Source organism: Aulostomus chinensis, chromosome 6, assembly GCF_037954235.1.
Source record: "Aulostomus chinensis isolate RoL2024-O1b breed Wild chromosome 6, RoL_Achi_v1.0, whole genome shotgun sequence".
NCBI classification, from domain to species: domain Eukaryota; kingdom Metazoa; phylum Chordata; class Actinopteri; order Syngnathiformes; family Aulostomidae; genus Aulostomus; species Aulostomus chinensis.
In genome coordinates, this window is record NC_141325.1 from 28,759,041 (window position 1) to 28,869,324 (window position 110,284).

A 110,284-nucleotide genomic window follows, 5' to 3' on the forward strand; every position below is an offset into this window, starting at 1 on the left:
TAGATGATAGATAGATAGATAGATAGATAGATAGATGATAGATAGATAGATAGATAGACAGATAGATAGATAGATAGATAGATAGATAGATAGACAGATAGATAGATAGATAGATAGATAGATAGATAGATAGATAGATAGATAGATAGATAGATAGATAGATAGACAGACAGACAGACAGATAGATAGACAGATAGATAGATAGATAGATAGATAGATAGATAGATAGATAGATAGATAGATAGATAGATAGATAGATAGATAGATAGATGATAGATAGATAGATAGATAGATAGATAGATAGATAGATAGATAGATAGATAGATAGATATGGATAGATGACCTACATGCTCCATCACCAGGAGGCATGGACTCAGATACACAGACAGACATATAGAGCTGCAGCCCTTTAAACACCATCACAACGCGCTGTTAACTCCCCCGTCAACAACTTGTCCCGACGGGTCGCCCGCATGTAAGGACAGCGAGATGGAGGAATGGAGGGCGTCAGAAAATAGACAGACAGGAATGAAGGAGAAGAAGTGGGGTGTACAGGGAGGAATGAGGCTTCGTCTGTCTTGGCCTTAATGGTCCAAATGAGGCTGCTGGGTGTGTGTGTGTGTGTGTGTGTGTGTGTGTGTGTGTGTGTGTGTGTGTGTGTATTGGGGGGGTGGGAGGTTGGCGGGATCTGGGAGGGTCGAGCTGAAGGAGTCTGAGCCTGCAGACTGAGGCAGAGCAGGGCTACGTGACTCAGGCTCAACACCATATGAGCTGGCAGCTTGTCACATTCCAGCCCATCACTGAGGGACTGGATAGGAGAGTGTGTTTCACCACAGAGCACCTCCCATCACTGCACACACACACACACACACACACACACACACACACACACACACACACACACACACACGTTCAGTAATTTCATGGAGTTTATCAGAAAGCTGATTGAAGCTCAAGGCCAAATATGAAAATCAAGCAGTTCCAATCAACAAGTTTAGATGATGATGATGATCCACATCTTTGTTGTCGTAGCATTTTTTTCCTCGGGGGTCAAAAGTGAAGTGTAATGGTGGACAGCTGGTGAAAACAAAATATAAACAAAATAAAACAGAAATTGATACAAAATGGACGGACAGGCGACTCGTCCAGGGTGAGCCTTCCCGCAACACTTGGTGTAAAGAAAATGGGTGGATGGATGGATGGATGGATGGATGGATGGATGGACAAACAAAATGGAACAAAGAAATTGTAAAAAAAAATAAATAAATAAAAAATAGAGGAAATTCCCTTAATTTGATATTCAAGATTTAACACGTTTCAGTGACAGCAAAATGTGTTTTTGCTCCACATGACAGGTGAATATTTCAAGTTGAGGTCATTCTGTTCAGAACAAGCAGGGGGAGGAAGGTCCTGACACACAGGAAAGGAGGGCCCAACTTCAGCCGCTGCGTTTATGAACATTTACAGGCTCGAACCGACGTCCTGCACCAAGCTGCCTGAGGAGAGTGTGGAAAAATAATGATAGGGAGGCGACATTTTTATTATAATTAACAAGAGCATTTCAACCTCGCTCAAAAACACAGATTTACTGTATATTTTTAAATGTTTTTCTTTTACAGTTTTCATAATCAGTGGCCATTTAGTTCTCTCTCTCCCACATGATGGCTGACTTCCTATTGGAACCGCGCTCCTCGTGACGACAGCAGCGGCCCCACCACATTTCATGACGATCGAAGGAACTTTAGTGTGAAGTTGTCGTTTGGGGGCAGGACTGCTGCCCAAGTCCAGTCACTGCACAGCACCGAGGTTTTCGCCGTACTTAAACCCTTTGCTCATTCTGGTGAGTTTTTGAGAATCTAAAGTTCCTCAGAACCGCGTCGGAACGACACAAAAACAAGATAATCAGTACAAAAGCGACGGGTTCCTTGCAACATTTGTGCTACGGCATCCAAATTTCCCTGCTGTGGAACTAATGAGGCGTGATCTCATCTTATCGTACCTGCATCGGCTCCATTGGCCAAGTATGTGCCCAGTCATTAACCAGTCATTTAAAAAAAATGAGTCATTTCACAAAATGAAGCCGATGTGCATCGATCAGTTTCGCAGTTGGTTGACTGTCCCAACCATGCGTCACGGTGGCCACAGTTGCTGGTGTGAATGCTGTCAATTTCCCTGCCAAGTCTTCCTCGGCACAACTCAATATCAAGTCTGCGGACGCGCTGGAAGGCAGAGAGCAGGTGAGGGCTGTGAGGAACACCTCGCTCTCTCTCCTCCTGATGAAAGACACACTGCCACACTAGTGTGCGCCGGCCTGTACGCCAAACACTGCGTCTTGCTCTCGTTCTCATTCCCTTCTTCTAAAACTGTTTACGCTGCCGTCTTCAACCCACACATCTTTGTCTCTCATTAGAATATTCATGCCAATTAAAAGCCCGGATCTAAAAATAGACAATTATGATTATGTTGGCAGGGAGCAGAGATCCTGTATGAAAATTAGTAGTGTATTATTAATGAAATGAGTACAGAACATACAATTTATTCTTACGTTAAGTTATTCAGCAGGGTTAGAGCTGCTAGTTACGGAGCAGAGGCTGTTTAGGCGAACCGGTGGCATCTCGGTGCACACTGAAGGAGAACCCTTCGGGCTCTCGTCCAGACGGAAGGTGGCTTTTTCAAGGGCGATGTATGTTTTTGATTTTTTTGAAATGAACAGTGTTTCGTAGACTGACAAGAAAATTGTCAGAAACATGTTTACCGGGCACCGGGATGAATGGTGGTGCGCCGTGTTTACGCCTCAGCTCCTCTCAGATGCAGAGCTCCAGGTGTAGCCACAGAAAACTGACGTGACCACGAGAGTCCCGCTCGTCACATGTTGTCTGATGTAACTGCAGAGACACAGTCTTAATTAGTTGTTCCCTCTCACAGTGTCTCCTCCCAGGGCTCCTTCCCTGCTGCACCTTTCACAGTCTAAATCCCCTGAAGGCTGACCGATTGCATCTCTCCGTCCATTCCCACAGTGGTGATCTGGTCATGTGATCTTCACACAGGTGTGTGTTGTCACCAGGTAAAAATATCTCCCTGCCTGCCAGTGGAAGCAGACCGGTGCTGCTCTCTCCTCAGGATAGAGTTACAGCTCAGCCTCTGTATCTGCTCGTCTCCTCCACACTTCCTCCAGAGATGCTGCTCGGGCTCGTCTCACATTTCTTTTTCTTCTTCTTCTTCTTCTTCTTCTTCTTCTTCTTCTTCTTCCTCCTCTGTGGGTGAAAACATGTTACATGGCTTGAAAACGTTCCAACAGCCAGGGGTGTTAGCAGAAGCTGCTAACGAAGCTGAGCTGTTATAAATTCAGGACCTGAAACACAAATAGTGACTCTGTGTGTGTGTGTGTGTGTGTGTGTGTGTGTGTGTGTGTGTGTGTGTGTGTGTGTGTGTTACACTGAATCTACAACTACAAATATATTTAGTTTGCATTTCACCTTCAGACTGTGTTGCTCCAGGGTTCATTGTGATGTCATCCATGAGTGCCGCTGAGGTAGAAACAGCTTGATCTCCGTCCCACTGACGGTGGTCCGGTCCCTGATTGGCCACCAGCAAATCCCTAAAAACAACTCTTATGTCGCATGGCTTCCTTGCCCAGTCCGTCACGCTGCTGGGAACCAGTGGTCGGTTGCTGAGCAGTCGTCAGCTACTGGGTCGGAGTGAGAGCCTGTTTCTAGAACCAGAGGCTTGTAGGTTTATGTCAGGTCTTGGTTCCAAGGTCACGGGAAACACAACGTGGTTCTTAGACATTCTGGAGGTGGAACCAACTGTGAACAAGCACTAGGGGTTCAAGGTCAAGTTCAAGGTTCAAGTTGGTGGAGTTGAGTTTTCCCGACAGCTCTATAGCTCCGTTCCAGGTCTCACTGATCCTGATACTGATCCTGATCCTGATCCTGATCCATCTCATTGCCATTGTTGATATTTCAGATGTCGAGGTCGAGGGAGTGGTCTCCCAGGGTTCTGAGACTCACAATGAGGCTCATCAGTATGTTGCTGTAAGAACTCCTTCACGTGGGGAACTCTCAGGAGTGGAGGTACTACCTGGAGGGGGCGGAGCATCCCCTTGTAGTTTGGGCATTTCTGCCAAAGGACACAATTCCAGAAGGCCCGGTGGGTTTTGTTCTTTAACTCATATGTGCTATTTGAATGAGATGAGTCTTGTCTAACTTCCTGTGAGTTCCACAGGCGAACACAGAGTATAAAGAGTCTGACGGCGACAGCATGCTTGAGTCAAAGCCACGATCCCACAGTGGGTTTCAAGATTTAAGTCAATCACTAAAACACGATTGGCCGGTGATTCTGTCTGTTCACCCTTTGAAATTAAATGATGAGTGTTGAAGCATGATGACGAAAACACACCTGGCACAGGCATGCGAGCGGATGACGGAGCTGGTTTAGAACGGAAGGGAAGAAAAAGACAAAGAACAAAGCTGTGAGGGGACAGAGATAGAGAGAGAGGGAGAGATAGAGGGAGAGGTGTCCATGTCTCTCATTCTGCAAATAAACAAAAAGTAAACACCAATGGAGGAAACACGGCGACATATGATGCTGCTGATCGCTCCTCCACCTGCCCACTCAGGTTTCCCACAAGGCCATTCTGCCAGCCATGGGACAAAAGTAGCGCAAAAAGCCAACACCTCTCTCCCCCTCGGGTGTTGGGAGACAAAAGAGCGAAAAAATAAGTGATACATCACCTTTGTTTGCTGAGATTAAAACATTCTCTGCGTCTCTCCCTCCCACCGTCTCTGCTGGCTCTTCCCTCCCTCTCTCCCTTGAGGTAAATCCACCGGCCCGGCGAGGGACGATGCCGGCAGTGAACTTGCTCTCCAGCCTTGGGAGAATCTGCCTTGTTATTTGCGGTTCTTTTATTTTGGCGTCAATGTGGTCCGTCTGTGACTGGTGGCAGCGAGTGAATGAGCAGGCCTCTCCGTGGAGTGATACGGGTATAAAGTTGGTGATGTGACCAGACTAGTGCCCCGGCCTGATTGTTTATGGCTGAAACTGAATAGCCCTCCACATAAAAGAACAGCAAGCCTTTCCCTTCCATACAGGAAATGTGAGGCCTGATGATAACAGCTCAGACGTCCGCACCTGGAGGTCCATGTGCGCTGATGTTTCAAGTATTTATTGAGTAATTGTCTGGTTATGGTTATGCCTGGCACACTGAGCCATCCTCTCTCACAACTGGCAAGTATTCCCATGACTGTTGTTACTCCGTGAAGTTAGCGGCCGACATGTGAGGCAACACGCACATCAAATCCACCTGTCTATCACTATAATGGTAACCACGGCAGAGAGGGTGGCCTCAGACATGCAAACGCACCACGGGGGATTTCTGCCAATCTGGCAACCTCAGTGGGAGGTCTCGCTCTCATCAGCACTCTAGTATCCCACCCACATGTCTACCTTTGCTCACTCTCGTCTTCAAAAGAGTGTACAAAAGATGTGCCCACAGTTAACACACCTGTGATCTGCTTTACCACTAAAAATAATCCCGCCGCACGCGAGCCAAGACCGACACACCAAAAATTGACATAAAAATTAGTCAAACTGCTGAGCAAATTCTCCACAACAGCTCCAAAATGGAGGTTGAGGCAGGTTTGTTATGCAAACATTCATTCTCCCTCCAGCTGACCAAGTTTTCGCAGAGGAACGGGGTTTCAGAGCAGCCCTTCAGGGACTCACAAATAGGGGTCTTGAGCTCACATCAGTTTTGCCTCCTCCCACATTACGTCTCTGTGACTCCAGAGCGCAGACAGAGCCAGCCACGAGGGCTAGGGTGAAGCTAACTGAGACTGACGGCTAACAAAAGCAAAAAACTGTCGGAAAGTATTTACAAACTTTCAATCGCATCATCCTGTGTAATCCAGGTCTTCTTCATCCTGCCGTACGCTCGGTAATCCACAAACACTTTGACTTGAGCTAAAAAAGACGTTTTTAGCTGTTGTTAGCCATTGGTCACCATTAGCGTCAGGCTAAATGTACGTGGCGTGCTCTTATTGCATTCACGACTCACAAAGAAGGAAACAGCAGTGAAAAGTGTTCTTGGTGAGCTGAAAACACATCTTTAGGAGTACTTGAAGGACAAAATACACTTTTCAGATGAAGTATCACTTTAAGCTTCAATGCGTCATGTCATGACTGCGGCTTTAGCAGATACGTGTGATCCAACACTGGATGTAGAATCCTCAGTAGGGACCTGAGGAGCTAGAAGATGGTTGGATAGAAAATTATGTATTTATTTACTGTGAATAAAATATAAACTTTTACAAACAGTCCTCACAGATTTAGAGTGGCGGGAGGATTCATGTGACTTTTCAAAAGCTCGCCGCTAGAATGGCAAGTCGGGGAAAAAAAGAAGCCCCTCAATTCAAACCCTTCCTCTCTACCCTGGCGTTGCCTATCCTACTATACAAACAGCGCTCCCAGATAATGAGGCCTGGTGAGAAAGCTTAAAGTGGAGGTGTATTGAGGGGCCTTGTAAGCCGCCTAATCCTCCTTCACAGCATTTGTTGTGTCATTAGAGCTGTATGGGCTGTGGATACAGTGACATGGGCCCTATTCACTACTATAGCCCTCAGCCAGTCCACTTGCAGAGAGCCAGTGTTGCGTTGGTGGTTGCTGTAAGCCACAGTGGATTTACAAAGGTGAGATCGTCCTTAAAGCCCACACAGGACCTCTCCCCTGGGGATAGAGAATATCAGAGGTCACACACACACCAAAAAAACCCCCACCAGAACGCAGAATTTATTCAGCAGCTTTATTTTGTGCAAATCTCAGGCAACACAGTAGCTGAGAGACAAGAGATGTGCTTTGCAACAAGTTTTCTGGAGTCGGTACAGAACAGACGGCCGGCTACATGGACGGATGATGACGTACAGCATCCTTTGATTCACTCTTTATCTATTCGTCGTTTGTATGAGTGAAAGCCGATGAACAGCTGTGGAAGGTTGCTGAAATTGCTAAGAATACTACATTGATGTGAACCAACCCTGCCGTCTCGTTTCCCCATTCTAAGACTACGTTTCCATCAGTACATTCACCCAGATGAGTCTCGCCCAGCCTGGTGACAACATTCCATACTGCTGTTTCTATAGTTGAGGCTCGTACAGTACCATGGAGAGTTACAGTATAGTTGATAGTACATAGATTATTGTGCACTTTTAAAGCATAAAAGTGAGACATTAGCCAAAGTCAGAGGCTTTGTTCTTGGAAACGTTAAAACAACAGGCTCACTCTGTTTTTAACTTAAAACTGGAGAGGAGAGGGCACCATGCAGTGCGTAAAGCTGAGTTTTCTACAGGAGGTAAGCTAACTGTCAGGGCAGAGCATTGTGTAGTTCTATCTTACAAGGGAGGGGGGGGCTACTTGTCATAAATAAAAGTGCAGGAGTACATGTTGATCATCCAACAGCAGCACCGCATCGTTAATGTTGTTCTACAGCAAAGCGTCGACAGCGTCTACGCACCTACGCTGGATGACCCTTGTGACTTTTGTTGCAACTACTTATTTATTGTGAGAGAACGTACAGGAGGCTTCAGCTAACGTAGCTTCCCATCTCTTGTTTCCCAAACGAGTCTCACCTCTCAGCGGCGTGCGTGCAGTGTCTGACGGTACCTCACTGCCCTGACACGCCAAACTGCAACGCCTGCTGTGTTTGTGCTCGTCAGCGAACACTCGGCATCTGTAGGTTTCGTCACGCCACCGTAACTATTAAGACTTTTCATTACGTTTCAAATGCAGAGTAAACAAAACAAAAACAGTTTGCCAGTGAAATGACAAAGTGCAAATTTGAAGGGGAAAAAACCACACAACTCTGTAGTATCAGAGTAATTAAATGGCTGATATCTCCTTAAAATATGGCAAAATATAATAAGAAATCGAACACATTTAAGACCTTTAAAGTGAAATGAAGGTTTTCTGAACTTCTAGTGAGTATTCATCAAACAAGTTATTCAACACTTATTCAGCACCTGAAGACAACCCGCATCAAAACCTTCCTGCGGGTCTTGGTCTCACTTGGGCTGGTCTTTGAGCTGGTGTTCCCTCAGCGCGCCAGTGAAGGTGGCCGTCCACACGTGCAGCGCCGTTCCTGCAGACAGCGTGAGGAAGAAGAGGAAGGCAACTTGGAAACCGAACCAGTCCACCAGGCCTCCGGCCAGCGCGCTGAACATCAGCTTCCCCAGCACCTCCAGGGTCGCTAGGAAGCTGTAGTGGGTCGCCTACACGGGGAACAGAAGTGTAGTGGTGCGGTGAGTAGAACAGAGGAGGAGGGAGGATGAGAAACGATGGGACGTGAGATGTGCTTATGTGCAACAGGATTTTTAACCCTCAATTTCGTCTCACAGACAGGAGGCGACGCCTTGCTCCTGACATCTATTGTATACTTCATGTAACATTAAAGTCTTTGCAAGCTCACTTGACAGACAGAAGAGGGAAAAGGAATTACAAAGACGTTTGCTTCCTGTGTGTGAGACTAAACTGAGGGGTTTTTGTGTGTAAGAACAAATATTTCATGAATGAGGTCCATTGTTAGTAGAGGGGGAGAGTAGTAGATGGAGGGTAAGGTCTGGAACACTACATTGATACAACAATATATTGCAATACTTCCTCTTATGGTACACTTTAAATACAGCAACACCAAATACTGATAATTTCATTCGAACAGCAAACATTACAAACCGATTCCACCATCGCCGTTTTTTTTGATGGTGTGTTAGAGAAGGCAATGCGCCTCGTTACGTCTTTTCAACAGATAACGTGAAGTACAACAAAGTAATTTTCTTGACGCGTATCAATTTTCACCAGAATCGTTTAATCGAGATACGTAAAGTACCTGCAGCGGCAAATCCTTCGATTGTTATGAACATAATACAAACCACTGATCCCACAAAGACAGACAAGGGACAAGTCGCGATTCCAAACTTCAGGAGAGGGCCAAAGTAAAGAGCAGAAACACAAACCAACATAAGACTGGAAGGCTGACAGAGAGAGCATGAGATCATGGTCTGAGACGTCTAAAGAAGAGTATCTGATCCCAGCCTTAAGGGCTCCAGGACGGAGCAAGAGAGAGGGGCCAATATTACCTAATCTGTGGAAGCCTCCTCCCTCTGCCCGGCAGCACCACATTCAGCAGGTAGCTTTGAAAATGATGAAATATGCTTCTGCATTCCCTCTCAGGTATATAGACGCAGCTTCTTCTTCTTCTTCTTCTTCTTCTTCTTTCCATTTTAAAGCAGCAAGCCTGAACTCTCAAGCACACATTTGTGACGGTTTCATCCACACACAGGATCGAAACCATTCGTTCTCTGTTTTCAGTCACTGTGGATCTGTCAGTTAACAAGTGCACCACTTATGCCCACTGTTAATCATGTTAATCAGCATTTCCCACTGGAACTGTAAATGAAATCATACGGATGTGACGAGTGACGGTGGCGAGCGGGTAACTGCGAACTGCACAGGGAGGTAGAGAGCGGCGAGAGCCCGTGTGACCACGTCTGAGTGGAGAGCCTTAATTCGGAGCAACTTGTTTGACAGATTTGGTTTCTTTCTCCTGGGGATCGTTAACAAGCACTCACACGATCAGCTTTCTGTCACTGGATACACTACCTTCAATAACACACATACACCAGCTAATGCTTTCCCCTCCTACGCGCACTCACTCACTCACTCACTCACACACACACACACACACACACACACAGGCCAAAAAGCAAACAGTATATGTGTCATGAGAACCTCTCAAATTAACCCTGGTTCACATCCTCACAGGTTCTGATTGGTTCCCTCTACTGGTATTTCTTTTATTCTACTAGTATCAGGATCTCAATATCTGCTGCTATGATTTGTTTAATTTCGCCTTTTCTTCTCCACTTTACAACTGACAGCAATTTAAATGATAATTTGTCACCTTCAGAGATTGAGTGAATGGCTGTGCTAACAACGATCACCTCCAGGCAACGATGGCCCAGTTACGACAGGGACAAAAGGAGTTATGTCAAAGAGGAGAAATCGACAGAGGAGAGGGAAAAGTCAGAGTGGAAAAGAGAGCACTTAAAGGACTACAGAATGACAAAGACGTAAAACGAGGTGGTGGGGGGACAATGCCAGTGCGGGGAGGGGGGAAAAAAAGGGGTGGGGGAGACAAAAAGAAAAGAAGGAATGAATAGAAACTGGGTCTGCGAAGACTTATGAAATTTTCCAGGTGGAAACAGCTGATGAGAACTGACAGGCAGAGCAGATGACAGGGAGGGAGGTGGTGTTTAGGTGCGGCCCCGTACATCGAGGGTCTCCCTCCCTGGCTCCCTTTGGCAACCAGAGGAAATGACCTGACGTTACTAAACTGCACAGGAGATGACCCACTACCACAGAAGGAGACAATTAACGGTAAGAAAGAGACAGCAGAGCGATATTCTTACATTGAGCCTGCAGAATAAAGCTGTGAGATGGACAGTTTTACCTGAATGCTTTCCTCAGCCCTCTGAGTGCAATGCATCATGGTAGTGAAAGTGAGGGTGGTGATGAGACCACCCAGGAAGTGTTGGACACTCATGCTCAGGACAGCCATACCTGAGGGAGAGAAGACACACGGGCGAGTCAAGGAAAACGGAACGGTCCCATACGGAGACAAATACACTTAAAGGATTATTTTGAAGAAGTCTAAATCAATGATATTCACATTGTGCCGCTTCGCTTCTCAGTATCGTTCACACTCGTACAAAGCAGAGACAAAGCAATAAGCTGCTGAGATGTCTCCTCTCCTTCCTCTTGCTACAACCACCCGCCTCGTCCCCAAAACACATGTAGTGTATCCTCTGAGGGGAAGAGGCAGAGCGCAGTTATTGGGAAACACAGAGGAACCACAGAGCCTATCTGTCTCTGCTCCTGATAACACTGAATTATTCACTCAAGCCGCCAGAGTTCTGCAGAATAAGACTCTTCAGTCAGCAACACAAGAGTGTTGCAGGCACACGGATACACCAACCGATCAGAATAGTGGGAAGCGGAGGGTTATCATGTAATATTGAAAATTCAGAAAAGGGATGTTTTCTCTTCTTTTCTCTTTGGTTCGGTCTTCCTGAAATCTTTGTTCTGGGTTTAAAGTGGAGGGGGAGAGGCCTTCACTTGCAGTCTGAGAGGCCTGAAACGGGGAACAGATAACTCCGCCAGAGATCAATGGCACAGATCTGAATCCCAAAAGCTTTGCAACTGGCTGTGCTACAGAATCAGATGTGTCATTCAGACATTAACAACAGAATGGCTCTCTGGAGAAAGACAGAGCACCTCTATCCTCACCATAATCCACTCTTTCGCTATAATCTTAGTGATCATTTGGCTAAAATGGAACCTGTTTTGGAATGGATACCCTCTAAATGATGCCATGACTGCTTGTGACTCTTCACGATATTTTGATTCTCGAAGTGTTTAATTTATTTTAGAGAATAACTAAAAAAATACAGACAACACAGCGTTACTTTTTCAGGCTTTTCTCCCTGATCTGACATTACCAATTAGGCTATTTTCAAGCAGTCCTGGTCTGTGGATGTTTTTAATCTAATCCATCACAGCAGCATCTCCTCAGTGGAGGAACAGCCGGGCTGAGAGGCAGAAGCTCAACTTCAGCCCGTGTTCAGTCACCTTTCTGTATGCTGCCATTGACCGGGGGCTGAACACACGACCAGCAACACAACAGCGCTGCGATAATTTAGGTGCTCATTGTAACGTTCAGGTTCTGTTGAGACTCAGTTGTCGCTCCTGTGAAGCAGCAGGTGAAAGGACAACCGAGCAAAACCATCTTTGAACCAGACGGCCACGTTCCTCCCGTTCACGCGAGGTGTGTGTCCGCCTCACCCGGCGTTCTTCATCTGGGACTTGCAGCCGTCTGTTTCGATGAAATCTCATGGTAATGCCTGTGTGTTTTGTGTGTTTATTGAAGGAACGAGAGGGGACTGTGTACAAGTGATCAGGATCTGGAAAGTTGAAATATGCAAATATAAAGTGTTCCATAAACAACCTGAGTGATGCACTTCTTCCCTATACATGACTAACAGTGTCGTTATGAGTCAACATGCCTATGGAAACACCGGTCGCTGTGAGTGCATATGTATATCGTATGTTAAACAGCACAAACAACAAACGCACGAGAAACACAGGCAACTGTACAAATGTGATGTGTCTGTGGGCTCAGGGAGGGAGGGAGGACCGGCTGCAGCTGGAGTGAGAGTTGTTTTTTTAAATTTTATTGAAACTTCATTATATTGTTCCTCACACTACTTTCTCTGTTCAATGGGGCGAGTGAAACACGGTAATAAATGCAAATAACAATGCAACAATTGAAAATAATATGATGAAGACAGGTAGGCAGGACGTAGTGATGCACCGACGGTAATTACATCACTCGTTAGGCCATTAAAAAAAAAAAATCCATATTTGGATTCGAGTGGATGGGTCACAGGAGAGCAAAAGAAAAGAATATACAGAATACCTTTCTTTTCATTTCAGTATGAACTGTGGGCCCCCAGGTTGTAAATACCAGAGAACAGCCACAGGGTTTTTATCAGGGCTGTCACTTTAACGCATTCATTAAATGAATTAATTACACCGCAAATTACCGCCACACAGTGTTGGGACTAACTCGTTACAGCGTTATTAGTTACTGCCAAAAAAGTAACTTTGGCAGTAACTAATAATCAAACGCATTATTTTTAATATTCAATAACTCAGTCATAGTTACTAAACGATCCGTTCATTAGTTTATTTTACGTTATTTTACTGTCTCGGCTGAGCCACTGTGTTTACTTCCTGTGTCGGGGGGGGCTTGAGGGAAGTGCAAGAGACAGGAGGAGAGTGAGCTGCGCTGTGGGGGCGTGTTTGTTTACAACAGCAAGAACGTGCAAGACATCATGGCGGAACCTCGGGCGAGTTTCTTCACGTGGAAGTACACTCACTACTTCTCCTTCGTTGAGCAGAAGGAGAAAAATGTTTATGTTAAATGCAACTCGTGTCTCGGAACTAAGAGCCTCTCTGCGGCCGCAAACAGCAGCTCTCATCTATGAAAGCATCCAGGCACGCAGCGTCCAGGCACGCAGCGTCCAGGCACGCAGCGTCCAGGCACGCAGCGTCCAGGCACGCAGCGTCCAGGCACGCAGCGTCCAGGTACGCAGCGTCCAGGCACGCAGCGTCCAGGCACGCAGCGTCCAGGCACGCAGCATGAGGCGGCGACGACACTTTTTGCTAAAGCTAGCAGGTCAGGGACCGGCACAGATGTCACCTCACCCCCGTGCACCTAAGCAACAGTGCCTGAGTTGTTCTTCTCAACGAGGGAGTGCTACTGCTAGCCAGCCTGAAGTTAATCAATCAATCAATCAATCAATCACTTTGAAACAGCTTAGTGTTTGTATAAATACAGACCATATTGTTGAGCGGGGTTCAGTTCAGTGATGAATGCATGTCAAGTAGTACAGAGCTCACAATGTTGACAGTTCTGAACTTTTTTTTCGTAACTAAATAGTTACTTTTCATAGTAATGTTTTATTTTTTGGTTTTAATAACTGAGTTAGTAACAGAGTTGCTTTTGAATTGCAGTAACTAGTAACTATAACTAACTAATTTTCAGTAACCAGCACAACACTGCCGCCACACTTGAGGGGCAATTCAATGCGAATTCTACCCGGACACCAGCATTTCAAACTTGGCCCATTGAAGGACCCGTACTTGGCAGTGGCTCGTCACCTCACACGTGCATCACCAGTCAAGGCGCCAGTTTGAGGCTCCGCCCTGACTTAGGTTTTATTCAACCACCAATAAAAATATGGATTTCAAATCTTCTCTTCTTAGTGTACTCATTTGATTAGTCATGCACTACGATTTTGGAATGTCCTAGAATTCTCTATTTGGGGACCTTAAGCAGGTATGAGATTAAAATGCGATTAATTAGATTTAACTACAAATCCTGTAATTAATTAGATTCATTTCTTTAATTGCCTGGCAGCACTAGTTTTTATTTATTAACCCTTGCAAGGAAAAAGATGGACACACCTACTGCCTTTCATATGACATTGACACACACATTTTTTATCACGTATGACTAACAATGACACCAAAACTGAAGCAAAAGATGCTTCTGATTTCGAGTGGATTTGAATCGACGGATTATTTTACTGACAACTTTCACTGAGGACCACGTCTCAGGTTGACATGGCTGATGTGACGCTCTCCATCATTGAAAAGGTGAGGAGCAATGAAATATCAGAATAAACACATGATCTGACGGAGGCAGGTTACAACATTTCTAAGATGTGATAACGACATAACTACTTAGGCTGGGAAGCAGGAGGATGATATGGATGGTGTCTGTTTGTGATACAAATAAAGACTGGCCTGCTGAGGCTGGTTCAAGTCAGGAGGACAGAAAAATAAGTTTCATGTTAAGGAAAATCCGGCGCCAGTTATAGACGATGGCACTGTCCATCCCCCCACCTTCCCTTCCACCATTCTGGTTCTGTCTCTCACCTTTCATGAGTGGCGATGGTTCCAACACAGTGAGCAGTGAGCTCTGGAAGACCATGCTGACGGTTCGCAAGACAAACACACGTCGCATCAGAGCCCCGATGCTGAGGAGAGAGAAACAAAAGAGTCGGGTAACAGAAAGATACTCGCCAACTTTCAGGGCTTACTTTCTTGTGACAGTGACTCGGGGCTAGTTTTACTGCATGTGGAGACTTCCAGCATCTCTCTTTATGTCACACACAAGAGCCTACATAACCAGGGGCACACACAAAAACATACATGATCAAGCTTAAGTAAACAAGTCCCCAGACACTAATTGATTCCCTGTTAGTGCAAGAAAATCATCCCCCTGTGGGTTTGGTTCATGACGTAATCAATAACCTAATGAGAACCCCAGCATGAGGAAGATAATTAATCACACACAGACACACACGCGCGCACACACACACACACAGTGTTGTGTGACATCAGGGATTAACAGTGCCAATCACTCAGAGGATGCCTGCCACTCAAAGGACCCTGTGTGTGTTTGTTTATGTTTTTGCATGTAATTACTTATGTGTAAAAAAAGGCCGTGCGGGAGAAGGAGCCCGTCTCACAACGCAGGATACATCAACGGAACTGAAACTGCAAAGCAAATCCACAAGCAGCTCCTTTTATTTCAGTCCATTATTAAGAGTTTATGAAGTTCCAGGCTACCACAAGCAAAGCCAAGTATTTAAAATATTATTCAGAAATAAAAGATGAGACGATGATCACTGCTTCAATAAGCACACGTGATACCACACACATGGGTGTGTAGTTAACGCCAGAGTGAGACCGGTCCGGCCGCACTGCTCATGGCTTGACTGGCTTCCTGACTCACATCAGTGGACTTTTAAAGCAATACTTCACCCAGAAAGTGTATCTTGCTTTTAAAGTGCTAAGAAATATGTGTTTGGAGTTTCTCTGAGACCTCAGAGTGCAGAAAGAGCCAGCAATATAAATTTAGCTTTATGCAAATGGCCAACAACATCATGCCCCCACCACCGCCGCCGCCGCCATCATCCATCCACTCTCCATCAAGCCTTGCCTTACTTCTCTTCAGGAAAAACGATCCTGAATCATTCACATGCTAAACACATTCTCCTCTTTGCTGCTCTTTACATTCCCTCTCAATACCAGCCTTTCATATCTCCCACTCTCATGCTGAAGGGTGTGTGTGTGTGTGAGAACGCGAACCTGCCTGGCTGCCACCTCACACGGGCCGGGCCCGGATAAGAATAGCCACATTCTCAGGTTGCCAATAGTGGCTGTAAGGGAGGGGGTCACTCACTGACCACTCAGCCGTTTCTGATGGAGGGGACGATAAACCTTCCAACGAAGCTTTTAGAGTCTGGCCACAGCCCACCAGACAGCCCTTTCACTGTGTGCATACTGTATAGGTTTGTGTGTGTGTGCGTGTGTGTGTGTGTTTGTCACAGGCTCAGGTGAGGAGACATTAATGATCGCACACAGCATCACCAAAAACATCAAGTTTGATCTACAATGACACATCTACAAATGCGTGAGTAAGCCCATTATAACTCGGCTGCACACACCAGAACATTACTTTGTGTCGTCAACGCTTGCTTGTGTTGTGCATCACTCCAGTTTTTCATAACCCTACAAAGTCCTCTGATGGCTCCATGACACCGTCTGGTGCACTGCTTCCGTCACTGTGCAGGTCAAATTAAGCGATATTGTTTATTCCAGAGCTGCTGATGAGCTGCTTGGTCGACTGAAGGTCACATCCACAACTGTCCTCTTGTCTTCTCCCCAAACCAACAATCTAAAATGTTTACATTGACTATCAGAGAGAGGAACAAGACAAGAGTCGCCTATGAAAGGTTGGAACAGAAAATTTAAAAATCATAAATTCTCTCAGCAACTGTTATAGAATTAACTAAGTAACTGCAGCACCAATTTATTAGACTTTTGGTTCAAACCTTCTAAAAAACTAAGAATATTTGTATCAGTACTGTATCTCTCCACCTGGTATTGTAAGTCACTGTGACCGGTTAAACGTTCAAGGAACATGCCGACGACTTTTTGGGAAATGCGCTCATTGTCCGCCATCTTCACAGCCAGACGACCCGTCTCTCCACTCCAGACTGCCACAGGCTGCTGACTGCTGGTTAGCTGGGTTAAAGCGAGCAACAGGGACTAGAGACACTTCAAAAGCCATCAGACACACTGTTATCTAAAGTTTTAAAATTACGAGGCTGATGATGGTTTGTTCATTCACACAGTGGAAAATTAGCGTAATTCCTGAAAAGTTGGCATGTTCACTTGGAAGCCAGGCAGGCGTCGTTTGTCTGCTCTCAGCGGAGAAGGACTTGAGAGGGTTTTCTGTCAACATACTGCTGCATTTACAAGTTACTACGACTATTACAAGTGAGATGGAGCGAAAGATCTAAAATGTGTTTTTCAGAGGATCTGAAAGTGCTTTTCTTGTTGTCTTTGGAGCCTGTGTGTTTGCTACTGTCACTCGAAAACATGACAAAGATAAACAGTCTGAAACAAGAGCGCAGATAAGTTGGTTAAACGGGAGGAAAACCGTCAGCCGTTTACATTCTCTACCACAGTCGTCCACATCCGGTTCATTAAACTGGTGCTACTGGCCTTTTCACCGCCCTCTGGCACCTCCAGCGCCTGTAATCTACCTTTAAAAGAAGATGTTGGATGTTTTGTTGAATGTACAGTAAAGCATGTTGTGGTGCTAACACAGTATTCTCCATTCAGGCACGCGTGTTATTTATAGTTCCCATTACATCACACTGGCCATAGGCAGGGCTGGAATATAATGTGATATTAGTGTGAGCAGACATAAAACCTTACGCAACCGCGGTTGGCCACAAATGTCAGAATGTCAATATGTTGAGGGGGAGAAGAGGAGGAGAGAGGGTTAAATGCGATCATACACTTCTTAAAAAAATTAAAAAAAAACTATGGCCATGAATGAATTCACTTGTGCAAAAACAGCTTCTTCACTCACCTTCCCTTTTCATTTTCTTATCTCGTACTCTATGGTTTTTCCTAATGTTTTAACAAAGACTATTGTTCAAAAATATCATGCTGAAGCAGACAATATTCATAGACTAATTAAATGACATTAACATGACACTGAAATGGCTTTTCGTAACGGCTGTCACAATTAGCGATCAGAACAATTCACAATCTCATAAAACCTGTGATATATTAATCAGAAAATCCAACATGCTTTTATTTGTAGATTCAACAAAACACTCACATTGTCTCATACCCGGAGTGTGTGTGTGTGTGTGTGTGTGTGTGTGTGTGTGCATGTGTGCGCGCACGTGCGTGTGCATGATGGATTTGCTGCTCATGCTGTTCTCACACCATGCACCAGACACGGGGGTCCCTGAGCTCTCAAACAAGGGTATGTTTACTTAAATTACTGAACACACAGAGCAAGGCAGGCAGAAAACACACACACGCAAGTGTGCATGCACGCACACACACACACACACACACACACACAGACACAAGAGAGAGAGAGACAGAGACAGACAGTAATAGGAAGAAAGAAATAGGAAGACGGGGAAGCGTGCAGAGGAGGGGACAACAGTGGGAAAAGAATGAATTAATGAATTTGGGAAGACGAGGAGCAGCAGCGTGAGGAAGATGATGATAACACGTGAGCAGCTGTCAACTAAGTACCAGTTTACAACAGTAATGAAAATGCCTTGAGAAGAAGTTCCCATCTTACTTTTGACGTAAAAAAGTACATTTCCTAAAAAAATCTAAAAGAATGTGTTGCATTTCTTTCAAACTAAATAAACGATCTAAAATAACGGTATTTGAAGAGAGGTTCATGACCGCACTCTCTGGGAAAAATATTAACTGAATTAAACTTTTACTGGTTCTAAATGGTAGTTTTGATGTATTTTCAGTCGATTGCCCAGACGTGGCACAAAAGGGGGAAACTTAGATGAAGCCCTCGTGAATAACTGCATGAACACCAGTGTTGGGTGAAGCCTCAACAGCACGCGGCCCTTCACTTTCATAGCTATGTTACACCTGTCACGTTCAAATTCTTTGGTAACATAAAGAAAACGATACATTTCAAAAGGACTTTACAGTCAGACTCCAACAAATGATGACGAGGATTATCCTGCTGATGAAGGCTACCTGAACTGAGCGAGCAGCAGGCCGCCCAAAGAGGAACCACAGATGGAGAAGCCCATGGCGATGACGCCGTTCCAAAAGCCGAGCTCCCTGGCCGTCATGTGGTGATCCAATAGGAAAAGAGGAAACATGGTCACTGCACCCTGCTCACCTGCATAGAGGGCGACGGGAGAGAGGTGGAGAAGAAGAGAGATGACAAACAGGGAGAGAATAAGAAGAAAAAATAGAGGCAGAGGAGACAGGAAGTAAGATCTACTGGAAGCAGAATTAGTGGTAGAATTTAATACTCAATCAGTGTAGTATGTAACGTATATCTCTGACTAAGCATCTGGGTTTTTTTGTTGTTGTTTTTTTACATACAGTATTACAGTACATGAGACGCCTCCTAAAAGTACCCGCCCACTCCAATCACAGTCACCCACGATGAGGACGTTGTTCTAAAATGTTTAGCCTGCAAGAGTGAACAACATGGCTCTCCTGAGATGATGACTGCAGAATCAAATACAGCACGCTGACACGCGGCGCACCTAGGCCTATTCCTGGAAAGTGTCAATAATAGATGCCTGACAAGAAAAAGAATACCCTCAGTCACTTTATCAAACGGAGGCCTAGCACTTTTCCTAAAGCACAAAAAGGAAAACACAACAAAAACACAAAAACTTCCAAAGATGAAACAGACATCACAAAGACCTCTCAGTCAAAATAAAAAGTTTCTGTCAGACAGTAAGACTTTCTCTGTGTGGTGTTGAGTGTGGGGGTAATGTTCTGCTGAACATTACAGTAAAATATTCAGTGGCGCCGACTATACGCCATTATTATATTAATGGAGACTGACTTCAGAAAGACAGTGGGACCAAGGAGCTGCGTGAGTGACAGCTTGGCTCCCAGACTGCTGTCAAAGACGACGCAACACAACCAACGACTCACTCACTCAGTCAGCCAAGAGACAAACAAAAATAGAGAAAGAGGAAAAGAGACAGATGAAACAGACTGCGATGAAAAAAAATTGTAAGAGAAAGCTGAGAAGCTCCCAGTGATCGGGAGTGCAGCAGCAGAACGAGTGTCACCGCTGTAACAGTGGCGTGACACCCCGGCAGAAACGTGGAGGAGCTAATGTGGATTCTCCGTGTAGGAAACATGTCTGTCACTCATGTTTCACCGCTGGCAGTTCATATTTGTTACTACCATCACCAACGCAGGATCAGCTTGTTAGAGACCTCTCCAAACCATCCTCACCTGCCTGCAACATGACACAGCAAACATACTGTTTAATTCCCTGAGACGGGATACGGCTGGACAAAAAAACTGAATGATCAATACTGTGAATGCTTAATTATCCAAGTTTACTGGTATGTTGATTGTGATTCTGAATCCCATGTCTAATCCAACACATACAATATACAACAGTGTGTGTATATATGTATATATATATACATATATACACACACACCAAAATAATCACTCTGGTGTTCGTCTGCTCCCTGTGCTTTTTTTTTTTGGTCACAGAGAGAATAAGCAATTCAATATTGGCAGGCGCAAACACAATTTGACTCTCACGTACTCAGTAAAATCAATGCCAAGACAAATCCTGTTACCGTTACATTTGAAATCCAAAAAAACAACAGTTTCCAAACAAAATCAGTGGTAAATTGGTATTTTTTGAGAGATTAAAAAGAGAAGGATCATGCACTAATAAATGCTACATTTACCCTGATCGCACAAAACGATTGAAACAAAGCTCTAAACAATTAGTCAATTACTTGTTTGACAAAGGAATTAATGTCATAGTTACAGAGACCAATATTCTAAATTATGTAAATTGAACGGTTAAACAAAAAAAACAAAAAAAATTCCAGATTCATCAATAATCAAAATGAAGCACTGGGTACCCAGATGACATGCCGCGACATGCGTATGTACAGGAGGTCTCTCTCTCTCTGACGCACAGCCATGGGGGGGTTAAAACGTTTATTTGGATTTTTTAGTACCGAGTTAATTTTTCTGAGCAGGAACCCACGTGGTGGTCAGACCCAGCCGGAGCCACACTGATACACTCACAGCCTCCCTGCGTATTATTCACATTTTAATCTCTGTCATTCTCTGTGCTGAACTGTTATGAGTTGCATCAACTGTGCCGTAACCATATTAGTCATAATAGAGTCAACACTGGCAGCAGCGGTACCCATGATGCCTCAGTTGTTTACCCATGGTTCTGTGCTCCCGTGCCTGTCTGCCTGTTGTTTAGCTCGGAGCTTGGAGCTTTCACAGTCCTGCCTTCAACTAATTATTTCTTTAAAGAGGGGATGGGGGGGGGGGGGGTGTGCAGACAAACACAAGCAGGCTGATTATTCCTTTCTATAAATATTCTCAAAGCAACAATTGTCCATTTCAGCAGGGATTTCATTAGACATCTGCAAAGATTAAACAAGCGGAGCGGAGGGGAAGGAGAAAAGGGTGGAACAAGGGGGAGAGGATGAGAGAGACGGAACAGAGTGGGGAGAAAAAAACTGGAAAAAAAAAACAAAAAACAGAGAGGGGGACCAAGAGAGTTGGTCATAAGGAGAAAAATGAAAGAAATCAAGAAACAGGGACAAAGGACCAGGAGGTGAGAGAGGACAAAACAGGAGGATTAAAAAAAAAAAGAGCTGTAGTGCAGGAAATGACAACGATAATGCAAGTGAAACATGACAGGAGAGAAAGGAGAGCAGCCGGGATGGAGAGAATCAGCTAAAGAGGGGGGGGGCAGATGATGAACAGAGACATTGTTAGGAGGTTAGTGAAGAGGAAACAGAGGAGGGATGGCAGCCTCACAGAAAATTCAGTGTTTGTGTTTACATTAGAAGCAGACAGCAAAAAGACACGGAGCGAGACAAAACAACTTAATATTAAGAGATGAGGTGACAAGAAGAAGAAGGGCAGGTTGCTTTATTTCTGGATTCAGGCGCCACCGCAGCACGGGGGTTCTCAGTGACGTTTATCGCAGCATAGATTCTTGTGCTTTCCCACCCGTTGTTGATCAGAATATAATATCAGGCAGACTAGTAGGCTAGCGTGAGTCACAGGAAAGACACGACGAGACTTTATTTTGAGGTTGGGCCCAGCACTCACTGAAAGGGGACCTCAACATTCCCTGAGAGTTTGTGTGATATGTTTTTTCATTCTCAGATTATTACTATTATTGTCCAACAACTTAAAGGAAAGGGGAGAGGAATGCCTGCAGTTGGTCTCTCCCCCCTTGGACCTTGTATTTGGCTTTAGGAGAGGTGCTTAGGGTTTGTTCTCTTCTGCAACTGGCAGTGGGTGTCCAGGTCACTATGGTCCCTGCAGACCTGAGGGTGGCAAGCAGAGACAGGATTTGCACTCAAGACTTGGAGTCAAGTCATGATTAAGTCGCACATGCAGTGACTCCAAACTCGGGGTTTGGGAGCTGTTAGCGATCTTGTTTTTTTCTTTGGTGCAGTAAAAAGGTCAGTCTGATGAGCAGAATCTGACTTTCTTCTTAATGCGCATGCAGGATCTGCTCCCACGGACCCGACTGCAAACAAACAGACCCTGAACCTGTCCTTACAGTTTTATTTCACATCATCTAAAACATTAGGAAACGGGTCCAGGTTGCTAAAAAGTTCCTCTTTTAGGGATGAAAGTACTAAGCAACTTCGTGTCTTAGGGGTGCAGGAATTAACTAAGGGATGAAGACTGAGTCCAGAACATCAGCCAGCTGCAGCAGACACAGACTGCTGGTGTCAGGAGTTAACAAAGACCAAAAACACGCAACAACCAAGAGTCCCCCTAATCAGGGATGCAAAGGGCTGTGCGATAATACGCGATATATATACATATATGTTGTGCGATATAAAAACAGCTACCGTACGAAATAACTCTCTGTCATTTATATGGTTATTTTGACGTGCAGGGTATTGGGCTAGCTCTGAGGCCACACTCACGTTGCATACACAATGAATGCAGGCCAGGTTAATGTAACTGCTTGGCAGTAGCATTTCACGTCACCCGAAGTACCAGTTTACAGCTCCGCAAGCTGAGCATGAATGCAACATGGCAGAAGCGGAGAGCTCAGCGGAGAATATAGTGGAAACGGAACCAAAAGAGGAGAACATGCCAAAAAAAGAGGGAACTGAAATTCCATGGTGTGGCGCTGGTTTGGTTTTAAAAAGTCAGACAACGACCAGGAAACGGTAATCTGCCAAACATGCCGCCTGCAAGTTGTTAGCGGCGACTCGAATACGTCGAATCTTTTCTACCACTTAAACTTACATTTCATGTCAGAACAAGCTGACAAAGTTACCTTCCTAAAACTCAACCTCTTAAATGTTAATTTATTGCACTTTTATGTGCACTTTTGTTCAGGTTAGCGCACAGGTCAGTGCACAAAATGCAATTAGCGATTGTGCTTGTTAAAAGAAGGGCTTTCTTGATTGTCACTTGAAGCACTTTGTCATTGCCATTTTATTTATTTTCATACATTGCACTTGAACGCAATCCTTTAAAACAGGTGGTCGTCGCAGATATTTTGATTAGTATTTGACCACTGAACATTTGTATTTTATTTTAATTGATCTCCTATAGATATTATTTTGTTTTATATATATAAAACATGTGTTTTATAAATAAATGGAGAAAAGATAAGAAAACTGCTAGTTATTTCATTTATTTTGAAGGAAAAATACTATATCGGTATATACAGTATATCGTTATCGGGATAAAGAATTACTGATATCGTGATATAAAATTTTGTCCGCATCGCTCAGCCCTAATGGAAAGTAACCGGAAATTTTCCACAATATGTTCAGCTCAGGAATTTTGGAAATGTTTACTTTCTTTTGCAAATGAGGTGGAGCCTTTATTAACAGACGGAAATATACTGGACTTAATGATGATAATTTTAGGAGTAACTGATACAAACTGGCTTTAACCCTGTACTGTGCATCACATGGAGAGATTTTTGGTTTTTGAGGCCTTGTTAGTATAACCCTAACCCTAACCTTTGCCCCTAACCCTAACCTTTACCCCTAACCCTAACCTTTACCCCTAACCCTAACCTTTACCCCCAACCCTAACCCTTTACCCCTAACCCTAACCTTTACCCCTAACCCTAACCTTTACCCCCAACCCTAACCTTTACCCCTAACCCTAACCTTTACCCCTAACCCTAACCTTTACCCCTAACCCTAACCCTAACCTTTACCCCTAACCCTAACCTTTACCCCCAACCCTAACCCTTTACCCCTAACCCTAACCTTTACCCCCAACCCTAACCCTTTACCCCTAACCCTAACCTTTACCCCTAACCCTAACCTTTACCCCTAACCCTAACCTTTACCCCTAACCCTAACCCTAACCTTTACCCCCAACCCTAACCTTTACCCCTAACCCTAACCTTTACCCCCAACCCTAACCCATTCCAGTCAGGTAAATTCAGATGACGTTACTGAGCTTAATAGTTCTGACCAATTACAGTGTCCTCAAGTTAACTATCAAATGCTAAATTGAAACGTATCTTCTACTTTTCGCGAGCTAGTTTTCTGTTTGATCTGACATTCTGCTTGGACTGTTTATTCACCTGCTTAAGAGAAAAAACAAAATGTTTGCATTTGTATCAGTTCAAAATGACAAGGTAAATAGATACAGTAAAGTGAAGTAAGTACGTAACAAATTATCCCAAAACTTCCAGTTTACTCCTGTTTATTCCGATTCAAAGTTTCCAATATTCCCTCATTTTTGCAACACTAGACATCTTACTGACATCTTTCAAATTCAAGCTAAAGATCTACCTGTTTACCACTGATTTGAATTTTCTAGGCTTGGTTGTTATCATTCGTGCACCTGAGTTATTGGGGTGAAATGTAAGCATTTGTCGATAGAGGAATGGTGAAGCTGTCTTCACCAGGAATCCACTGGTTGCAGCACACAGAAACTGATACGTGGCATTAAAAAGTTCTGTAATGCGTCTGCCGTTTCCAGCAAACACCAACAGTACTACAAAGAATTCAGTCTTAATTCTGATTAAAAAGCTTCAAAGAACAGTGTGAAAACATCCAGTGGAGTGGATCTGTGGTCTTTACCGGTCGAGCCTGCTTTAGGAGAGTTATTAAAAGTTTTTACTAACTTTCAAAAACCTTCATTCCAGAATATGAGCTGATAGGAATGGTCTGTGTGTGTGTGTGTGTGTGTGTGTGTGTGTGTGTGTGTGTGTGTGTGTGTAGTATTTGTGTGATGGAAGGGTCTTGGGTGCTGGTCAGCATGGAAAGGGGATCAGGGCAGGATAAAGGTGAGCTAAGGTTGAGAGGTCAGTGGGGTCAAAGCCTGACGTCTGCGCTGCAGCTTGGACAAAAGAACTGGCTGAGCGACAGGGATCAGTGAGGACATCCACCCCCACCCCCCCCAAGAACGGCAGTATCACTCTCTGCCCAGAGCTAGTTAAACTAAGACAGGTTCATACACATGACATGTTTGAGGACAACACACATGGAGAAAATACACTCCATAAGTGCAGATGTAAGACAGCCACCCCCCCCCCCCACACACACACACACACACAACTCTGCAAGGTGACTGAGTTGATTTTGTTTTGTTGATCTAATACCTATAACCATTTTTAAAAAGCAAATTTTATAAAAGTGATTGGACTGTTATTTACCAACTTTTCTTTTTCTGCATGAAAACAAGTTGATAAAATAATTCTGTTTTGCACATGAAATGTAGAGGTAAACATTGTGAATTCAAGTTCCATTTTTTGGAACTGGAAAATTCAATTGGAAAAGCCAATGGATCATATATTTATTGAGGAAGAAGACTTTGGCGAAACTGGATGGACCAACGATGTCTTATAAAAAAAAAACGACCATCTACTGATCCCGATGGCGTGCCGACGTTGTCCTCATGGTGACATAACGTCTGATACAGTCGGCTTCACTTTCAACGCACGATACTCAGCCATCACTTTGGGAATCAATCAGTGTTTTAAGACGCCTTCAGGGCCACAGGACTTTTTTGGGGATGCAACCGCTATTCAAACGAGTTGGTGATGAATTTGCGATATCCTCCTCTGTACGATCAATGGATATATTATATATTTGATTTAACTTTTTCAATGCATCTAAAGGTTTGATGGTATTAGTAATTGAATGTACTCCAAACAAAGGCTGATATCGATTCTGATCAGTTGATGAAAGACTGAATTATTCTGATAATTGAGATGGACTGATTGTGGTCACGGGTGAGGATGGGCTCTTCAAACGGATCTACATGGATGAAAGTGTTTATTTCTCTGGCCATTTTGCTCTCTGTCTGTCTCAGGGCACCATGTGGTGGTTGTTCATTTATTCATCCCCTCATCCCTGCAAGTCCTCTTTTCTCCCCTCAGGAAAATACCCTTCCTCCCTAAGTTTCTCTCTTATTTCACTCACTCTCCTCCACCTCCCCCATCACCATCATCCACTAATGAAACTGTCGTCTGGAGGAGACTACGGATTATTACAGGGATGATGTGTGTGCATGTGAGGCAAAGGTGTGCACCCTCCTTCTGACTGAGTGACGTGCAAAAATACGTCACTCAAAAGTTGTCTTTTGTTTTACTTAAAACACAAAGCTAAAAGCTCAGACAAAAACCAACACCAGAGGGCGGTAATGCATCATTTCACAGGCAGTAGTCTGCTTATAAAGAGTGTAAAACAGAAAAAAAAGGGGAATTCTGAAAGGAGTTTCTGATATTTTGTGCATCCTTTTTAAAACTGCAGTGTCAGACCTCCTAAATAAACTGGCTACTGGATGCATTTTGCCATGCCTTTGTTGTTGTGTTCATCCATCCATTACTTCATCCACCTGGTCGATTCCCAGAGAGGTGCACTGCCAGGATCGATCGCTTCTCGCAAACATTCATTCTGGTGTCAGATGTGCAGGGTAACTAGACACCTACCTTTAAAAAGAATGAGCTTGAGTGTGTAAGCAAAACACTACAGCAGCTTTCACACTGGGGCTGTGCAGTTACCATGAACAAAAGAGTTACATAACATTAAATGACATTCAGCAATACAAAGCATTTTAATTCAAAACCAGTCAAGGAGCTGCAAATTAAAAAAAATAAATAAATAAAATTATGTGCCTCCAGCTGTGTAATTATGATAAATAACACTTCAGTTTGCAATAAAAAGATAATGATAGTCATTTCAGTTGCAATTTTTAGTGTTTATGCTGCAAGCACAAATGTCAACAAGCATCACTGTGCCAACAAATTAGGATATTAAACTTTGATTTACAATTTTTCCCTGGCCTTCTCCGCTGGCGCCTTCCCCCCTTTCACCTCCGCTCTCTCTCCGTCCATCCCGACACGCCTACCCTGACAGCTCCATCATTGGAGGGGTCGCAGCTCAAACGCAAAGATTCCACTGTGGACGCAGCACAAACTCAAAGGTCGTTATGGGTAGATGAGGGAGAGGGTTTATGCTTGTGTGTGGGGGGCTGGGGGGCAGACAGACAGATCACCAGTCTCACACAAACATGCTCCCACACCCCTTGAACAAAAACAATACAGTCTCACATAGGCAATTACGCGAGGACATTCGGGCCTCGCCTCACAGGTTACACAATCCTCTCTGTCCCGGCGAAGGTGTCAAATATTTAGGCAGGAATTACAAGTAATAAGGCCGTTGATGAATCTACAGTGTTTAATTATGATACTGAAAACACTAAAATGATCCCGAGCGTCAGCAGATTGAGTGTGTGTGCTTGTGTGACAGTGAGAGTGCTGAGTGGTGGAGTGGGTAGGTGGGGTGGGGGTTGCTCCCCAGACAGATTAGGGGCTCCAGCCAGCCTTCATATTTTGTCTAGTAGTGTTGTCTGCTGGGGTTCATCCGATTACAGAACCACCCGGAACACTCTCTCAAAAACACACATGCGCACGCACGCACGCACACACACACACACACACACACACACAAACTGAAAAACAAAGGCATATACATTCATGCACATATACAAGTGAATGCTATGCAAATTTGAAGAGACAATTATATTTCCACCACCCACATCCACACAAACACACATCAGCATGATCTTCCATCTCTGTTTCTGAACGCCACAGACACAAAGACACTCTAATCCTTACATAATCCCCTTCTGCTAGCAAACACCAAACTCCTGGTCATATCAACTCTCTCTCCCACACACACAAGCTTGTCTGATCCATAACTACTTTTAATTTTTTTGTTTCTCTTAGGAACTCTCTCATTCACAGACAAAACTGCCAGTGTGAACTTAACATGCATTCAAACTAACACCTTATTGTTGTTCGGCAGCTGTATAACTGTGGTACTACACAAACAAAGGCTTTATCTGAGGCTATAATGTGTTTTTTCCAATGCAAGACCTGCAAAGTTTCCAAGTTGCCTTGCAACAATGACTTCCCAAACTTCTTCCATAGGCTCGGACTGAGTTCAGTTATGATGGGTACACCAACAGAGACATCTAGTGGTGAGCCATGAGTCCTACACGCAGAAACAAGTCAGGAGACGCTTACAGTGAGAAACACACAGACAACACCAGGAAAAATCACAAGTCGTTGCTTTTCATTGTCTGGCACATGAAGAAAAAATGAATCAAAAAACACTTTGAAGCTGACAAACGACTCACCCTGTTTCTAAGTTGATAGGCTTGTAATTTTCTTAATTTTTGGTCTTTGCATTCCCTCTCCAATGAGTGATGAAGGCAGTATCTTATTGTTATAATTAGAAAAGAATACTAATTTCCAACACGGTTATTTGACTTCAGACTCTGTAAACCATGTAAACATTCACTAGAAGGCTACAACTGGAGCCTGGCTATCTTAGCCAGGGAAAGCTAATATAATACAGGCTGTCACTGTCGGTGCGTACATCTTTCAATTACACCCCAACAGAAACATCCAGGAACAGGGGTTTTGGCATGAATATTCATCTGACCTTCCCTTCAAACATAGGTTACACTTCTGAAAACAACTTTGCTGCCTCTACTGGGAAAAGCTCTATGTCCTGTACCCTGAAGCCCTGTGAAACAGTGACGCTGGAAAGGTTAGAAAATATGCTTTTACTGGAGCGCCCAAGTGACTGTGCAATTATATAACCACATACAAAAAAACACAAGCTCCATGTAAGACATTATCAATAAGATTTTTTTTGTAACTGTAATTCAATTTAGAAACAAATATATTTTGAAAACAATACTGCACAAAGGACTATATATGCTTTTTTTTTAATTTAGTTTGAGTTTGTAAACTGAGTAGAGAAAAGCTCCTTTCAATCCTGTCTGTAATTTGTGGGCTTCTGGATAAAAAAATGCCTGTAGAATCATGAAACCTCTTGTTTATGACTTTTTAACTAAATCCTACAGCATCAGCGCGTACCTCCACTCTCGCCTGCTTTTCCCTCTCTGTCAATCAAAGTAAAGCAGGCCTACCAAAATATGCACAAGGAGAAAAAGAAAATATCACTGACAGTTGCATTTGTTTATATGTGACAAAAAAGTCAAGCATTTCAATTTGTTGTCGTTTTTTTTGGTCATGGAATTAAAAGATAAAATAAACCTTTATTTGTCCCTCAGAGTGCCGGTCCCCAGGTCAGTGTTTAATTTTAAAAAGGCCCACTTTCCCATGCAATTCTTGGTCACAACCAAATTTAGGGAACATTGACTAAACATATAATATCTGAATTGCATAGCAAGAAATATAAATCTACCTCTATTGACCAGAACATAGAGCAGTATCGTATATCAGAGTAATTTATGTGCATTCTTGCTCAGACTCACCCAGTTTGTATGTGAGCACATACAGGATTGTCCAGGGGGTGCCAGGCACAGCCAGCAGCTTCCTCCAGACCCTCCATGGCCACACAGCATCTAGTCCCTGTCCTCCCTTTCTGCCGCCATCAGCCTGCTGGCCCCTCACAGTCTCATCATCCAGCACAGGGGCCCCCCAAACAAACAGGGCCACACCCGCATATACGAATGTCAGCAGCATGAACATCCAGCTCCATCCAGCCACATCAATCACTGCCAGGAGTCCACCTCCAGCAAAAACTGATCCAGCTTTATAGCCCACAACTTGGGCTGTGTTGCCCAGCCCCAGCTCCCCGCGACCCTTCAGCAACCCCACTGCGGCTCCATCTACAGCAATATCCTGGACAGAGGCCAGGGTATTCATGGCCAGCAGCGTTCCTGCGACTCCCCAGATATGTCCTTCTGGGGCCAGTGCAGCACTGGAGAGACATGTCAGTGCCAGACCAGACACTGTCCCGACCAGCCAGCGACGCTTGGTGCCAACCCGGTCCACCAGAGGGGCCCAGAGAACCTTCAGGACCCAGGGGAAATAGAGGATCTTGGTGAAGCCGATGCGGGTGAGGGAATGTCCAGCTCCACGCAGGTACACAGGAAGCAGGGAAGACTGGAGACCATAGGGGATACCCTGGACAAAGTACAGCAGGCCCAGGAAGACCAGTTTGTCATTCATGCTTCCAAACAGGACCCTGGGAGCAGAAACTGCAGTGGTCCATCGGTCAGGTCATTGTCCTAGTTTATATTCCGGGAGAGCAGATCGACAGGACCAGCTGACTCAGATGACCTAGAATGACACAACAATGTGAAGATGAAGGTTATTAATGTACAACTTAGCATTGACTACTGCAACTCTCTTCTGGCAGGCCTCCCTGCAGGCTCATTCAAGCCTCTGCAGATGATCCAGAATGCAGCAGCACGTCTGGTCTTCAACCAGCCGTAAAGGGGCTCATGTCACCCTGCTGCTGGTTTCTCTTCACTGGCTTCCAGTGGCAGCCAGGATCAAATTCAAGGCACTGCTCTTGGCTTACAAAACAATCACAAGAACAGTTCCAGCCTACCTGGAATCCCTGATCCAGGTCTACTCTCCTTCTCGCCCACTACGCTCTGCATGCGAAAGACGCCTGGTGCTTCCAGCCCAGCGCTGCTCCAAATCTCTAGCCAGACTCTTCTCTTCTGTCGTTCCCAAATGGTGGAACCAACTACCGAACTCTGTGCGTTCTGCTGAGTCCCTTCTACTTTTAAGAGACAATTGAAGACTCAATTGTTCAGAGAGCACTGAGGCACTGAACCTGACTCTGCTCCTCTTTGTCCTGTGGGGTAGAACAAGTCAGAGGGTCCAAGACCCAGCACTTAGTGACTATGTAGCACTAACTGGGTTGTGTGATGTTGTATGTTTGTCCAAAAAAAAAAAAAAAAAAAGGGAGGGGGGGGCGACACTTCTTCTGCCACTAGATGGCAGTACCTGTGACCAAATCACAACTGAAGCACTTTTGCGCTTCCTATGGGATTTTCCTTAAGTCTGAATTCTTGCTTGTGTTGTACGTCACTTTGGACAAAAGCGTCTGCTAAATGAAACTGTAGAATTGTAGAATAGCAGAACTTAGGCTTGTGTTGTGGCAGCTCAGAGGAGGGTCGACGTCAGACCCTGCAAACAGCCTGGCTTGTGGAATGAGACTCTGCTGCCTTTTGGTTACGACCGAAACATTCCTGTTGTGATGCAGCTCCCTAGGTTCGTCATCAGAACAGGGAAAAGTTGGAGGCAACATCGCCCAGTTTGATTCCCTAGAGTCTGACAACAAGAACACCACTCTCAACACTGATCACGGTTGTCTTCGTTCACACTGTGTACAGGTTGTGCGCTGTGCCAGGCCCCCGACAGCATAGTACACTCCGATGATGCCGGCCCCAAGACCCCCTGACAACTTTAGACCCCAGAGCTCAAACTTGGCACCAAGAGATTTGTAGTGCATCTCAGTCATTCATCATCATCTCTGACATCATCCAATCACCAAGCTTCATTTGAGCACACCTGATGTAGTGCCCCCCTCTGTGACTTAGTGACCCGCGCACAGACTGACCGAGGGCGGGCTGTAATCCGTCACGTCCTGGCCCCGCTCCCGACTTGGGGCGCCTTCCTAAAAATAGCAAAAGCTAGCGCTTCAAAGTCAAGCGGTATGCGAACTGTGACGTGTGCAGGTCTGTAGTGAGCGCATGTGTTTTTATTATTTCATTCTAAATCAACCCAAGAACACGACAATGGCTGTCATACGGAAAGCAGCAACAGCTAACGTTAAGGTGTCAAAACCGATCGTGCTACCATGAGCTAACCGCTAGCGTGCTGGCACGCTAAACCAGTAACACGAATAGCTTTAAGACACAATTACACGGCTTGGCAGTAATATTTACGGCTTCTAAGTCGACAATAGAGCAGTTCTGTGTGCATTCATGGGATAAATATTGATACATACTGACAAAAGGAAGTTGTTTAGCCGGGTGTTAGCTGCCCGCAGAAGGTGCTCCGCTTGTTTATAGTGACTCGTGTGGACTGAATGAGCTATGAGGTTGCCAGGTTCTGTGACTACAACCCCCCTTCCACGGATATAAATCAAAAACAGGTTATTTATGTTCTAATATTGTAATATAAAAGGCCCAGTGGGGCTTTAAAGTGCATTTCTATGGTTGTTTACTCAGATTTATTGTGATCATCTACTTTTTTTTTTTACACTGTAAGTAAATGTACTTGATTGTCAAACCTGGCAACCCTGGACACCCTGTGTCTTTCCACCAATGGGACTCCTTCAAATACAGGCTGCTTCTTAACGCTTGCCCATTCAAATCGCTGTGTGAATTGTATTCATTATTCACGTGTAACTGATGAATAGGTATCTAATGTTTGTCGCTGGTTGTATCATTAAAGGCTGAGTAAAATACCAAAGTCATCCAACTTTGACATTCATGAACCGTGACTTTTTTTTTCTCACGTCATGATTTGCCATGTGCAATTATGCCGTATACGTCAGTGCTAATAATCGAGTATGAAGTCAGGTTTATCGCAGTTTCTTGAAAAATTGTGTCCCACTTATGACCGTGGTGGACCCACACGATGAAGAACTGAGTGGATTATTTATTGATATGTAAAAATGTTCAACACGTTGCCCGGCACCAGGCTCATTTGCGACATGTTGTGAGGTTGCAAGAAGAGGCTCCTTCACACTCTGTTAGAAAATGGCTTTTATTTGCAATAAGCTCCTTCAAGGGTTCTGCCTCTGAATAAAATGGGCACAAAAGTATCTCTATACACCTTTTTGCAGCTGCACTGTGTCTTTTCAAGCACCAGTTAAGACCTTCTGCTCTCTCCTGGACCACAGGTCCACTGACAAACTCAAATCTTTGCTGAGATAAGAGTGTTAGAATAAAAAGGAATAACTTGGGAGGGAGAATCTGCAGAAGCAGCGCTGTTTCCATGTTAGTCTTGCTGTTAATATCTTCTCCACAAGAGTATAGGGCACACGTGTGTCGAGGGATTATGGGAAATTCTAACACGGCTGGACATAGAGGTGGGTCTCCAGTATGACTATATCAGCTGAATGAGAACTAATAGCCAGTTGACCAGCTATTAGTTGTCCCCCCCACAGAGAGCCAGCAGAATCTTCTCATAGTCTCCTTTGGTGTCATCCTTGGGAAAAGAAATGATGGGGTGAATATTATTGAATAATCAGAATGAATTCCTTGTCATCACCAAAGATGTCTGTGACTTCTCACCAGAATATCCCGGTAGAGCGTTTTGCCGTATTTCTTCTTGTATTCCTCCTTGATTAGTTTCAAGTCTTTTTCGGAGCGGCTCACCATGATGCGTGTCAGGATGTTTTTGCGTGTTCCTGAACCCTGAAGAGTGGAGAAAAGTCAGAGAGGGAAGGTATCGGGAAGCGGCTGCAACTTCCTGCCTGCTGTCCAGCACTTGGGTCAGCAGACAGCTCTCACTGTACCTTCATGGCCAAGTTGAGCTTCTCAGCGAAGAAGGCAGGCCTGCTTCCAGCACACTTCACTAGGATAATTAAAGAGAATTCAGACGGACATGAATTTGTCCATACATCCCTGCACACATTCAGGTGAGGAGGATCTAGCAGAGCATTTACCTATTGCTGTCAGACAACTCTCAATATCACCCTTCATCTCCAGGTCAATAGCTTTGGCCACATCCACTTTGCTGTACTTTGTGTACCTGTCAAACACTGAGAGACGAGGGAGAGGGAGAGGGAGAGTCTCAGCCTGGGACGCTGAAAACGATAGATCTTAGAGGAGGGGGCAGGGAGGAAGCTGACCTTGACGGAGATGAGAGGCACTTCTGGAGGTGAGGATTTCAATGAAGACAGAGCAGTCTTTGCCCTTCCTGCCCTCTCCTGCCTCATACAGAGACCTGGCATCGCTGTCCACCAGCTGCTCACACACTCCCTCAGTGCGGCCGGCCTGTCACACAGAAGCAGAGCAGCTTTACAGCGCTGAATAAAACCAACACAGCAAGTCAACATACAAAAGGCAGCAGACAGGATGGGAGGTAGTGTCCTGTGCTCCAAGGAGCTCACTTCCTGTTCTTAGTTTCTGCTGCACAGTCTTCCAAATACAACATTTCGATATTCAATATCAAGTGAATCAGCATCGTGAGCAGCATCTTGAGTGGAATGGAACAAATAAGTGCTGAATAATTATGTGATCTAAAAGAGTAGTATGATAACGTTGCTCAAAAAAAGGCTGTATCCTTAAAAAAAATACCTATAGACGGACTGAGGAGCCGGAAAGAGAAAATGCAGACTCTCAAAAGGAAATGGTTTGAAAATTCGATTGATGCGGGTGGACTCAATCGTACCGGGCTGCACATTGGTGCAGTGGTCAGCACTGTGGCCTCACAGCAAGAAGGTTCCGGGTTCAAGTCCCGGCTCGAGCACGGGATCTTTCTGGGTGAGTCTCCATGTTCTCCCTGTTCCTGTGTGGGTTCTCTCTGGTACTCCAGCTTCCTCCACAGTCCAAAGACATCAAGAGGGGACGAGGCTGATTGATTCTCTAAATTGACCGTAGGTATGAATGTGAGTGGTTGTTCGTCTCTGTATGTTGGCCCTGCGATGGGCTGGCGACCTGTCCAGGGTGAACCCCGCCTCTCGCCCGTTGACGCTAGGATAGGCTCCAGCCCCCCCGCGACCCTTAATGTGTAGGACTAAGCGGAAGATGACGATGGATGGATGGACTCAATCGTACCTTGCAGATTTCGATGAGAGCACTCTTGAACTCTCCGCTGGTGTCAGACCTGATGTCGTCCTCCAGATCCTTCTTGTAATCTTGGCACATCAGACAACACAAGTTAGGAAGTGCTGTTCCACCAAGTTTCTTCCGGCTTGGTGAACGCGAAGATGCTGCTTCCAGTTTGTTGCCACCCACCTTCCTTGTAGGCCTTCTTTATGTCCAAAATCTCAGTGTTGGTACGAGAGGCCAGAATCTCGATCAAGGTTTCCTCGTCCGTTCCCAGACCCTGAGAGAGCGATGCACGCACAGAGTTAACACACACCATTACCCCTCCCAATAAGAAAACACTGCATGAATATGTGGAAGTGGGCGGGCACCGTTAAAAATAACAGACAATTATAACACCAGGACTTTAATCAACGTAGCTCTATTTCCAAGTTGTGTCTCTGTGTTACGTTTAAAGGGGACTGTGTGTGCATGTGTCTATTTGTATTCCCCTTTGGAGAAAAAAATGGCAGTTTGAGCAAAAACAAAGACACTCAACCACATCATGACTGATGCAGCACCAGTCTTTTAATTCTCGTTGCTGCTTACAGACGTTTCATCTCCTATACTCGGGTGGAATTTGTTTTCCAAAAAAATAAATCAAACACATGTAAAGATTAATTTGACTTACAGCGTTAACATTTTGCTCCACATTTTAACAAATTACAACAGTAATATTTGAGTGGTAAAAATGTGCTGTGGTGACAGGAGGCCCCCGTACCTTCATAGCCAGTTTGAGCTGCTGGGCATCGTACTGGGGTGGAGTTTTCAGCAGAGCCATCACCACGTCCTCCAGATCTCCCTTCAGAGCCTTCTTCAGCGCTGACTCCAGAGACTTGAAAGAGAGTTCAGCAGGTCATACACTGTTGGAGACCTCACAATAAAACCTCAACAGCCCCCTCCCCACTGTAGCTCTCACTACCTTGCCGCTGGCTTGCTGGTACGCCTCCTTGATCTGCTGCCTCTGATCGTTGCTGCGTTTCACCAGAACTTCGATGATGGTGTTCTCATCCACGCCTGCAAGAACAACACGACATCTGAGTGACACTACTGAGCTGAGATTTGAACCCTGACAGGATCAGAGATCCTCCGCCACACACAGCAGTAATAAAGCATGTTGGCCAGCAGGGGGGGATACAGTTTAGACCATCATACAAGAAGGCACATTGTTCAACCCAGACAAGTTCACACACGCCTTCCTGAGTGTATTTGCATTTTTGAGATCACCTTTTGCCTTGATGGCCTGATCCAAGATGGCTGCATCTCCATTAGGGCTGAAGTTGGGTGCTGCTGTCACCGTGCCCTCGTTCTTCAAGACCTGAGATACACACACAGATCAGGATCCGCTTGGTGCATATTTGACTCCACCCAGGGATGCCCGTGAGGTGGGAGAACACAACACTCAAATTCCCTCTATATATTCTAGTTTAATAAGAGGTAACTGGGACAAATGATCATCCCCTGCCAGTGGAAACACTGGATGCCAGTGCCCATTCCTGTCGGAGGAAGCCCAGACTGGAACCATGCAGGATAACCTTGTGCACTTGAAGGAAGCAGGGAAAAGGGGAACCAGCGTTTTACTCTGTTTGCAGAGTTCATAAAGGGAGGGGTGTGAATTCCTGCATCTATGAGTCACACTCACAAGACCTAAAATGGTCACATTTCACATTTTTAATACATGAAAATAATCTTCATCTGCCAGGCTTGTTTTATTATCTCACCCAACCTCTCTCTTTTCCCACTCATTCATTCTTGCCCTCACTACCTTCTACTCTCCCCTCCTTCTCTTGCTCAACTCTATTTTTCCACCCTAGCATACCACAGGAAGAGAGGAGAAAAAAGAAAAAAGCAGAGTGGTTGGCCTTAGAAACTGGAACATAAGCACAGGGCTACGTACTGACTCATCGGGCATGCCCAGATAGACGGTCTGCATCATGAACTCTCTGATGAAAGACATGGTGGGAGTCTGTGGAGGACAGAAACGACAGAAGAGACGTTACACATGGGAGATAAAACACAGAAGAGAAGAAGATGGAGAACATTTAGGAAGTAGGGAAGAGAAGTCTCCAACTCGGTCCTGGTACACTGGAATCATCTTTGAAAGGAGCAATAATCACGTTTCCTTTGACTTTTCTTCGAGGTCTTATTTCCTGTGTTTGTGCTCAGGATGAACAAATGTTTGTTTTACTGCATCCATTCCTGTGGAGTTCCAGCCTCTGAATATTTACTGTTGGTTTAGGTTGCAACTTTTACATAACAGTAATCAAGTGGAGACTGTATGGCCCCACCCAACACGGATGTGTACTGCTAGGACACAGAGCTTAAATGTGGGGAGAACTACTTGCATCTCTTGATTCTAAAAAAACTGTCGCAGTTTTGCCGACCGCACCCACATAGGTTGCATCAAAAGCTTGCGGGACAGAGACGTTCCGAGCCGGAACAGCGGCATCAAAGTTCCCCTGAGACTCCAACTGACAGCTGGAGGAGGTTTTACAGATTTTTTATAGTGAAAGAAATAACTTACTGTGTCGTGGTCTTGTAGAGGAGGAAGTTTGTCTCACTGAGTTTCCAGGGGCGGTGTAGAGACAGAGGGAGTATATTTATACACATGATAAACCCCACCTCGTCCCGGGCCCAGCCCATACTCCCCTCCACCGCTGCCTGTGGGCTGGACCGCTGCAGTCAAGCCGGCGACGTGCATAAAAACCAGGAAGATCAGAACAGATGTGGAAGAGCCACTGCCCCTGTGTGAATGACCAAGTTCAGTGTTACGTCATGTTGGTACGTACGACGATGCCAATGAAAATACCCAATAAATATGCAGGAAGTCGTGTGTGTCCGTGATGAGGACTTATTGTGGAACTTTTTTTTGCTTTCTGAGGTCGTCGTCGTCGTCCCCCCCCCCCAAAAAAAAATAGTGCCACAGACTTTGTTTGTATTTAGGTTTTGTCTGCAACCTCCAAGATAACAATTTAGATGAAAACCAAGTCTTTCAAATGGAGCATAATGGAGCGTACAAACCTCTCTCTCTCTCTCTCTCTCTCTCTCTCTCACACACAAACACACACACACACACACACACACTGATGGAAAAGGCTTTCAAACTTTAAAATAATCTTTAAATCAGTTTTCAGATTTCTAAACCCCCTCAGGGGACCCATATACCTTTTGTCTGACTGAGTTTCCTCAAGGTGTGGCAGGTTGCCATGACTACCTGCTGCCTACATGTCTTCACAGTACCTTCTTACTCACCGATGAGATTAACAGCCAGGATGATGAAACACACTCACACTCTCACACACACTCACGCATGACTGATGACTGCGTCACTCCAACAGAGACACAATGTCGTCACACTCATCAGGGCATCACACACCTTTACTGAGGCTTTTTTTTCCTAATCACAATCAAGCGTTTTGTACAGAAACATGTGATCCCCGTTTGTCGTCATGGTCACGGGACACACTTACACTCATAGTGGAGGTCGGAGGTCAGAGAGTGATTGAACTGTTAAAGCGGCTGGACTTCTCTGCAGGTCAAGCTGTTATCCAGGTGCTTTAATCAGGTCTTGTGCTCAATAAAGAAAGAAGGTCATCAAAGACCGACTGAGAGCACAGCATCTTTTATTATCAGCCACCGAAGTCTTGACCGTCAGCCACACCTGAGCTCGATCCTATTGCTGAAGCCACAATCACTACATGTGTCACTCTTATATGAACCTGATGATGATCTTTCATTCATGATATTCTAAAAACAAAACCTGCAGTTTCACCTGGCTTTCACCCAAACAGGAATACATGGGGTTTCCAGGTCAACAAAGAGAAGCAAGTGAGTGTGTGTGTGTGTGTGTGTGTGTGTGTGTGTGTGTGTGTGTGTGTGTGTGTGTGTGTGTGTGTGAGAGTGACACAGCATCGTACACACAGGAAACCTGAGGACTGTTTGGGGCATCTTTTTACCAGCGTGCTCAGTGGGGTTTAGGCCAGTACCTGGTGAAACTCCATCTCTGCAGGTTTAATATTTAAAGACAGTTGAGAGTTTGGTTCCCCTCCGACATCAGAATCGATTCATCCTCCTCCAGCAGCAGCGGAACGGATCAGATCTGCTCAGAGAACAGGTACGGAATTTATCACCCAACCAGCTTTTATGCCCCCCCATTCGGTAACCTTTTTACTCTCCTGGGATAATGGCTCCTCTCTGGTTAACTCATATGTGTGTTTTGTTGGATTTTCTAATAGTGCGGTGCAATTCATGCGTCTGAGGTTTTAGTTGATACGGAGTTCACTTTACTTGGTAAATGAACAATCATTGTGCGAGCTCCTGCTGTGTGCGATGTGAGACTTCCCTACACAGCACCTCGAAAGCAGGGAAATTAAAAAGAGAGACACATCGGAGCTTTGGGATTTCCAGGTATCCTGAAATGAAGCATGAGCCAAGTTTGACTAAAGGATTTCATTCCCCGGCATGTGCTGTATGAGCTTTCTGACATCTGCAAATTATTTGAGGTTAGGGAGACGCAGATGATGTGGATGAACTTTCACATTGTTCATCATATGCAATGATAACAGGAAAGATCATTCATTTTTTGGGGATCTTTGTGGCTTTAAAATGATTTCATCCCATTTTCCGTGCAGATTTGGAACAAATCCAGGTGGATACGTATGTGCAAAGACTGGACACAGCACCAGCGCGGGCGTCCAGCACACAGCTATCCATACATGATGTATGTAAACTCCTCCGGAGCTGAGAATGGATCGTATTCACTGACCTTTCTTGGAAAGAAAATAGGGAGACATCACTCTGTAGCGCCTGCAGCGAAACAACGTGAGTAACAAACAAACGTACATTAGCCGTGAATCTTCACCGCTGGTGGAAACGCTGCCATCATTCCATGGAGTCTCAGGAGGAAGAGGGTGATGAATGTGTTGCAGACAGAGAGTTGAGGGAGATGAAATAGTTCAGCTGCTTGGCTGCCCGCGATGGAGCAGCTCAAACTCAACACGTTGTTCCTGACCCGGTCTGGTAGGGGCCGCTTGAGCGCGCGTGTTCAGACCCTTGGACAAGCAGGTGTGTGACAGTAGAATCACCTGGTGGCCACATTTGCTGTCGCAGAGACGCACGCTGCAAAAGGTTCTAAGTCTTAACTAGAGACACATTCTGACGAACATGCTGGCGCCGGTTTGTGAAGCACACCTATCGAACTTAACCTTCACGTGAATTCCGGTGTTTGTTTTATTTTTATAATTTTTTTATCAAGCCTATGTCAAATGAATCACATTTAGAAACACCTGAATAACCTGTGCAGTTCCACACAAGTCACAACTTCCAAGAGCAACCTTTCTCAAACGCATTCAATACAAACTGGGACTAAAGATACGGAATCACGGTTGTGTGCTCACCCTCGAGCCCCAGTGGATGTTACGTTTGGAGAAATTCCCTCAAATTGCTCCTGAGATACTGTATGCGTTTATGTGAGGTGACAGTGACCTTTGACCTTTAGATAACCAAAATCTTTTTAGTTCATCCTCGCAGTGGATAGTTGTGCCAAATTTGAAGAACTTCCCTCAAGGCGTTCCAGAGATATCCCGTTAACTAGAATGGGACGGACAGATGCATGGACAAACAAATAGAAAACAAACAGAGAACACAGTGCCTCTGGCCTACAGCTTTCACTGGCACGGAAGCATTAAAAGGAAAAGCTAATATGGAATTTTGGAAGTGTGTGTAATTGCGTTCTGCAGAGTGCTGTGGGCAGGATGTATTGCCGGGCTCTTGTATTATATTACATTAGTTTTCAGTAGCACAACCCATTAAATTTGTAAGTGCATCTACGTTCGCGAGGCGTTCCTGGTCACCTGTGTTCCTATGACATATTCTGACACTGGCTTGAAGCCACTGTTATATCACTGTAAGCTCCTCTATCTTCCATCCAGATGTTTTCATTACAGGAAGGTTATCCGTTCCGCATGAAATGTCTTTCCAACGTTTCATGTCGATCAGTCACTTCCTGCTGCGTCCATACATGGATTGCTCCTTGTTGTGTTTTGGAATCCTTTTAGAGAGCAATTATTTATCTTTCCCTTTATTTTCTTTTTATATCCATGCACATCTGTATGTTAAATATTACTCAGGAGCCTGGGAGACCAGTAACCCATCTGCCCCCCCTGAGGACCCTGTAGTGCCTGTGCAGCCTGGACGGGCCCCAGTATCTGCACTGGTGTTGGAGGATTTACCAGGCAGCGTACCACAGATTAAGGATGAGAGGCCACATTCAATAATCCCTAACACACAGTTGGACCAGCGTGGGGAGAACGGAGCAGGTCAGACCAGAACCCCCAGGACCACAATCATGATCACTTTTATTTAAAAAAAAAAAAGAAACACTTTTCCTCTGTCTTCTGTTCAGCAGGCTGCTAATTTCAGGTTCTCCTCCAAAAGGTGTCTCTTGGAGAAAAAAAAGCAACAAGTCGTCACGCCCACATTCCTGCAGGAGGACACAGGGGGAGAGGGTGGGATGGGAATGTCAGAGACAGAGAGTGGGGAAGTGTTCAGAGGGAGACGCTGAAAGGAATGTGCTCTCTTAATTCAGTCGACTGTATTCAGAAATAAAAATAAAATAATGACATTGTCAGGTTTTAAAATGATTCAGGTTGTGATATTCAGCAATGAAAATATGAAAAAAATATATATATATAACCGCTCCTTATCGTAGAGCTGTAAGACATTCTGTTAATAAATGACATGTAAACTGTTTCACTAAAGTTCATGTGTTTTATTTGCAACAAAACTGCGGGGTGTGTATATATGTGTGTGTGTGTGTGTGTGTGTGTGGAATGGTGGCTCCTATACACACTTATTATTCTTATGGATCCTTAAATTGAGAATTTATGAAGACATGCCTTCATTTCCTGGAGATTTACCTCCAACCACAACTGTCCCAACCTTCACCGTGACCCCTCAACCCTGCATTTGAAGATTTGGGCGGTCGGATTCTGTCCATATAGGACTGGTCTTCAATCTGCGTTTGTGTCCCTAAAACACACACAAATAACACATGGCTGACTAAATGTTTTAGTGACTCCACCAAACCAAAATGTTGGATGAGTTTGACATGACTCATGTGTGTGTTATTGTGATTATGTCACTGAATATTTGTCATTCTGATCAGTAAAATGTAATTTTCACATTAACAGGAATCATATTGCACTTGTGTTGATCAGAATAATCAACTCGTTGCTACTATGACGAGCTTCTGATCGACTACGACGAGTGTTGTACAATTTCAGCTGCGGCAAGCATTTTGCCTGTGTCACACGGCTGATTGCTCAATAATTCATTCACTCGATTTTTGCACGACATTTGTTTTGATGTTCACGATGTCGTTCATCACAAAAGTCTAGAGATGAATAAATGTACCAGACGCTGGATTAGTGCTGGTGGGAGGACACTCCCCGGACTGGAGGCTCTCTGGGGTGCTGTTGAATGATAAAGAGCCGTGCAGGAGGCGTGGTCAGCTGTGAGCGCTGGAGGAGGGCAGGGCTGAGGAGCATGGAAACCCAAGAAATGTTGAGTTTGAGAGAAGTGAGTCCTGCAAAAACTGCTTACTGTGACTGACAAGCCCACTTTGAACTGATGATGTCCAGCGTTTTTGTCAGCGGGGCAATCGGGGTCTCGGCCATCAGACAGCAGTGGGGAGGATCAGGCTGTAGGTGAGGACAGTCAGCATCTACGTCCCCCAGAAACTGTAGGTGAGGACAGTCAGCATCTACGTCCCCCAGAAGCAGAATAAAATCATTCTATGCCACAAAAAACAACAACAAAGATTTGCAGACCTGCTGGTCTGGAGAGTGAATATTTATTTTAATTATTTTAGTGTGTCTTAGAGCTGTGTCCATTGTCCAGTGCAAGGAGATTCAGACACACAATGAAGAGTTGTGTTCTCACTCATGCTCACATGGTTGCCCTGATGCTGCTGCCCTGGAAGGCATTTGTTCAGTTTTTGCTACCAGAGATAGTTGGTGCATGTGAGGTCTGTTTATGGGACCCACAGAGGCTCACAACATGGAGGCAGGGAAGAAAGGACACCTGGAAACTGTGCAGGTGCTGGAGGAGCAAGCATATGGAGAAATAGCATTACAAATCATCCAATCAGGAATGAACCATGCAGAGGATCAGATGTCACTGGAACAAGACGGACGTCCTGGACTTCTACCAGGAGAGGGTGGAGTGGAATATTGACTGACTGCTGTACTCAGTCAGTCCTCAATCAGTGTGTTTTCCTAGCTTGTTAGCTCATCTACCCTCATACCTAAAATCTGTTGTCTCCTGCAAGTGCTCCAGTCTGAACATTGTGTTCTAAGTTAAAAAAAAAAAAAAAAAACAATCTCAACATCTCACGTTCTTAGCCAAGCTACTTCAGCAGGAACAGGCTGTAGTCCATATATTTGAAGTCTAACAGGAACCAACATATTTCCTGCAGGCCTTGACTGCACATGATTAGCTGCTGGATGAACTGAGGGTTGAGAAGAGAAGCAGTAAAGAAGAGGACCCGGAGTAGCAGAGGGAAAAGACTGGTCAGGAATCTGAGGCAGGCCTTGTACGGTCTCATGCCAAACTCTAGCTCCCCCTTGTGGCTTTATTGCGTATACATATAACTCTTGCAGCTGTTTTTGTTTTACCAGACCATCTTTCTTTCAGAGTAAACTTCTGCAAAAGTTCTTCAACAGGCTGGACCTCCATAAGAGCCACCAGACCACCAGTGAATCTGCAAATTTACATTCATGAGTTCACAAATTTCCTTTTCAATGTAATAAAAATCTCTCTTACCTTTATTAAAGCACTTACACATGTGGCTGAATTGTGTACAGAACCAGTGATGCTGTGTGTTTGTGTGTGTGCATATGTACAGTCACTGTGCTGTATTATGTTTTTTTATAGAACCAAACTGTATGCAATAATGTAGCACAATATGGTTTATAATGTTTCGAGTGACCTGGGTGGAACCTTTTACGGGTTTGGTCCATTGTTCAAGCCTCACTTGATCTTCTGATGTTAGACATCAACGATAGATTTTTGTGTGCCACTTTTGACAGCCATGATTGAAAAATAAATATCTGGCCTCTGGCTGGCCTCCTTGATGCTGATCGAACTGGGTGCCCTGACCATGGGCTGCCGGCTGGGGGTCCCGCTGTGCACGCTGGGCCTGGGCCCTCCCTGCCCTCGCACTGCGGGGTGGTGGACCCTCTGCCCGGATCTCCAGACAGTGCCCCTTGGTGCTCCAATTTGACCCCTGGACCAGGTAGGCTAGACTCCCTGTCGGCTGGTTGCAGTGGTGACGGGGTGGTCAGCGGGGCCAGTCTGGAAGTTGGCCCCCTGCAGGTCTGGCCCATTCCTCAGCCCCTCTCATCGCCTCTCTGTCCCATCACATCACATCTCATGTGACACTAGGCCTTGAGGGGCTGGACCCCCCAATTTTAATCACATCGTAGACATTTAGGGCTTGGGGGAGTGCATGAGGATGTACTAGGAGACTCGGCCATCTGCAACCGGCGGGGCTCCCATGCCCTGGGTGCCTCCGCCAATTTTAACAACGTCCTCGTCATCCACATCATCACATCTACATTCCCACATACAACACGCATCCTGCACCCATGTTGGGATGGGGGGGAGGCTGGGGCAGGGAGTGGGTCCATTGCTGCCTCTTTTGCTAACTGCACCAACGTGGGCCTGGGGGCCTGACCGGTGCTCTTGGGAGGGGTGGTCTTCCTCCCGGCGTGGTGGTTGGGCTGGGGTTGGTCGCAGGCCTTGACGTTGTGCGGTGGATCGCTTGCTGGCGGTTTCACTAAGTCTGAGGTGCCCTGGACCGTATCAGCATCTATGGAGTACTGGGGCTCCCCGTGTTCTGGGGGTTTCTGGGTGCCAACAAACCGTAGCTCACACATACACACACACATATACACATGTTGTGCACAACTGATCCATAATCACACACTCAGACATTTATGTGAAAAACTATATTGAACCAAATGGTAACCCTGCACTGGAAATTCTGCAACCAATGTTTTTTTTTTTCCTCTCTCTCTCTCTTTGTTGTTACTGTCTTTTTGTTTGTTTGTTGGTTTTTCTGCTATTGTTGTTGTTGTTTTCTGCTATTGTTGTTGTTGTTTTTGTCTCCCCCCTCCCTCCTTGTCTTCCCTATCCTGTCCCTGCTCTCTCTTCCTATCCACTCCTGAGCCTCAGTCCGGTAGCTTTATCAGTGAACCAACACCATTCCTAATAAAATTAAGCACAAATGGCAATAGGAGGAGTTTATCAGATTCCTCCTTTGCAGAGTAAAACTGCTTCAGTACAACAAGGCACCAGGAACACTGATGCTGCTTGCCCCAGCTGCTGAACAGGACAGGTTAAAAAAAAAAAAGAAAAAAAATCTGACGCTTAAAAGTTCACCACTGGACACCAGGATGGTAAAACTAATCAGGAAAAGGATTTGGGGCATCAGGCACACTGACCTTCCCCATGGCCTAATTTGCAGTTCTGCAATGAGTCGGACGTAACACTAGATGGGGCTACAGCCCGTATTCAGCAGCTGAAGGTGCTCTCCCATCAGAGGGAGAGGGAAATTACTGAGGTCCTGGAGAAAAAGAGATGCCAGTTTCTCAGCCACCCTGCAGTGAGCTCATAGGTCCTTCACAACCTTCACTTTTGTACATCCTCCCTTCTTCTAGTGGCTTTGGTCGTAATACTACAATAATTCAGTTACAACTTTCTTTAGGCTCGTGAAGTCTGCACCACTGAGACAAAAGACTGAGGAAAAATCTGTAGCCAGCAACACACTGCACCCTGTGCAGACGTCCAAAGACAGAGCAGAGAAGACCATGAAGGGGTTAGAGGTCACAAAACAGTTTTCAGAATTTAAAAAAACCAAAACAGTTATTGCCCGAGATAAATAACTATCTGATTATGTATAACTGATGGATACATTTCTGTCCCTCAGGATTACAGTATCCATGAGCCCAGATTGGTGAACTAGAGGGTGAATCTGCCCTCCAGGGGAGGTCCAGGTCCAGGTGGTACCTGGAGGTGGTTCTGGTGCCACTGCTACCACGAGCAGCCAGACCCTGAGTGTGTTTAAGGAGAGGGACTCCAAACATCCTTTACTGCCATGTTGGATGTCACTCTGGAGAGCAGCAACAAAGTTATGTTGAAGCTGTGCAACCACAGGCAGCAGGACCTCTTTCTGAGCCCATACGGTGAGGCTGGTGAGGCCCGTGAGTCCACTGGCCAGGCCAGGCAGGCGGAGATCAAGAGGAACTGAAAAGGGGGCTGTGTTTGCCCAAGGAGCGGAGACAAAGGAGGCTTCCAGTGCCCAGGAGCTCTATACTGTGTTCCAGTGGGCCTGCGCCAACAGACGCATCTCTGCCACCAGTGCGTTCTCTATACCGTGCCACGCCGCCCAGTTCAAACAGAGCCTGCTAAATGGTTTGGATTAATGATGTTAGTTACAGTCAGTGTGAGGGGACAGCAGCTCGGGACATCATTACTGCGGCGAGTGGGAGTGGCACAGCAGCGAGTGAGTCAGAGCGCTGTGGAAGAGGAACAACATTGTTTGGTAGATAAACACGGGACAACTGGCATTAGAGGTTAAAAGTACACGTAAAAATACAATCCGGTGTATGTGTGAATACACCACATACTATGGTTCACTTGAGGACTGAAAAGTTTTATGACAATCTTCATTTTGAAATACAGATTTATTATGATTTTAACGGAAATTTCACCATCATTTTGGACTCTTGGTGGATAAACGTGGATGGGCAATCAGTGACAGAAGCATTTAAAGTCCACCATTTGCTGAGGATAGACAGGAGAGCGCGGGGGGGGGGGGGTTTAAGTGCCTTGCTAAAGGGCGCTCGCTGTCCGTCTCCAAAGATATGAATGAAGAGTAGAGTTGACACCCAGCAAGGGTCGGTCCAGTGGGAGTGGGAGCACTGGGAAGCTGAGCCCGCTGGTAGAGAGCAGCCTCGACTGGTGGCCACAAGGCAGCTCATATCTTTTTTGACTTATTGATTTGGCGTCTGTGTCAGGTGACCGTTTGTGACTAACTCTTTTATGAACTCTCCTCTGCGCCAGGCCAGTAGGCTGCTGAGTGTTGTGGGTGATTTGATCTGCGTGTTTGTGCACAAGTTAAGCTACTAACCACAAATGAGTGAGGTGGCACTTGCATCCTCAGATCATTGTGTCCACAGGTGGACTTATTACTGATCAACAGACCAGCAATCATTATTATTGCAGCTGTCAAGGCCTTACTGTTACACTAGGAAAGCACTTCCCTCTATAAATGCAGGTTATCAAAGGTGGAAGGTCAATTAGAGAGCAATTCTTCTCTGAATACAGGTCTGATTTTCCCATCGTTTAACGAGAGTGAGGGTTACTAACAACAGTGCCCAGAAATATGGAAAACCGTCCCAGCTGACTGAGGAGTACTGCTTCAGCTGCTGTTGGTTCAAGTCTGCTCTCAGAGTGAAGCACAGACAATAGTTAATAGTATCAACATGACGACATGCATGCAGTCATACATTTCCACGCCTGGTAATGGTGAAGCCCAGCTCGGGACAGACAGACGTCGCAACTGTCCTACATTGCAAATTGCTCACAGCAGAGTGCAGTGGTGAACTCTGAGCAGCTCTCCAGCATCAATTCATCTGAAAAATGTTTATCTTTTCAGATGAGGGATGGGTGACATCACTGTGGGGGCACTGATCTACATTCATGGGATTGCGTGCAGTTTGTTAATGGGTTGCTGCCTGCCTGGATCTATAGAATGAGCCCCCACCACCACCCCCCAATATGAGGCCCCACTTGTAACTGAAGAGGCAAATGGGAAGTCAGGTGGTCATTCAGTTTGCTCTCCCATTGTATCTGAGAAAACACGCTGAGTTTGTTGCCCATTAGAGCTGTAGAGGTTAATTAAGTCTCCCGGGCCCGTGAGCCGTTCCTGTGCTGTCACAGGGTCACATCGCATGGCAATGTACTGATCCTTTCTCAGAGTAATCCCTTACTTTACCTCACTACTCCTGTGTAAGGGTAATTCATTACACTACTTAGTACATTACTCTGCAAATTCATCTGTTGCACAATAGCCAGTTAACATTCAGCCTTGCATAGCCCTCTGTGTGGGCTCAAATATCAGCATTAACAAGGACTACATACTCAAGGTCTTTCTTTTAAGTACAAATTATTGTCGTTAATAACGAGGGCAACTTATTATATAACAGCCAAAGCTGAAAGAAAACTGTCTGATTAAAGCTGAGCCACTGAGCTTCCAAGCAGGTCCGTCAAGACGGGCCTGAGACTGGGACATGAGGCCCTGAAAGCAAAATCCACAAGCAACAACCTAGGAGAGGTTGAGCCTCTCATCCTCTCTTAATCTACAATTAATACGAGTCTTTGAACAAGTCGAGCCAAGTCTCTATCGGCCAGCTGATCAAAACACTTGTGTAAAGCAGCAACCAGCTGGTTTGATCCTCGCTTCTCCCAGAGACAAAGTGTCCAAGTGTCCTTGAGCGAGATACGGAACCCATAATTGCCCCTGATGAGTAGATTTGCTGGCGCTGCACATCGGTGAGTATGAGTGGGTGAAAGAACCAAGGTGAAGCGCTTAGAGTACTGGTGGACAGGTAGAAATATAAATACTTTAATGAATATAGTTTCTTTACGATTTACTATGAGACTTTTTGCATTCAGAAGAGAAAGCTCACACTACGTGTGACATTTATTCATTTGTCTGTTACTCATTACACTAGCAAATACAGAAGGGCCTTGTTCAGTGGCTGTAGTTTCCTTGTTTCAGAGGCAGGATTAAAAACAAACTAAAACAAAACAGACAACACAAAATAAATCCATAGAATGTTGTTTCCTGAAACCTGGACGGGTGAGTTGTTTGGAAAATCGTCACCAACGCCATGTTTTCAGCCTCACTGTAACCTGGGCGCAACATTATTACCACGTTTGGGTTTCTTTTGTTACATCTGGAAGTTGGTCACCATTCAATTCATCTGTGTTGGAGATTCCTGCAACTTCTCCCCCTGCGAAACTCCAGCACCTCCAGCCAGCTTGAGGGCGGCGGTCATGAGGGTCCCTTGAGTAAAACTGCTGCTGACGACAAGCAGCGTCTCCCTCGCAGCCTTGGCACCGACTCAGTCACATCAAAGTCGAGTCTTCAAACGCAGACTGAGTGAGGCGGGAAGGCGTGTCACCACTGACGGACGATAACAGCGTCTATAAGTAGACTGTCTGCAAGTGGGCCCAACCTCAGCATTTTTAATCCATCGCCCACTGCAGGCCCCACAAGTGGTTCTGTTACAGCGCATGAGAGCCACGATTCCAAGCCTTGCGTGCTGAGCTCCTTTAGATCAGAGGCCAGTCAGCACATGTTCTCTATGATTTGTTATTCTTTAATGACAGCCATGGCTGAGATCATATATTGAGCTCCGTGGACCAGAACAAAGCCGGGGACAAAGGAACCAGCGCTATAGAGAGCGCATGGGGGATGGACGGGGCCGAGGTCTCATCCTCTGGTGTATTTTGTTAATTAATCGACACAAACCAACTCACTGTACATGGTTACATGACCACACACCAGCCAATTGGCAACGATTCATTTAATACATGCAGTGCTGAAGGCTGCAGCTTCGGGTGCCACTGAGTCCAGTCTGACACTCTGAATACTGTTTCAAGGACAATATGCTGGGACATGGAAGCAGCACCTGTGCAACACGGATGTCAAACATGCTCTCTTTAATTAAATCTTCCCATCACTGTCTGATATCAACCATGCAGAGGACATGTTGGAAGCTGACACTCAAACTACTTCACTTTACAATACTTGAACATCGCAGTGTTTTCTTCTATTAGCAATAAGCTGCATGTGCCCACAATCTCCTGAATTCTTCCCTTCAACAATATCGTATGTATAAAAAGAAACATTGTCTGTTATTGCATATTACGCTGTTTATCTGCAACTACAATAAAAAGAGCACAGCCAACATTTTTCACCCTTTGTGTTCAACTTCTCAAGAGTTTTAAAATGCTACCGATTACAAATAAAGTTTAAGACAAATGTGATGTTCAAGTTTATGTTTATACATTTATCTCTGGAAAATCTGCTCCAAAATTAAGCAGTTTTATCAAAGAAAAAAAATTAAGTCATTTATGAGCCACTGAATATGGAAACCAGGAGAGTCCGAACTGGTCCAGTAAGGGCCGGTGTGGCTGCAGGGTTTCCAACCAAGCAAAAGCAACACCTGATTCTACTTAAATCAACTACGCCGCGCCCACACAGCTCATTTGTTGGATCAGGTGTTGCTTTTGCTGGGTTGGAATGAAAACCTGCAGCCACACCGGCCCTTACTGGACCAGTTCGGACACTCCTGATGTAAACTATCTCTGTGGTTCGGACATGTGCCAAGACTTAAAATGATACTTCACCAAAAAAAGGTTATTTCACCGTGCCTTGGGAGGCCTAGGGCTCACAATTACCTTGAATGCAGTAAAAGTTGTTTTTCAACCTATTTTTACAGTCATATTAAAGCAATACTTCACCCCCCCCAAAAATATTTTACCTTTCAAGTCCTCGTGAATAGACGTCTTGAGCGCGACATGTTGCATCACATCTCTGTGCCTTCAGAATGCAGGATGAGCCAGCCACATATATTTAGCTTGAAGCTAATGAAGACTGATGGCTAAAAACAACAAAAAATGTACACAAATTTCAGTTTTCAATCTCTAAAGCGCTGCGTCCATATAAGGGTGAGAGGTGGTCCATGAACAGGAGACAGTCCTGTTGTTGTTAGCCATCGGTTGTGATTCGCTTTGGGCTAAACACGCGTGTCTGGCTCTTCCTGCAATCTGGAGTCACAAAGAAGAGATGCAGGAGGAACAAAATGTCTTTGTGAGTTCAAGACATCTATGTGGGAGTAGTTGAAAAGCAGAAAACACTTTTTGGGGGAAGCAGATTATCACTTTCAGAACCAGAGATATTTAAGTGCATTTCCTGTGCCTCCTGGAGGTTAGCGACGAGAGGTTCCGCCAGGTTTCTGGGACACAGACCTGAGCTCCTACTATTCAAGTGAGTCTGTGCAAGTCAGTAAAAAGAAGTTTACAGATGCAGAAGTGTTGGAGAGGAACATGAACCCTCAGAAGTGATATAAAAAGTTGAAAGAGATATTAAGTCATGAACCTAACTTTCAAACAAGAATAATTTCCCATTAGTAATTATGTCTGACTCCTTTTTTTCAGTTAATGAAAATAGAACTGCCTGATTTCACACTTTCCTGAAACGTCTGGAACTGTAGCGAATCTGGATGTCTATATATTTTTGCGTTTTTCCTTAAAGAGACACTGGGGAAGACTTTGGAGATGGAAGTAGATGAGTTAGCTCGACAGTGCTGCCTTGAAGCTACACTAAAAGCAGAGGAGGAGCCAGGACGGGAGGATAAGGACAGGAAGTATGAGGGGCGACAAGAAGATGAAAAGGAATCTGAGTGATGGGGAGGCGATAGGAGGAAAGCTGGAAAGAAAAAAGAGGAGAGGAGAAGGAAAAGAGGGTCGACAAGAGCGAGGATGAACCCTGCGTGAACAGATAGATGCCTGAGGTGCTGATCACTAATCTGTAACACCCTCTCCCTCCCTCCCTCCCTCAGTGTTTAACTGTAACTAATAACTTGAGATAAAGGCTTTTAATGAGGGCCTGTTTTCAAGCTGGTTTCAATTTTAACAACCCAATCAAAGCGCACGCACGGACGGACTTTGAATGACCCTCCCTCAACAAATACTGAGTCCGACATGAAGTTAGTTCACCTGTTCTCTATTTTATAACATCTTATTCAAGGAAAACAATCCTTACAATTGTAGAAACACAACCGTAGCGACTGTAGATGTCCCTTTTGTTGTTCATATGCACGCTTATGGTTTGGTCACATTTGCCAAGACAAAAACTTCTGTCCGTGGACAAATGTGTCTGAACGAGAGGTAACGGAATTAGCCAAACGTGGTGGCTAAGATAAAAACACATCGCCAGGAATATCTAACGTTATTGCTTGAAATCATATGGATTGAAGATCCATGCAGGACTTCACTGTCGTTTATGAGGGTCTAAAACCTCGAGGAGATGGCAATCCTGTAGGGGCGTGGCTTCATCGTCAGACCAAAATCAGTGCTGAGATCCAGCTCCTGTCCCGGAACGTTTTGGATCCGCAGCCCATGGAGCAGCGTGGTGAGGAAGACAAACATCTCCAGACGAGCAAATCCATCACCAAGGCAACGTCTCTTCCCCATGCCGAAGATTAGGACCTTCTCTGTGAGCTCTTTGCTGAGAAACCCAGAGGAACCCAGGAAGCGTTCTGGGCGAAATGTGTCCGGGTCGCCCCAGACATCCCTGGGCCGGAGGGAGACACATGACCGTCAATAAACCAGTGGTACGGATAACAGAAACGAAGACAAGGTGGAAGTGCATGCAACATCACTTGTAAAAAACAACTTCAAGACAAGCATGCAAAATAAGAGTCACTCACCTTGGGTACATACTTCTTCAACGTCTTCACAGGTTCTTATATCAAAGATGCAATCTAGAGGGGACTCACATGTCATGGTTGACCTGATACTGGTTGATGAAAACGCAGGTGTCTTTGGGGATGAAGAATCCATTCAGGGTGATGTTTCTCGTGGTACTGAAGGGGAAGAAGATCTTTAACAGGAGAACCTCAAAGCCCCTGAAAACCTGAGCTCAGACTTCGTCCGGCCCACAGCCACCACTCTAGTCTTTGGCCCTGATGTCATCGGAACTTCCAGTCTTACCAGTGAGGGATGGTGAAAGGGACGTAGGAGGCGTGACGAAACACCTCATAGATGAAAGCCTCGGTGAAAGGCATCTTGGGTTTATCAGAGAAGCGCGGCAATCTGGCTGTGCCAATGTGGTCATCTACAAAACAACAAGAATAATAACCAGACGGCCATTTTCCACACATGCAACTTGGGAATTTTTGATGAGATTCAACTGATCCTACTTGATCATCCGTTCGCGTGATTCATAAACTAAATGTGAGACTAGAAGTCACTGAGTGTGAAGGAGATTACGTGGATACAGAATATGAACATACTCATTCAAATCTCGTCTTCAAATTCCCTTCATGCAGCTAAAGATAAATAGAGAAAGCTTTCTTGCTTTTTTTTGGGGGGGGGGATCTTTAAAGCAATTGGTAACTTTGCATAGGAACGACTAAAATCCAATTATCATCATTGTTATAATTAGTGCCTGAGCACCAACCGGTAGGAGAGCCTGGCAGAAGCCAGAGAAGTTTACTCCCATTCTTTTGATGGCGCCCCTGGAAAATATCAAACAATACCCACCGTCTGTGTGTTTGACTTGAACTCAGTCGGCACGCGCTAACATGGCGAGGCCGCTGGTGTCACGGCCTTGTTCCAACAGGAATTCAGGTGTTATCTTATTGTATTTAAGTGATACATTTTTGCCCATTTTCCAGGGTGGCACTGAAACAAAAACACCTTAGGGGTTTGTGCAATGTGTGAGGATTATCATGATTATAGTCATGAACGTCGTTATCATCATCAATGAAAACCACCAGAGGTCATAAAACGATGATCCTCTCTGACATGCAGACAGGTTTTAAAGGACGGAGCTCCTGAACTGAGGCGCAGCAGGATGTCCGGTCCTTGGTTTTTGACTCTATGATGCACTGCTTCACATTAAAATAACAGTCCCATATCAGACTGATAATGGAGGTTTCTCATATTTCAGCACCACCAGCAGTTTAGAGTTTACTTTAATAGCTGCCTGTCTGTAAAACTTGGCTGCACCTTTGCTCATTTGAGGTTAAATCGTCTGAAAGATACAGACGAATAAGGCCTCTGGCAAAATGAACGCAAACGTCTCGGTCTGCTGATCCAACTAAACAAGTTTTCACATCACGTTCCCATTTGTGAACCGTCACTGTGCATGATGAATAAGTGAAGAACATTAAACTACGTGTGTTGAGTGCCTTGCGTGTTACCGCCTTTGTGTTGGTCTGGAACAACTCTCTAACCTTTCTTTCTGTGGCTGTTTATGCCTCCCTCTCTCCAACTGATTCATCCTGTCTCCTCTTACTGACCTCTCTCTCTCTCTCTCTCTCTCTCTCTGTGCCTCAGAACAGACTGCACCAGTTCTGCTAGCCCACTTCAAAACGCTGTGGCGTCAGCAAATTGGACTGATCTATTGTGAGTTTCTCTGGTGGCTGTCCGATTCTGTCTGTCCGGGAAAGGGCACTTGGACAGGCCATTGTTGGGTTTGTATTGTGTTGATTCTGAGTTCAGTGTTGATACTCGCTAACAGATACCGCAGATGCCTGGAAACGCTCACGGGGTTCAAATTCAGATCGATTTCACTTGTTTGTTGTAAGACCCTTCGAAATGTAAGAGATATGTTTTCAACTTATACTGCCAGAATGGTTTCGTAATCACATGATAATATCTGAGTCTGCGATTGACCGTCAGCTACAGTTTTTGCTGTTCATCCTCTATTTCGAAACAAAACACCAAACCAGTATCTCCTCTACGGTGATAGGTTAAAAAAAAAAAAAAAAAAAAAAAAAAAGCATTCTTACTCTCAACCAAAATAACTCAGTCGGTATCCAAAGAAAAACAGGACACATGATGGTCATATTAAAGCAATGCTTCACCCAGAAAAACATGCGCTTGCCTTTCAGACGCTAACAAATAGGTGTCTTGAGTGCAGAAGGTTTCTCTCTCCTGCTTCACGTCTTTTTGACTCCAGAATGCAGTAGGCGCCAGCCACATATATTTAGCTTGAAGCTAATGATGAGCTAATTGTCCAAAAACGTCCCTTTACAAACTGTCTGGTACAATCTGCATCTTTATCCAGCTGTACGCTCGGTCATCAACAAATACTTTGATTTAAGATCAAAACTAATAAAGTAATGCAGAGCTCCAGTGACCTGGTGGGTTAACGTGATTTTTTTTTTTTTTTAACTCTCTTCTGCAGGAGTTCCCTGATTACATTCCCCGAGTTACACATACACACCTGGTAGCTGCCCGGTACAACGAGTCTGATCTGCTGGCCAACGAGCAGTCGTACTGGAGCAGTCGTAGGGGATGTTCACTGCTCTAAACTTGTGTGTAGCTTCAAACAGAGTGCGAAATACTGAGCACACGACTGGATAAAGAAGGCTTGGAAGAAGCCATGATGTGCTTGGGAGTGCAATGAGATGTTTTGGACAGTTTTGCAGTGATTTGTAGTTGGTCAAGAGGGTTGAGGTAGCTTCAAGCTAAATATTCGTGTTCTGCAACCTGGAGTCACAAAATAGTAGAGCAGGAGGGGAAAACGTCTTTGTGAGCTCAAGGCTGAGTGCTTGAAAGATAAAACACATTGGGTTGTTTTGTTTTGGGTTTTTGGGGGGGGGGGGGGGGTCACTTCAAGTACCTATCTCTTGGTGTATCCTGTCCTGGACGTCTGGGAACTTGATGAGGTACAACAAGCTCCACTGTAATCCAGCGATGATGGTGTCAAACCCTTTGGGAAGTCACACACAACAACAATATGATCAGTTTTATTGTCGTGGCCAAACTCGTCATCAAGTGATATAAAAGGCATATGATAAAACTCTTATTAGTGATCTATATAATTGTCTCGAACCTGCGCCGAAGATATCAATGACAGTGTGAATGATCTGGGAGTTGGAGAGCGTCTCCTTACTTTCCTCTCTGTCCTCACAGAGGCCAATCAGAGCATCCGTGATGTCCCGGATACAGTTCTAAAAACACACACACACACACGCACACGCACGCATCATGTCAGCTGGAGATCTTTTTATGGTCATACGGGACCGTGTGTGTCCTCCAGTGGGTTGCTGATCTCAATTAGAGTGGATATTCTAGCGAATCCGCACAAGGACTAAAGTGTCGAAGCGAAGTAAAATCTGGTCATCTGGTCAATTTTACTTCGCTTCGATCTACGATGACCTGGATGAATGAGAACCTACACAGACGACTAAAGTGTCCGCCAGGAAAGGTGTTTGTTATTCTTGTGGTTGCACACACAGCGACTACCGTACATGTGAAAAGTCGGATTAAATCATTAACACCAAATTAGTGGGACAGAGCCTCTCCTGAAGATTTGCTGTTGAATGGCCGGAAACGGTTGTCTGTGGCTGGCGGCCGATCTGACGGCTCGGAGGAGACGGGAGTCACAGGATGTCTTTATCTCTGTAGGTCAAACCTGTTCTGTTTCATGTCCGTGTGCTTTAAACCTTTTGATTACAATGTTTCTCTTTGTGATTGACAGTAACAGTTGATAGCAACACCAAAATAAATACTCGATAATCGCCGTAACAAATGGTTAATTGCAAAGATCCATCCCTCCATTTTCTATACTGCTTATCTGTAAAGGGGGGGGGTCGGAGCCTGTATCTCAGCTGGCATTGGGCGGGCGGGGGCTTCACCCTGGACGGGTCACCAGTCCATCAGGAGCAATCAGGGGTTCAGTGTGTTGCTCAAGGATACTTGGACATGGTCACCGGGGGAAGTGGGGATTGAACCAGCGACCCTTCGGTTGCTAGACGACCGCTCCACCTCTGAGCCACGCCGCCCCAGTGACTGAGAAGATGAACTGCGAAAATAACTTATATAATTCCTAAATACTGCATTGTAAGGCAGAGCGACAACCATTCAAACACTGTCGCCGTGACGTCAAACCTTCCCCCAGCGTTTGATACGCTGTCGTTCTCGGATCTGGGGCTGAACCGCTTTTACACCCACAACTATTTATGTCTGTTTGTTGAATATCGAAAACAGAAACAAATCAAAGCTCACAACATTTGAAGTAAAAACGTCTTGTGAAAAGTTCACGTTTTAGTTTGACTGCCGTGAGAAAAGTGGTTACTTATCCTGGGGAAAGTATCAGTTACATCATTGTTGTTGTTGTTATTATTATTTTGGGGCTGAAACCAACTGCTGCTCTACTTGCTATGTCTGCCAGCCTCCTTACCTTATCAAAAGTTTCAATATGTTCCTCGATACTTCGCTCCATGAATCCGTTCATCCTGCGGATGTGCTGGACCATCTTCCTCAGAGACGGACTTGGAAAGTAGCGAAACACGGGGAAGAAGTCAGCCAGGTTCCCTGCAGCGAATATCCTCAGAACCTCGTTGTTGATGTGGACCATAGTGAGGAACTCCTTGTCGTTGTAGTCGTACCTCTTCCCAAAACACAGCGCGCAGACCACATTTGCCACTGATGTGACCAGTGGTGTCACCGGATCTATGCCTGTCTCGTCCTCCCCTCTTTGTCCCTGAGCAGCCAGCTCCTGCATCACCTGCACCATCTCAGCGGCCTCTGCACAGACGTGCTCCTCCAACAGGCAGCTGGCGCCGGACCCCCGGGGCTCAGCCTGAGAGAACGACCTGAGGGCATTCTTACACAGCTTCTTGTGCAGCATCCAGGCAGGTCCGTACTTCTCGCTGAAGGTCATACTGGTGCCGTTGGCCACAGCAGAAAAGGTGAAGAGGTCAGGTCGCCCAGCAAAAGCTTCCCCCTGGCGAACTAGTGCCTGCCGGATGGTGGTGTACCCACTCAGGACGACCACCGTCAAAGAGCCCAGACGCATCTGCGGTGATGATAGTTAAAGGAATACTTCATCTACTCATCAGCAAAAAGCTTCACAAAACATTCTCATACCTTGAAAACGTCGCCATACTGGAGCCGCAAACGGGTGAGAGAGAGATGAATCTGGTCACTCATCTGGAGGAGATTCCCAACAAGAGGCCAAGGTGTGGGACCAGGGGGTTGAGGGTATTTCACCTGGTCTGACTGGGCAGAGCGATGGAGATGGAAGAGAGATCTGTGGCTCTTACGGCCCCGGAGGGCCATCAGGAGCAGGGTGAGAAGAAACAGAGCAACAGTGACACTCGAAAAAGAGGCACAGGGGCTCTCCTTGGGTGGCAGGGTCCCAAATATCAGCCTCATCCTGTCAGTGTCCTGCGAAGAGAGAATGATCAAGAGGTGCGGAAGGAAAATGCAAAGATGGAAACCAAAGTAACGCAGCATCAGAAACTTGTAACTGGTACTCAAACTCTAGACAGGAAAAAGTCTGAAATGCAAGAGAACAAATGGGAACAATAATCAAACAAAAGTTCTTGAATAGATCAAACGTGTCACACAGTGTTGACGGAGGTCTCACCTCTCAGGATCCTTTCTTTTTCCAGGGAAGCAGAGAGCAGAGTAAACCTGAACGCCCACCAGGCAGGTCTGAGGTCTGATCTTGGAGACCCTGTTGATCAGAGTAACTCACAGTCCGGGACGTCCTTTCAGCTGCAGCCGGGCCCCCTGCAGAGGGAGCTGCTGCCCGCTCACAATAGAGAGGCGCACATGGCGAGAAACTTGGCTCAGAGTGAACAACCAGCTCAGCCTCCCCAGCCAGTGACTGCACCAGCCCAATTGTCTGCAGACCGGACCCATTTATTACATGGACCCCTCCTTTCCAGATCTTCCTCCTCCGTCCTTGCAGGGAATTTGACATTTTATTTCATCTAAATTTGCTTTTCTGTTCACTTTTCATCTGCAGGTGTGAATGAGATGAGCCTTGCTGAATCTGAAAACTGTCAAATCTGTGTTGAACCCTCGTTTTGGGAGGTGTTCTAACGAGTCGTTCTACTTCTGATATTTACATTTTCTTGAAATACCCCCAAATAAGCTATGAATGGCGAGCTTTCAGGTTTTTACAGAGTTTAAAAAAAGGGTCTGAGTGCTGCCCCGATTTACTCATGCACAAGAACATTTCTGTAACTGTCGCAAGGGGGCGCTGTTTTACAGTTTGGGACGAGTTCACGCTGAGGATTGGTGACACGCATCCTCACCAATGACGCTCCATGAGGTGCAACACCTGAACACGTGTGCATCTTAGTCTGTGAAAAAGATGCCAGCAGTACTGGTGGACTGTTGTTACCATGGAAACCTCTCACAGATTTATTCCCAATTCATTTTGCCCGGCTTTATTTTCCACACCTCATCATTGATTCAGCCAGAGATGTCACGTTTCACTGGTGATTGTTTCTAACTCAGAAACAATGAGGCCATGGGAATTCAGGGGAAGGTTGGTGATAGCGCCACCTGGTGGCAACAAGAAATGACAAGTTCTCACTTTGAAGTCCTTCTCCTCGTGCAGGGGTCGGCAACCTTTAACACTAAGAGCCATTTCGACCCGGTTCCAACGGACGAGACAACACTGAGAGCCGCCGCAAAGTAACTTCCGGACTATAAGCCGCACCAGCGAAATTTAGGTAAAAACCAAATGTGTACGTATACAAGCCGCACTGGACTGTAAGCCACAGGTGTTTTAATGTTTAATTACCACACGTAAGGGTTCGTGCACCGAGGGGACGGTCAGGAAAGAGATGCTGTTTGGGGAAGCTTCCGATTTGTTAACATTTCCTACAAACAACAAGTTGCATTTAAGCATAACTTCTAATAACGGTAGGGAACATGAACCTGCGGTGTAAACTGTCCTGTTTCACTCGGCACATCGCGTTCCAGACACAAACTTTCACAGCATTCGAAACGTGTTGACTGTGTAGAAATAAACGGTGAGCTCTCAGCGCAGGACCACGAACAAAGCTGACAGCGCACGACGAGGCTGTGCCTCATTACTAGGGCTGCAACTAACCACTATTTCAATAGAGACTAGTCACCGACTATTGACACCATTAGTCGACTAATCGGATAATTATTAATTTATCTTAAACTTAGCATGAAGTTGATTTAATTCTGTGGCAAATGATAATAAACAAGAAAGATGGGTACAATGAAAAATACATCTGTTATTCAACACTGCGGATTCGTACAAAAATTAAAATAAAAATGTCCTGTCTAAAACCAATTGGGCCCAGTGCTCGGTCAGCAGAGACATAAATCCATAAATTAATAAACCTTTGTCCATTTATTTTAGGGTCAGGCAAATAAATAATAAATCAAAATCAAGTAAACGTTTTTATAGTGAAAATACGCTTATAAAATGTACAATGTGTGTCATAAAAACCGTATTGGCGTGAACGTTACTTGAATCTCACCGAGGCGAGTCAGACTCCGCTTCGTCCGACTGCCCGACCTGCTTTCTCTTCAAATGTTCCTGCATCACCGCCATGACACCAAGGTCTGCTTAGCAACCTTTGCTAGTAGTCTTTTTATTCGCCGTATCGCGGCTAAAATGCTCCCAAACTTTAGAAGTTTTGGTGCGCGTACCTGACGTTGACGCCGCCATTTCTGTATGTTACCGCGCAGAGACAGAGACGCTACTGCGCATGCGCGACTCTCGGCAGAGCTTATAATCAAGTGTGATGCCTCACTCTGCTGGAAAAACCGCGTCTGGCGACAATCGGCGACAATGGAATTTATTGTCGACTATTTCTACTATCGATTTTTGTCGACAACGTCGACTAATCGTTGCAGCCCTCCTAATTAAGTGTTTTTTAAAAGTGCCTGTAACACAGCAGTAGGCCTAAAGGTGCAGTCACGTCTGTTTAAAATATATCCAGCCTGCCAGCCGCAGTATAAGCAGCGTTCAAAGCAGGGGGAAAGTAGCGGCTTATAGTCCAGAAATTACGGTATATATAATTGTATTTAAATATTTCGAGATCACAATAATCTTACAATTTACAACTAGAATTAAACAAATGAACAAACACAAAGAAAATACTTTGTTCAGATCTTGCGCAGTTTTGGTGTCGCTGGGCTTTCCGCGCATGCCGGCTGCCTGCCGACACGTCGAGTGCTGTCACACGTCTCTGAAGAAGGCGAGTGCTGATCACCGAAATTGCACAAGGTCTGAAGAAAGAAGTTAAAACTCTGACTCAATAAGAAGACATGATACACGTTTTTGAGACAAGTAACATCCACTTCAATAATTTATTTTCCCAAGCCACGCAGAGCCGCGACATAAGGATGAAAGAGCAGCACGCGGCTCCGGAGCCGCGGGTTGCCGACCCCTGTCCCAGTGGGTCGACCTGATCCATGTCATCGTTCATCAGAGACGTCTGAAGAGTTTGGTGATGGGTAACTCTGATGTCAGTGTTACTATGACGCCCACACATCTACAACCGCAATCTACGTCATAGCCAAAGCGCCACTTAGAGGTTAACGGAAGTAATTCTTGTGCAACAAACATCATAATGTGATTTACATCAAAATTACACTGTGTTGTCCTCACATTGTTCAGCAACATAATATTCATGTTCTCTAGTGCCACCTAGTGAACACAGGAGGTGATGTTTTTGTGCCACATTCGTCTGCTCCCTCATGCAAAATCCAAATGCTGTCAGTTTTTACCTCACTCTCGCCCTACAGAGCAGCCACACACTCCCACATGTGAGGGTGTGAGGGCCCGCACCTGCTGCTTGCTGCCTGCTGCCTGCAGCTTGAACGAGGGCCCGAGGATGAAGGGGCCAGGGGCCTCGGGCTGAGGTTTGTCTGGGCTGAGGTATGTGATCTCTGAGGGCTTTCAGGTTTGTAATTTTTATGATTTGGCCTTTAATTTGAGTGTGAAACCCCTGTGCGTGCTGATTTACGTGCTCTCCTTCCTTTCCACCATCCCTCGTTTTCCTTGCTTTTATTCATGCCAGTACACCTTCCTCCCTTCTCTATCTCTAACTCCCCATTCTCCGGGCTCTCTCACTCTCCATCGAGCCGTCAATTTTGCTCAGTCTCAACTGTGGAACGCCCTGTTCTGTCAGGCCGAGCGACAGCTCCTTTGACCTGCTGGTCAACGTCCTGTCCAGGCCCAGGCTGTCCAGTCTCATGGCCTTGTCATTAGCTCTGGCAGACAGAGCAGAGACACTCTGACTCTGTGGAGACAGACTACAGGGGGAATTAAAATGTGTTGCTTATATTCCAGCATGAAAACAAGGCCAGAGTTACACACACAAGTAGAAAAGAAGAAGAAGAAAAAAAGCAGTCAAGCTAGCGGGGAGGATCTGTGTGGTCGTGAGTCACAGTCACGATTTCCCACTCAGACACGAAACCCTTGAGGTGGACAACCTGGGAAAAGCAGAACGGGGATCGTTTCTCAGCCCTCTGTAATAATCATATTGTATAAGCATGTTGGTTTCATTGCTCCGCCTATAATCGACTGTATGAGCAGCTATACACATTATCATGGGAAGATGGTTCCCACTATGTTTGGCAGTACTCCCCACTGATCCTTCCATTGTTTAAGAAGGGTTAATTACAGGGGGATGTGTGTATCTCCAGACAGCCTGAACTGAAATAGGCGCACCAGACAAAGTTATGTGATCACATTGTTCCTGGGAGACAGTGAAGCAGCGGGAGGCCTCATATCAAAGCAAACATCTTCCCAATTAGGTGAGCTGCCTTGTGGACGTCCCGGCTCCAAGATGCCGTGACCACATGACAGCGCCTGGTATCTGGGCTGGACCGAAGCCGCTCGTCTTAGTTTGTAGAGTGAGAATTTATCCTTTTATGCAATTATTTTTGCAGTAAGCGAATGCATCCTACACACGCGCGCGCGCGCGCGCACACACACACACACACACACGCACACACACACCGATGGAAAAGGCTTCCAAACTGGGTGCCAAGCTGCCCATCATATCCTACTCAAGACCGCTGAGAGACGATCACTGGTTTTACTGGTCCATCCTCTGTCTGAGCCCCACCAGCTTCATTTTCCATTTCTAGTGTCATGGGTGGAAACAACCGTCATTCATGATGCGACGTGATCAACGACCACCAGAGATTGTAGTCAGAGAGAATTTGGGGCTTTGATGCCAACGTACATGTTTGCTAGTATAAAGACTCAGAAGTACTTGTTCTGTGTGAATTTTTTTTTTAAAAAAGATCCCCAATTTCTAGTGCTATGTTGATCTTGCGTCTTCATGACTTTATCCACATGTATGTGGGCAGCGTCACAACGTTAAGGTGGTAGCGCCCATTTCAGCGCACAACTGTGAATTCATGTTTACGTGTAATCGTCTGTGACAAGTTCATGCGTTGAGGAGTGGAACAGGACTGCTGGCTGCTGCAGGTCGTGGTTCTTGCTGCCTGCTAGGAGGCTTGTTCCTTGTCCTGGCATTTAGATTTTCATTTTTTCACTTTCACCTGACCAAAGAAGTTGAATCGCTACTTTCTACTTTCAGCTCGGTGCTTTTACTGGGGTTGATAACGGGTTGTGCCTTGTGCACCGCCACTGTTGTGAAGTAAACACGTTCGTGCTGAGTGCTTGAACAAAGTTGAACACACTCCACACACTCTTGCTCGAACAGGAATCAACCTCGCCATCGCCGTTCCGTGTTTCACGGGCGAAAAAATACACAAGTGGACGTCGCGCGTGCCTGCAGTCTTGAGAGGCACGTGGAGTGAAATGGGATTGGTTCCGCCTTTACGGTGACAGGCGCGTGCAGCGGGACCGGAGAGAGCAGTCCCGGAGAGGACTCCCGGTGGTGAGTGATGCAGGTATATAAAGCAGCACCTCGTCTCTCTGCCCAGACTCGGAGCGGCTCCTCGGATATGCCGGTGACCGGAGAGAGACGCCAGCAGACGGCAGGAGCCTCGGCAGCTTCCACCTCAGGTATCCACACAACTGTTGTCACCGATGAGGATGTTTCTGCTGGGCTTCAGGCTTGAGGGGGGAACTTTTCATTTAAAGTTATTAAGATGATGTTTTACTCTGCTTGTCATTTTTGAAACATCTGTAACATTTACGTGTAAATTATTGACCAAAGAAAAAAAGCTTCGTGGAAGAACATTGACAGATATTGAAAACATAATATTATGTTGGATTTATTTACTTTTACTAACATTTTTAACTGGGCTATGCTCTGAAACGTTGCAGTGTGTGTGTGTGTGTGTGTGTGTGTGGTTGAGTATCCTCTATTTCCATCAAACCGCCTCTGTTTCTGTCTGACACCCTGTATGATTAAGTTTTGAACTATCCGGCAAAGTTGATGTTGCTTTGCTGATTAATAATCCTGTTGTCTGGATGAGGTCAATCCAGGCCACAACTCAGAGCCAGCCCGACTCTACGGTGCCAGTCGTAACCTTTGACCCTGCGGCGTTACTCTGCTGACCGTGCCAGTGTTTCATTTTGCATGGTTTCTCTCTGCTGATGGCATCGTCAGCACAGGGTTATACAGAAATATGAAAGGAGCTATTCTCTCTCTGCCATCCACATTTTAACTCTCTCTCTCTCTCTCTCTCTCTCACACACACACAGAGTACAGTAGTTCTATATGTTTTCATGCATTTGTTTTTTACAGAGCGCAAGTGTCCCAACATGAGCTCCACACCGGACACGGCCCCCCAGCAGCAGTCTGGTAACAGATGCAGCCTCCAGGGAACAAATCAGAACTACAGACTGCAGCGTGAAGATGGACCCGGGACCCCCCAGGCCCTTCCCGTGCCACACCCAGGACCCACCATTCAGTACACCGAGGTAGGCCGAACACAGGACCAGCGATCGGGACTGTAACCAGAAGTGCTGTGGAAAAGAAACAAGGATCCAGTCATGCCAGCGACATCAGTGGGCCTCAATCAGGAGATGTTCTTACATGCAATTTTGCCCTCAATGTAGTCTTACAGACTTGAATCAGAGACTGCTGACTGTTTATGACTCCTGCTCCTGATGTCTGTCGTGTGCTTGTAGTAAAGTCTTTGATTCACATTTACAAGAGGTCAGTCATAGATGTCAACAGGATTGCTTCCTGTCTGGAAGACTGAATTCTGGGTTTCAAAAAGTGTCCCTGTGATGTGTTGTGATTCAGGTGGCAAGAGGCTGTCAGGCTGTTTCCTTGCCGTTTGAATCCATTACTTTCACCAGCATCGACCTGCGATTTGAGGAGGATCAGTTTGTGATTCACTCTCGTGTGTTTTCTCAGCTGTTCATCAGTAACGAGTGGCACAAGTCGAGCAGCGGGAGGAAGATTCCCGTGTTCAACCCGGCGAGCGGCGAGCTGCTGTGTGAAGTAGAGGAAGCTGACGCCGTGTGTATACACGACATCATCATCAGATCTGCTTCTGTGTCTCTTCACTTAAAACATGAGGTGTTGAGGGTAGTTGACGGTGTGAGTGTGTTCGGATGTTTCTAACCAGTTCATCGGTTCAATCTTGAACGTTTTGTAGGACGACGTTGACAAGGCAGTGAGGAGCGCCAGAGCGGCCTTCCAGACGGGGTCACCATGGCGAACCATGGACGCCTCAGAACGAGGTCATCTACTGAACAGACTCGCCGACTTGGTGGAGAGAGATCGGCTCTTGCTGGCGGTAATATATACACACACACACACACACACACATATACACACACACACACCAGAAATGTCTGTCTACCCCGAGAGATAAACGTCCATGTTGTCCCGTCTAGACACTCGAGTCCCTGGACGCCGGGAAAGTGTTTCTCATGGCGTATTTTGTGGACCTCATGGCCACAATCAAAACCTTAAGATACTACGGTGGCTGGGCGGACAAGATTCACGGCAAAACCATCCCTGTGGGTGAGTCCTTCGCTCCGTCGGTAAAATGATGAACACTGATCGTCACATTGTCTCACATAAAGTTGCTCATTTTTCAGATGGAGAGTATTTTACTTACACACATCACGAGCCCATCGGAGTGTGTGGCCAAATCATCCCGGTGAGTCAAACACTGGAGGGACTTTACACACTCAACCGTGTTTCAGTGAATTCTTGACTGGTCACCACAGGAACAGGAAACAACAAACCTCCATCTGTTTTATCCAGTTGAGAGTGAAACACTGACAATAGCGTATCCTGTGAAATTCTGCATTCAGGTTGAAATCAAGTTATTTGCTGGCTGGATGTGACTCGACATCATGAAGATTCATTCAGAGGAACATTATTGAGCTGAAAGCTTTAGAAATAAACGAAAAGCTTCAAGTATTTTTAGTCTGTCTCGTCCGTATGAACGTACCTGCAGCAAAGGAAGCGTTTTAAAGGAGTCGCCTGCAGTGTTTGTTGGTTTTGGCGGCCCCTCTGGCCAAAAGAAGCACCGCATTTTATCAGCATGAAATCATTTCTTGTGACCATCGCCACCTCGTGTTGGAAACATCTTGATCCGCCTGACTCAGGCTGGTAAGAGAGCCTGCATTTGTTCTGGAAGCAAGTTAAAGGACTCAACGTGTTTATTCTGCAGGATAAATGAGGCCTTGTGAATATTATGAAGCCTGCAGCGTCGTATGATCAGTGAGTAGCCACTTGAAGCTTTAATGTTGCTGACAGTCAGCTATGCACTGACTCTTTCTGCAGTGGAACTTCCCGGTGATGATGTTTGCATGGAAGATTGCTCCGGCTCTGTGCAGCGGTAACACTGTAGTCATCAAACCTGCGGAACAGACGCCGTTATCCGCACTGCACATGGCGGCGCTCATCAAGGAGGTACCAAATGATGATAGAAGCACATGTGAACCAAAGCTGTTAGACGTATGACAGAATAAAGCTGCCTGTCTGTTGTCAGGCGGGGTTTCCTCCAGGTGTGGTGAACGTGGTGCCTGGGTACGGCCAGACAGCAGGGGGTGCTATCGCCCACCACATGGACATCGATAAAGTAGCCTTCACTGGATCTACTGCTGTCAGTATCTGCAGAAATAAAGACCCTTTATTTGCATCTACTGTCACTCTGACGTAACTTGTGTGTCTCACCTTGGTTGCCAGGTTGGGAAGCTCATCCAGAAGGCCGCAGGTGACAGCAACCTGAAGCGGGTCACACTGGAACTGGGTGGGAAAAACCCAAATATTGTCTTTGCTGATTGTGACTGTGAGTCTGCGTCACAGCAGCTACTAAGCTACTTCTCAATCCCCTTAACGTAGTTTTCCTCTATACGTTCACCACATGATGCAATATTATACTTTAATCACCACTGTTGATAACTGCTGGTAAAATACCTCAAAATCAAGTTTCGTAACACATTTTGTACTCATATTTAACTGGAAACATTTGATCATATCATATAAGAGGCATGAGTAGTGATATGAGTATTAGACGCACTGGAAGGTGGATTTGTTTACTGCTTGAAAAGGTTGTCACACAGGCAGCTGTGGAGAAGAGACCTCAGTGCTCCGGCTCTCAGTTTCTCATTGAAAACAATCGAACACAGTCATGTTTCATTCTTGGCGTTTGGACCTCAACCCAAAGACAAAATGCGTATCAGGTCACAATCACAAAACTGTTGTGACCGGAGACGTTTTCTCAAACTTCTGATGTCTGAGTTCAGGAGCAGGATTCAGTCCCACAGTCAGACGTTAGGTATTTCTCTGCACAGCCCTCTCGGCGACATACTTGCATCCAGATGTTTGTTGGAACAATACAGACGTGTGAAAGTCAGCCGGCAATCCAAGTTGGCGTGACTTTAGGGTTTTAAAGAAACAGCCAAACTAGCTGTTTCCAGTCGTTACGCTTAGCTCTGCTCCTGCAGCTTCACGCTGCTGCAGCTCTGTCTGGACTGCGGCCATTTTTCAATCCCTACAATTATACTATTTTTTACTTTTAGCTGTGGACATTTCGGTTTGCGTTACAATGGAGTCCTTAGTTTAGATCTTTGTGTTGCGTTTGTGTCATGACTTTAGCCTTGGTTAGCTCCTGTCAGCGCCCCTCATGTTTCACTTCCTGTCTTTGTCTGTTTCCCACCTTTCTGAGACTCACCTGTGTCTTGCCAGTTAATCCGTCCTGGTCAGTCACAACCAGGTTTTGTAATATTTGCGTTTGGTCACGTCCTACCTGCTTCTGGCCTCTGCGTCTGGGTCCTGATTCCTCAAACCTCCTATTTCACAAACAGGAGAGTCAATCTTGTCCTAACTCTGTTGGCAAGAGACAAGCAGATGTTTTCCACGAAATGACAAACTTTTTTGCTACACATCTTTATCCTGTAGTGTGGAGCATCTCACTCTGGGCTGACAGGCGATAAATTCATCCCTGATTGTGCTCAGAGTTGATTAACAGTCTTATTCGGCACTGATGGTTAACTGATCTCACACTGGAGACCAGTTGGAAGCGACTTGAGTGCTTTAATCTTTGCTGTCATCTGGTCGTGTGTGTCTTGCAGTAGAGTACGCGGTGGAGCAGGCCCACAGCGGCCTGTTCTTCAACCAGGGCCAGTGCTGTCTGGCTGGATCCAGGGTTTTTGTAGAGGAGCCAATCTACGAGGAGTTTGTACGCCGCAGTGTAGAAAAGGCCGAGTCCAAAGTTCTGGGAAACCCACTGCTGCCAGGAGTGGACCAGGGACCACAGGTAGACACTCACCCAGTCGGAGCACTGGAGGATTTCTGTTCTACATCCTCTTAATCCTGACCTTTGATGGATGTGTTTCCTGCAGATCAATCAGAAGCAGTTTGATAAGATAATGGAGCTGATCGAGAGCGGGAAGAGTGAGGGGGCTACGTTGGAGTGTGGAGGGTCTGCATGGGGTCAGCAGGGACTTTTCATCCAGCCCACCATCTTCTCGAATGTCACAGACGACATGCGCATCGCCAGAGAAGAGGTAGTGTGTTCATAAACACACACACACACACACACTCTGTATGCTTCTCTGTAACTGTTTCTTCTACACTAACACATCATTTCCTCAGATTTTTGGTCCAGTGCAGCAGATCCTGTGTTTCCGTAGCATCCATGAAGTCATCCAAAGAGCCAACGCCACACAGTATGGCCTGGCGGCCGGAGTGTTCACCAACGACATCGACAAAGCTCTCACCGTGTCCTCCGCTTTGCAGGCTGGTACAGTCTGGTAAGATCGATCGCACAAGCCTCCCTGAAAATAATACATTTACGGCATAATAGTAAAGGTCTCCTGTGAAATGGGAGCGGCCTCTGAGCGATGCTGCTCTCTCCCAGGGTCAACTGCTACAACGCCATGAGTGTTCAGTGTCCGTTCGGTGGGTTCAAGATGTCCGGGAATGGCAGGGAACTGTGAGTGATATTTAAAATTTGTATTTAAAGCCTTGAATTGAGAGGATTCATATTTTTTGAGCCCTATTTCTTCCCACCAGTGCTGATGTTGATAGGTGGAGTTCTTTCTCGGCGCTGTTACTCGCAGTGACCCTGCAGCTTGACACGGTTGACCTCACACTTTCCAGAGTTATGATGAGGAACAACATGGACGGTGCTGAGAAAGAACCCCACTTGTCAACAACATCATTGGTCAGACACACACGCTGCTAAAATGTTAAAAAAAACACACAAAAAAAACTAAGCTATCCCTTTAAGACGTCCCTGGGGTGAGAGTTTGTTTTGCGTTCCAGGGGAGAATACGCTCTTCAGGAATACACCGAGGTCAAAGCCGTCACCATCAAAATCTCACAGAAGAACTCATAACACTTGTTGTCCTCCACAAAACGGCCTCTTGTCTGACATCATCAGCCCTGCGTCGCCCCATGAGCAGTTCCTCATCTGTAAGATATTATTTTTCCAGTGTAATAAATGTTACGCCTCTGTCTCTGGATACTGCTGTGAGTGCTCTGACAACACTAGCGGACTGTCTCCCATGTATTACTCTGCAAATGTAAAATGTTTTACTACGATGATGATGATGTACTGTGTGGTAATATCTGTGAAGCGTATATTGATGACAACTTTAGTACTTGGATGCTAGAGTGGATTACTTTAATAGATGTCATACAAAAGACGTGGAAGGACATTGTACAAGCTATTTACACAGATTTCTAAATGAAATCAATAAATCCATCAACTCATAACCAGCTGATTTCCCTGGAGTGAACATCATTATGCCTGTTCTCTGCTTTAAATTTGGTTTACAAAGAGGTGTTGAGTGAGGTGCAGGATGTTACAGCGTTATTATTGTCAAGTTTTACCGCAGGGCTGAGGACATGGTTCGGGAGTTCAAGTAGACGGTGACTGACTGAGAGTTGTGTTTGACTGCTGTATGAACCTGGGCGGTAAGTGTAGTAGTATTCATAAAACTGGTGATACCTAACTCGAGTAAGCAGGTGAGAAGGGCTGTGCTACTCCCTCTCTCTCTCAAAGGAGTGACCCTTCATCAGCCTCTGAGTTTTCTGCTTGTCTAGTCTACGTTGTTGGATTTGGACTCTTACTGTTTCGGCGGCCCACCCCGACCTCTTCCCCTCCCAGTTCCAGGTTGTGGCCCCCTGGCATTTCCAGGAGGCCTTCCTCTCGGTCCGGGGGCGCGCGTCACCGCCCCTCGGGGGTTCGGGGCGGCCAGTGACACATCTTTTTGTAGCCTGACTCCTTTTCCATTGGCTGCAGAGCCTGGCTTTGTTTTTGGGGACTTGCTGCCTTTCTCAGCCACAACATCTGAGGTGAGACAGTAAAAAGACAGTGTGACAAACAGTCGGAGGGACAATTGTCTGACGGGGTTTGTAATTAAAGTGTGTGTGAGTGTACACGTGTGTCTACCAGGAGGGGGCGGGTCCTCCTCAGTGGGAGGTGGTATCAGGGACTTGTTTGGCAGCAGGTCCTCCAAGTCTTTCATCACTTGATTTGTGCTGTCCTTGTTGTTCCTGCGGTTCTTCTCCTCGTCTCGAGCCTGAGGAGTCAACCAGTGTGCAGACAGTCAACGTGCAGAAGTAACCAACTCAGGTGACGGTGCTGGCGATACCAACCATTTGCATCTTCTTTTTAAGGTCAGCGTTTGCTTGCTGGTAGCCCTTCGACACAGCATTCAGATAGTAGATGGCCAACCTGTCATACAGCATTCAGTTATCCAACAACACACACCAAAGCTGAGCTACACAGGAACCAGGTGAGTGTGTTTCTGTGGTTTGATGACATCTGAAGACCGGCCTCTGTGTTTTGTCTGAGGATTGGCGTTTTCAAGAGCTACAAAGTTTGTAAAATTGAAATGTGAAACTGACATGTCGTGATAACTCACACCATGAGAAGGACAGCGGGCATGATCAGGCCAGGGTTGGTGGCATAGGTGAAAATGTTCCCGATGAAGGACGGCAGATCCTGTTCTATTGTCTCCATGACCACATCATACATCTTCTCTTGGCCACTGGGAGAAAACATGATCAGAAGCAGTGTGAGTCGTGTTTGACCTTTGGATGAAACATCGAATGACTAATTCGTCTGTTGTAAAGGTCTGTTGTGGGTTACTGACCTGAACGGGCCGCAGTCAAAGGATGGAGACAAGGTCATGATGGTGTAGACCACCGGCAGCAGGCTGAGGAAGAGCACCAGCAGCAGCAGCGCCATGTAGAAGTTGTTGGACCTGGAGGCCTTGAAGACGCGTTCATGAGGAACGTTACAGGACATCACGGCCCAGCACTGGTAATACATGGAGGTCAGGAGGCGCAGCACGTTCAGCCCCACCAGACCTGGAGCATAGAAGGCTCCCATCCTGAGGAGAAGAGCGTTACTGTAACGATTCAGCTGATAAAACATCATCATATTGTTAGCCTCATAGCGTAATTACCTACGTCACTATTTGGCCAAACTGAGATATCTGCCTCACTCGACTTTCCTAAGGCTGCTGAGTCACTGTGCCTTACTGGCTCAATTTGGCCAAAGTATGACTTAGGCTATTATTATTATTATTATTATATATGAAAATAACTAGTCAGTGTGCTAGTAAAACAAATAACACTTCATATTTAGCAGCAGAGGGAAGCTCATCAGTGAACCCTGAGATAAATCAAGCCTGCAGATGTGAGGTAATTCACCATATCATCCCTTGATTGAAGATGAGCCCCAGCACATTTCCACTGATGTCAAACTCTCCATATGAAGGCTGCAATGAACACAACATGATTAGCATCTTCGCTAGCCGTTGACTTCTCTCTGCCTCGCTGTAATTAAGCTCTCGATGCAGCGTCCTGTTTCGCTCAACGCTGCGGATCGTCTGTCTTGCCAGATGTCACCCTGTGGTTTCAGGTGGACTTGGATCTTACACAAACTCTGCTGCGCTCGCACAGGGTTGACCAACAGCATGACAGCTTTGCAATCAGGAGACGAACATTTCAATCCAGGTGGATGGGAAGAGTCACACTCGTAAACTGGTGGTTAATTAAGTACATAAAAATTGTGTGAGCACTCACAAATCCAGCCTCCAGGTCCCAGCACCAGCAGTAGTTGAGGAAGCGGACGATGACAGCTCGAGCAAAGTCCCCAATCAGGATGGTCAAATAGGTCACTTGCATGTCCGACACAATCAGCTTCACAAATTCCTGCATCACAAATGAGGAAAAGAGACAGACAGTGTTGTGTCATCTGTATTTTACGGGCCACCCTGCAGCCACTCTCTCTCTCTCTCTCTCTCTCTCTCTCTCCCCCTCTGCATGTGCTACTGTACAAAAACCACCACTGACTATTCCAACCGCCGTCTCCCAGCAGGGGCCTCTAATGACATCAGCTGGATGGACGTTTGGAGGAGGCACATCCGTGGTGTTGAAGTAGGAGCTGTAGTTGGCGTAGTACACTTTCAGAGCCCACTCAGTGGCATTCTTGATGGACTTCTCACTCTCCAACTAAAAACCAGACATCCAAGCATCAAGGAACAGTCGAGACAAAAATGTCGCACAACACACACACACACAGAGTTTGAAGCCATAATGACATGGGAAAGTAGTCTCAGGCAAGAGGTCGGAACTAAATGAAGCTTCTGTTTCAACATATTCAGTTTAATATTGAGTTAAGACAATTTTTAGATAATTTGGGTTCTCAAAAAAAAGAATCTGGAGTTTCCTCTGAAAATCCTCCATCTGTGGTGGTGGGGGGGGGGCATCAGACGGTTGGGTGGTACAGAACAGAAATGGTTTTGAACCGCTGGCGTGAGTCAGTGAAGCCTCAAACAGTGATAGGACACACGGCATGTATTGCCCCCACCTTTGCAGTAACCTCATCAAACAGTGCAAAGAGGAAGGTGTAAAGGTTTCCCAGGAAGAGGGCAAAGATTCGTCCCAGCTGCCACTTGAGGGCGATACGAGGATGATAGTCCTCCAGCTCAGCGATGGTTTCGAACAGAGGCGGACACACCAGTCCCAGGAGAGACATCACAAACTCCACCTGACACATCGGGTGACAGACAGGGGTTACTAACGTCATGTTCAACAAATTCTCTCACCTCCTGCTGTTCGCAAAAGTTTATAAAGGTCATTAAGAGAGAATTTCAACCAGCCTCATTTTTCTCAAACCAGGAGAGTTCATCATTGTCCATGTCAGCGAACTCCTGGGAGCGTTTCACCACAAAGTAGATGAGGTAGCCACTCCCTCCCAGGCTGCACAGGATCATGAAATTTGCAAGAACCCGGAGGAAGCGACGAAGGTGAATGTTCTCATCCTTCTGGTTCTCCTGTTCATCAACAATGGACTCCTACAGGAGAGCAAAAGTTGTACGTTGCACTGTGTTTCAGGTTGTTGCCTCAGAATTTAAAGAGGTTGAAGTGTCACTGGGGTCCCACCGTCATCTGGTCAGGATATTCCCTTTATCACAGCCAAAGGAAATTTGCTCTCATGTTCCACAGGTCATCAAACACACACACACACCTGCTCACCTTGAAGCTGGTGGTGATGGAGGCGTACTTATTGTCTGCCGTCTCAGGGTTCCCTATCAGGTAGTCCCAGCTGGTGAACATCTTCCAGCTGAAGGTGGACTCACCCTCGTCCCCCCCGTCCCCTCCTTCATTTGAGTTTCGAGCCATTCTGAGAAAAGACAAAATGAATGAAGCCTTCGCATGAATGACTCTCTGCTGGCGCGCATGTGTGTGTGTGTGTGTGTGTGTGTGTGTGTGTGTGTGTGTGTGTGTGTGTGTGTGTGTGTGTGTGTGTGTGTGTGTGTGAGACCTACGTTCTGATGACAACCATCAGGCTGTAGCCAAAGATGCCCACACCCACCAGCAGGTACGACAGAGGGAGTCTGAACTTCAGGAGGCCGATGGTTCGCTCGCTGTTGTAGTAGCCGTAGAACAAGAAAGAGTATTTGCAGTAACCCTGTTGGAGTCGTAGAAGAGGTGTAACTCGTGCAGTAACTTCAAGTACCAAACACAGCACCACCTTCCCAGAGGCCCTACAGTTTCTCAAAGTGTTTGTTCTGCAATAGATTTTGTTCTTGTCTTGGTTTTATACATTCTGAATGGTTTTCTGTGGACCCCTGGACAGCGAGGTGACCATGACCGTGTTCACGTCAGAAGAATCAGTCAATGTGATCAGTAAATAAGGATAAGATCCTCACACCAAAATCGAAGAGCACAGAGAAGTCCATGGCTTTGGCCTGCTCCTCTCGGGGGACAGTTTTCCTGGGAATGGATCCATAGGGGAGACCCATGAGGAGCTAAACACAGAGGAGAAGGTTGGAGGGGAGACAGACGGAAGCTGCTTCCTCATTGCTCACATGCCAACATACGGTGGGACTGAAAAGGCCGTACCTCAGGCAGGACCACCAGGCCAAACATGAACCCAAACAGAACCAGATTCAGACCATACATCCACCTTAGGAAGATGAAGTAGGACGCCACGGATGACCCGAAGTGACCTGCGAGCAGGAAGACAAACAGACGGACTGACAAATGGCCGCAGATGCTCATTCATTCCAAGTCCAAGTCTCCACTTTCCAAGTCTTTTTTTGTCTCCTTTCTCCATTTAGTTATCAAACGATGTCTTCCTCTTGGTTTCATGTCAGCCTGCAGGTGGAGGAATGGGAACGTGAATGAATTACAACCAACGTGGCAAATCCAGCACTGTAAAACTCTCAACTTTAGAAAACTATGAAGTGAACATCAATCTAATCGTGCTCACTTCCCACAAAGCTTGTGTCAAGCTAGCTGATGCAGCTGAGCCAACATAGAGCATGCTTGCTAAACTCAACCTTAACTCTCACGGCGACCGAGCGCTCGTTCACGGTGCTTGGTAGAGTTTGATGTGTTTGATCCAGCACCTTTACTTTGAGATCATAAACACTGAATTTTGCAGATCTTTCGCTCGTGTGTTTTTACAGGAACGTTTTGTCCCGCAGCTCACTGTGGTTTTGTTGCTGCAGGTTCTCTGAGGCCGCGTGCACGAGACAGTAGCGACAATCAGGTCATCAGATGTTCACGAGTCCCAAAGCTCAGGCCCAACTCTCTGGTCATGTGTGTGTTGTGCTTTAAGTGTGACTTGAGTCCAAGTGTTGGTCTCAAGTCTGTTGAATCTCTTGAAATACCAGTGGCAGCATTGCAATGTCACTGTGGTACCAACTTTCCACTTCCTTTATCTTCCTCTCCCAGGGTATGCAAGCGGTTTTGAAGTTCTCAAAGTCACGTTTAAACTTGAAGAATTTCTGGGGGGGGGGGGGGGGGGGGGGCAAAAACAGATTAAACATTATCCATCCTTCTTATCAAGCAGTTAAGTTTGTATCGTTGCAGCTGTAAGCAAAATGAGCAGATCACCTTGGTCATCATGACCTTGAACGCGTACAGTTTCCTGCCTCTTCCTTTCCCGAGAGCGCCTTCAAACTTCTCCACAAATTCCTGGGCCTCCCTGTGGGACAAGCATTCGGCAACATGTGAACTGAATGTGAATATCCGGATGGAAACGGGCTCAGGAGGATCGGTGTTGTCGAGTGTGACATGTAGCGGGTCACTCATCCGTACATGGAACAGCTCATGAAAAACCCAACAGCTCAACTGTTGTGTTCTCAGGCTGATCTGTATGTAGAGCAACATACACACAAACTACACTCCTGTCACACTGAGTGGAGGACATCTAAGATGTTGAACTACAGTGTGTGTGCGTGTGTGTGTGTGTGTGTGTGTGTGTGTGTGTGTGTGTGTGTGAGAGCTGGTGTGTGTTTCACTGAGAGTCACTGCGGTGGTGTGTCAATTGTGTAACGGCTGTCCCTGATGAAGAGGCGCGTCAAACAGCTAAAGCAGCAACAACGAGCTTTAATAATGCAGCATCAGCATCGAGACGGTGATAGAGGACGATGGACAACAAATCCAACATCCAAACCAGCAGGAAGGATGAAATCAGCAACAAAACAGAGGTGAATTACAGGCCAGAAGGTGCTTTACTTGAGCAGTTCGAGTCTCTTCTTCATACGCCAGGGTTTATTCCTCAATGTTGCGATCAGTTTCTTCTTCTCCTCTACTTGCTCCTTCAGCGCCGCCATTTCGCCCTCCGACAGAGATTCTTCATCGGAGTCAGAGGAGGAAGAAGAGCTGGTGAAGGGGAAAGGTTTCATATCAACCTCAGACAGCAGGGACAGAAATAAAACCTTCCAAGAAGAAATGCAATTTTTTTGGTCTTGATCTTGCTTTTAAAACCACATTTCATGTCCATCAGAATCAAACATTGTGTTTGACTTCGATATCACGGGGAATGAAAGCAAGTTCTGGTTAATGTCAAAACCAGTTCTAAGTCAGACTCTGATGTCATGAAGTAGTTTGAAAACTGAGACTTACAAGGACTGAAGAAAATCACCAAATGTTGTGCCAGCTGATTATCGCTTGTCCATTTTAACAAAAGGTAATTAGTTGCACCACTTGCACCACTTGGAATTCCAAGTAATTGAATCTCAGAAGCGGACGTTTTTACAAACATGAAAAGTGATGATTTGGCGCAAATGTTGGTGATTTCCTTCCAACTCAAGAGTTCAATTTGGCCTCAAAATTCACCAGCCTGGCGCGGTAAATTGAGCCGCTGGGACATTTTGAGTTTGAGCGATGGAAGCCATGATACTTCAAACATGAGTTAAAAATGCTGACTTGATATACTTCCTGTAAATTAAGTAGTATACTTGTTGTTTTCAGCAGTGTTTGCACACTCGTTCTCCACCTCACGTTAGTAATGAGATCTAAGTTTAATTCAGTCGACAAAACAGAGAGACGCCTCACATTTGTAGCTGCTACAGAAGAAGAGAAGAGCCTCGACCTGTTAAAGTGATAAACAAGAAGAGTCACTCCTCCAGAAAGGGGCAGTGACAGTTCTGAAAAAAGTCATGTGAAGCTGTTGAAATTAAATGCAATCAAAGAGCAACTGATTGGCTTGAATTAGTGGAATGCCTGGCGACGCTGAAGGAGGGCGACGGCTACATCTGATATCATGTGTAATGAGTCCATGATGTGATGTGTTTGATTGGCATCCCAGAGGTTTGCGTCGCCATGGTTTCCTGCACCAAAAGCCAATGGGATCTTAACATTTGAATTTTTGATGATTACAGACGAACGCATTTAGCACGTCGTGATCGTCTTCACGCATCTACTCCCCTTTCAAGATTTTTGTTGTATAAATGCAGCAATGATGCAGTGTTGGCCGTCATGACATGAGCCTGCAGGTGTGTGCGGGTGCAGAACTCTCAGAGGATACTGCACCTGCTCATCTTCCCGTTTGTCTTCCTTTTGTCCTTCGCACCGCCTTTGCTGTTCCCTCCTTTCCCTTTAGCACGTCCCTCCTTCTCCTTATTCTGCTGCTCTTTCTCCTTCTTGGAAACAGCTTTCCCTTTGTTCTTCTTCTTCCCTCGCTCCTCATCCTCGCTCTCATTGTCGCTCTCCCCCTGAGCTGCTTTCTTCTTGGAGGCTTTTGAACTTTTGCTTTTCACACGCCTTTTGTCTTCCTCCTCGTCTTCATCATCACTGTCCTGGACCTTGGCCTTCTTCTTTCTTCCTCTCTTCCTCGGCGCCTCATCCTCATCCTCATCTTCCTCATCCTCACTGACCTGTTTGGCTTTGCGCTGTGGCTTGGCTCTTCTGTTTTTGCTCCTTCTTCTGGCCTCATCTAGGACATAGGTTCAGATAAGAAGCTGGAATGTTTCTTCAGAGCGACAAACTGTTGTTTAATTGTATTCCCAACACATTAAACATGTATAGAACAATAATCAAGACTAGAAGAATTCCAGGGTTTGCTGTTGATGCACAACAAAAAACCTCAACTAACCTTCACTTCCACTGTCTACCGCAGCATCCACGTCCATCCCAACTGCCAACAAAAGCCCACACACGCATATTCAGCTGATAAGTAAAGGCTCTCCACCATTTAAAACCATTTCGTGTCATGGATCCATACTGTGGAAAAGACAAATATTTGATCAGTAAATAATATAACTAGCAAAAAGAAACTTTCTCACCGTCTTCAACTTTAATGACAGCATCGTTTCTCTTCTTGGGAGGCATTCTGGCTCCTCGAATTAAAATGGCCTTCCTTCTCTGTTCACTTTACACTCTGCCTCCCCTCCATCCATCCATCAGTCTATCAGCAGCAGCAGCAACAGTGGCTGATCCACTTGTGGAAGCCAGGGCACGCACGCGCACACACACACACACACACACACACACACACACACACACACACACACACAAGGAGCAGGTGTGTCTTTGTTTGACCTGTTCAAAGACTGGGCTCCTTGACAACCTCAAAACACACAAAGCCAAATTAGATCCAATCAGGAGCTCGGGTGAGGAAGACCCGTCACCTGACAGGTCAGTAACCCTAAAGAAAATTGCCATTATTCACTTGTGACTCAGAAAAATGACACCAGCACAAACGTAGGTATAAAGGTCCCATTAAAGTTGGATGAATGCTTGAGTAATCCTGAGTGAAAAGGGAAACAAGCTGCTGGATTCGACCACTGTACACACATACGTGGTTTAGGTCCTCCAGTTCATGTGAAGCAGCAACTTATTGAGGCGAGAGCCGCAAAGAGAGGGGAGGCGGATGATTCGGAGACCGTTACAACACCAGCGACAGAACACAAAAGTAAAGGGTCTGGAGCTGCAGCCAGACGAAGAATCAGTCCATTAAACAAGCTGATCATCCAGATGTGAAAGTGAGGACTGAGCGATGATAAATGCTGTCTGACACGTGGCGTCATGTGTTCCACTAAGATGCAGCTACCTTGTGGTCAAATGTCACATCTGACTTTTTGAATTATGCAGTGAAACAGGAGATGCCAGCAAACACACTTCCGATTATATCAGGGTTGGCCTGGAAGGTTGGACCTGAAAGACTAGCTGAGCCCTCCTCATCCAGCCCCTCCTCTCACCCCACCTCCTGGAGGCCCCTTCCCCCTCCTGCAGCCTCCTCCTCGTCATCTCGCTCCAACCTTACAGAGAAAACTTCGGATGCATTTATTCTTCAAGCTACCCTGCAGTCTTCTTTGTCCCACTGTTGAGTGTTTGAGTTTCACTGGGCAGGATGATGATGACACCACACAGCGAGTGGCTTTTAAGGCATTTTAATGAGGTAATTGCAACACAAACGGTGCCAGGGGCCCGTTATGGTATTTGTCACCTCATCTGTCAGTAGGATTACACTCAAACTATGAAGATGAGTTTCACCAAAGCTGGTGGGACGTGTTTCATGGGCGAAGAAGGAACCAATTAAATATTGGGGCCGATCAGTCGTACTGCCACCCGGTTGCAACAGACAAGTACTTTTCTTTAACGCCTTTGTTGTCTTCCTCCTAGAGGGTCAACTACATTCATCTAAAATTGGCTCAGAAACTCCTTAAGGACTTGTGTGTGACAACTGTACAACCGTGAGCTCTTCTTAAATGATTTTACAGTGGCAAAGTGGCCACATTGAAACTCCAACAGAAAATCCAAAGGGTCAAAGCCAGGGCGCATAAGGACTAAAGCCCGAGAGTTTGCCTTGGCCAAGGCTACTTCCTCCTCTGAGCAACTTCTTAGCTTTTGTTCAAGTGAGTAAAGCTAAAAGCATTGCTGTTTACCTTAGAACATGTGTGGAGGAATTCAAGCTACGCGCCAACTTTTGGTCCACAAAACAGAGCGGGATGCTGTCTGAGCAGTAAAATGATTGTAAAATGCTGCGATAAATGATTTGTGGCTCGCCATCGTTCTGTTTCCTGCCGCACTCTGCAAGTATGGAGGGACAGGGCCAAAACTCTAGTCGGAGGGTGAAACAGCGGACAGCAGGGAGGTTAGCATTACCTAGACGAAGAAGAGCGTGGTAGATTAAAACCATGTCTGGAGATTTAAGGGGAGATATGGCCTTCACTTGAGTCCTTATCAAAGTCTCCTCAGTCCTCTTTGAGTAATCTGATGGCCGATCTCCGGCCCACAATGAAAGCATAAAGCGTAGGGATTACTCAATCCTCTGAATATCAAATAGCCGCTGAATGAATTCTTAATGCTTACTCTCCATGAATTGATCATGAGCATCAATGGAACTGGATCTGATTGGCACAGTTAGCCAATGTCAGAAGCATTATGGCCGTCTTGATTGGTTGGACCCAGGCTTGGTTCTCAGTAACCACCCTCAGGCAGCCCCTGTTGAAATTTGGAGAAAGCTAACATGCTAGCTCCTGTGCATTTGACTGACGGGTGAGTTGAAGGTTGGGTGGATTGACTGCTCCATGTCCAGCAGGTGGATGGCAGAGCAGCAGCCACCACTGGGACACTGGATCCGGTCATATCTGGTTATCAGATGATGCGAGGCAGACTTCCATGTGATGTGATGAAGGTCAGGAGAGCAACTTGAATGGATTTACCAAGAATGCTCGCCACGGTTGCCAATCTGAGATAATAATAACGGAAAACTGTGGTCACTCTGGCCACAGCAGCATGAGGCCACAAGAATAGTTTCCTGGTTTTCATCTACTGAACAGACGGTCAACTGTCAGCTTATTCAGTTTCTCAGCCTGCCCTCCCCAGAAGAAGAGGCAGATTCTGTTGCTGTAAACACAAGTGGTGAAAATCCTTTAATCATGTTTAAGTGAATGGAATATAGGAGGTCACGTGACGTCAACGAAGGGGAGAGACGTACGTATATGGAGTTGGAGGAAGTGGTGGATGGACTGATGGACAGTCTAAGACTCTTGTTTGCTGCTGGGTGGAGAGCAGAATGGCTGCCGCAGTGTAACGCTGCTTTGACGGGACGTTTGGGGGCTGGATGGGAGCTGCGGCGGTGTGGATACTGAGCAGCTGCAGCAGGAGCCAGCTGTTGATGTCATGTTGCCATGGTGAGTATTTTCTTCCCATTTTCATCTAAACAGTACTCATGTGAACCCAAATTAAGATCTTTTCCCAGACCTACCTAAGAGTTTTTGTGTCTAAATCTAACTGGGCCCAGCTAAAAAGCTAAAAATGGGTTGTGAACAGCTGTATGGAACAGCTGTACGGAACAGCTGTATGGAACAGCTGGGAGGAGGCTCGTCCATGTTCCACATGTAGTTCATCACTCTGGGTGTGTGACATGGATATTGGGTTTCTTGCTGTGTTTAGTTACTTTTGTATATATCAGGGAAAAAAAACGTAAAAAGGTTCCTTGTACCTGAAAAATACATGACAAGTTCAATATTCATGTTGCTTTTCAAAAAACAAACTATAAATTTCATAAACAGGAGACAAACTTTAATTCAACAGAGAGCGAATATTTTGTCCTCAAGTCAACAAACGGCCATCAGAGTCAGCGCTCCTGTTTTTGTGACAATTTCTGTAAAGTGCTTTCTAATGCGCCATCCACGCTTACTCAGTGTCTCTGCAGGCTCGCCACCCGGTACATCCTCGGTTCACTTTGCCCAGGGTATCCCGGCAGGTATCCAGGGGTCCCGTCGTTGACATGGTGATACCTCCTTGGGGTTGGGGCTCTGGTGGCTGGAAGTTGAGGCACTTGGTCTCTGACAGCAGGAGGAGGGGGCCGTCCGTTCCTAACACGGTGCAACTTCTGACTGCCCCCGTAGTTTCCCTCTCCATCTGCAAGAGGAGGAGGATATAAGAATCACCTCCGCAAACTATGTACAACACAAGATATTGAGTTCATTTATGGAAAGTAAAATCTCTGACTGCTGTTGTATTAAACCTGTGTGCGCACCCTGTATCTCACCTTCATGGTGTTGATATGAAGAATAGTTGTCCTTTTGTTGCTCCACAGCTTCCGATGCAGCTTTTCTGGCTTCCTCCAAATCCATTGCAGCCTTCAGTGCTGCTCGCTTGTTCTTCTTCTTGTTCTCCTCATTTTGCTTGATGGTGAAAGACAAGAAATTAAAAGACAAACAGAACCCACTCTTAGTACACAGAGCATCATAGCCTAACCGCCGGATCTCTTCAAATCCTGATAAACAAAGAATAAGGACAGCTGGCCTCAAATGATCCAGCCCACAAGAACCCTGCAGCCCTCTGACGTGCTCAGCCTCCAGCTGTTACTCTGCTGCCATCTGCTGGGAGGATGATACAAGCGCAAGTACGCAGCAGCACATGGAAGTTCCCTGCTGAAAAATATGAAAGCCTCTATCCGCATTTCTAAAATGTACAACCAAAATTTCTTGCGTTCTTGATAATCAACCAAAAATAAAATTCAGCCGTTTTGCATGCAAAATAATAACCATTCAGATCCCGTTTGGGAAAACTATCATCTGAATGTTTTATGGTTTGCCTGTCATGGCTTCCACACTGGACACACAAACAATTATCCAACATGACAGTTTTACTTTTCCCAGATTAAACCTCAGTATTGCTCCTTTGTAAGCGATGTTCCATCTTAAAGTCATGACTGTTAGTCCTCATTCACCTTTGTTTATCAGGTGTGTACAATCAGAGGAAACCCCAACTTACTGTTTGGAGTTTTTTCTTCAGCTCCACATTAGCCACTTTGTAGCTTTTGGATGTCGACTGCAGGTAATAAATGGCCAGTCTGAGAGTAAAGAAGCAGATTATTACAGACAAAGAATCAAAATCAGCACCAACGATACAGTCGTGCAAAATGTGCTGGTAGCATTCAGTCTGCCGTGAACTCACACCATGAGCAATATGAAAGGTAGCACCAGTCCGGGGTTCGAGGCGTAGCTGAACACTTTACCGATCCAGGCTGGGAAGTCCAGCTCCAGCGTCTCGTGGATCACATCAAACATGCGAGTCTTCCCACTGAGGAAAAGAGAGTTGCTTCTTCAAAGAAAACCAATCACCCTATAAATGATGAAATCGAAGTTACCTGAAGGGTCCACAGTCAAAGGACGGGGGGATTGTGACGATGGTGTAGATGGCAGGCAGGGTGGACAGGAAGAGGATGACCAGCAGCATCGCCATGTAGAAGTTATTGGAGCCAGAGGCCTTGAAGACACGTTCCTGCGGGACATTGCAGCACATGACAGCCCAGCACTGCAGATACATGGACACGTGGAGGCGGAGGACATTGAGGGCAGGCAGGCAGGGGGCATAGAAAGCCCCCATCCTGGAGGAAGAGATCAGACATCCGACTGATGCAATCCACTGCTGCAGGTTATGGATCAAAATGGAACGTCTGCCTTCCTCCTACCATATCATCCCCTGATTGAAGATCAGGCCCAGGACGTTCCCACTGACATCGAACTCAGAGTAGGACGGCTTTTATAAAGGGAACAAAAAGGCAAAAAATAACTCTGCAGTGACTCCCACTGTCACAGCTCAGTGTAACACAGGTTGTCGAGGAAGAGCTGACTCACGAATCCAGCCTCCAAGTCCCAGCACCAGCAGTAGTTGAGGAAGCGAACGAGCACAGCCCTCAGGAAGTCACCGACCAGCAGCGTGGTGTAGGTGGTCATGGTGTCAGATATGATGAGCCGCACAAACTCCTGCGAGCAAGCATCCTAATCGTTACTGAACGGCTCGAATTCACACTCAGAGTTTGTTTGCCTCTTGTTTGACACCTGACTTTTTCCACCTCAGGATTTTTACATGCAGGTTTTGGTTACTTTACCGTGATTCATGTTTATTGGTGCAACCTTCATGTGTGTGACGTGAAATGATGTGTCCTATCTCAGAAAAATACCCTGTGTATCATTTCGATGCAGTTCTAAAACTGTACCCCTTCTTACCTTTTACCAGTAATGTGGAAGCTTTACACCTCAAATAAGGACTTTTAACACGACGTATTCGGAATGTGTTCCTGAATCTCATGAGTCTGTGAGAAAACCTTCATAACTGCAGTTTTAATGAGCCAAGCAAGTGTAATTTACTGTATATTTGATAGAAAAGAACAGATTTAAGACGTCATGAACTAAATAATCACAAACTAATAAAGTACCTAATATACGCTGAGCTCAGTACCATAGTTATCGAGATTGACAGACAAATATTTGAGAGCATAAAGCAGCAGTGTCGTGCGCTGAATGTGTGATAAATGAATTAACAAATGAAACTGACATCTGGGACAACAGTGCTGTGAAACATTGAACTGACTTTGGATGAAGTAAATGTAGAAATGTGAGCTTGAAAGAAACAAAATTACTGTCCTGAAATATTAATTCATATGTTTGTCATTAATTATGTCTGCGACGGACTGGCAACCCGTCCAGGGTGAACCCCGCCTCTCGCCCCATGTCAGCTGGGATGGGCTACAGCAGACAACCCCCCCCCCCCCCCCCGTGACCCTTAACGGATAAGCAGTATTGAAAATGGATGGATGGATTATCAATTAGAGTCAAATATTGGTGTTTTAACTAGAAATAGTGACATCATCAGAATGGAATGCGCACGCTGACCTGGCCCACCATGGTCTCCCAGCAGGGGCCCCTGGGTACATCACCAGGGTGAACAGAGCTGGGTGGGGCGGTGCTGTTCTCTGATACTGAGCCATTATAAACACTGGCTTCCCACGTAGTTATATTAAACTTGATTATTTTTTCCTCTTCTCTCTGCAACCCAAAGACAAATCTCAGCTTTTTCACCACACATCATCAATAAACAATCGATCGGTTCTAACTTTGAGGTTGATCTCATCCATGAGTGCGATGATGAAGGTGTAGAGGTTTCCCAGGAAGAGGGCAAAGATGCGACCCAGCTGCCACTGCAGGGCAACCCGGGGGTGGTAGTTCTCCAGGGTGCTGATGACGTCAAACAGCATGGGGCAAAACATCCCCAGCAATGACATCACCATGTTCACCTGTCAAAAGCACAGTCGCTTCAGCCTCCAGGAAGCAGGTATCACTCCTTACCAGAAATCAAAGGACAACAGAACATTTTTTTGGGCCAGTTCTGACCACAGCTGTGGGCTGGAGGGATTATGAGCTTGTCAGGAAGGCCTCGAGGGAATTTCTTCAAACTTGGTACAAACATCCACTGGGACTCAACGATAAACTTTAAATTTGGGTGTCAAATGTCAGATTCACTGTCACCAGATGATTGCAGCGTCTGAAAGCCTTTGGAGGGATGTCTCTAAATCTAGAAGCTCCGCTCGGACTTCTACCTCGGGAGGCAGCTGAGTTCAGGAGGTCACATGGGAATCTTAGCAGGCTTCAAGTTAAAGGGTTTTGTCCTCGACAGCAACGGTTCAGCCAATCAGCATCTTTTGGGGAGATAGAGGCATGTTTTCAGCGTGAAACAATGGCGTCTCCCGGAGAGGTTAGCAGAGATGCTGGTCTAGGATCAGTTCCAGAACATCAGAACTGGAGTGTGTTTCCTCTTTGAAAGAAGAGCAAAGAACTCCACTGAAGGATTTTCTCAATGCAGAACATGTTTTCACTCCTCTGTTGACTGACTTTTTCTTGACTTTGTTGATCTGACTGATTTGACGGACGGATGGTTCATCCAATCACCTGCCTTGTATTTGATTTGGGAGCCCCCGTCCTTCTCCAGACCTGTTCAGGTGCTTCTGTTTGACACACTAACCAGTATGTCCGATATTTCAGGATGAACTGAAAAGATTTTGGTCGTCAACGGTCAAGGTTACTTATAATATTTATGCTGACTTTGTCCTATTTGGGTGTCCCAGCAAGCCAAACCAGTGTACAAGCATTCAGGGTGCAGGATGATGTCATACTGGGTGGGGAGTAGCTTTACTTATTATTATCAGAGGCATTTCAAAGTATCTTTCATGTCAGAAGGTCTATGAGTCTGACTCTTACAGTGCTACTTATGCTTTAAAAACTGTGATTTACATTATGAACTCACTTGCAGCTAAAAGCGATACCAACAATTCTCACTTGTACCTCATTACGTTCCCACCAGGAATGATTCTCCAGCCCATCGAGGGCAAACTTCTGCGATCGACGCACTACAAAATAAATAAGGTATCCACTTCCCGCTAAACAACACAAGACCAGGAAGTTGGCCAACACCCGCAGGAAGCGGGTCAGATGGATGTTATCATCCTTGTGACTCTCTTGCTCCTCTAAGATGGCCTCCTGGAGAGGAAGAAGAGGGATTGGCTGGATGAGTACAGCATGCATATGACATCGGTGGCTGCACTGAAGCAGAGAGCAGCGCTGACCTTGAAGCTGGTGGTGATGGAGGCAAACTTGTTGTCTGCAGTCTCAGGGTTTCCGATCAGGTAGTCCCAGCTGGTGAACATCTTCCAGCAGAAATTAAAGCTGTTATCATCTCCGACTCCTGACTCATTGGCATTACGGGCCATCCTTGCATCACAATACCAGAAGCATCAGGATACTACTGAGCTCCACACATGATAGAGCGGTGTCTAGTCCAAATGAACTCACGTTCTAATGACCACCATGTAGCTGTAGGCCACTGTGCCCACACCAACCAGGAAGTAAGACAGGGGCATGCGGAACTTGAGCCAGCCAATAGCGCGCTGGTTATTGTAGTACCCATAGAAGAGGACGGAGTACTGAGCGTAACCCTGTGGGTGCGAGAGTAAGTTGGTGGGATTTGGGTTGCAATATATCACTACACTCTCACTCAAAAGTACAGTGTATTTTGCCGGTCAAGTACTCAAAAAATACACTGTACTTTTGTTTCCAAAATGCAGACAGAACCAACCAAGTATATTTAGCTGTAAGCTAGTGGCAACTAACAGCAGCAAAATTGTCCAAAAACGTCCTTTGATAAAGTCTCGTCAGTAGGATCCCCGCCATCCAGCTGCACGCTCGGTGAGCCACAAACACTTTGATTTGAGCGAAAACAAAGGAAACGTAACTCCTCTACTTTGGTGCTCATTCACTGTCCTCAGCGCCAACCAGCTGGCTCATTCAGCGGAGCTGAGGGGTTACACTCTGAAATCAAAGTGTTTGCGGATTACTGAGCATAGAGCTCGACACAGAAGAGGCAGGTAATACCAAACAATTACATTTTCGGAATTAGTTTTGCTGTTGTTAGCGTCTGTCACCATTTGCTTCAAGCTAACTGTATGTAGCTGGTGCTTTGTTTTTGTTTGTTTTTCTTAACTTCTGGAGTCTCCAAGACGTTAGTGAGTACTTGAAAGGCAAACACACACTTTTTGGGGGAAGTGTCACTTCAAGAGACAAAACATCCATGGAGGATGACGTGAATGTGATGTTGCACATAGTGAACACAGCCAACTGACCCCAAAGTCCCATAAGACGGCGAAGTCCATGGCACTGCCCTCCTCAGCCCTCGGGACAGTTTTTCTGGGGATGCTACCATACGGCCGCCCCATTAAGGCCTGTTAGAAACAGGCGGGGTGACTTTTATATGAAAACACCCTCAAGCTGAAACAGAAGAGTGAACAGATGCACCAAACAAAAGAGAATGTACAACCTGCTGCTGGAGAATTAAAGCCACGCACCTCTGGCACCATGACCAAGCCAAAGGTCAGACCAAACAGGATCATGTTGATGCCGTACATCCACCTCAGGAAGATGAAGTAAGAGGCAACTGAGGAGCCGAAATGGCCTGAGAGGTTCAGCAGACCTTTGTGAGGAGGAGCGGTTCAACCGCACGACTGAGAAATGTGACAAACTTACTTTCAATCTCCTTGATTTTCATCTCCCATGGAATGCAGGCAGTTTTAAAGTTCTCAAAGTCCCGTTGAAACTTCATCCATTTCTTTAAAAGAAAGAAGACTTAGAATTAAAATGTGTCCTGCATAAATAATACGTTGCGTCATTTGAGTCATTGTGTGACAAAGACCAAACAGCCAGCACCCACTTGCCTTTGTCATCATGACCTTGTAGGCGTAGAACCTCCTGCCTTTGCCCTTCCCCAGAGCCCCCTCATATTTCTCCACAAACTCCCGAGACTCCCTGGAAGGAAGAAAGTTTGGATTCACAGTGAAATGAAGGTCACGTCTGGAATTACAGCCCAGGAACTCTGGCCATCTTTTAGAATTTCAGGACGCTGATTCAAAGTGAAGCGTATTTTACCGTAAAGTGGTGAGTTTCTTCTTCATGGTCCAGGGCTTCCCCCTCAGACTTTGGATCAATTTCTTCCTCTCCTCCACAGCCTCCTTCAGCTTCTCCAGCTCCTCTGGCGACAGACACTCTGGCCTCAACTCTTGCTCTTCATCTTCCCCTTCTTCATCTTCTCCGTTGTCCTCGTGCTCACTTGTCTCCGGCTCTGAGCTGAGACATTTTAATTACATAGCATCTTTACTGTGTGCATGACCGAACATTTCCTCAGAGGGAAACTACAGAGAAGAGAATCATTCACCTTTTTTCAACCACTTTCTTCTGCTTTTTCTTCTTTCCCTCCTGTGCTTTCTCCTTCACGGCACCTTCACTGACAACGTCTTCATTTGTCCCTTTTCTTTTGGCACTTGCGTGTTTCTTTTCAGTCTTGGCATTCCCACCCTCAGCCTCTCCCTCTTCCTGCTCCATTTTAGCCATGTGTTCATTTTTCAGGTTCTTCTTAGTTTTTGCAGTGCTTGCTTTCTTGACTCTGACCCGCTCCTCCTCCTCCTCCTCCTCCTCATTTCTCGCTTTTTCACCTTGATCATTCCTGGCTCTCCTTCTCCTGCCCGGTTCTCTCCTCTCAGATCTGTCCTGTGATTCCTCTTCATCTTCTCCTCCTCTAGACGCTCTCCTTCTCTTTCCATTCGCCTTCTTCATTTTCTCTCGGTTATTAGCCCTTCTTTTTCCTCGGCTTCTTCCCTGCTCATGTTCCCCAAAAGTGGAAATCGCATCGTCATCTCCTGCAGTAAACCCGCAGATTTGCATTAAATGCATGAATGTGCAATATTTGAGGTTTTTATCTCATAATCCCCCCCCCAAAAAAAATTATAGGTGATGATGACAAACCACTCACCTGCAGACTCAAGTCCAATGTCAACTGAGGAGAGAGAGATCATTTGTCACTAAATAAGCAACATCACGAAGAAACTGTTGTATAAAACAATTTCAATACGTCGTATTTTGTTTTCTCCCATTTTGTTACTGGGATCATATCTTTGTCCTCTCGTCCGTTTTAATTACTCGTTTCTCTCATGTCTCGTGTTGTATTTCTTTCGCTGCCGTGATGCCTCCTCTGATGACCTCAGCTTTATCGCGCTTTTATAACCTCAAAACAACACTGACCCTTTTCACCGGGACAGATTAGTCAACCTTATTGTGTACCTGCCGGCTCCATTGTCTTCAGTAAAGAGGTGTAAAGGGGAAAACAAAGATGCCCACTGACACACTGAGCAGATGCATGTATATAGTCTGGCCTTTGATGCGTGTTCTTAGTGTAACCGGAGTGGCCGGCACACGGGTCATTACGGCTGTGTGCTGCCAAGGGGCACAAAGGAGACAAACACTGTGCTAATGAAGGAGGAGAGGATGGGTGGGGGAGGCAGAGCCACCCCCCACTGGGGCAGACCAGGACGCAGGGGGGTGTTTGATCAAGATGTTTGTGGCCTTTTATCAATGAAAACAAGAAACAATGGATCAGCTGATTTTGTTTGACCTTTTCAGTTCTTGGGGAGCTTGTAATCGCTCACATCTCTATTAGACCAAATAAAGATGAATGATTTGGGTTTTTTTATCACATAATATCATTATTATGTTTGGTAAAGATCATGTGGAGTTGTTTCAAGGTGTTTCTAATTACGTTTGACACATTTAGACATTGAGACATTTTAAATTGTTGTAAAATCTCATTGCCTGGAGGCATTGCTGTGACTCATCTGCTCCAAAATGTGATAGATTCTTCCCCGGCGCACGATACACCGCACCACCAAGTCTGAGGAAAATCTGCATCATAGTTTTTGCATAACTTTGCTGGCATACAAACAAATAAAAAAACAAATGCTAGTGAAAACACGTCCTTCTTGCCGGAGGTAACAAGAAGGATCCGAGAGGACGCATCCCTCCACCAGGGTGATGTGATGTCATCGGACTGGACGGTTTCAACAAAATCCATCCGCAACTTTTAGCAGACAGACAAATCATGGCCGGCAATCACATAACTTCCTTGGCAACGCTTACAACATTATCAGGTTGAAGAAATGAGCCAGTTTCATCCCCCCCCAAATCAGGTTGAGTGGAGGCCTTCTGTTCACCAGCTTCACACGCGTAACACAGCAAGAAAACAAAATAATTCAGAGACAAATGTAGAGAAATATAGAAAATCATCAGTATCACATGGGAGACCATGGTTCTACCAAATTAGATGTGTGTAGGAACAAGGCTCATCATCAGAATGTGGTGCTCTGGAGACTCCAGACCACACCAGGGGCCAAGCATCACAATTCACATCGGAACTGACTAAACCTGTCCAGTCTTACAGAGAAGCAGAATCCCTCCAGAAACAGGGACCGGCACCACTCAGTGATTAAGAGTGTGATGAAAAGATGCAAAGCAGCTCAATCTTACCGTCGTTCTCAGAGGCGATCAGATTGTTCCTGGGCATCTTCATCTCATGGTCCTCCTGCTGTCCAGTGGGGCGAAGCTGTGGAGTTTCAGTGGTCTTTCTCCTTCTACAGCTTATCCATATGCTTCCATGGCAACGAAAAGCATGCGTGCGTGCGTGTGTGTGTGTGTGTGTGTGTGTGTGTGTGCGCGCGTGTGTGTGTGCGTGCGTGTGTGAATGGAGGGGCTGGGGCATGGTGAGTAACTCGCATGAGAAGTTCACTTTTTCCTCGCCACCCATTGACCCGAAACCAGGACAATGACAGCCTGGAAACACTAGAGCCACACAATTTCACTAGCAATCAATTATTCAAAACGGTTATGACTGCCTTTATGCAGGTGTGTGTGTGTGTGTGTGTGTGTGTGTGTGTGTGTGTGTGTGTGTGTGTGTGTGTGTGTGTGTGTGTGTGTGTGTCTGTGTCTGTGTGTACTTGGTTTTTGTTATCTTTTGGAGACTTTTTCTGATATAAACACAAACCTTATCAGGACCTCTGGTCCTCATGGGGACTAAAGACCAGTCCTAATGCGGCAGAACTTAATTTATGAACACCTGGTCAAAGTCAGAGTGAAGTTGTAAATTGCAGTTAGCTTGAGGTTGAGTTTAGGCAACAATTGGTTAGGGTTAGGATGAAGATAAGTGCTTGGGTTAGGATATTCACATGAATGGAAGTCAATGGAATGTCCTAATAAGGATAGCTACGCAAACCTGTGTGTGTGTGTGTGTGTCATGTTTTTATGGTATCAAAAAATATCTTTTTTGTTCTGTTGAGATGAAAAGTTTCAGTATCTGAAACGACTTGATGTTGCTGTTTTCTTGCTCAAGTGAGGCTGAACCAGGAGTCGACTTCAGTCCCCTTTGAGTCTGCGCTTCCTGGTTAATTCACACGGTAAAATCCTCAGGGGCTTTGAATCTCTGCCTCATCCTTCTTTACGTAACATAACTGAAAATGGGGCTTATATTCAGTTAACAGGGTCCAACATTTTTAAGGTGATGACTTTTTTTAATCCCATCCAGACAAAATGCACGACAGAGGGGCACAAATTTATTTAATTAAAGGTGGCTCATATCAGTCGGTGCAGCCCAAACCATCTGACCTGTGAATGAACTCTGGCATCCCGCTATACTAGGCAGCCGCTCTGTCTCTTGACTTGAGTGTAGGATGGTTCAAAGTGATTGTAAAATAAAAGTTCTGGAGATATTCACATGAATTCCTCTATTTGAGTATAATGTGATTGTCTTTTTTTGGTTTATCATCTGCATTTTTCCTCGTATAAATGGCCATAAAGCTGAATAAACCCTTTCCTGAAGGAGGAAATCACGCCACAAAAAAAACTACAACTTTTAGAGCTTTTGAACCTGTAGAGGGCGCTATTGCTCTACACTGAAGTAGAAATGAAGGGACACTCAGATGGTTTTTATATATGGACATTTCATCTTTTTTTTCCAGGGTGTTTCTGCTTTTTCCTGCACGTGTGCGGAAAAGCGTCACAGGCATGCAGCAAGATGGGGTCCATGTGTATCAGCTCAGTGTGTCGGCGGGGGGTGAGGATGGGGAGGGGTGGTGGGTGGGTATCAGTTTCCTGTTGCTAAACTTAGCTGCAGCGAGGAGGGAATCTCGGAGGAGTCAGGTGAGGGAGGTCACTGAGGATATATGAGCTGAAAATGACATCAAAACAAACAAGATGCAGCTGACTGGTCACATGGACGCACCGCTGCAGAGGACGTGAATCATCGAGGTGGGGAGTTACAAGTGTAACAGGTATGAATACAACACTGGGGCTTCGTTGAGGAGGCCGCAACAATCATCTAACAATAATGCTAAAAAAAAAAGAAAAAGAAGAGCACAAGCAGGAGACAGTTGTGCTACTGCTGGAAGGACAACAACTCACCGATAAGAGGACTGTACTAGGAGCATACTACCTGTGCACAAGCATCTAATTATCATAAAAGACAAACCAAAATGGCATCCAAAGTGAGTGAACCCCCAGCACCCTGACCAGCCAACCAGCCGCAGCACTAGAGACACAAGACCAGAAATTAAGGCTCTACACTGTGCAAAATTATCCAGAGCTACACAATAAACAGTAAAATCCAAAAGTTGAAAAGAGTAAAATAAACAGCTGAGGGTGCTCTGCCTCTGTTCTTCCCATCAGTCACAATTTCAACTCATTTCTTTTCTCCCCGAAGCCACAGGCAGTCTAAAAACAGTCAGCCACATGGAGCCTGCACACAAAGGACCTGCCGGAGGAGGAGTGGAGCCAGCAGTCTCACCCGCTGCCCACCAGCCCACTTATTACCTCTCTGCTCCAACCTGCTGGCCCCTGCATGGCCCTCACACCCCTCTCCTCAACAAGGTTCCATTCTCAGGTGACTGAAAACAGGAACTATTGTTCATTCCTAATAGCGAAGTGATGTAACATTTTGAAAAGCTGGTTCACTAATGATGTTGGTGTCACTCATCCTTTGTCTTTTTTTTTCCCCAGAAATAGCACCTTAACTTCTCAGCCAGCAGACGTCCATCTTTTTCTTTTCTTTTTTTTTAAAGAAACAGCGTACAAATTAAACTGTCAAGTGTAAATTGTGACGACACAAATGATGTTTCTAGCCATAGAATCTCCAAACTAATAACTAGAGTATTGCTTTGCACAAATGTTTCATTGAATGAAATGACGACAATTTTTTTTTTTTGTAATCCCAAAGGTCAACGTCGTTGTGAAATAAAAATCTTCGGATAACTTCCTTCAAAGTCTGCACCACCGAGAGTCCACGTGAGTCTGGCCAGTCGTGTAAACTGGAGCAGGACCAGTGGGGAGGAATCAGACTGTGAAAAGTGCTGAACTTTGTCAACAGGCAGTAAAAGAGGAAACATCACCAGTCCAGCGGTTCATGTTGTCAGCTGACTGATCTGATGAACACCACCAGTCAAACCCACCCTCTCATTCCATGTTTTTTCTTTATTCTTACTACTTCCTACATTGTAGATTCATACTGAAGACAACAAATATATGAAGCAGATATTGAAGAATTGTGTAGCAAAGAAAAAAATGTTAAATAACTGCAAATATGTTTTATATTCTGGCTTCCTCAAACCAGCCTCCCTCTGCTTTGTTGCCAGCGCTGCGAACCCTTGGCCTTCTCTCAGTGAGCTTCATGATGTCATCACCTGAAACGGTTTTCACCTCTCAGGTTCGCCTTGTCAGGGTTCATTTGTGGAATTTCTTGCCTTCTTAATGGGGTTGGGAGCATCAGTTGTGTTGTGCAGAAGTCAGGTTGCTACACAGCTGACAGCTCTATTTGACAACTGGACCCAGGAAAGGAAGACCAAGAGTCTCCTCTGCTGCTGAGGATGACTTCATCCCAGTCCCCAGCCTCAGAACTCACAGGTCAACAGCTCCTCAGACTGGAGCCCAGATAAACGCCTCCGAGTTCTGGTAGCAGACACGTCTCTGCACCAACTGTTCAGAGGAGACGGCGCCAATCAGGCCTTCATGGTCCAACACCTGCTAAGAAACCACAACTAAGGAAAGACAACCAGCAGAAGAGATTTTTTTGGACCAGAAACACAAGGAGTGGACATGAGACCAGAGGACATCTGGGCTCTGGTCTGATGAGTCCACATTGGAGATCTTAGGTTCCACCCGCTGTGTCTTTGTGGGACACAAAAAAGGTGAAGAGATGGTCTCCACATGCATGGTTCCCACCATGAAGCACGGGGGAGGAGGTGTGATGGTGTGGGGGGGCTCTGCTGGTGACGCTGTTGACTCTAAACCAGCATGGCTACCACAGCGCCCTGCAGCAACACGCCATCCCATTTAGTTTGCGTTTAGTTGGACCATCATTGATTTTTCAACAGGACGATGACCCCAAACACACCTCCAGGCTGTGTGAGGGCGATTTGACCAAGAAGGAGAGTGATGGAGGGCTGCACCAGGTGACCTGGCCTCCAGTCTCCTGACCTGAACCCAATCCAGATGTTTGGGATGAGATGGACTGCAGAGTGAAGGCCAAAGGAGCAACAGGTGCTCAGCACCTCTGGAAGTCCTTCAAGTCTGTTGGAAACCATTTCAGGTGACGACCTCATGAAGCTCCTGGAGAGAAGGCCAAGAGTGAGCAGAGCAGGAGTCCAAGCAAAGGGAGGCTGTTGTGAAGAATCCAAAATATAAAACATGTCAAGAGTCATTTCACACTTTTTGGTTTCCTACATAATTCCATATGTGTTCTTGAAAATAAAGAGAAAAAAATTAAACGAGAAGGTGGATCCAAACTTCTGATTGGTGGTGCATTTGCTCAAACGTGGGAAATTTGGAGCAGGAAGTGGTCATGTGGCGCTGCTGTATATCATGTGTGTGTATTTAAATCATTTCCAGCAATCAGTGACCCATGATTCACCGCTCGTCTCACTGCTGGCGTGATAAGAGCCCCGCAGAAGGCCTGCATGCGCTGGTGTGAGTCAGACAGCAACTCTGTTACCGATGAATGGCTGTCACCGAGCTGCCGGGGCCTCGATGCGGGTCACACCGAGACGGAACAGTGAGGTGGGAGTGGTGCAGCACAGAGTCAACAGAGAACCCTTTGAGAGAGGAACATTCGAAGCAGTAACAGATAGTCATGATAAGTTTATCTATACAGATCACTTAATGCAAAGATGCAGCCCACAGCACTCATTCAGATGATAAGTGATGACCAACAACAAAGCAAACAAACAGCAGTCCCTCTTGGCACTTAAAAAAAAGGGGGGGGGGCACAACATAAGAAAGCAGCCTGACCAGATTCTCTATGAGACACTTTAAGAACGTATAAAAGACCAGCATGAACTGAGAGTTCTTATTGTGGCGTGAAAAGAAAGGCGACATAAGAAGGAGGGAGATTTCCTCTTCCAGTCAGGAACGAATGCACTCATACTGTTGCTGTGACAGCAATCAAGCCGTGAACTTTGTGCAGCAATAACGCCCCCTCGCCTCCACAACTGTTGACACTAAACGTACAGCAGCGGCGGCCCCGAGGGCAGAACTGGGCTGTTTATGTCAGGCAGACGGGAGCAGAGCTGTGAGCAGAGTTCAGGTTCATCAGGTGTGACGATACTGAAGGATATAATTTTCAGTTGAGGGATTCAATTATCACACACAGAGACATTCCTGACATTTAAAGCACTCACTCAGTACTGTGTGTAATTTCAAAGAGATACCAACTGTTTATCTGAAAGACTGAACGATCGCTGAACGAGCAGAGGTTAGACTTGTTTACCACTTTCAAAGTGTATGGAAAAAGCTTTATCATTGTTGGTGTCCTCAACATGCTGAGGCTCTGTTAGAAATCAGGTATTTACAAACTGGCGCATTCGTCCATTACTGAGTTGTGTCTTTTCTTCAAAACTCCTCTGGGTTTTCCCCTCTCGCCAAATTCCTTCGTGTGTTTGTGGGTGTTTCTGTGTAGAAGACTTTTGACCGAGTATGGAAGTACTGGAAGGAAGAAAACTTTTCAGGAAGGAAACTTTATCCCAACCATGTGGAGAGCTGGAGAGAAACTGAGACTTGGATTGAGTTGCAGAAGTGCGGTGCCCAGTTTTCTTGTGCAGGCACAGATAGAAACAGAGCGTGTGTGAGGGGAGAGAGTAGGAGAGAAGAAAAAGCATGGTGAGTATGCGTGAGTAAAGCAGCATCATCAAGCAGGAGGCGGACTGGCTGTTTGTGGGGGCGGGACTTGGCTGCTGCTATTGACAGATTATAGCGGTGGAGGCGGGGCTTGTTCTTGCAGACAGAGAAGCACGTGGCCAAGCCCGTCTGCACGAGGGAGCAGCAACAAAGACCAGCCAGTCTGGGGAACAGAGGAGAACACGGGACATCTGCTGCACACACATACACACACACACACACACACTCGCTCTAGCACACACGCACACTCACATGCAGGGGCTCACATCCATGTGGTCTTACATGGAGTCCGATATCAGCTGCAGCGTGTAAAGGCACACATTATGTGCACACACAAACGCACACTCAGTGTAATTGCAGCAATCATCCAGGTGTAAGGTTGGAGAGGTTTGTGTGTGAATGCAGGGAGGAGAAGAAGAAGGGTTCCAACGGGGAGTTGCTGGGAAAGTTGTTTGGACTCCTCCCCAGCAGAAGTAACAAGAAACACATTCATGAGGCAGAGGAGTTGTGTAGCAGAACAAGTGAGGGATTGAATGGTCAGAAGGTGCTGAATCAGCAGATCATCTGATTCCATTTTTGTCCTCGTTCCTTCTCTGTGTCACTGTTTTGTTTGGGCTGACTCTTGATCCATCCGTGCCCATATGTGGCATGTTTCCTCGGACGTTCATGCAGCCTTATCGCAAAAAAATGAGAGTAGACCAAACTCAAGAACAGATGATTCTCAACAAGGCAGTCCCTGATCCCCCAGAACCGGGCAGACAGACACCCTCTGTTCACTGTTGTCCTGGTCGTATGTTAACACATGCCGACGTCCCCCCTCTCTTGGAGCTGCACATGAGGTTAAATGTGGCCAGAGCAGGGTGGGGATCAAGTTTGGAGGCAAAAGCTTCAGTCAGCCTGGTTGCAGCAGAGCTTATCAAGCCCCGCACACAGCTTATGTAAATGGATAAGCTGCCATTTCCACCACTGGCCCCTTTATCAACAGTGTCTCACCACCCAGACGCCTGTGCCCCCGCATGTGCGTGTGTGTGTGTGTGTGTGTGTGTGTGTGTGTGTGTGTGTGTGCACGCGCATGTGTGTGTGCCAATATCTGCCTAGTAACTACGGGCAGGCTGTTCCAGATTCACATAAGTAATCCTCACAACCCCCATGCGCACGCACGCACACACACACACACACACACACACACACACACACACACACAGAGCATGGAACAAAAAAGATTGAAAATGTATGCTTGTGTTGTCATGGCAACATTGTTACATTCAGCAATCCACGTGTATCTGTCATGGTAGTGGAATGGAAGAACTCTTCAACACAACCGCCAGCATCATTACACCCACCCACACCTCGCTCAGTGGGACCAAAACCTACGAACACATGCACACACACACATACACACACTCACACACACACACACACACACACACACACACACACACACATACATAAAGAAACCAAGCCATGACGGTGTATACACAAGGGGGATGGGTAATGATACTTGACTCCCACTTTCTCCTCAGCTGCTCCCTCCCCTCACTGAAACCCAGGAGCCTTCACATACTACACACATACATTTTACATACACATGGTCCTTCTTTTCTCCTCAGCATTAACACAACACACACACACACACACACACACACACACACACACACACAAAGACCTCACTGTAAAGGTTTCACCCTCCCTCCCTCTGTGCTCTCTTCACATATGAGCGGCTCATGTGTACAATAGAGGAGCTTCACGTCTATGAAAAATGCTCCAAAAACTTCACCTCATGAGTTTCCACAAGCTCTGTTAACACCTGCGTGACCTCCGGTCCACACTGTGACCCTCGCTTGACGACATCACTCAACTGTCACTTTAATCAGACAATCCTGATCCAGGTTTTTCAGGATCCTCCCATGTTACGCTGTTTGTACATTTTATGCAAATGAATTGGGTCGTCAAAGCGAGTCTTTGTGAGGAGCAGAAGATGACATCATCATCATGTCACACAGAATCAGATCAGAGTAAATTAAATGCTGTTACTATGACGATTCCTCTCCTTGTTGCATTGTCAACCGCTAGCCATCCTAGAGTCCATCAGCAGCTGTCGGTTTATGGTCATGAGAGATTAAACCGGCCAAATCTGCCCCGAGCATCAGACTTGGCAACTCTTACGCCCCTTCTTCTTATCAGTTTTCACAACCTTTGTGACCAAAGGGGCAAAAAACATGTATATGTTGAAAATATTTTTCTTTACAGAAAAAAAAGTAAAAATACAAATGAAAAGTTGGGAGATTTACACAGAACAACAAAGTTAGGGGATAAAATCTGACATTTAGTGGCGCACACATTGCCATCAACGTTATAAAACATTGAATTTCCTTTATTTTGGACTGCAAACATCAGATTATCCCTGCTGCTTTGGTTTTGTGTGTGTGTGTGTGTGTGTGTGTGTGTGTGTGTGTGTGTGCTGTCAGCAAATCAGTGAAGCTTCATTGCCCTTCAGAAGTTAGGGGACTATCCATCGTAGCGATGTTTTGCTTTCACTTGGCTGCCACTTGATCCAGTTTTCAGTTTCATATGAACGTAGTTTACAACAGGAGCAGAGCGTCGTGGGCTTCCAGACTGTACTGGTCCCCTGAGTTCCACGAATCCACTGACAGATGACAGCATGTTCCCTCGTACACACACCATCCCACACACACACACACGCACACACACACGCACACACACACACACAAAACAGCACCCAAAGGGTTTGTTTTCTTCCGGGCTGGACTTGTGCCTTAGGACATGTGATGTTTGACTGACAAGGTGGAAGGAGATGTTGGGACTTGTTCAGCCTGCAGGGTCAAGTAACACATGACACACTGGGAGGCAGTGGAAGGGTCCTGTTTTTGTGTTTTGCAAAAACAGGATGAACACACCATGTGTTGCGGCGGCCGTTGAAGTTACAAACGTCGGGGGGTTATAGTGAAACTAAGCCGGTGCAATGTGTTCCGCACAGGTTAATGTTTCACAGGGTGGCGCAACGATGAGTCCTAAAAGCAGGAGATAAGTTAGCCTTGTTGAACGTCCAGTTCTCTCAGCCTGTGGGATTTTGGTTAAATATCTGCGAGAACATCTGCGGTTCACACCAAAGGCATTTCATGTTTTGTTCTCAAAGCATTCATGTTGTGTTTGCTAACAGTAACAGTGTGTTTGCGTGTTTGACAAAGACAGAAGCGTGAAGCTGATTGGCTGAAGTCATGCGTCCACGGCGGAGTTTGTTTATGGCACACATTCGCTCTCTACCGCTACGGAAGCGAAATGTGTGAGTACTGCAAATCTTTGTTAGCCACAAGGCTAATGTTTACTATAATCTGAACTCCAGTCCAACAAATGAAAAATAATGATTGCTCCAGCCAAGCATCATCACGCTCTTGCTCGACAAGAAATAATTTTACCCAACAAAAAAAAATCGAGAACATTTTGAAAAACTGCAATTAATTTATTTTTTTAATGACAGTTTGTGCATTGAAGGTCCAAAACGTAGAATTTAGGGTGGAAAAGAGGCAGTTATTGAAGATGATAATGTGACTATGTTTTCAAGATAGCCTGAAAATAAGAATCATTGCATTTTTGTTAGCCGAGAATGAGCCTATCTACTGATTAGAAAAAGGTTGACGGAAGTGACAACATTAAAAACATTCTCCAAAAAATGTATTTCCACATACTGCTTTGGTAATTGAATATAACCCTCTTCTTCAAAGTCTGCCTTTTAGCATCTTCAATAGCCAGATATAAACATCTCAACTCATTCTCATTTCAAGCTATCGGGCTTGATAGCCTGTTTCTTTTGTGTGTTTGCTTCGTTTTCTACTGGTAGTAATCTAATCTACATTTATCTGAGCTCTGCCCTCCCTGAGCGAGCTGGAGATTGTTCTCCCTCTAAACCACTCAAAAGGATTTCAATGTCATATTTTTCTGCAAAGCGAATGTGTTCTTTTGTTTCTCTCCCTTTCATTTCAGTTTAGTTTTTGGCTTAGGATCTGTCCAACTTGAAGATTGAGAGCAAAAATATCTGAATCCGGCTTAAATCCTCAGCAGGAGTATTTGGTTTCTGATCGTTGGACTGAAACTCCTCCTTTGCTAAACCCCCCCAAATTCCCTAAAAGGATACCGCATGTCCAGTGTTCCCTGAACAGCTGTTCATCAACCACATCACATTTTTGTGGTGAGTTCTTTTCTTAGTGTGTTTGTGGAATAATAAAAAAACAAAACTTGATTGACTGAAATTTGTGAAGATGTCACTAAAATTTCATCAACATTTTTCCCGACAGCTGCAGAATCTCAGCGCTTTCGCTCCCAGCCTCCTAAACAACATGTTTACTCTGAATGTCAACACAAGAATGCCTGCGCGTGTGTGTTTGTGTGTGTATTTACTCCTGTTGTCACTTGTTGTTAGGACCAACAGGACATTTAAACCCACATTAAGGGCACCCCCCCCCCCCACACACACACACACACACACTTTAAGAGGGCTTTTGGATGGAAAAGGTTTGGTTTTAGGTTTCGTCTTTACTGTAGCTCTTAAGTTTAGGATATGATTAAGAGCCAGGCTTTTAAGCGGCTCAGGTGACAATGGGGGGGGGGGCAAAGAATAATTTCAACCATGACACATGGCAGCTTATATCTGACTGACATGAAAAATATATGACAAGGTGTGAGTAAAGAGGTCTTCCCCGGTGAAAACCGTCTTCATCATACTTATAATTATTTTATTCGGTCACGTTAGCTCCATTATTCATGTGGCCAATCATTTAGCTCCATTACTCAACGCAACGGTTGCTGTCCTTGTGGGAGGATGACGAGGAGATGTGTAATAAGGCGAACTTGGCACAGCGCATGCGCCAGTCCAGCTCCCCACCACCCCCTCCTCGCCGTCTAGCGCTCGGGGGGCTCCGCGGGCAGCCAATGGCGACACGTTGTTTTACCCGTGACACCATCCGCCACTCCTCTTACTAAAGAAGGAAACAAACATCCATCCAGAGAGCAAGAGACAGCCAGGGAGAGGGAGAGAGTGAGGAGGGCGAGGAAGGGAGAAACAAACCCGTCCGAACCAGTCTGAACGGTGGACGACGCCACATCCACGCCAGGACAGGACCTAAACTACCAGGACCTCAAATCCTCCACCTTTTTATTTTTTTTTTCCTCTCAAGGAAATCGGCCACTTCCCCCCCCCCCTTCCCTCCCTCGTCGTCTCGCGAGAAACTTCATCGATTTTCAGCAGGTGATTTAAGTTGGATTTTTAATTTTATGGAGCGACGAGGATGGGGTTGAAATATCCCGTCGAGGTAACGAAAAGAGGGCGTTAAACCGAGCCGGTGGCTGGTCAGGACGACCTTTAACGGCGGATTGAAAGGTCAGTCGGTGTGTTCGTGATCTATTTGTCAGCGCGTCGGAACCGTGACCGCCACCTCCGCTGGAAATATCACAAGCCCTCGAACGTGACTCGGTTTGGTTTCGGGGAAAAAAAAAAAAAAAAAACAAGGGAGGGAGCTAGCTGGTGCTGGTTACTGGCTCTGTTTTTCTGTCTGTCCCGAGCTGGGGGATGGGGAGCAGCCAAAGCCTTCTAATTCCTGTCTAGAAATAGAAAATTCACAGGCCAGAAAAGGCAAGAACACCGGACAGAAAAGCTGCGAAATAACGGCCAGCTACCGAACGTGAGGTCGGTACCGCTTCGCCAAGTGTTTACAGTCGTTCCTGTACGGAGGTTTTGTCGGGGTTAATAACTGTGGCATCCTCAAGTCGGGTTTTTTTCTCCTCTAAAGCACTTTATGTCATTATATAATCAAAGTTGTTCATGTAACTCGGTGGAAACACGTAGAAAATGGTGAATAACAGTGAGACATGGGAGCTGCTAACAGGGTCTAAACAGGAAGCAGAGAGATAGAAGACAAAGGGGGAAAGAAGAAACAAAGGAAGCGGGGAGCACACCGTCTAGACTGCTGGATATTTCACCCAGCACCGCTGCTCTCACCTTCCTGTCACTCACGAATGCTTATTTCTGATTTTACGTCTGTTCTGAGGTGGTAGTGGTCTGTTTGCGGGTGAACAACTGTGGGCTTTTCTTGTTCTGTCCTTCAGTGTGACTCAGTAGTTTTCAGCAGCAGCAGGGCCTGAAATATGAGCTAAGCTTGTGGCTGATAGGAACAGGCTTCCTCTTTTGTTGGCTGGAGTCAGATCACCACTTATATCTTTTCACAACTGGGCTTAATTGTTCAGTCACTAAGAAACAGAGCGGCACAATGTCAAGTCAGACCAGTTTTCATATTGGAGGGTGTTTTTCTTTCCTCCTTGTTTTAATGAAAGGAGGTGAGTGTTGCTCTGTGCTGGAAACCCCCTGACCTCCCCTGTGTGATACCCAGTGGGTTTTAGGGGTTTCTGGCCTGCAGGTACCATTAATCAACGTAGCCAAATGATCCTGATTATATTTATCTGTTATATTTAAAGAGAGGCACATGTGCCTTCCCTCTTGGAACTCCTCTTTCAGTTTAAACATGGCATGTGGGCAGATTTAGTGGTGGACAACCTGAATGGTACCTTCTGTTCCTGAGGGGGTCTTTGTAAAGGTTTGGCTAACACGCCTGTTTGTCCTCCAGCTGGGCCCAAATGTGACAGCTGATCCACGCTAGTTAAGAGTCAACAGACCATGTTTGTCTGTTCGAGGTCAGTCATTTTTGTAGTTCTAACCGTACTGTCAGATATCCTTGTTTTTAAATCACATGGGGGCCACCGAGCTCATATTTATCAGCAGTCAGCAGACGAGCACGTGACAGGAGAGGGGGTCTTCATGGGCTTTTCCAAGGAAACCCTTTGTTGACACAGCCGTGATAGCATGCAGGGATATAAGAGAGGAGGGGTGTGTGTGTGCGTGTGTGTGTGTGTGTGTGGGGGGGGGGGGGTCAGGATTTTATAGCACTTGTTGGTGAGGTCAGGATACCTTCAGTGAACCTTCAGGACATTCTGTGACACCTGCCAGCCTTTCCTGGAACATAAAACTGGACGGCCTGTTTGTGTCCAGACTGCAGATCAAGCAGCTGCCATGTTCCAGCACAACAGGGCCGAAGGTTGTTTGTTACAGTCCTGTAGCTGTAAGCTTTTCCTGGTTAGATGGTGGTGGTGTTGTTTTAAGGCCTGTATCAGTTGATCAGATGTGTAAAAATAGCAAAGACAGAACTGACGGGGCGCCTCTTTAATCTTGGCCTTCCTGCCCCCCCCCCCCCATGTCTGTTCATTCATCAAGATCTTTCTGAATTGTTGCCTTGAAGGCAGCGTCTCCATTACACAACTTCTTCCTGTGTTTCATAGCAGCAGAGTGGAGCAATAACGTCATATGACGGCACGTTTTGCCAACTTCCGTATATACACGCTTGTTTTCTGAGGGTGTGTGGCGGAGGGGGACTTGGGAAGTTTTGAAATACCTGGTGTTGTAAGATCTGCAGTAGCAACGTTGACGCTGATGGTCCACTTCCTGCGTTTCCCTTTATCACTTTGTAACATGTTCTGAGAAGGAGCGTGTGTTGCGAAACCGGCTGTTATGATTGTTCTTTTGTGGCCCCGACCCAGTTGCTTAGTCAGAACTTGTCATTTAAAGGGCGTGATTAAATATCGTGTTGACCATTAGTAATACTTGATCATGTGATGATCATGACACAGCAGGATTAAGCATTAGTTTTTCAGACATTTTTCCATGTTCCTGAAGTGGTCCAGTGACATGGGAATGAGAAGTGGTGTGTCAGACGTGAGGAAGAGCCAGACCAACTGTTCTCAGAGCTCTGAAGGGGGGAGTTAAGAGGGGCACCACAGCGAACAAAGCTGTGGGGCCGAACAGAGTCCAGCTTCTGCCAAGGTGCTGAACAGAACACAGTCAGTGTTGTTTGCTCTGGGGACCCCTGTGGAGAGGCGCTCTCGTTCATTACTGGATTCAGGTTAAAGGGCAAGTCAAAACAGACGAGCCTGCTGCTCTGAAACTGTACAGTACCTCTGTCACGTCAGGCCTGTTGATACTGCTGCACGTTTCGGTGGAACTCGTTGTCCCTGCTGGGAACTGTTTCTTCTGATGTTAAAGTATCCAGATTGTATTTCACGGCAGTGCTGAAAGCTGATCTGTCTGTGTGTCAGTTTAATAAGCATTCTAACTCTGTCTCTCTTGTGTTTCCAGCAATGGCCCAAGAGACAAACCAGAGCCCGGTGCCCATGCTTTGTGCCACAGGCTGTGGTTTCTATGGCAACCCTAGAACCAATGGTATGTGCTCTGTATGCTACAAGGAGCACCTGACACGGCAGCAGAGTAGCGACCGGATGAGCCCCCTCAGCCCTATGGGTAGGTACTCAGAATAGAGACGGAGGATCTTCCTCTCAAAAAGTCCAAATTGAAGCAAAACATTTCTCAGACGAGCAGCGGCAGCCCCACCTCCTGTACATCCACAGCTGGAGTTAAGGAGCTCGTCCAGGAGAAGGAGACATTGTTTTGAAATTGAACCAGTTGTAGTTCAGTCGGCGTATTTTCCCAGCTCTCCTCCCCCGGCCCTCCCCCTCTGTTTTTCCACTCCGTGTAATGAAAGACAGCTGTTTTCTTCGTGGCAGCGTTCAAGGTTACTGGGGTGTTAACGTCTGGAGACACGTGGAAGGTCAAACATTGGAGTTTCTCTCCACAGTTTGGATGCTGTAACCAGTTACAGTCATGTTATGATAGAGGATTATTATTATTATCTGAGCACAGCTCTGAGAGCCCAGCGCACGTCTTAACTTGTTCAGTTATAATCTAATTTAAAGACGAGTGTACGATTTATTAAACGGTTTCAGGCACTTTTTCCCTTTTTATAATTGTATGTAAGGTGGCCCTTATGATGTATTGCTGTCTGCATTTGTGCTGATCCAGGCTCAGCTGCTAGTCCTACCTCAGAGGCCTCTGCCATCCAGAGACTAGAAGCAAGTCTTGCCAAGGTTGATGCCTCCCCTGCCTCTTCACCAGACATGTCTAGGTCAGTACCAGCTGGGTTTGACTCTTCAGAGCCGTTGACAAGACTTCTTTTGAATTTAGAAAATGAGCCTTGTGGTTCCTGCTCATACCAGCCTTTTCTTGAACCCTCAGAACTGTTCAAGGATCTCTTCCTGTGACTCAACAAATGACAGAGATGAGCATCTCAAGAGAGGACAAGCCAGAATCCCTAGAGCCTGGTAAGACACACACACACACACACACACAGGCTAGCAGACATTGGTGGCCAGTTGACACACATGCAGGTGACAGCTCACACTCCTGAAGGCAGACATTGCCTTGTAGGAGTCACGGTTTTTCGAGGCCACATTCATGCCTCAGACCCAACTGTTGGTTTTTCTTATGGGCTGAGAGAGAGAGAGGGAGGCTGCCTAAAAATAAAGCTGGTTAAAAATACCTCTACACCAGAGGACATTCTCAGATTTGATGCAGCCTGCCAGAAGCTCTCTCAGAGTAGTGTTCTATTTTTTGCCAAGAACAAGAAGGGGCAATTTAGAGATGAGGCACACGCTAATTACTATCTTGGTAATATGGAGAGTTGTTTGGGATAATTGAACACAATTTTGGATGCCAATTTGTGCATCACATCCAAGAATATGAAGGAAACGGCATTAATCAGCTGCTCATGCTAATTAAAAGAACACTGGATAAACGGTATTTAAATGTTACGTGATTCTGATTTATGTTGTCTGTTTGGTCTGCAGTTGTAAGCCAGCCTGCTGCTTCTAGCCCTACCCCTGTAGCTTCTTCCAGCAGTGACGAAAGCAAAGGAGACACCTCCAAGCCTAAGAAGAACCGGTGCTTCATGTGCCGCAAGAGAGTTGGCCTTACAGGTGAGCGGGGGGGGCGCACGCAGAGGATTTAACCAAGGTTTGATGTAACACCTGCAACAAGCTTTGACTCCTCATATTTGTGCCTTCAGGATTCGACTGTCGCTGTGGAAACTTGTTCTGTGGCATCCATCGGTACTCTGACAAGCACAACTGTCCGTACGACTACAAGGCTGAGGCTGCCGCCAAGATCCGCAAAGAAAACCCCGTGGTGGTCGCTGACAAGATCCAGAGAATATAGATGGCTCAAAGCAGCAGCAGGAGCCACAATGATGACAACTTTTGAAAAAGACTGGAGTATTTCACCTTTTGAAATGAGCACTGGCATGAGTGGCTAAATGAGGATTGAAAGGACTTGATTTATAAAAATTGCAACCTCAAGAAAAAAAGAAGAAAAAAAAGAAAAGATCCTGTCTGAGGGAGATGCATGAATGATCACTTTTCTCCTTTTTTGATTAATCCATTAGTTTGTTTTATCTATTTTCTGTGGTGTGACTTTGCCGCTGTTAAGTCCTTTTTTTTTCTAAAAAAACAAAAACAAAAACATATTGTCTTATAAAGAGCAGCCCAGAGTAACTGTCCAAGATATGCTGTGCTCCTCTCACCTAAACCAGGCGCCATTTTGTGCCAAACTGTAGACAGCCATTTTGCTCAGACCCTGTTCTGTGTCAGACACCGGCAAGTCTCAAAGAGTTCAGATGACACTGGAGTCAACGTTTGGAGAACCATACAACTGTCCCCCACCGTGCACAAGGGGCTTTGTTACTTTGTCTCTGTCTTTCCTAGCTTTACCTACCTCACAGCTGCCGTGTTAAGCTTTGTTGTCTTCCCCTTTACCGTGTCGTCATCAGCTTCGACCCCAGCCGAGCAGCGGGTCATCTCTGTAGCTGGCCTCAGTGACCCCTCTGATCAGCATGCCCGTGTGTTGACTGACTGGTTTGATTGTGAAGAGGCCATTTCCATTCATATCTGAGGTATCACGCTAGACAGGGACAAGTGACTCCATGTTTCACTGAATCTAAACACTTGCAATGGACGTCGTGACGTCAGACGTCTGGGGAGGGCTGTGCGTACCGGTGGTGCGGCCTGGGTGGGGCTGGAAGGATGGCGCCTCACCCTGGCAGGCTTGGTAGCTGAGTTTAGGCTACAATATAGTAGGGGCATGAATGAATGAATGGGATTAATGCATGAGTTACTCTTCATCTGCAGTAGTGTTTCAGAAGTATCACTCAACTAAGGTTTCAGACATTTTACTTGCTGAGAGACAATTATCTGTTTTATTAGCTTTTTGTTTTCCATTGATATTGTTCTGACGTTAGTGGAAATTGTTTGTGGAATTAGGGTATGTGAAACATGATTTTTGTTTAGGTTTTATCATTTTTAAATGCGCTAACAGAACGTTCATGTGAGCACTGTGTGTGTGTGTGTGTGTGTGTGTGTGTGTGTGTGTGTGTTGTTACCCGCCTCATTGTCCGTTGAGATGACCCGGTTTATCAGCACATGTTTACAGAACTACAGGAGCATGCCAGAGCTAGATTTATGAAAAATAATAGAAACCAAGATTAGATGTAACTTCTCATCTGTCTAACAGCTATTGGTGTGTGTGTGTGTGTGTGTGGGTGGGTAGGTGTGTGTGTGTGTATGAGCACATACTTGTGCTGAGTGTGTTGTCATGGCTGCCTGATACAATGACGCCTGTGTATGTTTGTGACTTGTGTTTATCCTCCTCTTCACCCCTGTAAGGATGTTTTTCATTTTAAGACAACTGTATGTATCAGTTTGAGTTTTTCCCTTTCTGATTCTTAGTTATATGCAAATTTGTACAAAAAAGAAAAAACAACAAACTGTGTTGATATTTATGTATTACATATAATCTTGCTATCCAGCATTACAACAGAATAGTATCATGTAAATAAAACTGTACAGAGAGACATTAACAAGCCTCCTTGTCTGTTGACTTTATCAGTTCACAGTTCTTTCGCCCACGGGCAAAGTCGGAGAGGTATTTAAAATCAATTTCCAAGCCTGGAATAGTTTTTGACAAATGCACAGATGCAGACCTTTTGGGGAGGAGTCACGAAAGAGTGCATCACAAATACCTCCTTTTACTGTAGATTCATCCGTTTGGCTCATGCACTAGTAACACAAAACTGTTTATTCCTCACATGTAAACAGACTGCAAGTAAATCTGATTTATTTCTGAAATCAGATTTTCTGTTCCCCCTCTTCTGTCAGCGTGATGAGTTGAGATCCGTCGTGTCCAGATGTCGACAACCTGAAGGAGGTTCCTCAGCCGCACGTCGAAGCCAGTTCAGCCGCGTGTTTGCAGCGCTCTCGCGTTTTATTGTTTTAACGTTTGAGGTTGAGCCTAACAGGCAAGAAGGGCTACAAAAAGTATTCCTTCTATTAACGCGAGAGATTTGCCTCGGGGGGATGAGGCTCTCGCTGAGTCGTGAGTTAAGTCAGTTCACCCCGGACGAGCACAGAGACTCTGGAGCTCCAGCATTAATACCTGAAACTGGCGCGTCCTCATGTTATTACTGAGCTGGCAGCTCCGACCCAACACCACCCAGCCCTCGTCTGGGTCACACAGGAAGTATTAGTCCTGGAAGAAAGGGATTCTGTCCTACTCTATCTGGGTTAAGGGTGTGTGTGTGTGTGTGTGTGTGTGTGTGTGTGTGTGTGTGTGTGTGTTTCAAAGACAATATGTTCTTTCGCGCTCCTGTTGGGAACACTGAGTGTGCTCGCAGATGGCGTCACAGTGACAGCTGCCCAGACAGCTGAGGTGTGCTCGTGGTGTTCCTGTGACCGAGAGCGACAGAGATCACATTGTTATGTCACAAGTGTAGAGAGGAGGATGAGGAGCACGTACACACACACACACACACACACACACACACACACACACTGACTAGGTGGGAGAAAACACACATTCAATGTGCTGAAACGTAATGTGTCCACAGGTAGAGCGAGGATCAGCGCACTCTGAACGCGACAGCTACTGTTACGTCTGTGTGCAAATCTCCTTCATTGAGTGTAAAGACCCCCGAGAGAGAGAGAGAGAGAGAGAGAGAGAGAGCCAGAGCCAGAGCCAGAGAGCCTGACAGTCGCTGACAGATGTTGCCAGATGTGACAAGCTGGTCAGAGGACAGTAAACAGATACAACAACTCTTTCTCAACAGTGACACCTTGCAGTCTCAGCTTCATAACGCGCCGGCATTTGATGGCCGTGTGCTGACAGCAGTCGGAGAGGCCGTAAACACTTGAACACCTGCAGCACGGCGCCCTGCACCAGCAGGTGGAGGAGCAGCAGCACACACGCACACACGGACGACTGCAGGCTGTCACAGCTGAACGTGTGGGTGAAAGCAATTTTCATATTTTCATTTATGAGTTTTGCTTTGACAAGTCTACAGATACCCCCCTCCCCCACCCAGACTGACACATGTATAGCAGAGTATTTGTGAATTGAATGCAATTATGAATAAACAATATATACAATGAGAGAATAGTAGTAGTTGGTGGATATTAGTTCGTTTTGTCATAAGACAGCAGACATACACACGGCTTAGTGCTTGTTGGGGGTATATAAAGAACAGCAGCGACTCCTCTTATTTTGCTCATAAAAAAATCATGGTGTGTCTCCTGCTTGACTTTTGGCTGGATTACACAAATGAATCATCATCATCAACAATTCAAAATGTGGCTGAAAGTGCTTCACACCAATACACTTATTTGAAACCAGGTATTGAGAAGATTTTTTTTTTTAAAGTGTAGCAATGAGGAGATTAAAAGAGACGGCTACACAGCATCAAGTTAATAAGAGCAACTGATAACAAGATGTTTTGAGATGTTAAAAACTCAGAATATTAAAGAAAAATGAAAATAAACAGAAGTATGGGTCAGTTTTGTTGCATCTGAGGAACAATCTGTTTGACTCTTGCGATATTTCTTACATTACAAAAGCTATTTTTTTGTGAGACTGTTGATTTCACTTACATTTCAGCACTGTGTGGATGGAAAGACCTGAATAAATAGGAATAATAGTTGAATATATCTGAAAGCTGTGTACTTTCCATTCCTGATGTCTTTTATTTACAAAGAAATGTTGTTATGTATTGTCCTTGCAAGACTTTTGACAGCTTTCAGCCATTAGTTTAAATGAAGAAATGGCAGCTTGACTCAAGCACAATGTCAAACAGACTCCACCTCCAGGCAAATAGATTTTGTTATAAACAAAGTAAAAAAAAATACATGAATGTTAATTTGAAGGCATGGAAACTACAACCAAAACACGGTGTGTTTTGGAGTTGTAGGAAAACACATTGTCTTTTTATGTCGTTTTGCTACATAAACCATCAAATCTGAACTGTTTATGTTACAGTTTAAGAGGGCATCTGTTTGCCATTTAGAAGCCATGAGTCATTAATTTTGGACGTATAAATATTGCTGGAAAATTGC

The 110,284-nt window shown here is 45.7% G+C and overlaps 7 protein-coding genes across 18 annotated transcripts; 2 read left to right on the forward strand and 5 right to left on the reverse strand.

Moving 5' to 3' along the window:
* Positions 1-6,780: 6,780 nt before the first annotated feature.
* On the reverse strand, positions 6,781-32,115 carry slc33a2 (solute carrier family 33 member 2). Of its 3 annotated transcripts, XM_086207389.1 has the most exons (7): positions 32,007-32,077; positions 30,597-30,848; positions 29,512-30,322; positions 18,721-18,868; positions 14,551-14,651; positions 10,499-10,608; positions 6,781-8,261 (listed from the first exon to the last, which is right to left on the reverse strand). In XM_086207389.1, exons 3-7 carry the CDS (start codon positions 30,209-30,211, stop codon positions 8,055-8,057), a joined length of 1,266 nt encoding a protein of 421 aa, XP_086063515.1. In that variant the 5' UTR covers positions 30,212-30,322; positions 30,597-30,848; positions 32,007-32,077; the 3' UTR covers positions 6,781-8,054. The 3 variants fall into 3 exon arrangements, with proteins under 3 accessions (XP_086063515.1, XP_086063514.1, XP_086063516.1); XM_086207388.1 differs by lacking the exon at positions 30,597-30,848 and having other exon boundaries at positions 32,007-32,115; XM_086207390.1 differs by lacking the exon at positions 30,597-30,848 and having other exon boundaries at positions 32,011-32,093.
* Positions 32,116-32,751: 636 nt separating this feature from the next.
* anxa1a (annexin A1a) lies at positions 32,752-37,439 on the reverse strand. Its single transcript, XM_086207391.1, has 12 exons — positions 37,343-37,439; positions 36,716-36,784; positions 36,046-36,136; positions 35,741-35,835; positions 35,540-35,653; positions 34,969-35,059; positions 34,789-34,868; positions 33,861-34,005; positions 33,675-33,770; positions 33,525-33,583; positions 33,301-33,423; positions 32,752-33,214 (listed from the first exon to the last, which is right to left on the reverse strand). Exons 2-12 carry the CDS (start codon positions 36,773-36,775, stop codon positions 33,155-33,157), a joined length of 1,014 nt encoding a protein of 337 aa, XP_086063517.1. The 5' UTR covers positions 36,776-36,784; positions 37,343-37,439; the 3' UTR covers positions 32,752-33,154.
* Positions 37,440-48,556: 11,117 nt separating this feature from the next.
* Positions 48,557-60,159, reverse strand: cyp1d1 (cytochrome P450, family 1, subfamily D, polypeptide 1). Of its 6 annotated transcripts, none has more exons than XM_086207397.1 (9): positions 60,121-60,159; positions 58,064-58,153; positions 57,562-57,861; positions 56,873-57,490; positions 55,523-55,640; positions 55,310-55,399; positions 52,669-52,792; positions 52,455-52,541; positions 48,557-52,249 (listed from the first exon to the last, which is right to left on the reverse strand). In XM_086207397.1, the coding sequence occupies exons 3-9, from the start codon at positions 57,847-57,849 to the stop codon at positions 51,967-51,969; spliced, it is 1,608 nt and encodes a 535-aa protein (XP_086063523.1). In that variant the 5' UTR covers positions 57,850-57,861; positions 58,064-58,153; positions 60,121-60,159; the 3' UTR covers positions 48,557-51,966. The 6 variants fall into 6 exon arrangements, 5 of the variants coding, with proteins under 5 accessions (XP_086063523.1, XP_086063524.1, XP_086063522.1 ...); XM_086207398.1 differs by lacking the exon at positions 60,121-60,159 and adding an exon at positions 59,949-60,101; XM_086207396.1 differs by lacking the exon at positions 60,121-60,159 and having other exon boundaries at positions 58,064-60,101.
* On the forward strand, positions 59,065-69,590 carry LOC147260691 (aldehyde dehydrogenase 1A1-like). Of its 3 annotated transcripts, XM_086207393.1 has the most exons (16): positions 59,065-59,162; positions 61,222-61,354; positions 63,379-63,460; positions 64,149-64,324; positions 64,767-64,871; positions 65,011-65,151; positions 65,252-65,381; positions 65,459-65,520; positions 66,153-66,281; positions 66,361-66,474; positions 66,558-66,660; positions 67,946-68,130; positions 68,216-68,380; positions 68,469-68,626; positions 68,734-68,808; positions 69,141-69,590. In XM_086207393.1, the coding sequence occupies exons 3-16, from the start codon at positions 63,400-63,402 to the stop codon at positions 69,211-69,213; spliced, it is 1,677 nt and encodes a 558-aa protein (XP_086063519.1). In that variant the 5' UTR covers positions 59,065-59,162; positions 61,222-61,354; positions 63,379-63,399; the 3' UTR covers positions 69,214-69,590. The 3 variants fall into 3 exon arrangements, with proteins under 3 accessions (XP_086063519.1, XP_086063518.1, XP_086063520.1); XM_086207392.1 differs by lacking the exons at positions 59,065-59,162; positions 61,222-61,354 and having other exon boundaries at positions 62,903-63,460; XM_086207394.1 differs by lacking the exons at positions 59,065-59,162; positions 61,222-61,354 and having other exon boundaries at positions 62,903-63,460; positions 66,558-66,585.
* On the reverse strand, positions 69,558-77,995 carry tmc2b (transmembrane channel-like 2b). The gene is made up of 20 exons (XM_086207400.1): positions 77,915-77,995; positions 77,725-77,766; positions 77,163-77,565; positions 75,864-76,010; positions 75,240-75,330; positions 75,049-75,130; positions 74,241-74,347; positions 74,048-74,146; positions 73,664-73,806; positions 73,371-73,518; positions 72,995-73,189; positions 72,703-72,882; positions 72,186-72,344; positions 71,916-72,044; positions 71,541-71,608; positions 70,979-71,218; positions 70,748-70,873; positions 70,479-70,557; positions 70,273-70,402; positions 69,558-70,170 (listed from the first exon to the last, which is right to left on the reverse strand). The coding sequence occupies exons 1-20, from the start codon at positions 77,958-77,960 to the stop codon at positions 69,947-69,949; spliced, it is 2,838 nt and encodes a 945-aa protein (XP_086063526.1). The 5' UTR covers positions 77,961-77,995; the 3' UTR covers positions 69,558-69,946.
* Positions 77,996-81,236: 3,241 nt separating this feature from the next.
* tmc1 (transmembrane channel-like 1) lies at positions 81,237-88,525 on the reverse strand. The gene is made up of 18 exons (XM_086205538.1): positions 88,128-88,525; positions 87,842-88,039; positions 87,631-87,721; positions 87,443-87,524; positions 87,265-87,371; positions 87,043-87,141; positions 86,216-86,358; positions 85,990-86,134; positions 85,709-85,903; positions 84,484-84,663; positions 84,263-84,415; positions 83,225-83,353; positions 83,059-83,126; positions 82,735-82,974; positions 82,542-82,667; positions 82,359-82,437; positions 81,631-81,766; positions 81,237-81,500 (listed from the first exon to the last, which is right to left on the reverse strand). The coding sequence occupies exons 1-18, from the start codon at positions 88,523-88,525 to the stop codon at positions 81,277-81,279; spliced, it is 2,793 nt and encodes a 930-aa protein (XP_086061664.1). The 3' UTR covers positions 81,237-81,276.
* A 12,425-nt stretch (positions 88,526-100,950) lies between these two features.
* Positions 100,951-107,763, forward strand: zfand5a (zinc finger, AN1-type domain 5a). 3 transcript variants are annotated; one of them, XM_086207401.1, is made up of 6 exons: positions 100,951-101,219; positions 104,154-104,315; positions 104,874-104,976; positions 105,087-105,172; positions 105,698-105,826; positions 105,916-107,763. In XM_086207401.1, exons 2-6 carry the CDS (start codon positions 104,156-104,158, stop codon positions 106,062-106,064), a joined length of 627 nt encoding a protein of 208 aa, XP_086063527.1. In that variant the 5' UTR covers positions 100,951-101,219; positions 104,154-104,155; the 3' UTR covers positions 106,065-107,763. The 3 variants fall into 3 exon arrangements, with proteins under 3 accessions (XP_086063527.1, XP_086063528.1, XP_086063529.1); XM_086207402.1 differs by having other exon boundaries at positions 101,212-101,351; XM_086207403.1 differs by lacking the exon at positions 100,951-101,219 and adding an exon at positions 101,439-101,657.
* Positions 107,764-110,284: the final 2,521 nt, after the last annotated feature.

Excerpts from the sequence above, each read along its gene's own strand:
- tmc2b (XM_086207400.1), bottom strand. The coding sequence starts at position 77,960 with ATGCCTCCCAAGAAGAGAAACGATGCTGTCATTAAAGTTGAAGACG. Across the intron at positions 74,348-75,048 it reads GAAGATAAAGGAAGTGGAAA|GTCACTTCGGGTCATCCGTG; the intron begins GTTGGTACCACA and ends TCCTGCTCGCAG. Across the intron at positions 71,609-71,915 it reads GGGACCTGGAGGCTGGATTT|CCTTCATATGGAGAGTTTGA; the intron begins GTGAGTGCTCAC and ends TGTTCATTGCAG.
- cyp1d1 (XM_086207395.1), bottom strand. The coding sequence starts at position 57,930 with ATGCTGCGTTACTTTGGTTTCCATCTTTGCATTTTCCTTCCGCACCTC. Across the intron at positions 55,641-56,872 it reads ATATTGAAACTTTTGATAAG|AACTGTATCCGGGACATCAC; the intron begins GTAAGGAGGCTG and ends GTGTGTTTTTAG. Across the intron at positions 55,400-55,522 it reads CATTGATATCTTCGGCGCAG|GGTTTGACACCATCATCGCT; the intron begins GTTCGAGACAAT and ends GACTTCCCAAAG.
- slc33a2 (XM_086207388.1), bottom strand. The coding sequence starts at position 30,211 with ATGAATGACAAACTGGTCTTCCTGGGCCTGCTGTACTTTGTCCAGGGT. Across the intron at positions 14,652-18,720 it reads CTGCTGCTCGCTCAGTTCAG|CATCGGGGCTCTGATGCGAC; the intron begins GTAGCCTTCATC and ends CTCTCTCCTCAG. Across the intron at positions 8,262-10,498 it reads GGGCTGAGGAAAGCATTCAG|GCGACCCACTACAGCTTCCT; the intron begins GTAAAACTGTCC and ends TTCCCCGTGTAG.
- anxa1a (XM_086207391.1), bottom strand. The coding sequence starts at position 36,775 with ATGTCTTTCATCAGAGAGTTCATGATGCAGACCGTCTATCTGGGCATG. Across the intron at positions 34,869-34,968 it reads AAAGAAGGCCTACAAGGAAG|ATTACAAGAAGGATCTGGAG; the intron begins GTGGGTGGCAAC and ends TGATGTGCCAAG. Across the intron at positions 33,771-33,860 it reads TGCCTCTCATCTCCGTCAAG|TGTTTGACAGGTACACAAAG; the intron begins GTCAGCTTCCTC and ends CTCGTCTCTCAG.
- tmc1 (XM_086205538.1), bottom strand. The coding sequence starts at position 88,525 with ATGAAGAAGGCGAATGGAAAGAGAAGGAGAGCGTCTAGAGGAGGAGAA. Across the intron at positions 85,904-85,989 it reads CCATCACCACCAGCTTCAAG|GAGGCCATCTTAGAGGAGCA; the intron begins GTCAGCGCTGCT and ends CTTCCTCTCCAG. Across the intron at positions 82,668-82,734 it reads TTTGACTGTGGACCCTTCAG|TGGGAAGACTCGCATGTTTG; the intron begins GTAACTTCGATT and ends TCTTTTCCTCAG.
- LOC147260691 (XM_086207392.1), top strand. The coding sequence starts at position 63,340 with ATGCAGGTATATAAAGCAGCACCTCGTCTCTCTGCCCAGACTCGGAGC. Across the intron at positions 64,325-64,766 it reads CCACCATTCAGTACACCGAG|CTGTTCATCAGTAACGAGTG; the intron begins GTAGGCCGAACA and ends GTGTTTTCTCAG. Across the intron at positions 68,809-69,140 it reads TCCGGGAATGGCAGGGAACT|GGGAGAATACGCTCTTCAGG; the intron begins GTGAGTGATATT and ends TTTGCGTTCCAG.
- zfand5a (XM_086207401.1), top strand. The coding sequence starts at position 104,156 with ATGGCCCAAGAGACAAACCAGAGCCCGGTGCCCATGCTTTGTGCCACA. Across the intron at positions 104,977-105,086 it reads TCTTCACCAGACATGTCTAG|AACTGTTCAAGGATCTCTTC; the intron begins GTCAGTACCAGC and ends TTGAACCCTCAG. Across the intron at positions 105,173-105,697 it reads GCCAGAATCCCTAGAGCCTG|TTGTAAGCCAGCCTGCTGCT; the intron begins GTAAGACACACA and ends TTTGGTCTGCAG.